Raw genomic sequence first — 144,179 nt, 5'->3', positions numbered from 1 at the left:
ATATCTTTGGATTTTAGATTATTACAGGTTATTCCTGTGTATAGTTGAACTTCTCATTGTGAGTTTTACATGACAAGGGTTGAAATGTTTAAAATATTCTATTTTCATTCTGTGTTACTTGCAGCACCTCACATATGTAGGTTATTTGTCCATGTTTTCATTATGCACAGATGACAAGGGGAAAGACCAATTCTGTTTTAAACTTTGGGGTGTGTGGGCTGTGGGTGTGGGTGTGTGTTCATCATTAATTAATCACTGCAAATGTCATATAGACCAATTCTGTTTTAAACTTTGGGGTGTGTGTGTGTGTGTGTTCATCATTAATTAATCACTGCAAAATGTCATAAAGACCCAAAGTGTTCTGGTTATATCTGTTGTACCTTGATGATTCCTTAAGACACTTTTCTTGAGGGCATTTTAGTGCCATGATGATTGTCAGTCATTAACCTCTTCCTCACCGCATAAAAATATAACAGGAAGGAAGTCTACACACGGAAGTTAGGTAATCCTTGGGTGTCAAGGTAGTTAGGTAATCCTTGGGTGTCAAGGAAGTTAGGTAATCCTTGGGTGTCAAGGAAGTTAGGTAATCCTTGGGTGTCAAGGAAGTTAGGTAATCCTTGGGTGTCAAGGTAGTTAGGTAATCCTTGGGTGTCAGGTAGTTAGGTAATCCTTGGGTGTCAGGGTAGTTAGGTAATCCTTGGGTGTCAGGGTAGTAGTTAGGTAATCCTTGGGTGTCAGGGTAGTTAGGTAATCCTTGGGTGTCAGGGTAGTTAGGTAATCCTTGGGTGTCAGGGTAGTTAGGTAATCCTTAGTGTAGGTAGTTAGGTAATCCTGGGTGTCAGGGTAGTTAGGTAATCCTTGGGTGTCAGGGTAGTTAGGTAATCCTTGGGTGTCAGGGTAGTTAGGTAATCCTTGGGTGTCAGGGTAGTTAGGTAATCCTTGGGTGTCAGGGTAGTTAGGTAATCCTTGGGTGTCAGGGTAGTTAGGTAATCCTTGGGTGTCAGGGTAGTTAGGTAATCCTTGGGTGTCAGGGTAGTTAGGTAATCCTTGGGTGTCAGGGTAGTTAGGTAATCCTTGGGTGTCAGGGAAGTTAGGTAATCCTTGGGTGTCAGGGTAGTTAGGTAATCCTTGGGTGTCAGGGTAGTTAGGTAATCTTTGGGTGTCAGGGTAGGATTGGTTTTCATTTATTGGCAGTAGGTCACGTTGAAAATAGTGTTCAAATATGCCGGTAAACAGTTAAAAAATCCTGTGTTCAGTGAAAACAAAAGTTTTTATCCAGATACATTGGAAGGGCAAAGTTGTTGGATAATTTGACTTTCTATACAGACTAGCCTTCCATGCCTCTCATTAGCAGGGTGATCTGATGGAGAAAAACAACAACCGGCATCGCCATGCACCTTTCAAGTGTGTCTAATCATTCTTATTCCAAGAACAAATCTCATTATGCAAATTCACAACATCAATTTCCCTGCTAACTAGATGATGGCTTACCAGGACTGTCACGCTAACTCATCTGGGAGCTACAATAAGGAGCTCGGTTGAGGTGATCTGCTAGCTCCATATTGCCCAGGGTCGTATCATATGCTGCGGAATCATACAAGCATATATATCTGGCAATGTTGGGATACAGACAAAGAAGTACAATGTTAGGAAATGTGGTGTCATATTCGGCATATTGTCCAGTATATTGTGGTACCTTGTTGCCTCAGGTTGAATTGCCAGGGGTCATATCACCGTATTGCTCTAGATTAAATTTGTGTGTTTTTTCTGGTTGTATCCATGTATTGCCCTACGTCATACCACCGAATTACCATAGATCTATCAGAGTATTGCCTGAAGGCATATCATGTTGTGTATGTAGCATTACAATATTACCTATGGTTGTACGAATATATGACCTATGAAGCTACAACAATATTGCCCAAGGTTGCACAAATTGATTGCCTATAGTTGTATCAGCATATTTCATCCTATATTTGGGCTTGAAGATACCAGCATATTCTTCAAAGAAAAAAATAAACAAATGTAACAAATAAAAACCTGAAACTATTCAATGTACTGGTTTAACTTATTTAAGATGGAAATTTGTCAACATTTACAAGCTTGGAAATGTCTTGGAAAGATGATGTTTCCAAGACATTTCCAATTTTGGAAAGATGATGTTTCGAAGACATTTCCAATTTTGGAAAGATGATGTTTCCAAGACATTTCCAATTTTGGAAATGTGAGATTTCCAAGCCACTCATTAAAAGCAGCTCATGCTGTTGATCACTGGATTGTGTGGTCCTGACTCGATTATTTACAGACCGCCACCATATAGCTGGAATATAGCTGAGTGATGCATAAAACTAAACTCACTCACTCACTCACTGACTCACTCATTAAAAACACGCTGTTCTTCATTGAAATTAAGACATTTTCCACTGGTCTAGTGGCTAGTGCTCTCAGAAACAGGAATGTTTGTGGTTTAAACCCTGGGATAATCATGCAAAAAGACATTAAAGCATGTTGCTTGTTGTTACCCAGCCTGGTGCTTTGCATTAAGGGGATGAAACAAGAACTGGGTAGATTGAAGCCTCACGCACACACACGCACGCATGCACACACCATGCATACATGTGGCCATGTAAGTACAATAAACTTGGACAGGATATTTAACCACACCTATTACTCTTTTCACGATTAATCGTAATTAGTGTCGACCTGAATATACTGGTTTACACATCAGCAGCTCTGCATGCAGTGCAGTATGTAAGTGTCATTGTGAACCTATGCATCAAGTCCAGCTCAAGACTTGATCTGGGGGCTGTAGTGGAATAATTCATGGAGTGGACCATCTGGAAGCTGTGAGATGCTGTGAAGCTCTTCCTCCAGGTCTATAAGGTTGTTGGAGAGGAAGTAGCTTGGTCTGGGGTGACCATGATGTGTGTGTGGCCATTTGATTTTGACGTCTGCTTCCTCTGGCTGGGTATCCTTGGGCTGTGAGGATTTCCTCTTTGCTTGTGAAGCTACCACTTTTTTGTTCTGATGAGTCATTTTGATATCATGAAGGAAATTGCTTTGAGAAATCTGGTGTAGAAATATTTCTCATCGGTCAGTATGACCAGATGAATGTCCTAGAAGAAGGTCACATAGGTTAGTGAACAAAGCATTGTTTTGTCCAGCTTGAAGTCTGCAAAGGAATCAGATGTGTGATGTCACAGGCTTGGTAACCAATCTCTGATAATAAGAAAGGTAGGATACTTTTAGGAGGATAACTTCTTTATTCTGTCATCAGTGCTGTAATGAATAACATTTTGGTAGATTCTGAGGTAACGCTTTAACCACTGGGCTATCCCACCACCCTTAAGCACTACAGACTCAGGTGAAACTGGATGAATATGTGTCTGGGTTTGAATGTCTGCTACTGTCACAGATGCCTGGGTTTGACCGTCTGCTGTCATCATGGTTGACTGGATTTAAACGTCTGCTACCATCATGGTTGACTGGGTTTTTAAACGTCTGCTACCATCATGGTTGACTGGGTTTAAACATCTGCTATCATCACGGTTGACTGGGATTGAACAGATACCGTCATGGTTGACTGGGTTTAAACAGCTACCGTCATGGTCGATGGCATTATGTAATCATGGTTGACTGGTTTGAACATCTGCTGCCATCATGGTTGACGGGTTCAGCAGAATCCCTGATCATGCGAATCTTTCCTTCAATACTGAGTCTTAGCATGTGTTGGGACCAGCTTCTTTAATTTGTATTCCAACTGGAGGCTCCCCAAAACTGGCAACAACACAATCTGTAGCTCCCAGATTCCGTACTTTACTTCCATGGTTTGTCTGTTCTTGCTGCCTAATTGGCTTCAACAAAGGCTGCATGCCACAATATCTTCTCAACATGCCTTTATCCAGAATGTCTACAAACTTCTAATTGCTATTGTCTGAAACCATGCTGCTCAGGGTTTTAAGCAGAATCTATACTGAAGACAAACACACTGCTTTTATAAGTTGTGTTTTGATAATGATTCAGAATGTAATTGCCCTCTTTTGCAAAAAGGTATATACTGTTCAACGTGTCTTAAGGAATTTGCTGCTGATAGAAAAGTTGTTCATTTGTTCAGGATTATTGTACCAAGGTTTTTGTGTTGGATAATTGTTTTAGAGGTTATTGTGTTGGATAATTGTTTTAGAGGTTATTGTGTTGGATAATTGTTTTAGAGGTTATTATGTTGAGGTAGTGTGCGATCAGTGATTGTTTCTATGATACTAGGGTCAAGGTATTGGGTCAAATGTAATTGTTCATAAAGTTTTTGTGTCGAGGAATTGTGTCACGGGTAATTCTTTACAGAGGTTTTGTGTTGGATTATTGTGTTGAGAAATTGTGACAAGGGTATTTGTTTCTAGGGGTTTTGTGTCAGAGATTATAGTGTCATAGTTGTTGTGTCAAGAATGATTAGAAGAAAATGAACTATTTTAGAAAAAGCATGTGTTACAGTGACTTACAGAGGGGGTTCACAAGCTTTATGGACACCTAGCGTGGTAACTTCCTACGTCAAGTCACTTTCAGGGAAAGAAGTCATTATACACAATGTATCATAATAAAAAAAAATTTAATACTGGCAGTCTGGGTGCTGTGGAACAAAGCCATCTTAGCGTTAAGGTGACCGAAACTCCCATACCTTAACATAGACTTAAGGTAGTCTTAGCGCTAAGGTGACCGTAACTCCCATACCTTAACATAGACTTAAGGTAGTCTTAACACTCAGGTTGTTTTGTACAATGGCACCCAGGGCCCTGTTTCACAAAGCTCTCAAAAGCTTAAGATCTCGTAACTTTTCTTGTAGCATTCGTACCTCGTATGTGACAGTATAGGCAGTACGAATGCTACGAGAAAGGTTACGAGATCTTAGACTTACGAAAGCTTTGTGAAACGGGGCCCAGGTCTATAAATATGCCACTGTTCACAAAAACTAAACTATGAAATGTCATTTTAGTGGCAAATAAGATTCAAATATGAGGTAAGGCGTCCAACTTCAAGTGTTCATTTCTTCAGCTATGTCCCTAGCAATTGCTGGTCAGTATTAAAAACGATGCCTTGAAACACAGTGACTCAATCATGTTGTACAGAAAATCAATGTCTGTTAACAGAGTTTGTATTAAATGTGGATTACAAATGAAATATGTCAATATGAAAGTGGTCTATCACGTTGCAGTTTTTTCCCATGAAATTTGACAAGTGGATTATCCCCTAGATTGAGTTCAATGCCATTGCTTAAGTAGAATTGGATTGCTGAATTGCTGGCTGGAAATTAGCTGTGACCAGAAATTGGGTTAATAAAGAATTATTCTGACTTTTCACTAATTGGAAAAGCAGGCGACAACAGGCGAGATGGAATCTGATAGTGTGATTGGCGATTTCCAATTTCTCACTAAGTTGGAGATGTGTTTTACTTGGATGCTTGGAGATATTACCAACTGTTGTTGGCGATTTTGTGTGGTCATAACATGCAATGTAGAAACTGTTTGATAACCTGCGTAACTTGCCTTGGAGTAATACCAGACTGAGATGACATTTATATCGAACAGGAGAAAAGTTTGTCTGGATTGTATTGATTTTGCAATCCCGGGACGATAAAATATGATATACAAGCCACTGATCAGTCACTGGAACTGATGGAGGTTGTCATCTTGTAGGGATGTCGCTTGTGGGCGGCTGGTGTCACTGTTACAGGAGTATTATTATGGGTATGGTTTCACTCCATCAGGATCGTTTCACTCCATCGGGATGGTTTCACTATTGAAGGAGTGGTGTCATAGGAAGGGTTTCACACCATGGGGATGGTTTCACTATTGAAGGAGTGGTGTCATAGGAATGGTTTCACACCATGGGGATGGTTTCACTATTGAAGGAGTGGTGTCATAGGAATGGTTTCACTCCATGGGGATGGTTTCACTATTGAAGGAGTGGTGTCATAGGAATGGTTTCACTCCATGGGGATGGTTTCACTATTGAAGGGGTGGTGTCATTGGAATGGTTTCACTCCATGGGGGTGGTTTCTTGAAAATGGTTTCACTGGAATTTAGAGTTAGATAGGATGGTGGTACTATTGAAGGGGAAGGGCAATGTGTTTCACAGAGTCATGGGAATGGTTTCAGGGCAAATGTGTTGTTACTGGAGAGTTAGATGGATGGGTTTCACTGTTATGAAGGGCAATGTGTTGAAAGAGTTAGTTATTATAGAATGAAGGGTTTCACTGTTATAAAGGATGGTATTATTGGAGAAGGGCTTACTCTGTAGAGAGTTAGATGGTATTGGGGTACTGTTATGAAGGGAATGGTTTCACTGTTATAAACTAGAGGTGGTGTTCTGGAAAATGGTTTCACTGGTATTTGGAGTTAGATGGCATTAGTTAGATGGTGGTACTGTTATGAAGGGCAATGTGTTGTTAGAGAGTTAGATGGTATTGGGGTACTGTTATGAAGGGCAATGTGTTGTTATCAGGACATTTGCACCTGTACTCACACAATGAAGGTCAAGTGTATATTCAGATTTTACCTGTGCATTAATATATTTCATTCTGTCCCTAAGACAGAATAAAACACCATACTTGATACCGCTCTACAGACAACCCTCAGATTTGACTCAGGGACATTTCTCTGGGATATGTATCTTGTGAACATTTCGACGTTGCCCATAGCAACATGGACAGCCAGTCTCCACCTCCTCCTACTTGCTGCTGTTCTGTGTCATCCAGATGGAAGTTGTGGCATGAAGCTGTAGGTTAGGCAAATGGTGGTTTCTGGTTGACATTAGCTGGGGACAGTGATGACCGTAGACTAACAACTAGTATCTGAAATGAACATATTTTACTGAAAAAAGTTCAGTAAAAAAAAATAACTGTTGAAAAGGAGCCCTGAGACTTTCTTCATTTTCTGAAGCTGAGGAAATCTAGACTTGCCACATTTTCTAGACTTGTGACCTGTTGCATGTCTATCATGACCGTTGTGAAGACGGTTGTGACCTGTTGCATGTCGTCATGAACAGCAGACATGACATTTGGTTGTTAAATATGGATATGTCATACACTGTCTGGAATCAGTAAATACCAGCTCTATGTTGTATAGAGGCATTGATTCCATACTGGAGGAACACGCCTTCTCTGGCATAGCCAATATGAATTATTTTTCTCTATTGTCAACCTGACCTGTCTCTCGGAGCTGGCTGTTCCATCTTCTATGCCTCCCCAACCCCACCACACTCCTTACTGTCTTCCCAGAGTTCCCTGCTGTCTGTGACCGGTGTCTGTGAGGTGGCAAACCCTTCATCGCCATGACACCAGGCGGAGTGAAGTGGTCTAACAAGACAGACATGACTTGGGTTGTGGATGGTAGCCTCCTGTCAGATATTCCCAGACAACTCTGTACGTGCAGTTAAAGCAGCCGTTCAGGGACTCTCACTGTGTCTGCTGGATAATGGAAAACTTCCAAAATTTGAAACCAATGAATTATCATGCTTTTGTAAATGTTTTGGGAGAGATTTGAGTATTATAAATGATGAAATCTTTTCCAAATATTTTATGATGATCAGTTTTGATTTTAATGATGTGAGTTTCATGCTGCATTCAGCATTGTTCCAGCAATGTCACAGTTGGATATGTGGGGATTCAAACCTGAGTCTTCAGCATAGTAAGGAAATGTTCTAACCACTCTCCCACCACCCTACTCACGCCCAGTGGAGGTAATCCAATACTTCTGACTACCAGTGACGGTCCAGGTTAGAATGAACCTTCAGTAACCCATGCTTGTTGTAAGAGGCGACTAACGGGATCGGGTGGTCAGGCTCGCTGACTTGGTTGACACATGTCATCGGTTCCCAATTGCGCAGGTCGATGCTCATGCTGTTGATCACTGGATTGTCTGGTCCAGATTAGATTATTTACAGACCACCATCATATAGCTGGAATGTTGCTGAGTGTGGCGTAAAACAAAACTCACTCACTCAATACTTCTGACATCTACTGGCTATTTATGGAAGTCGGTCAACTATAACTTTTTAAGCAACTTAGTGTTGTATAAAGAAGCTTAATTAACATCTTGCATCCAGAAAGGAGAGGAAAAATAAATCTCTGCCCTCTTGAATATTTCTGGTAAAAAATTCCCCTTTCAACAGTGGTGTAATAATATGGCAGTACAGTGTGGCAGCCCAACACAAGGCTGATCATCAATATGTTGTCTTACAACCCCTGTATTGTGATATGTACGGTACGTTACTTCACAAGATACACTGCGGGAATATTAACATAAACTGTTCCACAGCCAGCTTACACAGATTGATCATATTTTCCAGATAGCTATAAACTACATATCATCCACAGCTTGGTTCAGCCTATACATTTAGCACTACAATATCACATCTTCAATCTTTTCTGTTGTGAGTTGTGAGTCACCTGCACAATGTATCAACATATAGTAAACACCCATTGTATCAGGATACATAGACTGACACTTAGTGTCTTAATATACACTACTCACACTTTACTAAGGATCACAAACATTCACAACTTTACTTAAACATCGATTTATGATTTGAAATTGTATCCATTTAAAACTGGATAAATAATAATATGGTAACCATCATCAGGCAAATAGTCACTTTAAGCTAACCGTATGCACTTGATACATGAGTAACCATAAAAATGGTTTTCATGGCACCAGTCAACCATTTTGCATATCATGGGACGAGTCATTGACAAGTACACAACACCTGTCAATAGCAGGTATGGGATCCACAAGATGCAGTGACATACTGAAACCTAGGATCCATGCTTAGAATAAGGTTAGGTATTTAAATCAAATTTGACCACACGTAATAGTTTTCTGTTGAATCCATGATTTGATCCTTAGCAAAGTGTGAATAATATATATAATTTTGACAGAATCAAATTATTCCTTTGAATTGGAACGGAGCCTCAGTGAGATGGGAGATTCAGAACCGGAACCCAAGGAAATCTAGACTACAATGCTTCAAGGGATTTAGCATTTCAGAAAGGGCTCGCTGCCAAATAGCTGGAATATTGCTGAGTGCGGCGTAAACTAAACTCACACACTCACTCAGAAAGGGCTGGATGGAAGGGAAAATGTGGTAGGGGACACCAGAAATGGGCTTCACACATTGTACCCATGTGGGGAATGGAACCCGGGTCTTCGGCGTGACGAGCGCACGCTTTAACCACTAGGCTACCCCACTGCCCCCATTTCAGAAAGGGCTGGATGGAAGGGAAATAATGTGGTTCAGAGACTGAGACAGACTACAGGATACATATTGTTTATGAACCTTATCGAACGTTCGCGTCAAACAGTTACTAAGAAAATCGTTTCTGAGATGAATTAAAAAAGAAATCATTGGAAAATATTGGCATGTTTCTTTCGCAAATTGATCTCATGCGGATTGGAAGATATGTTTTGATGATATCTTTCCATAAAGAGTATGTCTTTGAAATCTTGAGTGAATGAGTTAGAATTTCATGTTACATCAGCCATATTACTTCCATGGCGTGACTGGAACAAGGTATAAAGTGATAACATTGAAATCATGAGCTCAGCTCGAGGTGTTGCTGTCTTGAAGGAGCTTCTGCAGATTAGATGTAATATGTATCTGAGTAATTACCTGTCTGGTGCTTGACAGACATTGAAGAAATGCACAGATCTTGTCACAGATACATTTCTTTGATGTGATTCAATCCCCAGGCTCAGTCTTCATTTTGACTCCAGTACCTCCCCCAGTAAAGAGTTCTTCAAAGGGGGATAAGTAGATTGCAGAATGTAATATTGGTTAACAGTCTTATAGCAGCAGATAAATGTATTCTCCATGCATGTTATTACCAGCTTATTTCGTGTAATTCCCAGTTTTGTAGCCATGGTTTAAAAGTTGCTGTGTCCATTGTTCCTGGGACTATATCTAATCTAATCAGCCGGGCGGATAATGAAGCTGGCTAGGGCTTATAGAGCCTGGCCGGATAGAATGACAGTTGGAGACAGGACAGTGTATGTGACAGTGTTGTTCAAGATCTCAGTTGTGAGTCTGTTGTGATTTTTCTGTTTTATGACATAGTGATATTATAATTATCTTATTGGTGTTTATTTTGATTTTATTTGTTGAAATGTGGAACATGGGTTTAGTGGGAGAGTTTTGTTGAAATAGGTTGTTGATTGTTAAGTGTTATGTGTCATGGTTTGTAGAATTGTTAAGTAATTATGGTTCGAGCTGTTTCTGTATGTTATGTCTGCTGGTTGGCTCTGTGATTGTTTGTGATTGTTAACAAGTATTGATTAATGGGTCTAATAGACTGTTAATGATTGTCAATAAGTATTTTCTTCTTTGCTTCATTAACTGGTTATGATTGTCAGTGAGTATTTTTTGATTGGCTATCTTGATTGTTTATGATTGTCAACAATTGTTGATTAATTGCTTTGTATCAGTTTGTGATCTTTACCAATATGGTATCATTAATAAGTTTGCTAAATCCTGTCAAGTGGAGTGTTGTATGTGTGTCATGCTCTGTGATATAGTCTAGTGGTTAATAGTGGTGTGACGATTCATCGATCCATGGGCCGCCGATACAGTGAATTGATACAAAGTTTTACATTGTTGTATATCCTGATATGATACTTCAAATGGGCCACGATACATCGATGTTTTACTTTGAATATTGCCGAATCGCTATATCTGTCAAGAAAGACTTACTTTTGTTTGATGATTAAAATATATGCATACTTATTTTCCCTTCATAAGTTGTTCGGAAGTTCTTGCATCAGAAACTGTGTCAAACAGCGCTCGCATTTTATTAACATTCACAAAGTCCGTGTATAAACTTAATTATCTCATTTCCAACTGAACATTGAAAAACGCTGGTGGAATTTGATGAAATATAGTGAAATAGTTTTGTTTTTATCTTAAGGTGTTTTATAGTTGATGTTAGAATTAAAGATTTTAGTATCATGATACGTATCATATCGCCACCTTTGTATCGGGATTCGTATCGTATCGCGAGCTTAAGTGCACGATATTTTGGCAATATATCGTTGTCACTAAAATGTTAGTATCGTGATGTATCGTATCGCAGGTTGTGTGACAATACCAGCACTAGTGGTTAAAGTGTTGTGTTGTCTTGTCAGTGGCCAAGGTTCGACTCCTGAAATTTGTCCCATGAATCCATTATATGGAAAAGCTGTGGAAAACTTGACTTAGAAATGTATGTTTGAACTTACAGTAAGTGACAACCAAAATATCCTACTTCTAGACACAAAATAATGATGGTTCCTTGAGCATGGTCGTAATCATCACAACTTGTATAACAAGTGCAGTTTGTCTTCACTGCACTTCTGGAATACTGCAGTTGACAGCAAACTGCACTACGCACTTTATGTGAATCTTTAACATGTGTTCACTGACGGATGTTTATCTGTGTTGTATGTTAAAAGGGTGTAAACATGATCACATTGCTAATTGAAAGCAACATTTCAACACCTTCTGCTCCTGTGTACATGGTAACTTTGAAAAAAGTTACGTTTATGAGCCTGTGTCCAGAATATTTTACTGACGGAACTCACTGCTTATAAACATTGGCTCACAAGTGATTCTAACCAACAATGAATGCAATCTGCATATGTTAAGTGTTATGTGTCAAGGTTTGTAGATTTGTTAACTATTTCTATTGGGTGTTGGTTCGAGAGCTGTTTCTGTATGTTATGTCTGTGATTGGTTATGATTGTTAACAAGTATTGATTAATGGGCCTAATAGACTGTTAATGATTGTCAATAAGTAGTTATTTGCCTTATTAATTGGTTATGATTGTCAGTGAGTATTTTTTGATTGGCTATCTTGATTGTTTATGATTGTCAACAATTGTTGATTAATTGCTTTGTATCAGTTTGTGATCTTTACCAATATGGTATCATTAATAAGTTTGCTAAATCCTGTCAAGTGTAGTGTTGTATGTGTGTCATGCTCTGTGATATAGTCTAGTGGTTAATAGTGGTGTGACGATTCATCGATACGCATCGATTCATCGATCCATGGGCCGCCGATACAGTGAATCGATACAAAGTTTTACATTGTTGTATATCCTGATATGTTACTTCAAATGGGCCACGATACATCGATGTTTTACTTTGAATATTGCCGAATCGCAATATCTGTCAAGAAAGACTTACTTTTGTTTGATGATTAAAATATATGCATACTTATTTTCCCTTCATAAGTTTCTCGGAAGTTTTTGCATCAGGAACTGTGTCAAACAGCGTTCGCATTTTATTAACATTCACAAAGTCTGTGTATAAACTTAATTATCTCATTTCCAATTGAACATTGAAAAACGCTGGTGGAATTTGACGGAATATAGTTAAATATAGTAAAATAGTTTTGTTTTTATCTTAAGGTGTTTTATAGTTGATGTTAGAATTAAAGATTTTAGTATCATGATACGTATCATATCGCCACCTTTGTATCGGGATTCGTATCGTATCGCAGCTTAAGTGCACGATATTTTGGCAATATATCGTTGTCACTAAAATGTTAGTATCGTGATGTATCGTATCGCAGGTTGTGTGCCAATACCAGCACTAGTGGTTAAAGTGTTGTGTTGTCTTGTCAGTGGCCAAGGTTCGACTCCTGAAATTTGTCCCATGAATCCATTATATGGAAAAGCTGTGGAAAACTTGACTTAGAAATGTATGTTTGAACTTACAGTAAGTGACAACCAAAATATCCTACTTTAGACACAAAATAATGATGGTTCCTTGAGCATGGTCGTAATCATCACAACTTGTATAACAAGTGCTGTTTTCTTCACTGCACTTCTGGAATACTGCAGTTGACAGCAAACTGCACTACGCACTTTATGTGAATCTTTAACATGTGTTCACTGACGGATGTTTATCTGTGTTGTATGTTAAAAGGGTGTAAACATGATCACATTGCTAATTGAAAGCAACATTTCAACACCTTCTGCTCCTGTGTACATGGTAACTTTGAAAAAAGTTACGTTTATGAGCCTGTGTCCAGAATATTTTACTGATGGAACTCACTGCTTATAAACATTGGCTTCACAAGTGATTCTAACCAACAGTATGGCAGTGATGAATGCAATCTGCATATACCAAGATAGACTTGCACAAGTCTCTAAGGTAAAAATTAATAGTTTAAATGATAATTTTAAAAAAGTAATAAATAACAGACTTGGTGTACTGTCCGCTTATCTAGACTTGCCTCTTCTAAGGATAGAATTACTATACATCCATGGGCTCAGCATTCAGTACAGCTTTGCAGCGAGGCTAATACCATCACAGTGTGGCTTATTTAGATCATCTTTAGACTGACGCTTAGTCAATGAATATATATAATTTTATAGAAACAAATAAATTCATTTAAATTGAAAAGGAGCCTCAGTCAGGTGGGAGGAAATCTAGACTTGCTTCATTTAGGGCTTTAGCATTGCAGGGAGGGCTGGGCAGTAGGGAAAATAATGTGGTTCAGGGACTGTGAGACAGACTAAGATCATCTTGAGTGTATAGAGAAAGCTCTAGCCTTGTGGTGTGATGTTATCAGTGTTATAGGGTTGTGGTGTGAGATATACCCTAGCTGTGCCAGTGGTGGTTGTGTGGTCGTCATTGTCTCCAGTCATTGTCTCCATCGCCAGTCGTGTCAGTTATCTGTGGGTCTGATATTGTCCCTGGTGTATGCTTCTAGCCAGACATGACAGGTCTTTGTTGAAAGCGATGACAGCTGTGATTGTCAGTGTTTAGAAATATGAGTTGTCTCTGTCAACTGTTTCTATAGGGGAAGATTTGGGCATGTAACTCTAGAGTTTACAATTTGTTATTAACTCCATGGTTGGTAGCCCTCCTCTTGTCTGTCATTCTTCTAATAATCAGTTGTTCTATCTCTTGTCTTATTGTTTCTCTCTTATCTTATTGTTTCTCTCTGATCTCTGATCTTATTGTTTCTCTCTTATCTTATTGTTTTTCTTTTGCTTCTACCCCTTGTTTCACTTCTACCTTTACTCATCTCTTTCCATCGGTCTTCTGTTGCTCCTTCTCTCACTATGCTACCTCCATCCTTCCTTTATTCATTCCATCTGTCTTCCCTTTCTTTCCTTTCTCTCTTTCCAGCTTCCACTTTTCCTTCCCTCTAGCTTGTCTTCTTCCTATCGCTATATTGTTTTCTTTTCGTTTTTCATCCTTCTCTTTCCCCTTCCTGCCTCATATTTTCTTTCCATCTGTCTTCCGTGTCCCCTCATACTCCTCTTTCTTCCAGCCTTCACCCACCTCTCTTTAGATTGTTTTCTCTGTCCGTTCTCTTCCCTGCCTCTATCCCTCTTTTTTTCCATCCAATTCCCATCCCTGCACCTATCTTCCCTGCCCCCTGAAGATCCAGGGTTGAATTGACCTTCAGTAACCCATCCCATGCTTGTTGTAAGTGGTGAGGGCGGTTTGGTAGCCTAATGGTTAAAGCGTTGGCTCGTCATACGAAGACCCGGATTCGAATCCCCACATGGGCACAATGTGTGAAGCCCATTTCTGGTTTCCCCCGCCGTGATGTTGCTGGACTATTGCTAAAAGCGGCGTAAAACCAAACTCAGTCAGTCAGTGTAAGAGGTGACTAATGGGATTGGGTGGTCAGGCTCACTGACTTGCTGGACACATGTCATCATATCCCAATTGCGTAGATCAATGCTCATGCTGTTGATCACTGGATTGTGTGGTCCAGATTCCATTATTTACAGACCGCTGCCACGTAGCTGGAATATTGCTGAGTGTAGCATGAAACAACAAACGAACCAACCAACCACCTCTCTGCCTCTTACCTCCTCCTCCATCTTCCATCTGTGTCTATATCCCTCTGTCCCCTCCTCTTCCGACGACCCTTCTCTAAGTACACCGTGTACAGTCAATACCGAGTACACAAGGGACACCATCAATGATGGATGATATAGGTATATCTGCTATCACTCACAGCAGGGGCGTATTCCCATGGGGAAGGGGTAGGTTTTCTAGGCTCAACTCTTCATTATTCATGTCATTAAGTACAGCAGACTTGTTGGATGCACCACGGCCTGAGTCACCAGCAGAGGCCAGGAATAGCTGCAGCCATTTTGATTTTGTATGCAAATAGACACGATGTCCAAAAGCATTGTACATTATGTTTTCGTTATATATTGTAAATTGTTAATTATTAATCAATGAAATAATAACAGTTTTAAGTTAAATATCCTTTAAGATGACGTTATTAGTTTATCTTGATTTTTGTCAAGGAAAGTATGTCTCTGATCTGTTCTTAGTTAGGAAAGGGGCGGTGGGGTAGCCTAGTGGTTAAAGCGTTCGCTCGTCACGCCAAAGAGCCAGGTTTGATTCCCTACATGGGTACAATGTGTGAAGCCCATTTCTGGTGTCCCCCGCCGTGATATTGCTGGAATATTGCTAAAAGCAGCGTAAAACTAAACTCACAAACTCACTCTTAGATAGGAATACAATTATATTGGGTAGTTACAGCCAGTTTGAGAAAATATATTGTAAAAAGGCTTTGTAATGTATTGAAGTTTTGCAACATATCTAACACTGTCGTAAATTAAGCTATGATTCATAAAATTGAGATGAATTGATTTTAAAGGAAATGTTTTGAAATTGGAAACAGTGGTTCATGTCATCCTTGTTACCCTTGACATCTCTGTGAGGCAGCTACGGTTAAGGTAGGGTCAAATAGACACGAACATTCATGATTAACGGACATAAATACCATAATAGCATAGCTGCTTATACTACCGCAGACTTCTAATGCTGATATTATTGTGATAACCCACAGATTCCATGCCAGTTACAAGTTATACTGCATCTGAGCTGATCAGGCCCTGTATTATGCTTGTTGTGTATAGTGTTTAACAACTGAGCAATATTCCAGCTATATGGTGGGGGTCTCTAAATAATCGAGTCTGGACCAGACAATCCAGTGATCAACAGCATAATTGGGATATGATGCAATATGTCAACCAAGTCAGCGAAGTCATGGGTTGCTGAAAACCAATTCTAACCCAGATCTTCACAGTCTTATGCCAAGTACCAAGCATAGTACCTTTTAACGTCTTTGGGTATGGTGCCGCAGGGGATCGATGCTTTGTCGTAGGTGTAATTTGTGGGCAAAATCTGTTACTGGGTAAGAACACATTATAAGCCTGGAGATGGACTGTGAAAGATCTGTATGTCAAGTCAAGATTAAGTGGGTAGGTCAACCCCCTTTAAGGAAGCTAAATGTAATTTGAAGGTTCAATGTTGGATTAGGTGGCCATCTTGTTGTAAAGTCATTTACTCCTGACAGAGGGGAGGCAGTGTGAGATGACCTTGTGCCACCTTCTTACTTTATCAGTAGATATCAGTGTAGAATCAGACCTGGAGGGAAATGGGATTGACCCGCGTGTAATATATTGGATTCAAGATTGTTACCAGCTAGGTGCCTCACCAAACCTTATTTACTATGTAATAATAGGCTACCGGTAAATAACTTGTGCTTGCTGGCTTTATAGTCAATATCACTTATGTTTTCTCACTTAATGCTTAGCTCTTGACTGAAAATACTTCTTGAAGTACTGTTAATAAAAATGTATGGTTTTTTTCCATTGTTATTTCACTTTTGGCAAATGTTCAGGCAATCTCCTTTAAAAATTATAAGTAAAAATGGTTTGTCCATAACATATGTCTCGTATATACAAGAAACATAACTGACCTGTCCATGGGTAGTTTCCTTTGTATTTTTAGTGATTATACTAAGTTTTGTGATAGTGTTACATATGCCTTAAATAATTATGACATCATTTTAGTTCATTTTCACATTGTGATATCATTTTGCACTGGGCTCCATGACTGACTAATGAGCAGCCAGAAAGGAAAACCTGCTCATTTAATTATTGATTGATTGATTTATGTTTCATTCATTCATTCATTCATGGGGTAGGGTCTGTAGGAATTTAAAGAAACTGAATATGTGGAAGATAATTTTCTGTTCTTGTTAAAATGTGTATTGACTTGATTAAAGTCATAAGAGGCAGTTTTATTCCTTGCTTATTTATCAGTTGTATTCTGCAATGCACAGCTGGACTGTTTTCATTGTTTGTTGTTGTAGTCTGAACCGAACAATCCAGTGACTAACACAGTAAGAAACGGTCACCACCATTGGATTGGTGACATGCTTCATGTTTATAACTATGGCAACACAACATCTTGGTGTAAAATTGAGAGGTGTAAAGTTGGAATCATCATTTTCAATTTAAAAAGTTTAAAATGGTCACCATGGTAACATTTCAAAATATGGCATGTGAATACGCTAATAATTGAAAGAAGGACACTTTAAAAATCGTAGTTATCAACTTGTGATCATTTGAAACCTTTAACAGATCATTTACCCGAATACACAAATATTTATGCTATGGTTGAAATGCAGCATATAAAAACATTATTAACACACTTATTCTCAGCTGAATAGCTATACCGTAAATTAGTTCCCACATGCACAAATATTGATTCAGAGAACTATGTGCATGTCATTAAACCTCATTAACTGGTAACTGAGTCCTGAAATATTCCGCCTTTTCACAAAATGTGATGTTTTTCAAACCACTCCCATAACACATCATAGGCATAAAGAGATAAGATAAACTAACTGACAATGTGCAGGAAACAGGGGAGGCTACTCTCCATTAAGTACTGTGTAATTATTAACCACTATAAGATATATTGATTTTCTGGGTTTGATAATGGAGGTAGTTAACTTATTGCAGACTGGCGTGTTATGGGACATTGGCGCCATGGGTCTGCAGTGTCAGAGACAGAGGACCGGCGCCATCAGTCTGTGTAGGAATGCATGGTTATAGACGTTGGGTAATGGAACGCGATCTAGGTTTGAGATTTAGATACTGGTCGGGTGAGTCAATGTTCTTGTATTTTTCTGACTGTGGGCTTCGATGTTGATGGGGTTTTGGTGTTGATGGATTTCAGACATTATGAGGAGATGGTCTAATGGTCATTTGTTTGTGTTTGAAAAAAGTGTTTTGAAAGTAGGGTAATGTGAAGGTTTGGTTGGTAGTCAGGGCTCAGTGATTAGGGATGGCATCAAAATAGTCTTTATCAATCTGAAAATAGAGATGAAGTATTCTTCTTTGTTTGCAGAGAATTGCATTTTGGAATGAATTGTATTTCCGTGGAAGCTTTGAAAATGTCAAAATGCGAGAGATTTTCTGTTGCTTGTTTATATTTAGTGGCTGAGTATAATTTCAAGCTGTGCAAAATGCTGACAATGTCGTGGGAGGTATATACATTGTATTCACACGTTATATTGTATGAATTAGTCACATTGTACTTTTATACAACATACTGACTGGCTGACTGAGTTTGGTTTTACACTGCTTTTAGCAATATTCCAGCAATATCACGGCAGGGGACACCAGAAATGGGCTTCACACATTGTACCCATGTGGGAATCGAACCCCGGGTCTTCGGCGTGACGAGCCAATGCTTTAACCACTAGGCTACCCCACTGCCCCTTATACAACATACATTATGATACACCTTTCATGAGTATAAATATTACTATCCTTTGTATATAACTAAGAAAATATATTATTGGCTATGGTTGAGAAAATCAGTCTTTGTTGTTTAAATTTCATGTTATGATGGGAACAAATAATGAACAAGCAAAGAGTTATTAATGCTATTAGTTTGTAGTCAGTGGAATGTAGAGATGAACAGAACACAGCATGATGTGGAATGGAACTTTGCATGCATGGTAGCATCTAAAACTAATAATATGATGTTCTAAAGCATTGAGGGCTGTGGGGTAGCCTAATGGTTAAAGTGTTTGCTTGTACCAATGATATGTGTTCGATTCCCCACACGGGTACAATGTATGAAGCCCGTTTCTGGTGTCCACTGCTATGATATTGCTGGAATGTTGCTAACAGTGGCATAACGCTGAACTCAATCCGGAGCCTCGGATAGACTGGATGTTGATTATGTTTCAGTGTAGAATGTTTTGTAGAGTAGGTTCCTGAATTTGTTTACTTGTTTACATACCTGTAGTGTGACAGCTGTTAGGGAAATGCTTTTAATTGGTGATGAATATACAGTATGACAGCTGGTTGATAACAATTCATCTCAGAACTAGTGAATACAATATTGGGAGTGTCTGGTAATATACGCTGTCAGGTCATTGTATATACCTTTCAAAACTCATGTCATCGTGTCCCAGTTGTGTAGATTGATGCTCATGCTGTTGATCACTGGATCATGTGTCATTCTAGACTATTTACAGACGGCTGTCATATATAAGGAACAAACAAACAACGTATTAAAACCGATCAGTATCAAGACTGTGCTTTGTAGTCTTGTCCATTGTGAGCCAATGATGTAGACCCATGCTCCTAGCCTTCAGCTCTTGATGTTGATGTCGGGGCGGCGGCTGGGTGACTAGTGGTTAAAGCGTTCGCTTGTCACGCCGAAGACCCGGGTTCGATTCCCCACATGGGTACAATGTGTGAAGCCCATTTCTGGTGTCCCCAGCTGTAATATTGCTGGAATATTGCTAAAAGTGGCATAAAACTCAACTCACTCACTCACTCACTCACTCATGTTGGTGTCAGATGAAAGTAGTTAATTTAAGTTTAGAGACATATCCTACCATACCCTAAAACTTATTTGCAAAACCATTGACTTCCTGAAAGAGATTTTCTAAAGAAAAAATATGGAAACTGGATTTTATGTAGTTTTCAAGATTATTTTACTTATTTAGGGACATGCCAAGCATGTTGGACTGCTTGTTATAGTCTGAGTTTACTGTGCTGGCCCTATTACATACACTGCCACAACTTTCCAAGATGTCTCCTCAGACACATAATACTTACTCTGAGCTGACACATACTTGTTTTATCCCCTTAATAACAAGCTCCAGACAGAATAACAGCAAATAGCATTGGTTATGTGTGTTTAATATGATGTGGCCCGGGATTGAACCACTGACCTTCAGGTCCCCAGGCGACCACTTCATCCACTCTACTACAGAGGCGGTACATCATTTAAGCATCAACCATGTTGGCCTTCAAGTAATGGCAGGAGAGATGGATATGGGACGTCGGTTAAGGATGGCTTTGTCATTTTTATTTGTTTCACCAAGCAAGGAAGAGAGATTATATATGACATGTGTGGCCATAACTGTTATAACTTTGTCTTGGTAGATTTCACAGGAAACATGTTCATTATCGAATACCCATAGGAACTTGTTATGGGAACTGTAGAATCACAGCACAATTTACCATGGCGCTGTTATGGTAATGAGGTATGGCGTTAGCACCGATTCGAGTACCATTCCGATCATTATGGCCTTGATCCAGAGTCCCTTGTCTGCCGTATATCCTGGCGCCATACAATTATGGTTTGTCATAGAGTCAGGCGATTCCCAAGTTCCTCGGAGGATTAGATGCCAGTTGTGGATATCCATTGGTTCAAAGTTACACAGCAGGCTCCTAGGTAGTCTGTCTCACAGTCCCTGAACCACATTAATTTCCCTACTGCCAATCCCTCTCTGCAGTACTAAAGCCCTAAATAAAGCAAGTCTAGATTTCCTCAGGTTCTGAATCTCTGGTCTCGCTAGGGCTCCTTTTCAATATAAATGGGCTTGTTTGTTACTATCAAAATTATATATATTCAGAGACTAAGCCTTAGTCTAGCTCCAAGGATGCCTTACACCAATTATTATAATCTATATTGTTTGTTTGTTTGATTTTAAACGCCACACTCAGCAATGTTCTAGCTATATGACATCAGTCTGGAAATAATTGAGTCTGGACCAGACAATCCAGTGATTAACAGCATGAGCATTGACCTACACAATTGGGATACAATGACCTGTGTCAACTGATCAAACCATCTGTTTAAGTTACCTGTGAACATATGTGATTCAAATAAAACATTTTTTAACTACTGGTATTTTGTCAAGGAATGAAAAACTGCAATGAATTACTTGGGTCTTGAGGACAAAATAACGAGGGTGAAACTGTACGAAGCATTTGTTAATAAAAGTCAGAAATTGAACATAAGATTATAATAATAAAAAATATGAGGGTTCGAGGGTGCTGACATTTTGTCTGTGACCAGCAGTATGTGACAGTCTCATCAATATTTTGATTGGCTAAATAATTTTAATTGGGTCAAGCCCATCTTCAGGAAATGTATTCAAAGTCTCTTCTTGCATTATGGCAGAATAAGTACATTACCACTGATGCCAAGAGGTCATAACTCCAGAGATGCCAACCTCTACGATATTATCGTAGTCACTACAAATTTTAGCCTCAAACCACACCAATATGATTGCATTAGAAATTCTACGAAATTTGAAGAAAATCATTAAAATTCGGATATATAGACAAAAACATATATTTTCGTCGATTAAATACATTTCCGCCAAAAAAGAGACGACAAGAAGAAATGTAATGATGATAATTTGGAAATCTGCTGTTGGAAGTATGTGAAATTAAAGCTTCACTCTTGATTAGTGTCATATTATCTTTCTCAGAATCCATCATGATTTTAAGTATTTAGTTGACTACTAATTTTATGGTCAAACTACTAACCTTGATCCTTGAAACTACTATTTGCAACACTTTGGGGTTGGCATCTCTGTAGCTCAGTTCAGTCCCTGGCAATCTTGTAAACTCTACCTGGTTCTGGGGTTGGCATCCCTGTAGCTCAGTTCAGTCCCTGGCAATCTTGTAAACTCTACCTGGTTCTGGGGTTGGCATCTCTGTAGCTCAGTTCAGTCCCTGGCAATCTTGTAAACTCTACCTGGTTCTGGGGTTGGCATCCCTGTAGCTCAGTTCAGTCCCTGGCAATCTTGTAAACTCTACCTGGTTCTGGGGTTGGCATCCCTGTAGCTCAGTTCAGTCCCTGGCAATCTTGTAAACTCTACCTGGTTCTGGGGTTGGCATCTCTGTAGCTCAGTTCAGTCCCTGGCAATCTTGTAAACTCTACCTGGTTCTGGGGTTGGCATCTCTGTAGCTCAGTTCAGTCCCTGGCAATCTTGTAAACTCTACCTGGTTCTGGGGTTGGCATCTCTGTAGCTCAGTTCAGTCCCTGGCAATCTTGTAAACTCTACCTGGTTCTGGGGTTGGCATCTCTGTAGCTCAGTTCAGTCCCTGGCAATCTTGTAAACTCTACCTGGTTCTGGGGTTGGCATCTCTGTAGCTCAGTTCAGTCCCTGGCAATCTTGTAAACTCTACCTGGTTCTGGGGTTGGCATCTCTGTAGCTCAGTTCAGTCCCTGGCAATCTTGTAAACTCTACCTGGTTCTGGGGTTGGCATCTCTGTAGCTCAGTTCAGTCCCTGGCAATCTTGTAAACTCTACCTGGTTCTGGGGTTGGCATCTCTGTAGCTCAGTTCAGTCCCTGGCAATCTTGTAAACTCTACCTGGTTCTGGGGTTGGCATCTCTGTAGCTCAGTTCAGTCCCTGGCAATCTTGTAAACTCTACCTGGTTCTGGGGTTGGCATCTCTGTAGCTCAGTTCAGTCCCTGGCAATCTTGTAAACTCTACCTGGCTCTCTGGGGTTGGCATCTCTGTAGCTCAGTTCAGTCCCTGGCAAAACTCTACCTGGTTCTAGGGTTGGCATCTCTGTAGCTCAGTTCAGTCCCTGGCAATCTTGTAAACTCTACCTGGTTCTGGGGTTGGCATCTCTGTAGCTCAGTTCAGTCCCTGGCAATCTTGTAAACTCTACCTGGTTCTGGGGTTGGCATCTGTGTAGCTCAGTTCAGTCCCTGGCAATCTTGTAAACCTCTACCTGTTCAGTCCCTGGCAATCTTGTAAACTCTGGGGTTGGCATCTCTGTAGCTCAGTTCAGTCCCTGGCAATCTTGTAAACTCTACCCTGGTTCTGGGGTTGGCATCTGTGTAGCTCAGTTCAGTCCCTGGCAATCTTGTAAACTCTACCCAGTTCTGGGCCACTACACAAATAAACTTGATACATTCAATGCCAAGTTTTATTCCTACTGCTTTTGAATATTGACGACCCTTGGTGGTAGTTATATTCAGGTATGTATTCACGTGAAAACCTCATCGTGATGATTCACGTCTGTGTGAATGAGTCCATTATGGTGACTAGGCAGGCATCGATCAGGGTTACTCGGTACACTGGAGAAGGATTGATTATATTTTTTTTCAATGTTATGTTTTGCTTTACATAACGTAGGTAATTGATATTTCCTCGGAGAACGTACAAACTCCGCTGTTTGTTCTGTTGTTGAGGGTTCTGTTCTAAGGACAGACAAAGAAGATGAGAATAACGGAGGTATGAATAATGTTGTCTGTTACACTTGTATTGAATTATTGAAAATATTACTTTACTGGTTTGATACTTTACTGGAAAGTTATAGAGTTTTATGTAATTGCTTTGCCAGACATGTGAAATATTCATGGATTTGTAAATTGGAATGGTTATTCCAATACATCAATGTCAAGATCGAAATGTCTTCTATGTTCCTACATGTATTACTGATGGCGGTATATGAATTAATCAGCATGTTAGGTTTCTCTGCAGTGATTATATTGGTTGTCTGTTATGTATGGTATAACAGATTTATTCCATTGTGTATGTGAACTTGTTCTCATCTCTATATGGATGAAATAAAGCTGATGCGATGTGAAATTGTAACTCACTCACTCATTCACGCTATTCCATGTATAATATTGTCCAGTTATAGATCACACTACTCTGCTACTTGATTTTACAGATCCCAAAGCTTTCATTTGGTAAAACAATCACCCGATTTAATTCTCATTCCTATCTCAGTTCTTCTATAAGCTATCCATCCCTATCACGTTCCTGGTCGGAGATAAGAGACAAGGGTCTTGTTCCACAATGTGATCGTAGCGCTATGACTAAGTCTATGTTAAAGGGGGCAGTGGGGTAGCCTAATGGTTAAAGCGTTGGCTCGTCACGCTGACGACCCGGGTTTGAATCCACACATGGGCACAATGTGTGAAGCCCATTTCTGGTGTCCCCCGCCATGATGTTGCTGGAATATTGCTAAAAGCGGCGTTAAAACCGAACTCAGTCAGTCTATGTTAAAGTATGGCAGTTGTGATTACTCCACCACTATGTCACCTGGAATGGGTCGAAGGTTTTTCTTAATACTGGAATGATCCTTCACAGACTATGTTAATAAAACCTTAATCATAACTATTTTTGGGGAACTATTTGTTAGTCTAGCTACATCGTGATTAACAAAATGTCTGCCTTTAAGTAGTAGGAAATACTGTGTGGGTAGGCCATAAAAAGTTAATGATTAAATTTCATTCTCATATGGCTCTCATCTTTTTGTCGTCCCTGGGTATCTACAGATGATCAAAATCACTGTATGTTATCTACAACCCAAGGTGCTGACGCCAAAGACCCAGGTTCGATTCCCTACATGCATGGGTTCAAAGGTGAACAATTGAAGCCCATTTCTGGGGAGTTTGTGTGGTGTTCCCCTGTCATATACACTGTAGACAATCGTGAAATTGCTGGAATATTGCTAAAAGCAGCTAGAAACATAATTCACTCACTCACCCAAGGTGCTGGTATGGCACTAGAAGGTGAACAATTACATCACCGTCTCGTTCTACTGGGGGAGTTTGTGTGGTTCATTTCTGACCAGTACACTGTCATATACACTGTAGACAATCATTCTGTGTAAGCCATGACCTGTCAGCACAAACACCACACTTTGTTGTGATTAAAATGCTTTTTATGTAAGTCTTCAGTTTTGACTCCATGGCCAAGGCCAGTGATATTGCTGTGCATCTATATATAAGATAAGGCCATCAAGACATGCAAATAAGATTCAATTTTCAGTTCAAGATTAACTGTTCCCCTCATAAAGGCACAAACACATGATTAAATCCGGATCTAGACACATATATGTGCTAGTTTTCATCTCCGATGACTTGCTTCATTGCAGGCTATGAGTGTAACTTTGAGTTACATGTCTCGAATTCTAACAAAATGCTTATATCTGATATAGTGTTTGCCCTGTGATGTCTCAACAAGTACATATATCCAGTTCCTGATTGCATCTCTTGTGTGTTACTTTTGGAAAAGTTCTAGAAATACCTAAAGAAATAATTAGTATTTGTAGAGCAATGCCACCAACAGTGTTGTTGACAAAGTTACCTCCCTTTGTTGTGTCAGTATCAGCATATGTTGGATCCCACTTGACAAAACTCCTAGTATTATAAGATGTACAGTATGTAATAACTATGCACCATTTCCCAGTGATAGATGGCTAAACGTGCAACTTTGTATCAGTTGTCCCAAAACATGTTGACAGGTTGTGAAAAAATACTGTCCAAATCTGAATTATACACAGCTTCTGAATTTCCTCATTTCCTCCTTCCCTTCTTTCCTCCCTCTCTCTCTCTCTCTATTTTTTTTTTTCTCTCTCTCTCCCTCTCTCCCTCGTTCTCCTCTCTCTTTTCTTCTCTCTTTCTCCCCCAAACACTCCCACTCACTCACCCACCTTCCACCCACTCACCATGCCGTGAAGTGAGAAACCACATCCCTATTTTGCCACTTCAACTTGAAATAGAGTTCCATTTTCCCTACTTGACCGAGTATTCAACATTCAGCTTGAGGGATGAGTTGTGGCCGGTTGTCTACAGGGGGCGCTGATATTGCGGGACTTGATCGGTCCTCAGTGCGGGCGGAGTTAATCAAGTGTGGCCTGTAGTGGGAGTTTTTTGTAGAAATGCATGAAAAAAACATTGTGTGTTGATGAATTGCCTAAAGGTATTGGTTGAAATCTGGAGCAGTTTTGCTCAGAAAAGCGTTGTGATAAATTACAGCTGATTAACTGGATAATGGGATTACAGAACTGGGGGCAATTTCATATTTCATTAATATTGGATGGTATAACTAGTTGGGGTCCTCTTAATCTCAACAGAAGTTGGGTGTGTATAGGGGGGCAGGAGGAGGCACGTTTGCTGTCTTTTTTTTCATCTCACAACATTTTGTACGAGCAAATGCCTATCATAACAAGTTTATTGGTGTAAATTAAATAATGGTTTACATATGTTTGTGATTTTCGGGGAAGGCCTTAGTGGCCTTTGGTCCTTCTCCCGAAGTTACGAATAGCCGAATTTGTTTTCTTCTATATCGCTGGATCCGCCCCAGGATCTGTAACCAGTGATTTTATAATAAGGATTTACGGTCTCTCAGAGAGAGTGGTTGATGTCTTGGAGCACGGTGTTCTTGAAGACAGGGTTGAAATTTTCACAGGGAAAGTTGAATTTATTAATCTCATTCAAGTTTATTTCATTTGTTAAGTGATATGAGTGTGTGCGTGCATGCATGGCTATAAAATGCCAGCCTACTGTGATCCCATGGCACAGATAACTCTACACACACACATTATACTGACTCTTGGCCAACTAGTCCTTGTTTCATTCCCTAAAGCCCAGCTCCAGGCTTGGTAAAAACAAGTACCATTTTTAAATGACATTTTCAATGGCTCAGCACAGGAATGAAACTTCCTCTCTCCTAGCAGAAGTAAAAGTTAAATTCTGGCAAAACATGTTAAATTCTATGAATATAAAGTGAGATATTAAGAGCAAAAACTTCAATTCAAATCTGTTTGTGTATTTTAAGGGAGTTAAGCTACAAGAATCAAAATTCTAGGGCCAGGATAAACTTTCTGTTGTAAAGCTGAATTTTGATTTACCTCCTGTATGTGATTCAACCTCCACCAAACCTTGTCTCAGTTAAGGAAAATATTTGTTTCATGATAAAGTGCTTTTTATATATATATTTGTTTCAGAACATTTTTCATACAATTTCATAATTAGTAATAGCTTACAAATTTGTCTGTTGTCATGGGGGGAAAAACAATCCAATAAATTGAAATGAAAATGATAAAACAAATTGCTTTGAGGGTATTATTACAAGTGAAAGTGTTGGAGTAACTCTCCTGTGAGGCTTTTGCCATGGGCCGTGTGATTGATACCACAGGGTCGTGTGAGTGATGCGGCAGGGTCGTGTGAAAGATGGCAAGATGGGATTCCTGTTTATTTCCACAGTCAGACGGTCACTGCCGAACGGTAAATTGTATTTACTGCAGGGTTTCATTTGTCTGAAAGTCTGTAGGTAAATAGAATCTTTACAGTTTGTTGATGAGACTGAGTTTTAAGTGGCTGTGTAAATCATTGTCTGTTGGCTTGAGTTGGAGGGAGAGTACGAAGATATCTCATTGAAATATATATATTAATGATGGTTTCTCTCTCAGGTTCATGAATTCAGCCGATTTATGTGTTCAAGATTAATTCTTGACTTGAAAACTGTCTATTTATGCTGTCCTGAGTCTGTTATATACAGTGTTCTTGGACTTGAAACTAATCAGTCTGTCACGTTTCTGAAAGGAACAGAATTTGAATGAGAAATGATGGTTCCTGTGTAAAATTAATCAAATCAGTAGATTTATTAGTTCGAATCTGAAAATTTGTATGGATTTACAGTTTTGTTTTGTTTGAATACTTTAGAAGTTCCAGCAAACTGTCTTTGTAGAAAGGAAAAGGTTTTAGTCATGAAGAGAATCTGGATGGACAGGACAAACATAATGAAATTGAACTTAATACTTGTGTGGAAACAGCGACGATCAAGCGCACATGCATGTCACTGTATATGTGTATTGATCTTGAACATGACATTTAACCTTATGTGACCTCATCTCACCAATGGGGGCGGTGGGGTAGCCTAGTGGTTAAAGCGTTTGCTTGTCACGCCCAACACCGGGTTCGAATCCCCACATGGGTACAATGTGTGAAGCCCATTTCTGGTGTCCCCTGCCTTGATGTTGCTGGAATATTGCTAAAAGTGGCATAAAACCAACCTCAGTCAGTCATCTCACCAATGAATCACATTCTTTTATCAACATATAAGACACTATGAATTGCTAAAGACAATGAAGGCTGGTTTTTATCATGACAAGACATTCTTCTGTCGTGTATGTTTTTCTGGAGATTCAAACATAGACCTGATGAGGAAGTGAATTGTTTCCCTTGGATGTAGATGTGCAACGTCCTAAAAGAAGCTGAAGTGATGGTGATTAACAAATACAAAACTCATTGGTAAAGCCCCAAAATTTATGTACTCCACACAGAGTTTTATTCTGTGATAAACAATGCGCATATTTCTTGAATTTGATGAGCCCTTTCAGGTGAGACTATGGTGTAACTTGTATAAACTGTCATTGTACGCTATTAACCCACACGCTCACACACTCACATTCCTCCATACTTAGAAGTCACTTGCGTGCTGGTAGTCATTTGGTCGCTCCTGTCATCCCGAAGGACAGATAATAGGAACACAGAACCTGTGTAGTTGATGTTGTGCTTGAAGTAGCAGGGGCTAGTGGTACAATAATGGCCAATAAACAGATACTACTAACCTGCAGACTGTTTCTTAACAAACAAACCTTTTTTGAAACAAAAAAAACAAACATATAATAATAAAATCAAATGGATAACAAAAAAGACATAATATTAAAAATCAATTGGACATAAAGAGAATATTGTAATAAAAATCGAATGGATATCAAGAGATAAAAATTTAAGGATAAATGTCAAACAGATAAACACACTATTAATAAAAGGCATGATTACTGAATGTCATATGGCTGTGAAAAGACTGTTTCCAAATAATAGCAAGGATAATAAAATCCTGAATGTTACCAGTATTAATTATTGCATTGAAATATTTGTACTTTCTTAATTGTAAGATATACTGTTACCTTGCAACTGTTTCAGACTATATACAGTAACTCATGGAAAGCGTTGCTACTGAACCAAACAAATTTAATCATGGAAAGATTTATGCCACTGACTAGTAAAGAAAGGATTGATATTTCGTATCCCATATTTTGTTAAGCATTTTTCTAAAAAAAAAAAAAAAGTTTTCGATTGTCATAAGTGAATCAGGCAAAATGATAAAATGATGATTGATTTTAGTGGCTAGAATCAATTCTGGTTATTATTATTGTGAAATATCAGATTCGATGTTTCTAAAACATACCAGACAGACATTATATTGCATACAGTGTCTGATGAACGTCAATAAGTGTTGCTATGATACGGTTCCATTCTGTCTGAAGCTACATCACAAACGTACTTCCAGTTTCTTGCAATTGTTACAGTTATGTAATTGAGTCTGTGGTACACGATGTATGACATGGGGGATGTGATTGCCAAGTTTCCTGTCTGCTATAGGAAATTGGCTCACAGTATAGTGTCTGCTGTTGTCGGGGTCATGTAGACTGTTTTTGTGTTGAGACAATTTCATGTTTTTAGGCTGTTCTTTGGAAAGCACTTTTTTTTCAAGTTTGTCAATACAACATTACCTGTCTGGAAAACTACATTCCAGTTTAATAAGATAACCTCTGCAAGTAGTCAAGGGTTATCTCAGATGGCAATATCAGCTGAAGTCTTTTGTAAACACCCTTTTCATGAGATATACAGTATGAAGGATGTACTTATGATCCAGTATTAAGGATGTATTAATGATCCAGTATTAAGGATGTATTTATGATCCAGTATTAAAGATGTATTTATGATGTAGTATTAAGGATGTATTTATGAAGTAGTATTAAGGATGTATTTTTTATGTAGTATTAAGGATGTATTTATGATCCAGTATTAAAGATGTATTTATGATGTAGTATTAAAGATATATTTATGATGTAGTATTAAGGATGCATTTATGATGTAGTATTAAGGATGTATTTATGATCCAGTATTAAGGGTGTACTTATGATGTAGTATTAAGGACGTACTTATGATCCAGTATTAAGGGTGTACTTATGATCCAGTATTAAGGGTGTACTTATGATCCAGTATTAACCCATTCAACACCGCAGGCCGCTTAAGCGGCCACAACGTTATGAGTCCCCAGACACCGGAGGCCGATTAAGCGGCCAGGCAGTAGTCACGTAAAAATGAGACATAATTTTAGGAACCTACCTGACTTATGATTCATATATTAAATCTATCACAATTCACAATGTCTGAAAACACTTATTAAATTTCAATTTATCATATATTATCAGCAGAATTAAAATTATAAACTTTTTTTCGCAATGTTATTGAAAACAACGATTCTCGGACACATGCTTGGCAGCGGGTCCACAATAACATTGTCAAAGAGCAAAGTAACGATGTTTCGAGGAATTCATTAAATAAATTGAATAAACTAATGAATAAAATCAACAACAACATTCATAAAAGTTGTCAAGCGTACATATAAAACTACTATTTCCATCTTTTGTCGCGATCATCCAAGTCACTGACAAGTGACATCTCTGCTCTCAGCGCCTCAATCTTCACTTTCGGACACGATGTTTAATGTGAAAATATATACATGAAGCATTTTTGTCACAGGTCATAACCTAGCACGATCGTCCAATAAGATCCATAATTTACGTATAGGTAGCGATTTCTTGCTTAATATGTTCAGAATAGCATTATTTTACCCAAAACTTTTGTCTAAATCTAAAAGTTTTGTTTCACGAGGACGGTATCCATTGCCGTAATATGATTAGCTGCCTTAGGTCACGTGTCTGATTTTGACCAATCACAACCCTTATAGCAGACTGTGGCGAAAAGCGTCTTTAGAAACCAATCTTTATCCAATAAAATCGCTTCTTACAACTGTGAAAATACTCTTGGCAAGGGTACAGTGATATTGTTGATGTCCAGAGCTTTCGAGCGATGCCCGACATCAAATGATTAAGCCTCACATGTTATTCATCTGAAGAAGAAAACGGAGGTATTTTCCGTTGTTATGTCATGTTACGAGCAGAAAGCCACAGATATCGGGAAATAGGCTGACCATACATATTATTTAAGAAATCTTTTATAATAATTTTCTGATGACGTAAAATGAAAATATAAAAGAAAAAGGCACAGGCATGTTATGACATGTCACAAATGGAAAAAAAATCGCCATAGTTTTGCTTCTTTTCATTGGTTTATCTGGACGTTATAAATGTCAGCTTGCATTTTCATTCAAAATACATTTATTTAAGTTGTAGTTGTATTATTTGAATAATGTTATAAAAATAAACTTCATATTTATCAACAGTAGGATTAGATCTTTTAAATGATGTATGGGATGTAGTAGCAATAACGTTTTACAAGCTTATAATTTCCTTCATAAACATAGGCTTGATCTATGACCTCAGAGGCTCTGGGAACTCGGTGTCATGGCAGTAAATGCCTCTGGTTGACTGGTGTTGAAAGAGTTAAGGGTGTACTTATGATCCAGTATTAAGGGTGTACTTATGATCCAGTATTAAGGATGTATTAATGATGCAGTATTAAGGATGTATTTATGATGCAGTATTAAGGGTGTAATTATGATGCAGTATTAAGGGTGTACTTATGATCCAGTATTAAGGGTGTACTTATGATCCAGTATTAAGGATGTATTAATGATACAGTATTAAGGGTGTACTTATGATGAAGATATGTGTAGATTTAAACTAAAACCATAAAAATAATCACAAAAGTTCATATATATATTTTACCCACTATAAAAGTTCTCAGAAAAAATGGTAAAGGAGGTATTTTTGGAAAAGCATATTGCGATATGCGAATAATACTGTGTAGTCCTGCATATGACAGAACAACTGGAAAATTGACGTCAATCACTGGATTGTCTGACCCTGACTTGAGTAGTTTCATATGGAATATTTTAAATTTTTGTTTGCAAAATGCAGCATTATACACACAAAAAGACAATCTGATATGTAAGATTGCTAACCCAAGATGGCCATGTTCCCTGTATAGGTGGTTTGTCTTTAGGTGCTGTGGATTTCTTGGTCGTCGGCTCCCAGAGTGTCGTCAATCTTGTCTACCTTACATTAGCCCAGTAAATGATGTATGAGACGAGTCTTTGTTTATAGTTAATTGGGGCTTTGTCTTCTTTACTGAAGGATGTTTTTTACCATGCTGTTGGTCTCAGTGGTATCAGTTCCTGGGCCGAGTCTTGTAGATTCTTTCAGGTGACAGGGATTGGGTGAGGTAAAAAAAAAACCTTGATTGATGAGGATGAGCTGTGTTGTACAGGTCCATGGTTCTGGTGGAGGGGCAATATCATGGTTGTGCTGTGTTATGAGTAATTGTGTACCTGGTTATCTGAGGAAGTAGCTCGTTAACAGGTGTGCAGAGCAGGTGACGGTGATGACGGACAATGACAGAAAGTGGACGTGATGTTGAAGATTTAGATCTGGACTACTCAGTACGAGAATTTAGGATACATGATGGCTGGTTGGAGCATGCTAGTGGCCAGGTAGGTGGTGGTGATGATGATTATGATGATTAGGATTATGTTATTGATGATTATGTTATAGTTAATGATGATGATTCTGATATTAATGATGTTGAAGTTGATGATTAAGGAATGCATTATTGTGGCGGTGTGTGGTCCTGTGTGTAGAGCTCAGGTCACAATCAGTTGAAGTTAAGCAACGTTGGTCGCGGACAGTCCTCGGCTTGGTGACCGTGTTTGGCAGCTTGACTCCTGAAAGTTTCTAGGACTTCAGTCCTGCCCCACAATGAAGCACATGTGACGCATGTGGTCTCACCTTAGGCAAGTGAGTTTGTTCAAAATTGCCTCTGTCCACCCAGCAGTAAAACTGGGTACCTGGTATGATACGATGGTAGTCTGAATTTGAACCTTGAGAGCCTGACAGGCGACCGGTTGTATTCTCCACAGGGAGTGTTCTGTACTCGTTGACCAGGGGTAATATGTCAGCGCTTTGAGCATGCAATGTGCATGGATAAATGCGCAATATAAATGGACTATTATTATTATTATGATGATGATGAGTGAGTTGGGATTACGCCTCTTTTAGCAATATTCCAGCAATATCATGGCGTGGGACACCAGAAATAGGCTTCACACTGTACCTGTATGTAGGGAATAATGATAATGATGATGATGATGATGATGATGATGATGATGATGATGATGATGATGATGATGATGATGACTTTCCTCTGCTCTGTCTTGATGATAATAACAGGTGCTCTTGTCAAAAAGTTTCCTTATATCTCTCTGAACTCTTGTACACAAAGAGCGTTCAATAATAATATTTAATTTTTCATTTACTTTTTAATTTCTCTTAGAATTATTACATCTAATCTGAAATTTGTCTCTTTGGCATTCAATGTATGAGTTAAAAGACATGTAGGGACTTCACTACTTCAGTTATGAATGTTTAAGTATCAGTTAGTTTTAGTTTTCTTATGGATTTAATATGTATTTCGTTTTGATGAATGGCAGAGGAATCATGTTATAGAAGTATAAATATCTCAGTAATCGGAAGCTGGCCAAGGGCTTCCTTCCTTATAGCTCCTTCTGACTTTAACCCTTTGAGGCAAGAGAACTATTGGCAGTTTAACCCATACATTCATGCACAAATGTTTCCAATACTAGACAAGAGCTGATTAATATGTAGTCTCTAAAATGAAAATATTTACATTGACTTGAAATTGAAAGAACCCAGACTAAACATGTGAAGGACAGGGATTTATCTCGACTTACATTGTAGTTTTTATATGTTTTCATTGCCTGTATGTGAGTCTATGTGAGAGAGTGAGGAGAGTTTTATTTAACTTATATCAATCCTCACGTTAGAGGGACACCTGAACAGGCTTCACACATTGTTCCCTGTCAGGGAATAAAACCAGGTCCTCGATGCGACAAGGCAACCACTTGACTGTTCCACCACCATACAATATTTACATGAACATGGTCTATTTACAAGCAATAAGTTCACATAATGTTGATCTGTATCTTCAGATATAGTGTAGTCCAAATTAAGTCATATCTATTGATATCTATTTTCTTGTACATTTGAAACTATTCATTTTTTTATTATCTTAAATCAACGACAGCATGTATGTGGTTTGTGTTCGATAACAATCTTAATGTGAAGGGTATTTGGTATGCATGCAATTCTTCAAAGATATGTAGAGTTAATCATCTTGAATGTTTGACAGGAAATGTACAAATAGACTGGGAGTTGACATATTATGCATCGTGAACTAAATTTTTGTGTTGGGTCCATTGGATATAATTTTCATCAACATGTCACAGCAGATGGATATATATCAGCAACTGGACACTAACAGCATGAAGCTATTGTCGGTATTGTGTTTAAAGCTTTCTAAAACTGTTATCTTCCAACTTCCATGGTGCCGTAGAGTTTGGTGTAATATGTATTCATTAAAATGATACATAGAATCCTGGCCAGTTGCCATGGTTACATGACTGGAACAGGTGGAATATTGTTCCTGGAATCATGGCACAGAAGGAACTAATCACAACCCTTTAGTTTACAGTTGTATTTGATAATGTATTGCTTTAATTGTGTGGTAAATAGTACAAAATTGTTTGCGGAGTCGTGCCCTGTGGTTTATAAGCCTTGTGACACACAGTGATCCTGTTCGCTCTGATATTTACAGAGTACTGTATATTCTTTGACTAGTTCCACAGTTTCAGATTTTTTGTGTAAAAATGTAACTCCATCTACATCTTGTACTTCTGATACATAGAATTCCGACCAGTTGCCATGGTTACCTGACAGGTTACAGGTGTAATGGTGTCTTCCTTGAATCGCTAATGAAGGTCATGAATATTCAAAACACCACGTATTACTCTCAGGAAATATTTGAACGGAAATATTCATCACAGGTTTGTTGGCCATCTAAACAGAATTAGTTATAAAAGCAGTTTCAAAGTTTGTCAATGAATATTTACATATTGGCTACGGAGCCAGGATAAGGGAAGATCCTAAGGCCTTCATTTCACATTCAAGTTCTTGCTGAAACATGCTGCTTGCTGAGTGTCTCTGAATTTAATCGTATATGCAATTACCTGATCTTCAGAAGAAGTAAGTTTTCACAAAAAGTTGGACTCAACTTTTACAAAATGTTACAGTTGTGTTAATTCCACATGCAAGAGGTACAAATTACAAATGCACACAGCTTACTACGAGAGTGTTGGTTAGAATCCAAGATGGCTCAGCCTCAAAATGTACCAGAATTTGTATTTAAGGGAGAAAACTAAATCCCAATAATTGCATATGTTAGTTAATTTGACTAATTTGTCTCATAATAGTTTGGGGTTTTTTGGTTTGGGGGTGGGTTGTTTTTTTGGTCAATGAAGTCTGTGCCATTTTGCACTTGTAACTGAGGTACACAAACTAATTGATCTTGACCACCGGTAGTCTGACTTCCATTATTTGCAAGCCATGGTGGCTTAATGGTTCAGGTTGCTGACTAGTAATTCAGGTTCCTTACCCTGAAGTCTGGGTTTGAAACGTGAATGGGACTTCCCCTTAAAAGTACTAGAATTCAATGCATACTAAAAAGTGTAATTCCAGATATAGCATATCTCACATTTGACCAGTTTCTAAAAGGGAACCTGTTCAAAGTACACAATCTTAATGGATAATGGTTTTTAGCGTGTATATTCTTGACCGAATTTCTGGAGTATATGTCAAGTAATTATGTCTGGTATCCTATGAATATGGACATTTTTTTCAAGTTAATCATTGTTCAGTGAAGCATTTTGAAAAGTATATATAAAATATTCTAAATTTTATTTAATTTTGAAATGTCAGATTGTTTATGTGCCAACCAAGTGCACACTTTATGCATGCAAGACTTTAACTGTGTCTGTGAAGCCGGGGTATTCTCCTCTCATTTATATTGAAGGGATCTATTGGACGGCAAACAAAACTAGTGTTTGAAGACTCTGTGGATGTGTAAATACCTAGAAAGCAGTCTGCTTCATATCACTGCCTGAGTTATTGGTTCAGCGTCAAAAAGTGTGACATTTATTCCATGTTTAGTCTGGTTGATACCTGCAGGAATCGGTCCTTGGGAGACACTCGTACTCTTGTTGTCATGACAGCCATGTTGACACTGGGTCGGTAATACACTGTTAAAGACTTTTGGTAAAAAGACACAGGACACTTTTAAAGGGGGACTGATTTATTGTATTGATCACACGAAAGTGATTATGAATTATTACTGATTGTGATGCTCAGTTACTGAGTCACTTGTGTACTGATTTCGCTTCCATTTGGTTTAGGGGCAGTAGGGTAGCCTAGTGGTTAAAGCGTTTGCCCGTCGTGCTAAAGACTCGGTGTTCAATTACCTACATGGGTACAATATGTGAAGCCCATTTCTGGTGTCCCTCGCAGTGATATTGCTGGAATATTGCAGGAGGCGGCATAAAACTGAACTCACTCACTCACACTCACCATTTGGTTTACCTACTCGGTTCATTCATTTGAATCAGTCACTCACACGGTTCACATGCTTACATCACTCACTCACTCACTCACTCACTCACTCACTCACTCAGGAATAAGTGTTTAAATACTTGTCCACTAGTTCAGGTACTTATCACCTGCTTGAATCAGTCTGGGGTAGCGTAGTGGTTAAAGCTTTCGCTCAACATACCGAAGACCACCTCCGTGGTGTAGTGGTTAGAGCGTCCGCCCGGAGTGCGGAAGGTCGCGGGTTTGATCCCCGACCTCGTCATACCAAAAGACGTTAAAATATGGTACTTGTTGATCCCTGCCTGGCACTCGGTATTAATGGGTACAACAAGGACTGGTCGGCTCAGAGTCAGTATAATGTGTTTGGGTGGGGTATTCATGCTTCACTGCGGTATGGTATCTCAGTGGGCTAGCACTATAAAACCAGCTGAAGTCTGGGCTAGTACAAGCAGCCGCACCTACACATACACACGCATGCACGTCGTCACATGAGGAAATATTCTCAAGCACGACGTTAAACCCAATTTCACCTCACCTCACCTCACCTCACCTCACCTCACCATGCCGAAGACCCGGGTTACAATGTATGAAACCCATTTCTGGAGTCCCCAGCCATGATATTGTTGGAATATTGCATAAAAGCGGCTTAGAGCTAAATTCACTCACTCATGCATGCACAAGTGTGAATTAAGTTTAGGAGTTACTGAATTAAATTTAACAGAGGCAAATATCTTGGAAAGAAATGATCTTTTTGTTTTGAAGAGTATAAGAGTGAAATAACTGTCAAGACTGTCTCAATACTTAGAAACTGTGAAGATTTTCAAGTGTGGCTGTCGAGATAATTTGAGGGCAAAAAACCTTCATTTACTTCCCATTGACCACAATTGTGTCCCGAATCAATATACTGTGACGTAAGTTTGGTGCTTGAAAAGCAGGAGTATTGACTGTGGAACATGTCCCCGCCTTGTAGCCACCCAGGACCAACACTGATGAAGTTGTTCACAAGTAGGGCCTTCCAGAGTCGGCCATCTTGGACTTGTTAGATTGCTTCCTTTCAGCGTGTGGACTCAGCCTCTGTGTGCTTGGACAAGCAATTTGCTTTTAATGGCTGCACAGCGTACATTTTGTAACCGCCAACTTTTTTATATGTCAGCTCAGTTTGATAGAGATCATCAACCAAGAGGCTTTCATGGATTTGGGGGTCAATCAAGCATACACACATTGGACTCAAGGGGAAATGTTATTACACGTTCTTCTGTGACGATGAGGATATCAGAATGGAGTGAAGATAGTTTCATGAGCGACTTTTGGGCCATTTTCCCTGATTGTAAAGGGACAGATTAAATGGGGACTTGATGGTTAGGTGTTATACGTTCCTGAATGCATATTCACTTGATGCGTTGCAGCAGACGCAGATATGATAAGGGAGTCTAAGTTTGACGTGATCTTGAAATAGATGAACTGCACCATGGGAGAAGCTATAAGTCAATTATGAGGCCCTGCACTTCGTATTAGCCAATCAGTGGGCATGTACGGGAAACATTTCGTTTGTCGTTGAGAGTGCTTGAGGTTGACAGAAGGCAATGATCCAGATAGTGTATGGTAGAGTGAGTAAATAACGATTAAGACTGTCTTCTGGAAGTCTTCTGGTAACATGCAAACCATTTCCATGGGAACCCATCAGACCCAGCTCAAGTGAAGGATTTGAGCTCCCAAGACCAGTCTTTTGTGTAGAATATTTGCTTTATTAAGTAAAGAAAAATGAAGACATTTCAGTTTTACATTATATTTTTATCAACTGCCACGTGTTTAGCGCGAAGCATGGGATATAGTATTAGGCTCCGTCCGTCTGTATGAATTGGAATATCTTAAGAACCGTTGACTAGATTCTTTTCATATTTGGTACCTAGGTTCATCACAGTATAAGAAAGGTCCCAGTCAGGTTTGGTGACCTTGACCTTAATTTCAAGGTCACAAGGGGACTTTAACATTTTACCCTTGTCAGCGAGATATCTCAAGAACCATTCACTAGATTTTCTTCATATTCAACACCAAGCTTTATCTAGGGAAGGCGCAGGGCCCAGTTGATTTTGGTGACCTTCACTTAATTTTCAAGGTCATGGCAACACTTTGAAGATTTCAGCATATTAACCTGCATGTTATGCTTGTCAGCGACATACCTCAAGAACCATTCACTGGACTTTCTTTATATTTGACACCAAGCTTCTTCTAGGGAAAGTGCAAGGCCCAGTTGATTTTGGTGACCTTCACTTAATTTTCAAGGTCACTGTGACACTTTGAAGATTTCAGTGTGTTAACCTGCATGTTAAGATGGTCAGAGAGATATCTCAAGAACCATTCACTGGACTTTCTTTATATTTGACACCAAGCTTCTTCTAGGGAAAGTGCAAGGCCCAGTTGATTGTGGTGACCTTCACTTAATTTTCAAGGTCACAAAGACACTTTGAAGATTTCACCATGTTAAATTGCATGTTAAGATAGTCAGCAAGATATCACAAAAAACATTAACTGGATTTTTTTCATATTTGACACCAAGCTTCATCTAATGAAGGCGCAGGACCCAGTCAATTTAGGTGACCTTCACATAATTTTCAAGGTCACTGCGACACTTTGAAGATTTCAGCATGTTAACCTGAATTCACTGGATTTTCTTCATAGACTTTCAAGACTTCCCTTGAATATTTTTCAATAAGCAATTTCTTTAGTACCATTTTTGCATATTTCATACACTATGACATTCATGTCAAGGTCAAAGTCAGTCTTGAAAATATTTGTGTGTTTGAACAACTAAAGAGCAAGATATCAAGAGAGGTTGACTGGTCATGTTTTTGTTGACATTTAACTTCATCTTAAACTTTCATTACTTTTTTGGCATTTCCATGGCAAAAGGTCAACTTTGACTGAAATTGGTGATAGTGCTCTTTTCCGGAGCAGAACTCTAAAACCGTTCACTATTTCATCACCAAACTTGGCACATAGATAGATCTGGTGGTGTACTGGTGCCTTTTGGTAGTTTTGGAATTCTGAATAAAATATTTTTGGCGTTTCCATGGCAACGAGTTCGACTTTGACTGGAATTGGTGGTTGTGTTCTTTTCCGGAGAAGAACTCTAAAACTGTTTAATATTTCTTCACCAAACTTGGCACATAGATAGATCTGGTGGTGTACTTGTGCCTTTTGGTTGTTTTGGAATTCTGAATAAAATATTTTTGGTGTTTCCATGGCAACAAGTTTCACTTAGCCTGAAATTGTGGTAGTGCTTTTTTCCGGAGCTGAACTCTAAAACTGTTAACTATTTCTTCACCAAACTTGGCACATAGATAGATCTGGTGGTGTACTTGTGCCTTTTGGTTGTTTTGGAATTCTGAATAAAATATTTTTGGCATTTCCATGGCAACAAGTTTGACTTACACTGAAATTGGTGATAGTGCTTCTTTCTGGAGCAGAACTTTCAAAACCTTTCAATACTCTCCTTCCACTTTTCTATATACACACCTTTCTATATATGTCACCATTTGACATAATCATAACTCGTAGACATAATCATGAAGAGTATTTTGCCATTGCGGGGGATATTGATGACTTTGTCTTCTTGTTAAGTTTGATTTGATAATTTGCGGCAGGGGATTATGTCACCTTAGTGACAATGCTTGTTAGTTTTTGGTTTTGGAATCGGATATGAAAAAAATAACTGCATGTGCAGGGAGAAGCTTGGAGTTATCGTCTTTAATGACTGTTTTGGAAGCAAGTTTTAGATGATGAAATAGGTTAGCTCTGGTGAAATGTCTGTCCAGCATGCATTATAAATGTGATGCCGCTAAAACACTTCCAGCACCCAGTCTATGTATGAAAGGCTCATTGCAGGTGATGACAGTTCTGGGCTTTGTTCAGGGAAGATATCACTAGGCTGTCATCACAATCATGTCACTGAATGCTGGTTGTTGTTAAACATGCTGAAAAATCCAAGGGGGAAAAATCTTTTTTATATAAAAAATTCACTATTAGGATATGTTGAACGCTTGCTCCTTCATCAAGTGTAAAGTGTACTATCAAGGATGGGGACGTGACAAAAGTGTTTTGTGATGTGTAAATGTCTTGCCATAAAACTTGCAGGATAATGTTTAAAAGATGATGTTATTGGTTCCATTTTGTCTAACTGTCCTTGACCTTGGTAGATAACTGGAACTGGTGTGCCCCCATCTTGATTATTTAGCCGAGGCCTTGATTAATTGTATTGGCTGCATCTGGGATCATAAGATTGTAGATTCAGAGTTACAATCTTGTTAATCAGTCCAGCCGCTAATCAGAAAAGTAAGAATTCTATGGCAGTTTCACATGGAAACATAAATTTGCAAATACAGGTTGGCACAGTTTTCACATCTTCCATTTAAAAAATCTGGACACCATTTTTTTTTTAAGATCATGTGATATGTTGGCAATATCTGATTGGTTGTAATTACCAATATGTGTTTGACAGAATTGGGTTTGAAAACACTGAAATGTCCTGAATACCAGTTCTATTTTTTGCCAGTAGTTCATCAAACAGAATTGCGGTGGTTTTCACTATGTTCACACATACAAACCTTAGTCTGTAAAGATATTTCAGGCAGCTGGTTTGTGAATTCAAACAAGGATTTATAGAAATATATATAGAAAGTATATTCCCATGGTGGCCGTGACATTGACAAATCAATATTTGTATGCTGAACAAAACTTAAAGGTGAAAGTTTTCGCCTTTATGTGTATCACTTCTAAATGCCATTCAAAGACTTCAAGAACTTAAGGCATGAGTAACACTTTGTACTGAAATTTGTGTTTGTCTTCCTCTATAAAATATTCCCCATATTCATGATTTTTAGGTCTTATTGTTCAGTAGATATTATATTTCCACATGATGGGATCCCATTTTTACAGAATATTTTTTTGTAATGCTGTTTTCATTTCAGTGCAGAGGAAACGGAGGATGATTTTTTTCTTCCATGAATTTTGTCTTCTTGTTTATTTTTCTACAGTAATATGCATTGTAGATTACATTATTCACCAGTGGTTCAATGTCTGGTACTCATGCTTGTGTCAACTTTTCCCTTTCCTAGTTACCCGTGAAGGTCTGGGTTAGAATATTGGCCTTCAGTAACCCATGCTTGTTGTAAGCGGCGACTAACTGGATCGGGTGGTCAGGTTCTCTGACTTGGTTGACACATGTCATCGTTCCCAATTGTGCAGATCGATGCTCATGTTATTGATCACTGGCTTGTCTGGACCAGACTCGATTATTTACAGACAGCCGCCATATAGCTGGAATATTGCCGAGTGTGGCGTAAAACCAAACTCACTCCCTAACTCACTCACCCTTTTGCTTCTGAAGTCTCAAATCTGCGTTGTTGTTTTTCAGACCCGCCTCAGTGATCGCGAAGAAATCCGTCGGAAGTTGGCAATGGGCACAGATGAAGAATACTATTATAATGAAAGGACTTTCAAAAAGCCAAACTTACAAACCCGGTTACAGAGTGGTATGAACTTACAGATATGTTTCATGAATGAGGCAGTAGGGGAGCAACAAGATTCAGGGGAGGCAACTGTGGAGAAGAGCAGTAGCATACCACAAGTGAAAAATGCACAAGAGGTAAGCACAGAAAATGTATTTTAAAGTGGTGATCAATGTCATGAGTGGGGTTTGTTTTGTTGGGGTTTTTTGGGGGTGGGGGTGGGGTAATCACTGCCTTGATGTATATGTTGTATTGATTCTGGTGTTTTCATGGTGAGATGGTCGACCCTAATGTGGTTAGACTGTCTGCAGGGAGGAGCGGTAGGTTGGTAGTCTCATCCCCGACAATGTCGTACTGTACCATTTTAAAATGGTACTTGTTTTTACCATGCCTGGTGCTAAGCATTGAGAGAATAAAACAAGGACTGGTTGGCTTGGCACTGGTATACTGAGTAGGGTGTCCATTTTAAACTTGGGATGGTATTTCAGTGAGCTAGCTCTTAAAACCAGCGTTAGTCAAGACAATTACGAGCAGCAGCACATGCCAGCATACACGTAGCTGGATAAGAGAATTAATCTCAGACACAGTGTTAAACCCATTTTACCGCACTTGAGATGACGTGGTTTAATGCATTGGTATTGTTCCATTAGTGAAGTTTTCTCAGACACTTTTGTGCTGATAACAATACATCCCTATTGAACATTCTGGTGATGGTGTTTCTTGAGTAAGCTGTAATAGCCTCTCATCCCAGGGTGATTCTGCTGAAGATTTTAAGGTAATGTACTGAAATAATCACCTTCTATTAATGCCTTGCAAGTTGTGTGATTCCCACCCCATGTCCTCAGACAACTTCCCTAGGCCTTTCCTGAAAACTCAAAATGCAAAAGTGCTTTATATTTTGGTCTAAAATGTCAATTTTTTCCTGAACCTCCCAAAATAGGTGTATTACTTTTTAGGACCCTCCCCTGCAGACTGTTAATTATCCCCCGCAACGCGTTTTGAGGGGGGTATTAAAATGGAGTCCGTCCGTGCGTGCGTGTTTCCGTCCGTCCGTCTGTGCACATTTGTCTTTTAAAGCAGCAGAACTCTAAAACTGTTCAATGTTTCTTCACCAAACTTGGCACATAGATAGATCTGGTGGAGTACTGGTGCCTTTTGGTAGTTTTGGAATTCTGAATAAAACATTTCTGGCGTTTCCATGGCAACAAGTTCAACTTAGAATGAAATTAGTGGTAGTGCTCTTTTCCGGATCAGAACTCTAAAACCGTTCAATGTTTCTTCACCAAACTTGGCACATAGATAGATCTGGTGGTGTACTGGTGCCTTTTGGTAGTTTTGGAATTCTGAATAAAACATTTTTGGCGTTTCCATGGCAACAAGTTCAAGTTAGAATGAAATTAGTGGTAGTGCTCTTTTCCGGAGCAGAACCCTAAAACCGTTCAATGTTTCTTCACCAAACTTGGCACATAGATAGATCTGGTGGTGTACTGGTGCCTTTTAGTAGTTTTGGAATTCTGAATAAAATATTTTTGGCTTTTCGGTGGCAACAAGTTCGACTTAGAATGAAATTAGTGGTAGTGCTCTTTTCCGGAGCAGAACTCTAAAACCGTTCACTATTTCTTCACCAAACTTGGCACATAGATAGATCTGGTGGTGTACTGGTGCCTTTTGGTAGTTTTGGAATTCCGAATAAAATATTTTTGGCGTTTCCATGGCAACAAGTTCAAGTTAGAATGAAATTAGTGGTAGTGCTCTTTTCCGGAGCAGAACTCTAAAACCGTTCACTATTTCTTCACCAAACTTGGCACATAGATAGATCTGGTGGTGTACTGGTGCCTTTTGGTAGTTTTGGAATTCAGAATAAAATATTTTTGGCTTTTCCGTGGCAACAAGTTTGACTTAGCCTGAAATTGGTGGTAGTGCTCTTTTCCGGAGCAGAACCTTAAAAACCTTTCAATACTCTCCTTCCACTTTTCTAAATACACACCTAAATATTTGACATAATCATAACTTGTAGACATAATCATGAAGAGTATTTTGCCATTGCGGGGGATATTGATGACTTTGTCTTCTTGTTTTATATGACCCTCTCTTCCTTAATAATAATGAAGAAGGATGGTTACAGCGTGTCCCGGGTCACTCCCGATCATCGTGGGCTCAACCAGTGCAGTGGTTAGCCTAGTTGTTGAAGGGTTCGATTCCCCACATAGGTACTGGTACAATATGTGAAGCCCATTTCTGGTGTCCCCTGGTGTGATATTGCTGGAATATTGCTGGAAGTGGCGTAAAATTATAGTTACTCACTCACTCAGACTCACTCTTGCTGACAACCGTGAAGACAACATTCACTTACACATCAGCCCCAGTCACCTGAACTATTTAGAAATATATCACAGACAATACATATTGTCTAAATAATGCCAGTTTCTGACATTTTACAGTGGGTCTTGATGAGAGGGAATCCCGATTTCTCGATTCCCCAGCGCATCATGCATCCATTCTGTTGTGATATCTACCTTGAAACCATTCCACTTATAGCTCTGTTATGTTTTCATTGTGAATGTTATAGCACTAATCATAATTGTGCTTTTAAATTTTACTCTTTTGGTGAAAGGATTGACAGGAGGCTATGTGGTAACCTATTGGTTAAAGTGTTTGCTTTTTATGCTAAAGACCAGGTGGGATCTTACTGGTTGTTGAATTCACGCTCATGAGCAAGAGAAATTTTATGCCAAGTTGGTTAAAAGAGGGCTTGAAATAGATGGTGATGTCACCTGTGGTTGCGAACAGGTACCAGGCAAAAGATTGATATGACAAACAGGAAACTTGAAATAAGAGATGGTGACATCACTTTGATGCTGTGGTGGCAAAGATCTACATGGAGGTATTCCACACAGGAAAAGCAGGATGGATAATGCAAACTCTTTTTAGTTCTGGTCTATGCTTGAAATAAACCCTTGAAGACTGGTTGCATTCGAAGCAGCTCCATCTTCTTTCCATAAAGATTTGGAAGATGTAGGAGTATAGATTTGTGGCCTTTTATTCTCCTTCCACCAGAAGTGTCGCTAATTTGGAGTTGGCGGTGTCCCATAGGACCAACCAGTTGACATCTACAAAAATAGACAATCGAACATGCCTGCGATTTATTTGAATTCAATTCGTCGTAGATCTTATTTCAAAGAGTTTTGCGGTTACGTTGGAATTAATTCTCCGCAGAAAATGAGCCATTCCTTTGATGTCATTAATGGTGATTAAAAGCTATTCTGATGTTGGGTTTGGCCCGTTAATCAAATTGTAACGTATTCACTTACTGCTGACGCGAATGTGTATATCTGGTAATGAATAGGGAAACAGAGGGTGTATCTTAACTTCCAGACTCGAAAATTCAATTATTTTGGCCAAGTATTGAATATATGTGCTTCCAGATCTCCTATGGGAGAATTTGATTGATGCTTTTATGTCCTAGTCCTGAATTTCTGTTTTGTATAAACATTGAGAATTACTTCGCTCAAAACCCTAAAGAGATTAATTATTTTGGGAAAAATGGCAAGTTTCAAGACTTAACCAATATTTTTCAAGCTGTAATTGCAAAGCTACAACTCTAAGGAATATTTGATTCTGATTGATTAGTTTACCTTATTCCGCAGTGAAAACAAATCCTAGATTCCGATTGGTCAATTTGTTGTATTTTATCTAATGCCACTGCAAACCGAATCGACCTTTCATGCTTTGCCCTTAACACATTATTATGTTAATAAATTAGGTTTGGTATAGAAGTCAGCTAAAAGTTAGTCTAATATGATTAGTCGTGCAGGAAGCTTACATCTACATTGAAAGCATGGTAGATCTATCACAACATACATGATATGATATCTGTGGGATAACCAAGGCTTCAAAAATAATATGCAGTGGTCAAATTCTGACAAACTAAAGATGCTTCCACATGTAATGTGTTTGCTGTTACAATATGTCTTGTTTTATCCCTATATAAACTAAATTTACATATTACCACCATTTTACTTGTATTGTTATACAGATGTAAAACTAAAAAATGAAACATACCACTTTATGGATGACAACTTCTTATTTATTGCATAGAGTGATGCTTTCGATGTAGATTCTTACATCATTATCAAGCTACTTTTAGCTTGATAACGGTGTAAGAATCTACATCGAAACATCACTCTATGCAGTAAATAAGAAGTTGTCATCCATAAAGTTGTATGTTTCATTTTGAGTCACCAACTTCTAGAATGTCCATCAAACAATTAGATGTAAAACTATACTATATGTGTTTACTTTTCAACCACAAATTCACAGGGTCTTTTGTTTCTAAACTCCACAATCAGTTCTCAATCATTTTCCAGTAATATGACAGTAGTTTGTAAATATTCAAGTCAGGGCCAGACATTCCATTGATTGATATCAAGAGCATTAATCTTTTGGAAATGATGACATGCAATTAACAAAGCCTGACCATCCAATCCACTTGTTGCCTCTTATGACTATCTTCAGATGCTTGGAACATAGTCTTACCCAAAGTCCACATGGAGGCAAAATCAACAAAATAGTTACTTCTGAAAACAAGAAAAATGTGGTGCAAGGGTGTTGTTTTTCACTGACCATGGTACAAGTAGTGTGAACTAAATCACTAAATCCTCAGTATATCGTATGACCAGAAATTATTGAGAATTTTAGGAATATGTTTAATTGGATTTCTAGTATAAACAACCATGACCAGCTATCAAGTGCTTGGTTTCATTCAAGAGAGACAACTCCGTTAATCCTTTTTCATTAGTTTGTGAAGAGTTATCCCCCTTTGTTTACTTGCTAGCAGACGACATATTCAGTGATCCTCAGTATTGATGATTTAGAGAAGAGGAAGTTGATGTTAGAGTATTGTAACAAGGACATCAGATCAGCTAAAGTGATTTCAAGTAGAACAGGCACCCCTTTGTCCACTGTTTATAGTGTTTTGAAAAATATTGCAAATGGATATGGCATTGAGCACCAGGGAGGTATAGGTAGGCCCAGAAAATTGACTGTCGGTGACAGGAGGCAGCTTGGTATTCTTATTTCTAAAAACAAACGAAGGAGTTTAGAAAACTTAAGGCTGGATATGATTGATAGAGGAACTGTGGCTGTCTGTAAGGAGACAATTAGAACTGAGCTGCATGCAATGGGTTGGCAGAAAAGTCGAGGAATTCAATCACCGATCATGAAACCTGAACAAAATGAGACACTGTGATTTTCTCAGATGAAATTAACTTGAAATTCTGGACCAAACAACTGAAAAACCTTAGTATCAGCGCCCAATGTACAGTCCGAAATTTAACGTGTGGGGTGGCATATCTGTGTTAGGGGCAACGCCCCTCTGTGTATTTGAAGGGAATATGAACAGTGAGCGGTACACAGATATTCTCGAGGGACATTTACTTCCATCTGCTCACGTGTTCTATGGAAAGTTTTTGATTTTCCAGCAGGACAACGACCAAAACATCGTTCAAAACATTCACAGGCCTGGTTTCAGACCCAAAATATGACATTATTAGACTGGCCAAGCTATAGCCCTGACCTAAATCCAATAGAAAATGTTTGGGGACTTATGAAGGAAAGTGTCAATAAGAAAAATCTGACAAATATTGCTGAAATGAAAGAAGAGGTGGTCCGATATTGGGACCCACGACTTTCTAACTTCTTTGATCAGTAGTATGCCCCGCCGCATTGAAACCTGCATTGCTGCCCATAGTGACTTGACAAAATACTAACTGTTCACCTGTCTTTGAATCTGGAGTTATCATCTGCTAATATTCACATTAATACGTGAGTAATGAGTAAAAAAAAAAAAAAGTCTTTAAATTCTCAATAATTTCTGGTTGTACTGTATATGCAGTGGATTTGTTTCCCATAGGGTTTAATTAATTGCAGTCGTATCAGCACCACACCACAGATATCACTTCACACATACCAGTGTAGGTTATAAATTGTGGACACCATTAGAATCTTATTGTAATGTAACGTTGGAAAGAAGCCACACTTGAAACAGTGCCTAATCTGAAAACTAACTTTGTTCGACATTTGTGTTGTTTTTTTTAAAGAATTTTTGTTATAAGAGGATAAGTAATAATAGGTAATAGAGAAATTATTGATTATATGTCATCCTGATTTTATTGAACTCCTGTAAGAATTCATGTGTTTCATTCTTTACCTAAAAAATTCTGACACAGTTTCATATAATCAGAATACTCGGTTTCATACACATGCTCCGATAATGGTGTAGATGGCTCTATGACTTTCAGTGATGATACAGCAACCTTTGTGCTAATGTTGACCTGTTGAGCTCTCATATAGGTGAGCTACAGCACTCTGTGTTGGGAGCGCTGGGAACAAATTGTTATTTATCATAATGAGTTTAAAACTTCTAAGTGTTGTTTTGGTTAATAAAAGAAATTAAGAAAATAACTCAGTTTGTTAAGAGACATTCCACGCAAATAGAAAATGGAAGCTGTATTTGCGTGAACTGCATTTTACTTTGAATTCTGAAAGGACTTTTTCTTGCCAACCTGACCTTTTCAGCGAGAGAAATGTTCTATTTAGGGTATTTTGACACGTCTAAACTGTTTGACCCCAGTGAAGCAAGTTGTCAAGTTTGTTCAATGATTGTGTGCGAAAGCTGTCAATAATATTTAAGCATTTGACGTTTGGAAAAATCTGAGAATTTGGATATTGATCTGTTGGCCTCTGGAGGCAGCAGGGACCGAACAAGTCAAGAAAAACTGAATTTTGAATAAAGTTTGTCAGATTGATTGTTAATCTGTGGTGACGGAATGATCTTGTGTTAAAGTGTCGCCATTACTCGCTGAAGGATTCATTTGCAAGAAAATGATCGCGTGTTGAGTATTAGACATTGAAACTTTGTAGTGGTTAAAGGCTGGATAGGAACCAGCACGCCATGTGTGAACAGGAAGACAGAGGGATCAGATTCATGTTTACTTTGTTCACAATCAGTTAATGTATTTTGTTTGATGTAAATCCCACATGTTGCAACCATTAGTCTGCTACGATCATCCGGGTTTACATTTATATCCAGGCTATCTTACAGATGCTACATATTGATTTGTTTAAAACGCAACTGCTTCATACATCCAACCCACATCTAATAAAAGGTATGCCACATGTTGTTGTCATGGTAACACCATCTTTAGTAACAGTATCAGTCATTGTAACACTTGCTGTAATATGGGTTCCAGATGGGTGAAATATGTTGAACCAGTTGTTATGGTAACACACTAGCTGTAGTATGGGTACCAGGTGGGTGAAATATGTTGTGCCAGTTGTCACTAGCTGTAGTATGGGTACCAGGTGGGTGAAGTATGTTAATCCAGTTGTCATGGTAACACCAACTGTAGTATGGGTACCGGATGGGTGAAATATGTTAAGCCAGTTGTCATGGTAACACCAACTGTAGTATGGGTACCAGGTGGGTGAAATATGTTAAGCCAGTTGTCATGGTAACACCAACTGTAGTATGGGTACCAGGTGGGTGAAATATGTTAAGCCAGTTGTCATGGTAACACCAACTGTAGTATGGGTACCAGATGGGTGAAATATGTTAAGCCAGTTGTCATGGTAACACCAACTGTTGTATGGGTACCAGATGGAGGGAAGATGTTCAGTGAGTAGCGGCAGCTGTATCTCACCAGCTTGATTACACTGATCAGCGACAGCCCCTGCCTGTGGATGCCATCAAGTCAGTATCCATTTAAGACATGCATCAGTTGGGTCAGGTTCCCACATCAAACTGTCACACAAGGATATCACCAGAATACTGTATAAAGCTGCGTTAAACCAAACTCAAACAGTGTGATCTATTCAGCGTCTGTATAGATCACACTGTCAGGTGGTCTCGGTGAGGCTTCACTATAGGATGGTGCAGAGAGTTCAGTATTACCGTCTTGTCGATATAGACTAAACAGGGGAGGTGAGGAAGGGAGCATGGTGGAAGCCTGGTGGTTAAACTGTCCAATTGGCACACTGAAACCTGATGGGTGCACTATGTGGAGCCCATTTCTGGAGTCCCCACACTGTGATATATTGGGAAGGATGCTGATAGTTGTGTAACAACTTACTTTCTCACTCACTCACTCACTCACTCACTCACTCCTCACTCACTCACTCACTCACTCACTCACTCACTCACTCACTCACTCACTCACTCACTCACCCACTCACTCACCTACAGTAGGTTTGTCATATACTGTTAAGGCCTTTGGGACTTGGGGTAAAAAGTGACATGACAGTTTTATGGGGGACTGATTTATTGTATTGATCAGACGAAAGTGATCATTGATTGGGATGCTCAGTTACTGAGTCACTTGTGTACTTATTTCACTCACTCACTCACTCGACAACTCAACAACTCACTGTTCTATCTTGCAGCCAAAACCGGTCACCAGTGGTTGTCAGTCTCTGGAGCCTGGCTCCAAGTCCGGCTCCAAGTCCAAGTCTAAGTCAAGCTCCAAGTCCAGTCATCAGCTTCCCTCCATACTCGTGGAAGATGATGAAGACTTCTTTAAGAAACAGGCTCGACTCCAGGATGAAGCCAAACTGGCACTAGCCCAGGTAGGTCCGACTAGCACAGTAGGTCCTGCTAGCCCAGGTATGTCCGACTAGCACAGTAGGTCCTGCTAGCCCAGGTAGGTCCAACTAGCACAGTAGGTCCTGCTGGCCCAGGTAGGTCAGACTAGCACAGTAGGTCCTGCTAGCCAAGGTAGGTTCGACTAGCCCAGGTAGGGTCCGACTTGCCCAGGTAGGTCCGACTAGCACAGTAGGTTCTGCTAGCCCAGGTAGGTACGACTAGCACAGTAGGTCCTGCTAGCCCAGGTAGGTCCGACTAGCACAGTAGGTCCGACTAGCACAGTAGGTCCTGCTAGCCCAGGTAGGTCCTGCTAGCACAGTAGGTCCTGCTAGCCCAGGTAGGTCCGACTAGCACAGTAGGTCTGACTAACCCAGGTAGGTCCGACTAGCACAGTAGGTCCGACTAGCCCAGGTAGGTCCGACTAGCACAGTAGGTCCTGCTAGCACAGTAGGTCCTGCTAGCACAGTAGGTCCTGCTAGCCCTGGTAGGTTCGACTAGCCCAGGTAGGTCCGACTAGCCCAGGTAGGTCCGACTAGCACAGTAGGTCCTGCTAGCCCAGGTAGGTTCGACTAGCCCAGGTAGGTCCGACTAGCACAGTAGGTCCTGCTAGCCCAGGTAGGTCCGACTAGCACAGTAGGTCCTGCTAGCCCAGGTAGGTCTGACTAGCACAGTAGGTCCTGCTAGCCCAGGTAGGTCCGACTAAAGTACTGTCGGAAATGCTAGAAAAATGCTTTTTGACTTATATTTAAAATTCAGAGGTATTACAGTTACTTAAATAACAAATATCACTTTAAGAAACATCTACCTAATGTAGACCGAGGGAATAAATTTTGAGACATGCCCTAAAATGTGTTTTTACTGATGAAAATACCAAAAACTTAGAAAAATAAGCGGTAGTTGGACGTTGTTTGATACAAACATTAACTGCCTGTGTTACGTCATCAGCATGCACAGTATCGACAGGTGAAATTGACACCTGAGCACAGGCTCGGGGGAGGGGTCATCTCAATAACATGTTTTCTTCAAAATGTTGAATAGGTGTACGTACAGTATACGTATTGGTTATGTAAGGGATCATTTGTGTATGTGTGTATGTGTGTTTGTTTTGAAATAAACATATGAACTACTGTACAAAGAAAGAATCCTATCACTTATCTTATCAATTGATTGTAGAAATGTGCAACGTTTTAATAAATGTTTTGTATGTCAACAGTATATTTCATTGCAAAAATATGGATGTAATTTGGTCAGTTTAATCTAGTTGTCAACATTGGCCAAAGATTTAACGAAGTCACTGGTGTAGCTTCTTTAGAATATATATATTATTATTCTCATAAAGTTTGTAGACCGCCCGTCTAAGTACTCCCTTGTCAAAGTTGTCAAGGATGGTTTTACGTCCCGGTTTTGCTTTTGAGACGGCCCCTGTCTTGTTTGATTTGTTGGTAAGACATACCAACAGCTCTACAAGTTCTGTAATAAACCATTTCTAAACTAATGAGGTTTACCTCTGTCTTTTTCAAGCACAAAAATCATATAAACCTTTGCAACAACTGACTGCAAATAGTGGACGCTGTGATAAAGATGTACATGCATGACGGGAAACTTATTTATCAAGACTTAACATTTTTATTAATATTGCTTCAATAAAGAAACGATAATTAAGCAGAGTAACACAAACATTCAACATTTATTTGTTAAAGAAAAACATTAATTCATATTTTTACACCACCTGTATTATTAGCATAAATGTAAAGACTATTTCAGATTTCTGTTGTTGAAATCCTAAGTTGTTGTTTTGGTACCATATTCTCACCTGTAAACTGACCTTTAAATGCATGGGAATGTTAAATCGATTGAAATAAAAATTAGGTACAGTATAGGCGAGTTGATATATTGACAACATAGTACATTTATCACCTTTATCAAAGTATTAAGGCTAAAAAGCATTTTTGTAGCATTTCCGACAGTACTTTAGCACAGTAGGTCCTGCTAGCACGGACGGGTCATACAAGCACATCGATATATATGTATTGTCTGAGTTTGGTTTCTTCAGTAGTTTGTTGCAGATAAAATGAAAGAGACAATGTTTCATCCCAAAAAATATTTGTTTATCACATCTGTTGGGTTTCATGACAATAAAATGGTTTGGATATACCTTGTATTCACAAAAATGAGTGCATTTTAGCAATGATCGGAAAACATATGTTGTCCCAAAGAAAATACCTTCCCCCTGTTGATCATCCCCCTGCACTCCCCCTTCCCAGAGTATCCCAGTTGCGGAAATTGGTATTCATTATGTCAATCACTGAATTGTCTGGTCAAGACTTGATTATGTACAGACTGTCATCATCTAGGTGGAAAGTGGCTGAGTGTGGCATTAAACAACAAAGAACGCCCAATGGTCCGCCCCTTAGACATGCGACCATGCCCCATTGTTTCCACACTGGAACACACATTCATACCTAGAACAAATATCAACTCCCCATCAGCTGAGATCCAATTGGTTTTATTTTTTTGTCAAGTTACTGGTACAAAAAAATCTGTTGCTTCTTGATTGGTGTGGAAGCAGAATCAATAGGAATAGTGTTTCTTTACCATTTTACCCATAATGCAATTTAGGTTGACTTGTAACCATGATGGAAAAATACCAGGCTTGCTTTGAAAAATGAGTGGGCGGAACAGTTGAAGAAGTGTTTTTTTCCCTTGAAGCTGATTATTTCCAGTACAGCGTTTGGGATGGAGCCAGTATGTGTTTGTTTTGTGTCAGGATATTGGTCACTGCATTCCTATATATACTAGGTAGTGTGTGTGTTGGGGCCGGGGGTAGCCTTGTGCTTAAAGTGCGAGCTTGTCACAAGGCCCTGGTTTGATTTTCCACATGAGTGCAATGTGTGAAGCTCATTCCTGATGTCCCACGCTGTGATATTGCTGGAATATTACTAAAAGCGGTGTAAAATCCAACTCACTCACTGTGTGTGTTGGTGGGTGGGTGTGCATGAATGGGTGGGGGGTGGTGTCGATGGCAGTGGTTAGGGTGTGTGCGGATCGTGGGGATATGGGTCATTGTGGCCAGATGGCATTGTATCACCTCATGGTTTAAGTCACCGGTTTGTCTAGTCCAGACTTGATCATTTACGAGGTGCTGTGAGGAAGAGTGGAACTGCCGACTGCAGCATTCACTCAGTAATATACTCACCGTACATATAGATATATATCTTCCCAGATTTTCGGTATGTGATGCTGTGAATTTACTGTGGGTGTTTATCAGGCCACTATGTTGCTGCTGCTGTTGTTGTTGCTGTTGCTGTTGTTGAAGTTGAACTTCTTGTTTGTTTCAGGCTTGTACAATGGCCCACATGCAACTTGAAGTGGAAAAACAGCTTAAAAAGAAATCTCCTATAGCAGATATGGTGAGTTAAGTGAAAAGTTAGGTGATAAGGTGAAAAGGCTTAACATATGGTGAGTTCTGGCATAGTGAGTTTTTATATGGTGAGTTATGACAAGGTGAATCATGACATATGGTGAATCATGACCTATAGACAGTTGTGACATGGTGAGTTGTGGTATGGTGAGGTTATATATGGTGAGTTGTGACATGGTGAATCATGACCTATGGTGAGTTGTGATATGGTGAGGTTATATATGGTGAGTTGTGACATGGTGAATCATGACCTATGGTGAGTTGTGACATAGTAAGTGAAAGTTCTCAGCTGATATAGTGTATTTCCTGCTATGGTATTGAGAAGTATTTAATTGATCTAATTGCTTCTCTCATAAAGGTACCGTATACCGGGAAATTTTCGAGGTATCTAATTTTCGAGGTTTTCGAGGTTAGAAGCGCAACCTCGAAAATATTATATCCATGAATTTTTCCGAACTTCAAACCTTTGGGTTAGATTTCCTATCGATAAGCATTTCAACTGCTAGCAACCAATGACTTCCTGACATGCGCATTAACTCTTTAATGCCTGTCTACAACTAATCTTAACGTTCAGTGACCCTGAACGGCCTGAATGAACAAACAACAGAAATGCGGTGTCGAGATTATTTAATTGTGTTGTAATTGTTGGTCCAGAATAACATGCATTATAAAAAATAGGTAATTCAATCAGTGTGTTACATGTGAAGTCAAACCAACTGTCAATACACTCGATGTCACTCTCTGGCCAAACGGACCGCATCGGCGATGCCAGGTTTGATGAATGCGCATCTTTAAGGGGATTGTTTACACAAACATCCTGGGGCTGTAAGGCATCCGTGCTGTTGGTCAGTTTAAGCTAAAGAGGTCAACTTGTCAGCTTTCTAACAACAACATAGTTTCAGCAGAGACCCATCATACATGCTTATAGTTAGTTGTTAAAAAAACAATATCGTCTGAGAAAAAATGGCGTCATGTTTGAACACTGCCGACAGAGTGTTTCATGGGTAATTTATCACAACAAAGGAACAAAGGGTTGTTTTCATTACTATTATTTCTGCCATGGACTGGTATGCCGGTAGTTATAACAGTCAGACGGCAGTTATCACTGGCTACTTGTCCATAGTTCACTGAGTATTAATCCGGTAAGTCATGTTTCTGGGCACTTTCTTCTAACCTCGAAATTAAAATTGTCTAAAATATTTATATATTTTAGGCCCCCAAACCTCGAAATTTAAATCACCTCGAAAGCTCTGGGGGTCTCAAACCTTGAAATGTTAGTACCTCGAAAATTTCCCGGTATACGGTATACTATTTATACCCAGATAGAGGGTGAGATACTAGCTTGGTGTATATACTATTTATACCCAGATAGAGGGTGAGATACTAGCTTGGTGTATATACTATTTATACCCAGATAGAGGGTGAGATACTAGCTTCGGTGTATATACTATTTATACCCAGAGGTGAGATACAGCCCGGGTGTATATACTATTTATATAGCTAGAGGGAGATACTAGCTATTTTATACCCAGATAGAGGGTGAGATACTAGCTTGGTGTATATACCTATTTATACCCAGATAGAGGGTGAGATACTAGCTTCTGGTTGTATATACTATTTATACCCAGATAGAGGGTGAGATACTAGCTTGGGTGTATATACTATTTATACCAGATAGAGGGTGAGATACTAGCTTGAGGTGTATATACTATTTATACCCAGATAGAAGGTGTGCTCGGGTGATACTAGCTAGGGGGCAGAGATACTATAGGGTGTATATACTATTTATACCCAGATAGAGGGGTGAGATACTAAGCTTCGGTGTATATACTATTTATAAGCCTAGTGGTTAAAGCGTTGGCTCGTCAATGAAGACCGGGTTCAAGACCCTGGTTCTAATACATGGGCAATAATGTGTGAAGCCCATAGATGTTGGAATATTGAGATCAGTCAGTTATACACCCAGAGGGTGAGATACTAGCTTGGTGTATATACTCATTTATACCCAGATAGAGGATGAGATACTAGCTTGGGTGTATATACTATTTATACCCAGATAGAGGGTGAGATACTAGCTTGGGTGTATATACTATTTATATCCAGATAGATGGTGAGATACTAGCTTGGGTGTATATACTATTTATATCCAGATAGATGGTGAGATACTAGCTCGGGTGTATATACTATTTATACCCAGATAGAGGGTGAGATACTAGCTTGGGTGTATATACTATTTATACCCAGATAGAAGGTGAGATACTAGCTCGGGTGTATATACTATTTATATCCAGATAGAGGGTGAGATACTATCTCGGGTGTATATGCTATTTATACCCAGATAGAGGGTGAGATACTAGCTTGGTGTATATACTATTTATACCCAGATAGAGGGTGAGATACTAGCTTGGTGTATATACTATTTATACCCAGAAAGAGGGTGAGATACTAGCTTGGGTGTATATACTATTTATACCCAGATAGAGGGTGAGATACTAGCTTGGGTGTATATACTATTTATACCCAGATAGAGGGTGAGATACTAGCTTGGGTGTATATACTATTTATACCCAGATAGAGGGTGAGATACTAGCTTGGTGTATATACTATTTATACCCAGAAAGAGGGTGAGATACTAGCTTGGGTGTATATACTATTTATATCTACTTCAAAAAACTATCACAAAGGTGCTACTGTCTGTTATCCGATTTAGTCATTGTGATGTAAGGGGACACAACTGTGTAACTCACTCTAAGGAGTTGCTTCCCCTTGAGATGTCAGGACCTGTTTGATTTGAACCCATAGTCAACACTCATCCCAGCTCTTGGCTTTCACCAAAATGATAATTGCTCTGACCAGGGTCACTTTGGTCCCTCATTAAACCGATGTGCTGTGATAGAAATGTAGTACTTGATTTGTCTACAACAGGATGTTTCCATCACAGATGGCCATGTTGTCCATATCCTTGGATGTTCTTCATGTATTGAATGAGGAGTTGGTTCAGATGTTGATAGAGCAGGAACACTTTTCATGGATAGACATAGGATCTACCCCGAAACATAGCATCTATTGTCCATAAAGAAGTTGTCTATGCCCATCTAAATGCCAAAAGTGTTCCTCTTCCTCATGGGCACAATGTGTTAAGGTGGTGTCCCCGCCGTATACCAACTTCTAAATGCCACTTACAGAAATTTAGCCCATTTCTGGTTGAGATCTGGATGTAAAGTAAAACCAATGTGTTCCTCATGTGTTCCTCCATGTGTTGTCAGGTCTGAACGAGGAGTTGGTTCAGATGTTGATGGAGCGGGACGACCTGCACATGGAGCAGGACTCCATGTTGGTGGACATAGAGGACCTCAGCAGGTAGACCACGGTACTTTGCAACACGGTTTTTCTTTTTTGCATCAGCCACACTCAGCATAATGGTGAAACGTGGTAAAACTCTCCGTCAAAGTCATTTCTTCATCTTATTTATTAATCACCTTTTTTTGGAGAATACAATTAAAGTTTACAAAACAGTATTTCTCAGATCTGGATGTTATCTATTTTAAAACACATTAGCAGACTTATATATATTTTCTGTTTCAGAAATGACATGAAATCATTTTAATATCTTTTAATTATTTCAGTCATTATTGACAAGGTAGGAAAGGGAATTCTTTTCATCATATTGATGCTTTTAGGCTGTGACAAATTTTACAGAATCTGACAGATCAGTTCATATATCCCATGCAATTGCTACCAGCAGCCTTGAATTTCATGCTCTTGACATTTTCCCATTCAAAGAAATATTTAGAATATTGTGTATAAATGTCATATCCCAGTCTTACAAATTTATCAAACACCATTATGCTGTGTATAACTTGAAATGTACATTTTGTTTGTAGTATATGTTCTGTTATCATGTATTAATAAGTTTGCCATTTTAAATGCTATTTTCTGTGTTAAATCAGCACCTAGCTTCCATTTACCTCCTAGCTTTATGCTAAGACTCTTGTCTACGCTACGATACAGTTGTTACAATGTAGTGACGTTGTTTTCAATATGTTTTCCATTATTACGTCCTGAGTTTTGTATTTGTTTTGATAAATAGTTTCAAGTGTTGGCTTATAGGAGCATTTGGAAAGTCATCCACGTAAGTTGAGCTTCTGTAACTGGCATTCTCTGGTAGGACCAAGGGACTGACAAGTTCATATTTTGAGGAAAAGTCTGGGAGTTGTTTGTGAGATGTTTCTGTACCTAATCAAGGCATACAGTTCTGTGGGTCAGAGTTATTATATGCATGTTTTCATATCTCAAATGGGTAGATGAATTCTCATGACATTAATCACTGGATTGTCTGGTCCAGACAAGAATGTTCACAGACTGCCTCATAAAGCTGGACTATTGCTGACTGTAGTGTTCAACAACAAACATACAACTCTCACTTTCTTTCTATGTAAGGCCAGACCAATTTTATTTATTGTTTTACGGACCCGCGGTTGTATTTCTTTCAAGAATAAGAAAAAAAATGAGAATTAATTTTCCCTGCTAAAAAAATATAATCCTAATGTTTTTACTGGCCAAAAATGTAAACATACAAGAATTCTTTTTTAGAATGTATATTATACACTTCATAGATTGCCAAACGTAAAATACTTTTAGTAATTAGAAGGAATATTACCTTCACTGGTGATTATATTTTTTTAATTTTTTCCTTCCTGCCTTTAGGTTTTCTGAGGACAAAAATCCGTAAAGCAAGAAGTAAAATTGGTCTGGCCTAATGAGGGATTTTATTAGCACACGCGATCTCTGAACATCCAACATATCCAAGGAACAATTATTGTTTGAGATCTTTGTTATACCTGAGCCTAAACACAGGACCCAGAACATCATAATGTCAGACCGTAAGATTTCATGTTACTTTTTCAATTGGCATATCAATATTGTGATGATCATATTTATTTCCAGACGAGCGAAAGAGGTAGCACAACAGGCCACAAACAACAACTCGCCAAGCTCCAGTAACCATAACCGACCCCGGAAAAAATGAAGATTACTTGTGCCTTGTTCAAGGCCCGCTGTGTTTTAGTTTCTCAGTTTGAAGACAGTTTATACAAGACGGATGTGGCAAATATCTGAGACATTGTGTGAAAGACAGGACTGTGGGAAGAAGTGAAGTGTTATAAAGTGTCATACTAAAGGAGGTTTGAAAGCTACTGTGCTGTTGTTGAACAAATGTGAAAGTATCATATTGTAACAGATGTGAAAGGGTTAACACGTTATGTTGTAACAGATGTTGCAATTTTTACTGCAGTATGTTGTAACAGATGGGCAAGTTTTACAGCAGTGTTATAATGTTACTATGTTACAGCAGCATGTTGTTACAAGGTTACAAGAACATGTTGTAACATATGTTACAGTGTATATTGTAACATATGGTACAATGTTACAGTGTGTGTTGTAACAGATGGTACAATGTTACAGCAGTAAAACATGTTACAGTGTGTGTTGTAACAGATGGTACAATGTTACAGCAGAACACATGTTACAAACATGTTACAGTGTGTGTTACAGTGTGTGTAACAGATGCTCAGTGTGGGGTACTAATGGTTAGCATCAGAAGGCCCGGTTCGAACATGGGTACAATGTGTTAAGCCCATTTCTGGTGTTCCCGCCATGAGTGCTGGTGTTGCTAAGCGTGAAATATGACTCAGTCAGTCAGTGTAACAGATGGTACAATGTTACAGCAGTAAAACAGATGTTACAATGTTACAGCAGAAAACATGTTACAATGTTACAAGTATATGTTATAACAGAGGTGAAAGTGTTAAAGCTCTGGAAGAGATATGAAAGCTCTACAACACTGTTTTATAACACACATTGGGATTTGTCATGAAAGCTTTATTTCAAGGTTTACATATTTGATATTGTTTGTATAAACTGGGAGTGGATTGAATGCTGTCAAAAGAGCATTGGTTGAGTGGTGAGACTTCAATACTGGCCTTGTGAACATCACTTGTCATAGTGGCTGTTATTTATTTTCAGTTACTGATATCAGATGCTTGTCAGAATCAGATAATGGATAAGTTTATCCAACATAAGTTTATATAACAAGTTTATATTTCTTTAACAAAAATAGTGTCAATGTAATGTCTGGTTAACTATTCATTTTCAGTTTAAAGTGTGCCAAGAATTCAGATTTGATGAAAAGTGCATTCTAACAAACAGGGTTCGGAATACCTTATATTCAAATGACTTAAGATCATCTGACATGACTGATGCTTATTCAACATAGCCTTCCAGTTGTGGGTGTATTTGATCTTATTTGGAGTTGTGTAATATGGCCTGAAGACATTGATTTGTGAGGGAAACTGGAATTGTGTGACTTGTACAGTTTGCATGTTTTGATATTTTGATACAATATTTCTGTTTCATTGGAAATGTGAATGTTTGACTTGTGACTGCAAGGAATGAGATTTGTGACATAGGTTTGTGAACAACACAGATTATGTTGTTCAGGAGAGGAAGGTATGGAATGTGGGTTCTTATTAACAAGGTCTAAGTATTCCTGGGTTATGGGAGGTTTACTCAAATGCATGGAACATTATTGCACTGAATGAATCTGAAAATGCTCTGCAGTTGGAAATGATTTTTGACATTTTTCATTCGATCAATGAATCTCCAGCAAAGTGTTGCCATGGATACTGTTGATATGTGCCATGGTTACTCATTGCTATGGTTACTATCAGGCAACATGTTGCCTCAGATGCTATTACAATGGATGCTGTAGCTGTAAAGCAATGGTTTCTCATTGCTATGGTTACTATCAAGGAAATGTTGCCATGGTGACAATGGCCATTTCAAATGGTTACCATAGTTTCTATCCAGTAATGAATACTATTGTCATGGATGATGTTACTTTGTTCCCACGGTTACTCATTGCTATGACTACTGTTTGTAAATATGCAATGATGAAATGACTGTAAAATGTTACACTACTTCTCTGACAATGTAACTTACTTGTTTGGCGAGTGTTATTCTGGGGAGATGAATATGTGTATATGTTTTTGATGTAAGGCATAATAGATCCCCTCTCTGTGGTAGCAGCGACAAAGGTTTCCTCAAATCCCTCAGCAGTATAAAAGAAACAATACCCTTGTCAGAATCTCAGTTCTCCAAATCGTGGAATGCTTCAGTTGATGTAGTTATGTTGACATCAAGGTCATCAGGTTGCTTTATAATGAATATATATATATATGTATATAAATATAGTAGTACGAAAGAATCGAGTGGTCATTAACTTACGGGGTCGTATAAGTCACCATGAATTGCAGAGGACAAAAAATGCTGGTTGAATACGTTCAGTGTATTCACCATGAAACTGACCAATATTGCCTCTCCTGGGATAAAAGCTTGACAGAATCAGGTTCTTGAGAGGCATATGGAAGTTAGTATTCAAGTATGAGACAAAATATTATGGATGTCAACTTCTTCTTTATTGTATACACAATGTTTCTGGGGTAGGGCGGTGGGGTAGCCTAGTGGTTAAAGCGTTGGCTCGTCACGCCATAGACCCAGGCTCGATTCCCCACATGGGTACAATGTGTGAAGCCCATTTCTGGTGTCCCTGCCCTGATATTGCTGGAATATTGCTAAAAGCGGCGTAAAACTAAACTCAGTCAGTCAGTTTCTGGGGTATTCCTGACAAAGGGGCAACGAATAGCCCAGAAACGGTGTGTATACAATAAAGAAGAAGTTGACATCCATGATATTTTGTCTTATACTTGACAGAATCAGCCCCACACTACCGGTAGTCAATACACAAGGGGAAGGAGAACTGAGCCTGTCAGGACATGCCTTCGTCATCGTCAGACCATTATGTTATCCTCTTGGATGTGATTTATTTATTTACTAGCTTCAAAATGATGTACTTCGTCTATCCCTGTTCTTTGTCTTGATAAAGAGATTAAATAAGAATGCATTTAGATGACGGGAATCATCACTGAGGTGTCTGTCAGGCTTCTGGAGGTAGGTCAGGCTGAACGTTAAATGCCTTTGAAATTCATGCAAGTAGCCTAGACTAATATATTTTGCCTAGAATAATTATAGTAATTGTGCGGAAAGTTACAATGATGGTAAACCACATGGGGAGAATTTGAGGGTTACAATTCTTAACCAGCCCTCAATAGTATAAAATTGAAAAAAATATAATCATAACATTTTTTTCATGTTGGTATAAGGAAACATTTCTATAGTGGGCATATAAACTGATGAGGGTTATAACTTGTATAATGTTGGTTTATTTAGATTATATAAGGATGTTAATGTATAGTACAGCAGTTCAATTAAATTGCTGATGTTTCATGAACACTTGTGTAAGTGATTTTTTAATAATATACAAGAAAATATTTCAGGAAATGGAATAAGTGATCTTATTCCACAGTTTTTATTTTTATTTTTCAAACTTGAATCCCACTGAATTATATTTTTCTTTCAATTGTGTTCTTCATCATAATACCTGTAATTTACTATCATACAATTTGTAATAGATTTTCTACATAATTGTCTCTAATTGTTTTATTTTATTTATGATTGTCATCAAAAACTGTCACAATAGGACATAGGAAGTATTTAGAAGAATGATTGTGATCATGATTGTTTACTTCAGCTAGCCTGATCAGGTGTCAGATCACCCTGGTCTTACTGTGTCACTTGAGAATCAAATAATCAAAATACACAAATCAATTCTAGATGGTCGTCAGTGATCCACGAGTCTTGATTTGAAGACAGTCAAGTTATGGTGCCATAGAATGCTTAAGCCTGTTTAAGCAAATTGTTAAATAGTCAGCTTCAGAGTAAGTGGTCTTTGACAACCTTTTTTACCGTTTACTTCCTGTGTGTATATACTGCCTTGTAAAATGGTGGTAAATGGCGATTGTAAGTTATGAAGTGTCCGTTACCATGGAAACGGTTTCTGCAACTTGTTTGTACAAACGAAAAAGATGTTGTTGATAGTTGTACGCTGGTATGCATTTGTCCTGTTTGCAGATATGCATGGAGTTATTATACTTTTCATTTGTCCAAAGGTTGTGATTTGTTCATTGGGCCGTACTTTGAATTTTCATTGTTTCCGTCAAACCGAGCATTGTCCTCATGCATATTGATTTTTTTTTAAAACCAGTTTACTCATTGTATTTTATTCAAAATGTATCTCCATTTTACAGGTTGGTACATTGACCCTTGGTGATACCATTTTGTTATGCAAACCTTCAATTTGATGTTCATAGGATTTTTACTTTTAGTTTCTGCTGTTACTTGTGTTTTTCTGCAGAAGCATCAAGCCGGAAATATTTGCCTTCGTTTAAGTTGAATCAAGGAAAATTATAAGTGAATTAATATTGAGGAGAAACAAAATATACTGGGAGATGCAAGTTGTCTCCCTTGGTTACACCATTTTTTTATAGTGCATTATGGCTGTATGCCAATGTCTCTCTATTTATTTTAGAATGTTGGTGATGTTTCATAACGTCATAATGACGTGATTGGAGTGATAGCATTAGTTTGGTTGAGGATTTCACTCCACATAGAGTTATCAGGTTCTAAGGCTAATTAATTAATTGCCTTACATGCTCACATCTCATTGTATCAGTATTTTTGTGTCTATCTGGTCATGATGTCATCGCATTATTAAGTCTACCTGCATGTTTGTGTGTTCAAATTCACCATCGAACCAACTTATTTTGCCAAATGTTGATCTTATGAATGTCTTGTAAGTCTTATTGTCTTTATGATGAGCTCTGAGAGGTTCTTTGTCAGGAGCATCAAGAAAGAGTGACTGACTGGTGTGAGATGTAAGATCTGTATCTAAGATACCAATATCAATTCCAGTCATGGATCGTTTAGTCAAGTGCTCATGTGAATACATTTCTCAGAGATTAATACATTTCTCAGAGGTGAATACATTTCTCAGAGGTGAATACATTTCTCAGAGATTAATACATTTCTCAGAGATGAATACATTTCTCAGAGGTGAATACATTTCTCAGGGGTGAATACATTTCTCAGAGATGAATACATTTCTCAGGGGTGAATACATTTCTCAGAGATGAATACATTTCTCAGAGGTGAATACATTTCTCAGAGGTGAATACATTTCTCAGAGATGAATACATTTCTCAGAGATGAATACATTTCTCAGAGCTCAATCTAATGATGAAACATTTCGATCATTGTGTGTATGAGCTAGAACAATCAAAATATTTATTTTAACTTTTAATTTCCTCACTTCTTAATGTTGAATTACACAGACACCAGTTTGTGGTCTCTGAATTACAATAGATCTTTGATTTTAATACTCAGTGGTTATAACTGACACTTTTCTAATGGATGAGTCATGTGTTTATTCAGGTTTGTGTTTTCTTGTTTACAAAACCAGTCCCCCCAGCGGAGGTTGATATTGACGATATTGCCTATGCATTGTTGAATTTTTTAATATGAGGCTTGCATTTTTTTCTCTCTGTTTCAAGTGTATGCATAGTAAGCATTTATTGAATGCATATTGCAAATGCTTAAGAACGTAGAATGGTGGTTGATAGATAGATATACCAGTACCTTCATCACTCCATTTGACTGTCTTGCAAGACATGAGAATTATTTTTCAAGAAAATATTTTTGGTGTATATGTTGAATTTGTTCGATGTTTGTTTTACCCATTCTATTTTTTAAGTTTGTGTAACTCTCATCTTAGGTAGGCAACCATTTGTACAGATGAGGATGCAGGGTCAGACAAATACTCTGGCCCACAAGTCAAAGACAAGTAATCATTAACAAGGACTAGCGACATTTGAATGAGTCTGCTCAACTCATACAAACTTTGAAATCACAGTTAAAGGACTGGCAGAACATATATGTGTTACTGTGGTGTGAAAACTTATTCTGATGTTTTGTAGTTGCGTAGCAACATTTCTGTGGGACCATTGATTTTTTCAGTAATATAGGTCCTATTGGGTACTGCAAATTTGTTTGTAAAACCCTGAAGAAATATAGCACCTCCCACATGACAAATATGAATAAGTTTCACGTAAGATGTAATTAAGACAAGAATAACATGAAACAGTCCTTTGTCTGTTTTACCGACTTCTCAAATCATTATCATGTTTTTTGTATCTTTTGCTTAAAACCTTTTTCTTCAAACCTTTGCTGTAGCTGTTTGAAGTATCGTTATTTCATCTATGAAAACCTTACTAAATGCTTTTTGCTTCATCAACTTTTGCTTCATCAACTTTTCTCTCTAATAGAAGTTGGGCTAGTATCTTGAGATTGCATCATACGGTGGATGGACTTTTTCGTGACCACTCGTGCCATTCTAGGATGTCAAACCATGACCCTCTTGAGGCCATTTTCTCAACATTTTTTAAGCATTGCAACAAGGAGAGCAAAATATACAGTCAACATTATTCATTTCTGCTTAAGGTACATGGATCCTCTAAATATGACATAAAATTTGTCCTTTTAAAAGTTCTTTAATTATTTAGTGACAAGAATGTGACTCATATTTATAGGTGAGGTGAGGTGAGGTGAGGTGAGGTGAGGTGAAATTGGGTTAAACGCTGTGCTTGAGAATATTTCGCTCATATGACGACGTGCATGCGTGTGTATGTGTATGTGCGGCTGCTTGTACTAGCCCAGACTGAAGTTGGTTTTATAGTGCTAGCCCACTGAGATACCATGCCGCAGTGAAGCATGAATACCCCACTCAGACACACTATGCTGACTCCGAGCCGACCAGTCCTTGTTGTACCCATTAATGCCGAGCGCCAGGCAGGGACCAACAAGTACCATATTTTAACGTCTTTTTGGTATGAAGCGGTCGGGGATCGAACCCGCGACCTTCCGCTCGGACGCTCTGACCACTACACGGCGGAGGCGGTCTCATATGTATAGATAGAAACTATATCTATAAATAACAAAGATTAAAGAGGGATTGTTTGCCCAAAGTACTAAAAGCGATATGTTCTTTTTGTCTGGCATATTTTTGCACAAAAAATTTAGTCTTCTTGAGGCCATGGAAATGGCCGAGTGGTGACGAAAGTTGCTAGACTAGAAAAGTGTTTTTCAAGGTACTGGTCAACTCATGCTTTAGTGAAAATGGAAGTTAGAAGTAGTTTTCCTGTAAACAGTAGCTGCTAGTAGCAGGAAGCTAACTTGGTTCAGCTTCTTTGTACAGAGTTATGGCACAATGTTGTGTACATAACCTTGCACCTATATTGCAATATAATTTTAAGAATAAAAAGTTAAATTATTTCAGTTTGTCTTGTGGTTTTGTTGAACAAATATGTGTATATCAGTTTGTGGGACAATAGTATCTAGTCTCAATACAACTTGATGTTACAGCATCAGGCAAAAAGTCATGATCAAAGTCTGACCTTTAAGGGCAAAAAGAAATTGTTTTGATTGGTTGAAGGGTTCAGAATAATGTACATACTGACATTATAGAACTGAAATATTTCTGAGACTGGCATTAAACAACAAAATTACGACAGCCAGGTTTGAACTGTGATGGGATCTTAACAACCACTGGGCCACCTTGTCCTACCTTTGTTCAACAATAACAAGGAATCTTCATCAGCAATTTTTATTAAAACTAAGTAAAAATATATGCTATATATACAGATGGTAATATTGCAGTCACATATGTACATGCTCTACAAAGGTATTACTCAATAGTTGCCATGGCAACACCGCACTCAGCAACCCATCCCTGATTGAAGAAGAATTAATTACCTTGCAGAATCACAGAATGCAAAATGTAAGCATAAAATTAAAACTGATACACAACACTAAACATGACAATTAGGGGAGTCACAATACACTTCTCGCACTTACCGATACCTATCAAGATACAATATGAATTGCGATTCTTCTACTGCTGGATTTTCTGTAATGAATTGTGATACTTTGTAATTGCATTATATAACCAGAGCATTTCCTTCTCTCCTAGGTTCGTTGCACACTATTAAATTTATGAATAAATATTTTAATCAATAAAAATAAAATAATTGATACTTGGGATTATTGTGTATTGTATCAACAGGTTATTCGCTAATAAAATATCGCCAAAGTGAGACACCCCTATACCTGCCAAGTAGCCCTGATGCTGAAGCCTCAAGACGAAATGATATGATTACAGCTGTCCGCCAAAGCAACTCATCCCACGACAGACCATTTACAGTCTGAGGATCAAAGACATCACTAATTTGTAAAATGACACAATGAGCCCCATCACAGTTAATTACCAATCCAGGGGCGTAGCTACCATTATAAAAAAAAAGCCCAGGGTTACACATGATTGTTGCTAAAAAGGTTGGGCAAGCCCTCAATCCTATTTAAATATTGAGCTTTGCAACCTATCGGGCTGACACGAAAAAAAATGGCTTGCTACGCGCCTGCCATCTTATCCACAGTCACTGTGACCAATCAATCACCATTTGTGCCATTAAGCACCTGCTCACCTACATTTTTTCACAAAGAGATACAAAATTTGTCCTAAATTAAAATATATACAATGTTATTACCAATCTGGAAAACACTGGGGGTTTTTTTCATTAGAAACATACAGTAAAACATTACAGTAACTGAAAAATATAAACAACTGATTCTGATGCCAAAAATGACAATAGCATAATTCCATAGTAGCTTAATATGGTATTCTATTTGTGTGTGACTTTTTTGTTACCTTTACAGAGTAATTTGGAATAAAGAAATCATGGATTTCAAATACACTATACATCTTTATAATTTATGCCCACCCAGCTGCCCCTCAGAATTCCTTCAGCCAATTTTGAGCTAAGAAGTGGATGATTTAATTAGAGAAGCAATGAAAGGTCATGTGGATTTTACAAATAGGTGTGTTTGAGGATTAAAGGTTACACTTTCTAAATTTTGTTGCCAATCAGTATCAAGAATAGTTACAGAAATGCCAGATATGGGATGGAATAAGTCTAAAGTATTTGTCTGACTGATGAATATCTGTCTTCAAGGTCAATTCAAAACAACTAAGGCCCTGAATCATATCAATATGTACCCGGCATATTGCCAAGTGTGGCACTGAAACACATATAAACCACATTATTTTATCTTGGTACTGCAGCCTTTCTTTTCGTCATTTGGACCAGCAAATGCATAACTGCTTGTATATTTGCTGATGAGTTTTAGCAATATTCCAGCAATATTCCAGCAATATAAGGTGGGGGACACCAGAAATGGGCTTCACACATTGTACCCATTGGGGAATCAAACCCGGGTCTGCATCGTAGCTGGCGAATGCTGTAACCACGAGACCACCCCACTGCCCTATTTGCTGATGAAGGTCCCTGAGAATGAAGTATACTATATATATGATAATACCCATAGCCTGGATCCTCGTACACTACAGACAACTTATAATACATACATAAACATCAACATAAGCTATTGTCACATAAGGGAATATATAGCAAACAGATTCTGTTGGCAATCTGGCATTGAAAGATGGTGTGGCAATTTAGCATAGATACTTAGCATTTATATTTGGTAAATAAAAATCATAATAGAAATATAGCATATTACTTTAGCAAAGTACTTTAGCATAGAAATTTAGCATAGTAATATTGCATAGCAACCTAGCATAGTAGACAAACAAAAGCTATCAAACTGTGTATGCCCAAGATCATTACCATAGCAGGTATGTTTATATAGACATTTGGCCTTGGGGAACAACATTTAGTCATTGTGTTACGACATAACCAGTTTGGTATATTATTAGTGCACAGTATAATCATATTCATATGCTTTGATTCATAATCATAGCCACTATCAACATAATTAAATAGACAAGACTTTACAAATACAGTACAGACTGTGATGTCAGGCCAATCATAGTTACAGGGAATAAAAATCATGGAAACACGAAGTCCGTTAGCCAGACAATTGTCACATATATACAAGTACTACAGGAGAAATTAAGCAGCATAAATAGTAAAATCATGTACTAAATTTAACCAATATTGTCTAAAAACTGATACAAAAGTTGATGAAACCCTCTTAAATCAGATGGAACCATTCCAAGGAAAGCTGTCATTGATGTCCTAATGATCAAAGAGTTATATCACCTTTGTCATGGTGATATATAACCAGTATATGTCACCATACAAAGGGACTCAACAATATTACAGCATTGGACACAAACCTTGGACTTTGGTGTCATGAGCAAACACATTAACAACTGCCCCAAGCATCTCTAGAATGAGATGACCAAAAAATAATTTGAATGATTTTGTCTGTAAAATTTGATTATGTAAGTTTAATGCCACTTTGAATAGTACTAATTTTTCATACCATTTTTCACCTTGCCGAGGAAAATAGGACCCAAATAGTTGAGGTCATGGACATAAACTAACTCTGCAAAACCCATGGCTGGGGGTTTGTGTCTACAAGACCATGAACTGAGCACATAGAATGTCCAGCCAAGGGAGGTAACTCTAATCAGTGAAATGTGGAGCTGAAAACATGGAAACACGTTCAGCTTCTAAAATATTAGATCTACAGACTAAACCACTGGCTGCTTCTAATTCAGAATCTGTGTAAAGCACAAGTGTTGAAAATGTTCAAAAACACTTTGGTTTTATGAAGAATAAAAAATCGGGCAAGACTAAATTAAAGCTTGTTGTAGAGATTTCTATCTCAGAAGTATCTGAAGCAAGGACAAAATATCACATGTTTTAGAAACATTAATGACCAAATTCACCGTGGACACCCATCTTCTATTATATCATGATATCTTCAGGAAGAAGCTGTCATTAAATACTGGAATAAGAAGATGGCAATTTAAATGTAAATGTCAGATACTGACTGACTGACTGAGTTTGGTTTTTACGCCGCTTTTAGCAATATTCCAGCAACATCACGGCGGGGAACACCAGAAATGGGCTTCGCACATTGTACCCATGTGGGGATTCGAACCCGGGTCTTCGGCGTGACGAGCCAACGCTTTAACCACTAGGCTACCCCACCGCCCCGTTACGATACTAAACATAAGTATGTTCACTGTCATCAGCTTGTATGTGTATATTTGGTAAGTACAGTATTACGTCTATTCGATGTCTAGGGTTTGTAAATTGAGAGCCATGGACCTGGTTACGGAGTACTAGAGGCTTGGTGTCTATTCTGTTCTATTCAACTCACTAGCGAAATGCAATCTCAAATTCCAGAATACAAAACGAACATTTGCAGGAAACAGTCATTATTAAATAAAGGGAGTAATCATGAATGACAGACATTAAAAACACAGACCTCTGTTACAGACACTGAACAGAGTGTGTGACCCATGTTGATTTAGAGGCAGACGTGGATTTGATTTTCACTGAAATATGGTAATGCCTTGTGCTTGTTAAACTAACACAAGCTTTCATCCTACACAAAACCCTGAATACAATATTTATTTCAATGCCTTTGGTGCATATTTGAATCTGATTGGTCAATCAGAAGTTATTATAAAATAACAATAACATTGCCATTCGCATCTATTGGTGTTTCACCTGTTTCAAGTGCTTATAACTGACACACCTTGACTCATCATAAAATGAGAATTATGCTGTTGGCTAGAATGGTGATGACCAACCAATACCCAAATCAACATTTTAAACATTAACTTTTCAAATAGTACAAATCCATATCTATCAACATAGAATGGCAATAAAACTACCAATACCCAAATCAACATTTTAAATCTCATGCTAACATTAACTTCAAAATAGTACAAGGCCATACCTGTCAAGATAGAATGCCAGTAACGCTACCAATGTTTAAATCAACAATTAAAATCTCATGTTGACATTAACTGTCAAAGAGTACAAATTAAATTCAATCTCCAATTAACATAGCTCTGGCTTACGATGAATATCCAGGAAATCTGTGTCTATGTCGAGTCCTGGGTTCCATCACAGGTTATAAAGCAGAACGTCAATTAAAATTCTCCTTAAGTAAACATATAAATATTTTTGTTTATTTTACATATATGTATTGGTGTATAACTGTATTCATTAAACATATAACGTATCTCCTGATTGGTGTATAACTGTATTCATTAAACATACATGTATAACCTATCTCCTGATTGGTATAGAACATGAAACTAACACACCACTAAACACTATGATGGAGCTCTTTGAGACATCAACCATAAACAAATCCTACTATCTACACAGTCAATGACCTTCAAGGCCCCTACAACACTGACACAGCTACAAGAATTTGAAATGAGCAATGACCTTAGTGAATGATCTTTTATAAGGTTGACATAAAAGCCTGAGTCTAGATTTTCGAAGCTCTCTTAGCGCTAAGATGGTCGTAAGTTAATGTTAACGTATGGCACTTAAGATCATCTTAGCGCTATGAGAGCTTCGAAAATCTAGGCCCTGGACCCCAAATACCTGAGACAGTTTCACAATAAGACTATTTATGTCGATAAATGTATTTCCATATACAGTGGAATATGGCACAAAGATTGAAAGACTGGCATAAAATACCCATATATACATTATATATACTTACATACAGTAAGACCTAGACATACAAATTTGATTATATTCAGTAAACAACCTTTATATTCAATCCAATTTGTTTTCAACCTTTCAACATTTTGAACTCTGAAATTTATCAAACACTAGAAAAAAACCAACCCAATAATTACTTTGTTCAACATAGTGTGCATTTACACAGTTGAAATTGAAAATTGAAAAAGTGAAATTCGATGATATTTAAAAAAATGTTAAATACATGTATGTCTTTGAATGTGTAATAATGCAAACAAATGCTGAATGACTTAAGTGAGTGAGTGAGTTAATATTTAACGTCATATCGGCAGTCTGAATGACTTAAGAATACACGACTGTCATGATCGATTGTAAATAATGTAGCTAAATGAGTATTTGGGTCATTGAGTGCATTACACCATACAGCCATACAGTAAATGGTTACCAAGGATACAGGTGCTGTTGAGCCCACCAAACTTGACAAATGTTCTCAATACAAATAACACAAAAGTGATGTAAAAGTTTTCAGACTTGTTCATCTTTTTCATGTCTATCACCTGGTATAGACTCAACCTGCAAGATCAGGGTGCCGTTGTGTAAAGTGATCTTGCTGCCAAGGTGAGGGTAATTCCTATACCTAACATGGACACTCGGAACACTAAGGCTGCTCTGTACAATGACTTCGAACCCGGTCTTCGGCTGTGAGCGAGCCAACGCTTTAACCACTAGGCTACCCTACCGCCCCTTCTGTACAATGACACACTGCTATATAGTGAAAATGGTATGTCATAAGTCTAAAATGCCCAGAGATGAAATTGTCTCACTCTCATGAACACATTTCATAGCTTTCATAATGATTTCTAAACTTTGTGCTCATTCATAAACATGTTTTAGACAATTAACATTTTCAGGGGTGGAAATAACTTTAAAATTGCAAGTGTACTCTGGTACAGTGACACATGTAAAATCACTTGCCCTGATAATTTTTCCACTATACCGACCGTTTTCTTGTTGATTTTTAAAAAAACAACATAATTAAATGTGGAAAGTCAACTGGACACCAGTACAGTGTGATATACAAATTTGCTTGCCCAACAGAAAAAAACACTGGACTCGGACGTCGGGCAATGGGTTATTTCCACTCCTGATTTTCCTCGCACAGCTTGATAACACAACTCAAAACGTGTGTTTTTTCCTTCCAGCTGCCCATCATCTTAAGTTTGATGTCAACATTTGCATTTTCTGTATAATACTGTAATGGCTGCATGTGCTGGGCTGGCTTAGTTCAGGGGTTTCTTTCTGAAAGACAAAACATAAAGTGAGTGATTGAGTTGGGGTTACAGCTGCTTTTAGTAATATTAAAGCAATATGACAGTGGGGATTCACACATGGTACCCATGTGGGAAATCAAACCCTAAGCTTCGGCGTGACGAGCTAACGGTTTAACCACTAGGCTACTCCAGCACCCTCAAAACATCAAGTGATACAGCGGAGGATATTAGAAAGGCTCCTGATACACTAGGTCCTCATTTCATGAAACATTCTAGGCAGTACAGTAGTTATTGCAGTGTTACACAACATAAAAGTTTCAACACTTGAAGAGTTGTGGCTGTTTGAGAATGGAATAAAGGTCAAGGTCAATGTTTGTGCTTAGCCAGGTTGAACAAATCAACAACCTTTGAAATTCGAACCTGTAAGTACAAGAACACCGAAATGTGCTAAAAATAGATAAAAATCAATCGCAGTCATGACTGACCAGTAGCAGCTTCTGAGAGTTATAATTCTGAATCAGTTACCCATGTTTAATTTTGCTACAAGCTGGAACTGACCAGAAACATAGAGCAAGCAAAGTATTCAAGCATGTAATTTTTCAAGTAAAAACTGATATTTTTATACTTATCCTGACTCATGATCTTTTGCTTATCTCCCTTTCCCTTGCGAATGGTAGTGGAACACTTGAATCCCGAAGCGGACGTAAAAATACACTCACCCACGAGTTACCTCCCTTTTCCCGCGTAAACAGTCATGCAACCAGCCTTACTTGTCACTCTCTCCCTTTTCGCCCAAGTGGATGGTTGGGCGAGCACTGGAGTCCCGTATAGGGCATTATATCCTTTTTATTTAGATCCTATTCTTTAAAATTACGTTGTGTATGGATTTGGCTATAACACCATTGTATTATATGTAAAAAATATATAACAAAATTATTTGTATTTGTGTCATAATTTCATTGTGATGTAACATGACATCTTGCAGTGTTTGCAGGTACAGGTTATCCGTGGCTGATCCTCACCCCAATGCCTTTGTGCATCAAACTATGTTCTTCCAGCTTGCGCTGTACTTATTGTGTTGATTTATCAAATCTACAAGTTAATCAATATTTGTCTTATATCTATAGACGTGCCATGGATCGGGTGAGGAAGTCATCACAAGTCACGGCTGATAAAACAGATCAGCCTGCAAACCGTATGTTGATTGCTGCTGCAGAGATTCATAATACTGGTGCTATGTTGAGTACGTTGAAGGGGCAGTCTGCTGGTACGGGGGCCAAGAAGAGATCGGCTACAACGCAGTTGACTCCGACTCAAGCTAAGACAAAGACGTCGTCTTCTTCTACGTCGCAGAAGAAAGCATCTGTTACCAGATCGGAGGGTAAATCTACGCAGCCTAGTAAGTCAATGCATCAGAAATCCTTCAACGAAGAGATATTACCTCCGCATGAAATAGACGTTTTTTGATGATCCCCCATTACTTCTACCAGAAGTACCTACGAGATCGGCGACTCAATCGACTTCCACGACTACTAGATCGTTCCACTACCATTCGCAAGGGAAAGGGAGATAATCAAAAGATCATGAGTCAGGATAAGAAAAAATAATCATATTTTGCAAGTAACGTGGTTGTCTGTAATTGAGCAGTTCCTCCTGACAACAATGCATTACTTACTCTTCTTCCTTCTCCTTGAGAGCATCTGCTTCTTGGTGTCGCTTCTTGGCAGACATATTCAGCTTACCACCTGGAACGGAGTGAGTACAGGTGAGTTAAGATATCAACTGCTTTGAAATGAGTTTCATTAACATCACAGCATAACACTGCTGTTTTGAACAATACATGTTTCACATTTCTGGTACAAAAGGTAATACAATGTTATAATAGCATAAACAAGAATAGCATGATCGAACAAAGTTTAGACACAACATGCATGAAAGACTAATATCCCCAGCCCCTATACTGTAGGAGACATTTAACAGGCTTTAAGAGATTTGTTTGAGAACATACCTCTTGTAGCATCTACCAGGTACAGAAAGACTGCAGCAATCAGCGCCACTGTGGAGAGACAATCACAGATCACACATTAAAGTGATATTCATTTCATATACAGGGTACGATGGGTTCAATCACATCACCCCAGCTTGGGTTTCTCACCTCTAGGTGACATCACTACACATCAGTCTGGTCAAGTTCATCGAGAGTGATTTCCCTTTAATGTCAAGTTTGAGAGTGATCTCCCTTCCTGCTGTCGCCAAGTTTATAGTGAGGAGTTTGCTACTCAGTGAAAGCCGATTCGTGGAACTCTCTACACAACAGCTGCATCCAGTCAAAGAGCATCTAATTTTGTACATATTTACTAGATGATAACAGTAGTCTGTTGTAAACCTATTACATATTTACTAGATGATAACAGTAGTCTGTTGTAAAATTACAGTCTGTTGTATATTACTATTTATAGATGATAACAGTAGTCTGTTGTAAACCTATTACATATTTACTAGATGATAACAGTAGTCTGTGGTAAACCTATTACATATTTACTAGATGATAACAGTAGTAAACCTATTACATATTTACTAGATGATAACAGTAGTCTGTGGTAAACCTATTACATATTTACTAGATGATAACAGTAGTCTGTGGTAAACCTATTACATATTTACTAGATGATAACAGTTGTCTGTGGTAAACCTATTACATATTTACTAGATGATAACAGTAGTCTGTTGTAAACCTATTACATATTTACTAGATGATAACAGTAGTCTGTGGTAAACCTATTACATATTTACTAGATGATAACAGTTGTCTGTGGTAAACCTATTACATATTTACTAGATGATAATCCCAAACATATTTACTAGATGATAACAGTAGTCATACACAAAAACATAAACAGGAAAATGTAGGACCATGATACTAGGAAGCTATTAAAGGTGTCACAAGCTGGGAAGGAACTAGTGTGGCCAAGCTTACTGAGAGTGATCTCCCTTCCCAATCTGGTCAAGTTTCTTAAGAGTTACTTTCCAGCCCACCACTGTTTAGCATATTGAGAGTGACCTAATGACATGATTTTGGCCAAATTAGTTATCCCCCTTCTCAGTGTGACCTTTCGAGAGTGATCTCCCTTTATATCCCTGTACTCACTGCATAGCCAGGCCATGAAGAACACCTCCAAGATAAGGTAGCCTTTGGAGTCCACGATTATCCCAGCAACCAGCGATATGACGGCTAGACCAAGGTTCTGTACAGCTTGCATTCTGTAACACAGGCATTTATTGAAGATTGCACTCATCACAGATTTACATTGTAAATTTACAAGATCTAACCTCGTGGTTAACATGTTTTCTTTTTAATTTCTTTTAACTTGGGCTACAGCCCTTTTAGTGAAGTTTCAGTTTCACTGGTTTAAGTCAATATTGAAATTTTGATATCTACAATCATTTTTGTGAGAATTAGAGAAGAAATCATATTTTCGTATATTAGCTGCAAAGTTGTAACAAACACGTAAAATGTTGACAGATGGCAGTTATGCTGTTACAGTGTGAGAGCAATACATACCTGATGGTCTTCACATTCTATATACTCTTAAAGCGTGAAACAATAGATCCATAATAGTACTCACGTCCCGTAAAGATGCGGGTTAGAACTGATCTTAAGTAACCCATGCTTGTCGTAAGAGGCAACTAATGGGATCGGGTGGTCAGGTTTGCTGACTTGGTTGACACGTCATCATATCCCAATTGCGTAGATCGATGCTCATGCTGTTCATCACTGGATTGTCTGGTCCAGACTTGATTATTTACAGACCACCGCCATATAGCTGGAATATTGCTGAGTGCGGCGTAAAACTAAACTCACTCACTTACTAACAGTATTGTCAGAACAATATATCCTTGAGAGTACTCACATTCCGTATGCCGTCCCAAGCTGGTGCTGAGGGATGACCATGGACACCATCGGCAGAGAGCACTGGCCAGGACCGAGTAGGCCAGACCCATGGTGGACTGAAAGTAGACAGGCACAGGTCAACATGAGGAACAGACTGATATGCAATAGTTATCTCCCTTCCCAACATGGGAGCATTTGCTGATCTATTTCACTGTTTCCTTGCCGAGTAGATTTAACTGTCCAAAATTAGAAATTAATAATGGGACAGATTCCTTCAGTTTAAAAGTAAGTTTCTAATATTTGTCTGTATTTGAAATCAAACACATTTCCTTGTTAGTATCACATGATAAAGTCTGGTTACCATGGCAACATAAGGGTTGATGAAGGTGAAGGCCAGCATGGCGTGGCATCCCAGGGTGACAAGGACACCAGCCATCACCCAGAAGATATTCTTCCCACTCTTGTCAATCAGGAAACCAAACAAAGGGGAGGCAACTGCGGAGATGATGTACACCAAGCTGCAAGGGAAACACTAGAGTGATTTATCAGGCAAACTGGGTTTAATGTTGATCTGAAATGTTGGAAACTCATGAAACACAATCTGGGCAAACAGGGATTTTCTCCACCCAAGATGAGTGATCCGCTGGCGCCCAAAAGGTTTACTTAAAGATTTTACAGAGTGAGTGAGTTTGTCTTAAGCCACTGAAAAGAAGGAAACAGCTGTTTTGGTTTGTCTTGGGACAGATCACTTGAATATACCTTTCACTATACAGTTTGCATGTGTTTTTGTGAATCCTGTGATTTTCATGATCTGTACCAGTTAACTACTTTGAACAGCTAAATGTCAGTTGAAATTTTAGCGTTGTGGGACAAAGATACGCACAGTACTCCTGTCTGTAGTTTGCAGTGGAAATTGCAGTGAACATCTATTATCAGGAAGACATTCACAATAGAAATGAGTTAACACCATAACAGAAAGTGTATGGACATTTATTCATAGGTTTGAGGCTATTTATTCTATTTCTGTCTTATTAAATGTCAGACATAAATTTTTAAACTTTAAATTTGTTGTTTATTTACTGGGAAATAAGAAAGACCTGTGTCATTCCACTCTGTCAGTTCAATGCAGGGGGAAAGCATGAATTAAAGTAGCAATATTTCTGCCACGGTCGGCATTATCACGAGTATACCATACAAAAGAAGTTCAAGATCAACTGATTTTCTATATAACTATAGTGAGTCTGACATTGATATACTAATGCACAGAAGATTTTTTATTAATCCTATGAGTTGTAGGTAAAAAAATACCAAAGTAGAGAGTGAGTATGGGCTTACGTGGCTTTTTAGCAATATTCTGGCAATAGCATGGCAGGGAACACCAGAAATGGGCTTCACACATTGTACCAGTGTATGATGGTGATGGTGGAATTGGGTTTAACGTCGTGCTTGAGAATATTTCACTCATATGACGACGTGCATGCGTGTGTATGTGTATGTGTGGCTGCTTGTACTAGCCCAGACTGAAGCTGGTTTTATAGTGCTAGCCCACTGAGATACCATGCCGCAGTGAAGCATGAATACCCAACTCAGACAAATTATACTGACTCCGAGCTGACCAGTCCTCGTTGTACCCATTAATGCTGAGCACCAGGCAGGGACCAACAAGTACCATATTTTAACGTCTTTTGGTATGTCGCGGTCGGGGATCAAACCCGCGACCTTCCGCACTCCATGGCGGACGCTCTAACCACTATACCACGGAGGCGGTCACCAGTGTATGAAATAAGACCTGTCCGACTGCCCGAGACGGGCTAGATTTCGGACAGACGGTCTAGAATTTCAGCTTGTCAGCCCAATAATTTTAAATAACATGTTCCATACATCTTAGTAAACACTGAGTTATTTTCTTTGGACTGTCAGGTCTGGTTAAAACCAATTTGGGCTGGAAACATTTTGAAGTTACCATCCCTGATGTCCGGCTGGGTTTTTGTCTTATTTCATACACATGTGTGGAATCGAACCTTGGTCTTGGGGGTGATGAGCGAATGCTTTAACCACTAGGCTACTGAACTGCCCCAAATATCAAAGTGACAACAAACAGTAACTACAGATGTACTTGAAGCAACATACCTGTTGACGTTGTTGGCGAGGAATGGGGAGTAGTCATACTTCATTTCAAAGAAAACACTGAAACAAATAGACATCCATTCAAAGATTGTGTGCACGTGTCTCCTTGTACAAGTACTGACATGCACCAGTTTAAACAGCTAGCCAACCAGTCCTTGTTGTCTCTTTAACAACTTTTACCCTTGTTTGTTTTTTGTATAACAAAGCTGAGAATCCAAAGATGAACTTTCCAGATATTCTGTCCAGCAATGTTGTGATGAAGTTTCACTGTGTGAATACTCACAGCCCCAGGCCAACAAATGGGAAGACGGCAACGTAGTAGGCAACGCAGATGATGCAGATGAGCCACATGGTGAGGGGGAAGTAGCGGACGTCGGTCAAGCGAACAACTTCGTCTGCAACATAATAGTAAGGTTGCAACACAACAATGGCAAGTTTGCCACACAATTATGGTAGACATTTGCAATAGCATTGCAACACAATGTTGGGGTTCCTACAATAGACACTGAAGAAAATATCTGAGGTGACTGGGTTTGCAAATGTTTGGGAATAAATAAATGAAGCGTGCATTGTATGTAATGCTGGCTGCTTGTACTAGCCCAGACTGAAGCTGGTTTTAATAGCCCACATGTACCCCAAACAAAGTCAAGCATGAATACTACATTATACTGACTCGAGCCGACAAGTCCATATTGTACCATTAATGCCAGGCAGGGACCAACAAGTAGTTATTCGCGTTCTTTTTGGATGGCTGTGCGATGTGCACCATGAAATATTCATTATACTGCTCTAACCATGCACCACTAAGCGGTCAGATTGGGCAGTGAAGAAAATATCTACTGACTGAGGTTGCAAATGTTTGGGACAAAATAAACACACAACTAGCAGTGACAAAAGTCATGTTGCCTTCCAAGGCAGGTTAGATGAACTATTGTTCGACTGTGTCAAAGTTTAAGTCAAGTTTTATATCAGCAGTTGAAGAGAAGATAGCATACCAGAGGCTGCAGCCTGTTTCTTCAGGACTTTGTCGTTCCTCTTGTCGAAGAAGGCCAGGGTAAATGCACAGATAAGAGAGAATACACACGTGCCAGCACCTACAACATTCCACGACCAGCATCACACGACGGCACACATCGACAACAGATACATCATCATCATCATCAAACAAATGTCATGGTCAGTGTTGATCTTTAAATATTACATACACATACTGAATAAAAACTAACATTGTAATTTAAGGACCTGAATAAAACATGGTCTCAGAAACAATTATTTTTAAATGAATCACACAAAATAGAGAAATACCAAATTTCATTACATTTTGTACAAAAATGGTAATAAGTAGAGCAATGGCCATATATATTTTTAATTTAGGATAATATGGTGGCCATATTGGAAATCTGGGGCTTCTTTCACAGAGCTACCTTTACTAAGGTTAACCTTAACTCCCATTCTTTAACATTGCACTAAGGTTACCTTAGTGACATACGATCGATCACCTTAGCGCTTTGTGAAAGGAGGCCCAGACTCTGAATCTTCGTGTAATCATTAGTGACAATAAGTATGCAAAGTCTCCGTGGCTTTGACAACAGGGAAGTTATCATCTGTCCAGTACACTGATACAAGTCTGCTGACAACACTCACCTACAAACAGAGACACTCCTAGACACTTGAATCCCTGATACCACTTTCCAATAAAGTTGTACACAGGCTGCATCACATTCATGTTGACAGTGCTGCCCTAGGATGAAGACACGATTCATGATTGCTGGCCATTAATTAGCTGCTTGATGACATGATCAATTAGGTTAGGTTGGACTTTGTTTAACACAAGTGCTGGCCAATATTCCAGCAATTCACGGCAGGGGCAGAAATGGGCTTCACACATTGTGCCCATGGGGATCAACCGGGTCTTTAGGTTTGCGCTTTAACCACTAGGCTACCCACCACCCCTCAAGTGCTGTGTGCTGACTAACAAATTTGACTGCAGTATATACACTTATGCAAAAGTTAAGCACCATCCAAATTTATGACTGTATCGAAATTCAGCAAAGGGATTAATTGAGAACACATTTGAGTGACAACTTGCTTACAGAAAGATGATGAGACAAGAATATTGAGCATCAGTAAAATGCAACCTTTGTGCTGTAAGTATCAGCACAGAAACAACAACATGTGTACACAATGTCTCTTTCAGATTAAAAACAATACACTAATATATAGAGTTGAGTTATCAACGACTTCTGTCAGTGCTTAGTGTATCCACCAGCCATTATGATGATGCTTGCTCCAAGAAGCTATGAAATGTCATAACCTGTCTTGTGGGATATTATTCTACTCTTTGTGAAGTGCCTGGTCCAATTCCTGATGTACTGAACAGGAGGGTTCCAGGCTCGTCATTCTGACTGGTTCCACAACAGTGCACACTCCGGCACAGCGATGACTTAACATAACATCACTGCCACAGGCTAATTTGCATATTACGTGACCGGACTTTTCTCTTGTTTGTAATCAAACGCGCATATTCATAATAAGAAGAGACTGGACTCACGAAAGCTTTTCGCCGCTCTCTTCATAATGTTTTACATTGTTACATATATATTCTTCCACAACTGCGACAGTTAGGTATATGACAGTACATATTTAGATATCAAACTGGCTGCATCGTTTGCTCTCCGTCGGCTTCGATGACAGCACTTGGTGCCGTACAACCTATGTAAACAAAGGATCGCTACGCAAATCGAAATAGTGTTACATGTTTTTGGATATTTTCTCAGTGAAACTAATTCATTCTATTAAAGATGTTTAATTAGATGTGTAGACTCGTCAAAAATAAAAAAGTAAAAGAAATCTGTACATTATATTGAATGGACGCTGCAAGATGTGATGAATCGTCATATCTTTCTGGCCTGTGGCAGAGGTACTATGCTGGCTTGCCGCATGGAACTCGGGGTAGGAGAGTGCCACAAGCTCTCAACTGCATTGAGATCTGGACTGTTAACAGCCCAGTTCAAATCCACTCAGACACCTGACAACTGATAGTCCAGACCACACACTCTGTGCAAACCTCTAGGATCAGTGTTCCTCTTATCATATGATAACAAACATGGCTACCTATTTCAATATTCATCTTACCAAGTCTAATAATAGTATATTACTATATAACATAATAATCAAGCAAACATATTCATTAATTAAGAAAATATATGCCTACCACTCTTGAAAAGCTGAGCTGCAGACCGAACACCATGTTGAGTTCTCTCCCCTTGAACCACTTGACAGCGTATGTGTTCTGTGCCACAGCTAGAGACTCTCCTCAATACTGAAAACATGACATCATGCAGTGTCAAACAATTACAAACACATTATCAAAGTGAGGTCATGCTTTTAGGTAGACGTACTAAATGTACACAGTTTCTTATCTAAAAATTAGACTAAAACTTGAGGATATTTAGAACAGGATGCAGTTTTCACAAATCATTCTCAGGTGATTTGAAATTGGATTAAACATTGCTTTAAAAATTGCTCCATTTATATAGTGATGTGCATGAATGTGTGTGGTTTGTGATAGTCCAGACTAATGTCGGTTTAACATAGCTAGCCCACTGAATAGCACACTCAGACTGCACACTGACTGATGTTTTCTCCCCCTAATGCCAAGACCAAGGCAGGGAAACAACAAGTACCATCTTTTAATCTGTATAACATGGTTTGGTATCGAACCACTGGCCTTCCACTCTCTGGACAGTCGCTTTGACCATTAAGCCATGTAGCAGTCCACATATGATGTTGTAGTACATGCAGTGTGAGAAATAGTTTCCAAATGTTGCTAGCCAGTCAGGCTAGCTATCCCTGAAAGTTGCTTGCCCACAAAATAATTCGCCAGCCCGAAATGTGAATGTAGACACGTGTTTCATCATTAAGATGAATTTTTTATCAGGCCATAATCTTGCATGATTTAAAAGTGTAAACTTAACAATTCGGAGAGAGTGATATATATTTACAAATGACCCCATAACAATTCACTAGCCACTCGGACCAGTGACTGTGGAGACTTACTGGCCCGACTGGATTATTATTAGCCACAGGCTAGCGGGCTAGTGTCTGTTTCGCACACTGAGTACTTGACTGAAGGTTTTGAAAATAGTTGCAGGCAAACAAATAACAGTTTTCCTGGGTTATCCGGTCTTTTTTCTATACTGATTAATCTGAAGATCATCATCAGGAAATGAAAATAATGAATAAACTTGATTTGATATAACATCCTTAAAAAGAAATGTAGAAATTGCTTTGGAAAGACCAAGCAGGTACTACAAACCTAGAACACAATGAGTGAGTGAGTGAACACTTTGCAGTGAAGCTATGGTTAATAACCAAACTGTTATCACTCTATTCATGACCAAACATGCACGAGCAAAAGCAACACAAATCCATTTCATAATATTCAAAGAAGGTTGTCAACTTTGTAAGTTCGCAATTGCATAAAAATGCAAATAAAGGCTAGAAAGCATAGGCTTGTTAATCATTCTCATCATGTACCACAGGATTAGCACCCTGAAGGTCTAGGTTAGAATGTGCCTTCAGTAACCCATGCTTGTCATAAGAGGGGACTAATGGCATCGGGTGGTCAGGCTTGCTGGCTTGGTTGACACACGTCATCGGTTCCCAATTGCGAAGGTCGATGCTCATGCTGATGATCACTGGATTGTCTGGTCCAGACTCGATTATTTACAGACCGCCGCCATATAGCTGGAATATTGCTGAGTGCGGTGTAAAACTAAACTCAGTCACTCACTCACTCACACACAGGTTTAGCTAATTTAGTGAAAATTAATATGGTAATAATTATAGATAGAGGCTGCTTCACTAACAAAACAACACAAAATTTCAGTAATTCATCTGATTCATAATTAAAATCTGAACTAAATTCATTTTTAACAATGTAGAGCCTGGATACAACAGGAAAGGGGTGACAGGGCTGAGTGGAGTGGGGCTCCTATTTCAGTGGAGGTAATTATTGTCGATATAGGAGGTAATATTCCAGCTACATGGGGCAGTCTATAAATAACTGAGTCTGGATCAAACAATCAGGTGATCAACAGCATGAGCATCGATCTACACAATAAGTTTGGTTTGGTTGTTGTCTAACACTGCACTCAGCAATATTCCAGCTATATGACAGGGGTCTGTAAATAATCTAGTCTGGACCAGACAACCCAGTGATCAACAGCATGAGCATTGATCTACACAATAGGTTTGGTTTGGTTGTTGTTCAATGCTGCACTCAGCATTATTCCAGCTATATGATCAATCAGTCACCAGACAACCCAGTGATCAACAGGATGAGCATTGATCTACACAATAGGTTTGGTTTGGTTGTTGTTCAACGCTGCACTCAGCATTATTCCATCTATATGACAGCGGTCTGTAAATAATTGAGTCTGGACCAGACAATCCAGTGATCAACAGCATGAGCATCCATCAGTCTTAAGTTACGGTATGGGAATTGTGATCACTCAATGCTAAAATCGGGGAACAGGGAGACAGGAGGGTCAAATGCAAAGTCCTACCCAAACACAAATCTTCCAGCACACATTAACCAATACAGGTTAAACACAGACCCCAAAGCAAAGATCACCTGGAAGCACAAAACAAGCATTATAACATGCAGCAGAAATAAGATTAGTAAAATACCATGCATGGAGAGCCTGTCAACAGATGTGGCTGAGCATAAAGAAGGCCGTGATCATACATCTTCGTCTGTTCTCAACAGCTTTTTCTACTGTAACATGAACAGTTGAAAATAGTTCGAAAATCTTCCCACCCAAAAATATGTGATGCTTCCATACATGGACGAAGTTTATAGTTTTATATTTTTTTGAGATATCAGTCCATCAATTGCATACAGGAAACAGACATATTGTTATGGAGGCATCAAGTGAGCAGGGATTGGGAAAGGCAGGGGCCATGGGCCATTTTGCACATTAGAATAAAAAATGGCCCATGAGAATTTTGAAGTTTGCTATTGATACAAGGGCAGTGGCCCATTCTAAATTCAGAAAAAGGCCCATTGTTAAAGTTCTCTATCCCAATCCCAGAGTGAGTTTTGTTTCATTCAATGTTCCAACATATAACGGACGGGAACACCAAACTGGTCTTCACATATTGTATCCATGTGGGGAATAAAACCTGGGCCTTCGATATGCCAAGCAAATGTTAAACCACTGGGCTACTCTACTGTTCTCTAATGTTAGTGATTGCAAGCGCAGATAGAAAACTCAGCAATTATCACAAGACATCTATCACTAGGCATCAACACATCGTCATGCATTTCAAATGCTCAGAAGACACATTACTTACCCAAATACAAATCTACCAAAATACATGAGATAAATATTTTGGATCAGAGCTCCTGATGCAAATATAATCTGGAATAGAATAGGTGTCATTTTCAGTATCCTGACCTCTGATCATGTCAATAAGTAAACATTGATGAAACAATACCTAGACAACCTAGGTTGTACATTGATTACCTCAGTAACACAGCAGCTATGCCTCTACCAACAGTATCTGCACCTAACCAAGGTGGATATTCAGCTCCATTTCTTCATTAAATGACAGTAACAATTCCTAATTTGAATAAAAACATGCCAAGTCCTAAGAATTTACAAAAATAACCTTTGAATTTTAAACATCAAATTTCTTTTATTTTTCTCTGACAAAGTATCTATGATAAATCCAAGATGAGCCACTGAAACTTTCTTGGTGTATATTGTTGACAATGTGTTTGCTTCCTGTTGCCACAATCAGCAATATTCCAGCAGTATGATGGAAACCTGGGACCCGCTTCACAAAGCTATTGCAGCACTACGACTGTCGTACCTCCTTTACTGTAACATAGACTTACAACAGTCGTAGCGCTCACGACTGTCATTACCTCCTTTACTGTAACATAGACTTATAACAGTCGTGGCCTTCGACTGTGCGTACCTCCTTTACTGTAACATAGACTTATCGTACCTCCTTTACTGTAACATAGACTTATAACAGCGTCACGAGCGCTCACGACTGTCGTACCTCCTTTACTGTAACATAGACTTATAAACATGACTGTCGTACCTCCTTTACTGTAACATAGACTTATAAGTGGCGCACGACTATGCATTGCCTCCTTTACTGTAACATAGACTTATAACAGTCGTGCCGTCGACATTGACTCCCTTTACTCGTAACATACTGTAACATAGACTTATAACAGTAGGCCACTACCGCATACGACTGTCCTCCTTCACTGTACATAGACTTAGACTTATAACAGTGAGCGCCACGACTGTCGTACCTCCTTTACTGTAACATAGACTTATAACAGTCGTAGCGCTAGGACTGTCGTACCTCCTTCACTGTAACATAGACTTATAACAGTCGTAGTGCTACGGTAGCTTTCTGAAACAGGGCCCTGTAAGTTAGTACCAATATAATGAGCAATGACACACGCATTCAGTGTATTATGTTGGTCAGTGTTAAAAATATCAACCTTTACATCATAGACAAGCTATTATCATCTAGCTTCAATATTGCTGAGTTAGGCATTCATCAAAACAACCAGTCAGGAAGACATATGATCAACCATGTCACCTAACCTGACTCAGGACTCAGTACTGACTGACTGAGTTTGGTTTTACGCTGCTTTTAGCAATATTCCAGCAATATCACGGCGGGGGACACCAGAAATGGGCTTCACTCATTGTACCCATGTGGGGATTCGAACCCGGGTCTTCGGCTTGACGAGCCAACGCTTTAACCACTAGACTACCCCACCGCCCTCAGGACTCAGTAAGTTGCCTCTTACAACAACCTCTGAGACTGCTGGGACCTACTCTAACACAGGGCATCCATACAGGGCACTACCACTGCAAACATTTCATGGCAAGATAGCTAAGTGTCACATAAAATCATGTGAGCATATTACCACATACCTGTCCAGTTGTCACAAACATACTGAACACGATGGCACCAAGACGGACGCCCAACAACTTGTCGATGAGGAATCCACCGAAGAAACAGAGGATGACGTTTGGCCATGAGTACCAGGAATAGAAGGACATGAACTGACTCTCAGAGATGTCTAGGTCCTTCAACATGTTGTCTTGCAGAGCAGCTGGGTTGTCATAGCAGAAGTAGCTTCCTGTAACATAAAATTAAATCTGTTCTTCTATTTTTTATGGATTTTGGGCCCAAGCATTTGTTTTGGTTGATGCCACACTCAGCAATGTTCCAGTTATATGCCAGTGGTCTGTAAATGATCGAGTCTGGACCAGACAATCCAGTGATCAACATTATGAGCATGGATCTACACAATGGGGATACAATGTAATGTTTCAAATTTGGGAAAGAAACAAGGTTTGAGTTATCTCCCTTTCAATTCATACTTGGATCTAAGACATCATTTGTTGTGCTTTGAAGACTTTTAAGATACTGGCTGGCGAACAGTTATCGCCAAGTCATCAGTATCACATGTGTGCAGTTCCCGATCAATAACAATTCCGGTACATTTTACCCACGGTATTTGACAACAATAAAAGACAGCAAAAGAAAATTCTTCACGGTAAGTAACATAAGAAAAAATTAAACATAAAGTGATGAACTTTATAATGTCTTTTTTAACTTAGTCGGGGGGATGCAACACGATCTATATAATAGCAAGTTCAAGTTCACAAGTCATTAATTGTTTCATTCCCTATCAATCTACTGTAAAAGAAACACTCAAGTCAAATAGTCACACAATCAATTATTCGAGTATACTGTATGATAAAAATATATATATTATTTCACAAATGGCATGAGAAATTATGAAATGGTGATAACTGTTACAGTTAGTTGTGACTGAGAAAACATTTATTTGTAATGCCATGATTCCCTTCTGCCGCATTATACAAAAACATAGTCAGCAGCGGTGAACAGGCTGGACACATCGGCGAATACCTAATTAAGTATCATAATTAATTCAGTGTCATTAAATTAACGAACGGCTGAGTACTTTTGTAAATACTGCTAAAATATGGCGATAACTGTTCGGCAGCCAGGATATATTCACACAGATATCAAAACAGAAACATACACTAAAAACATATATCCCAACACGAGCTGAATTCGACGTTCTAGTGATTTAGACGAATGCATTGCTCGCGCTATATCGGGTGAGTACGTGTGCGATCGGGAGTGCACAAACAGTTTCACTGGTAGGGCGGGTGCCCAGTCTCTGTCGTGAGAAGTTTTATCGACAATGGAAATAGGGAAGTAAAGTTATATAAAGAGCAAACAAACATCAATATTATTTACCCGAGATCGTTAATACCACTTCAGATGCAAAATCAGTTGCCTTTATAACAAAAATAGCAAGCCGAAAATTCAGTAAGATCAGTCGTCTGCTGGTGATAGGCAATATATAACCAGGAAGCCACGCGTGATCACAACACTCCCCGGCAGTGCGGAGCAAAAAGTATGGCTCATCGTCGAAAACCCATACAAAATAGCCGGATGTTACGAGCGGCCACTGTTTCACCGATACGATGTCATCAACGCTATTTTTGTAGGAAACACTTGATATTTTTGTGTGAAATAGACGAATATATCCTTTATCACTCGAGGTTAGTAAAATAAAAACTTTAAATGATATTACAGATAAAAATTACGTTTTTGTCTTACATCGTCAAAAAACCCTGACACCGGGATACTCTGATTCCCTATGCAGCATATTGTACGTTTTATCACTGGGTTAACAAATGATCTGGGGTAGTCCAGCATATGACTAGACGACTTTGCACTATACCAAGGTGTGCTCGACGTCTAGCCGGCTAATTCAAGTTCTTTGACGCACTTCACTAGGCAGAGAGGCACAACGGATTTTGGCATACGCATTAAAACGGATTTAGGAACAAATAGAAACTGCTTAAAGTTCGTCCCCCTTCCTCCGACTTCAGAGCGTCATGTAATCACGGTCCGTTTAATACGATTCCTTTTTTTTATACAACTTTTAATTACCACAACCAAAATGGTCGCCAGATGGTGGAAAGTTGGTGGGGGTATTTATGTTTCAGGTCATTAAGTAATAAAGTGAGTCGATTTTAGTGGAGGTAAGTGTCTCGTTTTGAAGACGATTGTTTGTTTTAGTAATGCATGCACATGCTTAAGTCGATAGGTTGAGTCTTCATTCTTGTTTTTGCCTAAAATTGTTCCGCTCAAATTTCTTGCGGAAAGGTGCGTCAAAGAAAATGCACTCGCCGTATAAACTCGATGTAGGCCTTGGCTGGAATACGAGTTTATTCATATGAACTAGATCTGGGGTAACTTATGAACAAGTTCATGATTAGAGTAGCACTCTACATTTTGCAGCCTGTATGCCATGACATATCATGCATAGATTTGTATAACACAACAGTTTGTATAACCAGATTTTCTAGTACTGCTGTCATAGACAGGGACAGCCTGTAATGATATAGCATCTGAGTATGTCTTTGGCAAGATAATTGCTTTGAGGATACTGCCTAACTACACTTTCACAATATGTAATGTAGAAACAAGCTAAAGTGAATCAATATCCTGACAACCAGTCTACAACTAATTAAAGATGTTAGATTTATTCTTAATCATCAGATGACTGCGTGTGTCATCTATTGTCGACCAGCTGATGTTGTGACGGTCATGTGACAACATAAAGAGAGGGGTCAACTGAATATTATACTGAAACAAGTTTTGAAACAAATCTGTATTATATTAATTTTTGCACAATGCTTAAACAAATTACATTGAGAATTAAACTGATTCCTTCCAAATTAATTAAAATAAAATGATGTCTTACCAAAACTAAGGAAGCACATCACTATCAAAACCAGGTATCTGTGTAGAAATCTCCTGGGATCGCAACATAGTGTAGCGCCACATTTCGACAATTCCACCTCCTCATCTTCGTCTTCCGTTCGGGAGCCCAATAAGGGCGATTTCTCTGTCTCCGTCATCTTTGAACTTATTCAAATCCTCCCTGAAAGTTGATGATCAGCTGAGAGTCTTGACAGTCTTGGAGGAGGCAGTCACGGGACACCTAAATATAGAACATTTACTCTCCGACCCAAATCAGTATAGAAAAGTAGGAATGAATATTTAATGTAAAACGGACTGAGATGGCCAACTACATATTACCGTTGCCCTTGATTGGACAATTAACAAATATCCCATTTCTGCCAAAACATCAGTTAAAACATGAAAAACCTCAATAATGTTGTTGCTACAGTCATGATAATATATCATTGTGCAAGAAGATGGCAACATTTGAAAGAAATATTTCCTATTTTATTTAGATACATCACCTCTTCAGTTTTTATACGAATGATTAGAGAGAAATGTTGAGATTCGGTAGAGATAATCATAACATGATTACTTTCAAAGGTATTTACAAGATATGCCCTCTGTATCAGTATCCTTAATTTTATTCTTGTTGTGTAGGGCCTAGAATTTGGAACATTAAGAATTTATTAGTTTTTATTTGTGCACTCACAGACCCTTTAATACCTTGATTAAAGTTTTTGTGTCTATTGAATAAATGTGGCATTTTATATAAACGCTCACATAACAGAATAAATACTCATTAAATCGTGATTTACAATCTCCGGACGTTTTTGTTTAGATTAACTTTTGTTGAACTTCAAAATAAACTGTTTCGAGAGTACAAAGGCGGTTCCGCTTCCGGTATTGTCAGCCGCGGGAGATGCAACCCAAACAATGAATTTTTCTGATTAATTTGTTGCTTTTTAGCATGTTGTTAGTGAATTGATGATCACATTATGAGTTCTGCAAGCAAGGTAACAACCAAAGGCATCAAAATGATAATGCTCTTACGGAAATACTGATGCAGGGAAATAGGATACCAAACACTGCCAAAACTCTTTTGTGCTGCAACATTTGTTTATGTTGTAACGCTTGAATAAAGCGACGTTGTACACCTCACAATATGCGTACTCGAGCGATTTTGCGGTACCCCTGCCAGTTTCAGTAAGGAGGCGAAGTCATTTCTATGGTCTAAAGTCAAATTTGATATGACCTTACACGATAATTTAGCGTCATGCCGCCATTTCATCGAGAAGGGGGTAGGGGATAGTGGGGAGAACATGTTAGGCACACTCCCATAATGTGAAGTCAGCCTTACTAGACTGAATTTGACGTGTTAGGGTGACTATCACCTAATTTGGGGTACGTTGAAGAATCCTCAGTTAACAAACTAAAATAGTGGTGACATTGTATCTTTTTCTGACATCGACTGGTCTCTATAATGTCACTATAATTCACGCTTTCAGAATTTCCATCTTACTCCTTGATGCTGATTTTCAAAAGGTCCAGAATAGCTCCATCACAGCTCAAATTATAAACTATTGTTATACCACTTTGTTCCCAAGATCATCATACCATCCTTTCTCTCCTCTGTTTTCTTACTTTCCTATATCCCTGTACCTTTTTCTTTATTCATACACCCACTAATCGTGTCTTCTCCCATTTATTCCACAGCTTGAATAAATGTATTCTCTGTATTATCCAGCTGTATGAATATTGTATCACTTGCTATCGCAATTAACAACAACAAAAATTGTTCCCAAGAGGTTTACATTTTGTCACCTACAGTCAGTCATCCTTCCTTTGCAAATGTATTTTTATGATTAAAAAAATCCTCTACTGATAATGCTTGTATTGTTACTAATGGCTTGAAAGCCTGATGACCTACAGATCCACTTGATATACACATTATTTTCTCATTATCAGTCGTTCTGAACAGTTGCTAACATCTGTAATACAAGTCAGGAGAGTCAGGGAGAGATTGAACCTCTGACCAATGCTTCTGACATCACCACAGATATGTAGCTTATTCCAGAGGACAGGTAGTCTAGTGGTTAAAGTTTCATCACACCAAAGGCCCAGGTTCCTATTTGTGGTGTAGTCCTACATAACTTCCCTATGGTGATTCTGGGTCCACAGCTTGTTGTTAAAGGTGACCAAATGGATTAGATTGTTAGACTTGGAGACCTGACTGAATGCATTGGGTGTTGTTGTACCCTGAAGGATTGGATCAATCCATAGCTTGTCTGGACCAGATTTGATCTTTTTGTCAAGCTACCATCATATACTCTTTGTAACCCTCAATGACCTTGGTGGAATATTGCTCTAACTTTTCTCAAATGATGTTACAGGTTGGTGAAATATTTACGGCTGCTGGATCAGCCTTCAGCAAGTTGGGAGAGTTGACAATGCAACTCCATCCAACAACTGAGCAAAGCCCCACGAGGTATGTAGAAGGTTTAATCATGAAGACACCTGCCTTGTTGCAGCTAACAGCATATACTGATTGACAAAAGTTTTTCAATGACAGACCTAACTTATTGTGATTGAAATTTAACATTGCAGATCACAGTTTTTTGTACTATGTTGTAATAAAGTGATTAGCATGATTAGTGAACATGATTAGATCTAGTGATTAGATACATGACTTTGAAAAATGTGAAAGTGTTCCAATAAATGTGCAGCAAATTAGAGAAATGGTTAGCATTAAAAAGAAATCCAATTTAAAATTATGTCATGATTTTGGCCAAATTTGCCAACCAAGGGAACTTAGTTTGGAATCCTAGATGAAAATCCTTGCCAGGAGGCATGCCATTAAAATCAGTATATTCATATACTATGTTAGTAGGGAATGAGTTCACAAAGGGTGATCAAGATCACAACTACAATCATTGTTATTACAACCAATATTTAACATTAAACATATTAAATAGCAGCTGAACTATCATAATTATTAAGATTAAAGTATATCGCAGCCAAGACCCAGTCCATTTTAGTCAGCTCTTGTTTCAAGCATAGGTTGCAGGAATCTCCAGCTTTTAACATACTGCAGATATAGTTACCATGGTTACATATTCCGATGTCGTTTTGAATAACTGCCTCCTCCAACCTTGGTGCTTGTTGTTACACTGCCTCATACTTAGCATTAAGATGATAAAATATAGGATTGGTTGGTCAGGGCCAATGTCCTCTTCTTAAACTGCATTCCTACATTCCCCAAAAAATTGACATTCCTGATATTGTTTGTTTGTTTTACACCACTGTAACTTGTAATGTGTGTATCACGATAGAGGGTTTGTAAATCACTTTAGGATGTACCACCTAATGATCTTAGGCTTTTTGCCCACTTAGAGATGGTCATGTTACAGAGGATGTAATAAGTTCAGCCATGCTGATACGGTTGTCAGTGCATTTTAATGACCAAACAATATGAACCTGAGTGTTAAGAAATTGGAGTTATGTCCCTTGGTGTACAATAGCTTTCCTGTAACATTTACATATCAAGGTGAAAATGTATTGCATTGTACATAGATACATGTTACAATTTGATGTTTGGTACATGATAAAAGATTATTATGCGACTATTTTCAAATCATATGCAATGTGAAACCATCATCCCCCGTAAATAAACATTCAGACTGGTGTGGTGTTATCAACGGTTGATATGGGATATGATATGAAAACTGCCATATGGCAATATTTTGGCCTGTGTTATATATTTTGGGGAATATAAACTCACTTTAGGTTCCTTTCGATGCAATAAGACATATTATCCCTTATGACTTGCCTGAAATCGATAATTGAGACTAGAGGCAAACAGCTTCCAAACAGGGAACACTTGCCATATATGGAATGTAAATAATTGCTCCGTACGTCGAAAACTGTCACACACAGTGTTGTCAGTGTTTGCTGAACTGGTTTCAGTCACAAGTTGCTCATATGTTTTTGTCAAGGACTGAGTTCTATCTCCAAAAGAGTTAAAGGATATTCATCAGGAGCACTCCAAGGGACATAACTGTATGGGGTTCGCTTGAAATAATGTGTGGCTGGTAGAGGGCTTGAGAGTAGATTTAAAGCAATGTTGCATTAATTCATTCGAACTTTTTAATTTAATATTGCAGTATAAATACATAATGTTTGGGGTTTTTTGGACTAAATTATGTGGTAGCTTCCATGAGGGCTGATAGTTCGTATTATTGAGAGAAATGCATTATTTATTTGTAGAGAAGTGTGATGTGAAGGCATCATTCCCCTAGCCCCCTGTTGTTACAAGCCACTAAGTAGTACCTCTAGCCCCTCGCCTGGCTGTTCTGTTAGCTGTACTCACTCCCCTGTAACTGGATTAACTGCTGCTAAGCTCGTTAACTATGTCGGGGGTGAGGTGTTGGTAGTGAGTAGGTGACTACCAGTAACTGTGTGCCATTGGACATATGATTGACAATATGTATGTCGCATAAAAACAACTGATCTGACTCTACCTTCAAGATCTGAATCAAAACATTTGTGAATGTAAATAAATATAGAATCTTCATATTTGTTTTGTCAATTATTAGCTACTATTATCTCCCTAAGTATCGGTAGTCACCTACTCACTACCAACACCTAACCAAACGAGCTTACGATTTAATTAATAGTAGCAGTTAATCCCGCTACAGGGGAGTGAGTAGTTAATCCAGCTACAGGGGAGTGAGTACAGCTAACAGAACAGCCAGGCGCGGGGCTAGAGGTACTACTTATTGGCTTGTAACAACAGGGGGATGGGGGCTAGAGGGGTTGAGTCTATGTGAAATAGTGCCTTTAAGTATTGTACCTTTGGATGGGAATTTTGATACAGTTTTGTACTGCCATATCATTACACCTCTAGAATTTACTCTACAGGGAATAGACCCAAATGTTAACTTGATAATTATTAAGATACAATTAATATTATTAATGTCCGATGTTGGAAATACAAGCCCTGATCTCTTTGTTGAATTGCACTTTACTAACAACTAACATTTTGTTTTAACAGTGGAAAATGGACAGACAATGAAATTGAAATGCTCAGATCGGCTGTTAAAAAGTTTGGAGATGATCTCAACAAAATTAGTGACGTAATAAAGAATAGGACTATGTAAGTATTTGTTTTATTAACTGTCTTGATAACTCATACATGGTGACAGAATGAATTACTTTGATGCTCGGAAACTGAGATATGCTCCTTAGGAATACAGTTGAAAACAAACTGCTTGTCAAATTCTGTTTAGTGCTCCAGATAAGCTGTGAAAATGCATAAAATCAAACTTATCATTAATCAAATAATTAAGAGTTGCCTATTACCATGTACAAATATGTGTAAACATTTCCAAACCTACCACTACTATGAGTTTATCAACACTGTAGTGAAAATGTGTAGAAGTGTTTCTTTCATGTCTTGATATCAGTGGGTGATGGGATAGCCGAGTGGTTACCATGGTTACATTGTGCATTCTTCACTCAGAAGATGAAGATGTATGAGCCCATTTCTGGTGTCCCCTTCCATCATATTGCCGGAATATTGCTAAGAGCAGCGTAAAGCCATAATCACTCTTATTCGAACTGAGGTGAGGTGAAATTGGGTTTAATGTCATGCTTGAGAATATTTCGCTCTCATATGACGACGTGCATGCGTGTGTATGTGTATGTGGCTGCTTGTACTAGCCCAGTCTTAAGCTGGTTTTATAGTGCTAGCCCACTGAGATACCATGCCACACAGTGAAGCATGAATACCCCACTCAGACACATTATACTGACTCGAGCCGACCAGTCCTTGTTGTACCCATTAATGCCGAGTGCCAGGCAGGGACCAACAAGTACCATATTTTAACGTCTTTTGGTATGACGCGGTCGGGGATCGAACCCGCGACCTTCCGCTCCCCGGGCGGACGCTCTAACCACTACACCACGGAGGCGGTTTTATTCGAACTGAGTCATATATCACTGTTGTATGTGGGTCAAGTGAGTGAGTTTAGTTATATGGCACTTTTAGCATTATTCGAGCAATATCACCGAGGGCCACCAGAAATGGGCTTTACACATTGTATCCATGTGGGGAATCAAACCCAGGTCTTCAGTTTGACGAGCGAACAATTGTAACAACTAGGCTGCCCCACCGCCCTGTGGGTCAAGTGTCTGGGGATGGTAACAAGTATCATGTTTTCCTATATACTGATTTACTCACATCATTAGAAAAGCAACATTTCCACGACTCTGTAGTTTGAGCCTCTGAGATCAGTTGTGTTTGATATGTGACACATGTAGATGAGGATGTGAACAGATAAGTTGTCACCTGAACATTGTAAACATGAAACATCATTTCAAGAACAAATTTTTCTGGTAAATGTCTAATTGTTGGTTTAAAAACATGCTGGCTGGTCTCAAAGGAGTAATAATATGTTGAATGACTAATTATGGCAACGTGGCATTGTTCAATGAAAATTTTCAAAGTAAATTTTCCATGGCACAATAATTTATCTGAAGCTTTGTTGGAGTCAGTTGTCAAAATATGTCACCATAACCCACTTGATTTGTCACTAACTTAACAAAGACTTGATTACGTGTGAGAAGTTCAACATGAAACAGAATCATACCACCATGCTTATTTCCCCAATTTAGCCTCATTAGCGGGGATCCTTGAATATCTTTACTCATTATTTCCTGATCAAATGCAGTCATTTCCTATGCATTAACTCCACTGCAGTAATATACTGAATAATGAACAACACTTGTATGTTGCCTCATGCTGCTTGATCGCTTCCGTTGTGTAGTGGTTAGAATGTCCGCCCGGAAAGCAGAAGGTTGCAGGTTCAATCCCCGACCGCATCATACCAAAAGACATTAAAATATGGTACTTGTTGGTCCCTGCCTGGCGTTCGGCATAGATGGGTACAACAAGGACTGGTTGGCTCGGAGTCAGTATAATGTGTCTGAGTGGGGTATTCATGCTTCACTCTATCTCAGTGGGCTAGCACTATAAAACCAGCTTCAGTCTGGGCTAGTACAAGCAGCCACACACACACACACACACACATGCATGCACGTCGTCATATGAGCGAAATATTCTCAAGCACGACGTTAAACCCAATTTCACCTCACCTCACCTAATGCTGCTGACGACATGTGTTTTGCTGTTGGGAGCTTATGCAACATCTGATGCATTTGGGACACCATATGAATGGAAGAAATTAAAAGTGACCTGATGAAGTTTTTTCAGCAGAAAATATCATATTTGTATAAAAATTGTTTTAGAAATGCCAAAGAGACTGAACCAAAGGGTGTTGAAACATTTAGAACCCTGCTTCTTTAAATTGTTGAAGTGTTTCAGAAGTTCAGCTTTGGGCCCCTTCAGTTATTTCCTATAATATTTACCATGATTTTTAGGACTAGGTATTGTCAATAGATTTGTATTGCAATGTGTTGCAAGACAGGTATCTGTATTTCGATACATATTATTGGGAGCTAAACTGTTTGACAGCAATTGATACTGATTGTACATGCAGTGATTATGATGTCAGCATGGTCAGTTGTCGCCATTTTGTTGTCATGGATACAGGGGAGATAACAACATGAGAGAAAATCACTTCCACAACTTTGTCAATCAATTTGAAGTTCAGGTTGAACAATAAGAATAATAAAAATTGCAATTTTATTTTGTTTTGACCCAATCAACTGAGAAAAACAAAATTACTATTAATGTCATTTGAAAAGCCGGCAGTCCTAATGATGAGTTGTTGTTGAATATAATACTTCTACCTTTCAGTTCTCAAATAAAAAATCAGTTAAAACGGAAGGCATTTGAAGATGCTGGCATACAACCCAGTGTGGAGACATCGCCAACAAAAACAGTCGTCAAGCATGTAGTGACCCATCACGTGACGCACGAACCCCAGACCAAGAAACAGAAAACATCAGGTGAGATGAAGAATGTACAAGCGGATGAAGCTCTGATGGGTGTTGTGACAGGGAGAGTATATCTCAGTGGGGGGCATTTACATTTGTATCAAATGGAGTCCAATCTCATTTACACTTGGTGTAAAATCAACACATGCAAGGCCTACACGTTTGGCAGTACACACACACCATCAATACATTGGGCAACACCGACACATCTGGTAATTCCTACATGACAGGCTACACCCTTGCATACAACACCCCACACATCGGGCAACTCCCACACATCGGGCAAAACCACACATCAGGAAACACCCATGCTTACGACAACACCCCACACATCGGGCAACTCCTAGTCATCGGGAAATTCACATATGCTGGGCAGTTTGTCAGTGTTTTGAGCAAGACATTTTACATAGCACACACTAAGGTATTGCTTACTAGGTGACCTTGTTACATGTGTTTAATGTTGTATCATTTTAATGACACCAAGATGATCACACTATCGGTTATATGTCAAAGACATTGTGATCTGTGTTTCTGTTACAGATGTGACGCTGAGTGCTCTCAATGCTCCGGAAAGTGATGTCGACATTGAAGGTTTAGGTGATGGGTCTGCATCCAAGAAACTCGACTTCGACTCAGGCATGTACTTCTCAGATATCTTCACTTGCTTCCAATATGGGATACTTTTGCCCAATAACCTCAACGCATGAAATAAGCTGTTCTCTGCCACAGGAGGTGGTGAGTGAGACTAGTGGTTAAGGTGCTCATGCTTCCTGCAGAATGTCTGGGTTTGATTCCCTTTGTGCATACAATGTATAAAGTCTATTCCTGGTGTCCCCCTCTAGCTGGTATTGCTTACCTGTGAAGATCTGGGTTAGAATTGTTCTTCAGCAACCCATGCTTGTCTCCCCTTGAAGATCTGGGTTAGAATTGTTCTTCAGCATCCCATGCTTGTCTCCCCTTGAAGATCTGGGTTAGAATTGTTCTTCAGCAGCCCATGCTTGTCTCCCCTTGAAGATCTGGGTTAGAATTGTTCTTCAGCAACCCAAGCTTGTCTCCCCTTGAAGATCTGGGTTAGAATTGTTCTTCAGCAGCCCATGCTTGTCTCCCCTTGAAGATCTGGGTTAGAATTGTTCTTCAGCAGCCCATGCTTGTCTCCCCTTGAAGATCTGGGTTAGAATTGTTCTTCAGCAGCCATGCTTGTCTCCCCCTGAAGATCTGGGTTAGAGTTGTTCTTCAGCAGCCATGCTTGTCTCCCCTTGAAGATCTGGGTTAGAATTGTTCTTCAGCAACCCATGCTTGTCTCCCCTTGAAGATCTGGGTTAGAATTGTTCTTCAGCAGCCCATGCTTGTCTCCCCTTGAAGATCTGGGTTAGAATTGTTCTTCAGCAACCCATGCTTGTCTCCCCTTGAAGATCTGGGTTAGAATTGTTCTTCAGCAGCCATGCTTGTCTCCCCTTGAAGATCTGGGTTAGAATTGTTCTTCAGCAGCCATGCTTGTCTCCCCTTGAAGATCTGGGTTAGAATTGTTCTTCAGCAGCCATGCTTGTCTCCCCTTGAAGATCTGGGTTAGAATTGTTCTTCAGCAACCCAAGCTTGTCTCCCCTTGAAGATCTGGGTTAGAATTGTTCTTCAGCAGCCCATGCTTGTCTCCCCTGAAGATCTGGGTTAGAATTGTTCTTCAGCAGCCCATGCTTGTCTCCCCTTGAAGATCTGGGTTAAAATTGTTCTTCAGCAACCCATGCTTGTCTCCCCTTGAAGATCTGGGTTAGAATTGTTCTTCAGCAACCCAAGCTTGTCTCCCCCTGAAGATCTGGGTTAGAATTGTTCTTCAGCAGCCCATGCTTGTCTCCCCTTGAAGATCTGGGTTAAAATTGTTCTTCAGCAACCCATGCTTGTCTCCCCTTGAAGATCTGGGTTAGAATTGTTCTTCAGCAGCCCATGCTTGTCTCCCCTTGAAGATCTGGGTCAGAATTGTTCTTCAGCAACCCACGCTTGTCGTAAAATGGTACTAACTGGATTTGGACTCGCTGACTTGGTTGACACATCATTGTATCCCAGTTGTGTAGATCGATGGTTATGATGTTGATCACTGGGTTGTCTGGTCCAGACTTGATTATTACAGATGCTGCCATATAGCTGGAATATTGCTGAGTGGAGCTTTAAACAACTAACAAAGCTGGTATTACTAGAATATTGCTTAGAGTGACTAAATACCACACTCAATCTCAGGCACAATCTTATCACCATGAACGTTTTGATGTCTAGTCAGGATTCTAGACAGAATTTGTCCTCAGTAACCCATGCCTGTTTATCTGTTGTGTGTCGGAGAAGTAGTAGTGATGATGATCAGTTGACTTTCATGCTTATCTTGGAACACTTGTTCACATATTTGCGATATTTTCTCAATGTGATGTTTGTTCTCCTGTTATCCTTACAGATGTGGACTCCAGTATGCTATAGTATTGGTGAAGAACAGGAGAGAAAGTATTTTCTTAAAGGGAACACCCATCTGTCCTGATGATACAATCAAACGGATCTTCATATTCTCTCATAACCATTTCATCGTCATCCAGGTTATCAATGTGTTTCATACCCTACTCAAAAGGCCCAAAGTTTAAAAAAACTAAAACAACCTGTAAACCTTACACATTGCCTGAGGTTTTTTAAATTATTTTAATAGTGTAATTTAAATGTATTAATAAATAATTTTAATTTTGCTGGTTAAAGGTGGAAACTGTTTTATGTATTCTCAATGATCAGGGTGTGGAGAGGTAATTGCTCATAATATTGATCACATGATATTCGATCCAGTTTTACACATCACCTGGATCCAGTCCTTATTCTGGGCCCTTATTCGAATGTTCAGAGCCCTAAGAATCCATAACTTTGATTGTAGCCAATGTGTTAAGAATGGACTTGAGAGGTTCATAGCACTTTGAACGTTTGAGAATAGCTAGCCTGCCTTGTAGTGTGGCATATTGCTGTGTGGGTGGTGTTAAACAACAAACAAAAAACTTCCATCGTATCATAGTGCGTTTCTCATCTTTATTCTCAGTTTCAAATGAGATGATGAACAGTTTGGAGAAAAACTGATACCATAAAAGTCAACGTTGGGTTGAGGATTCAAGTAATAAGTCATCTGTTGCTTAAGATGTAGAGAACAGTTTTATTGTCTAATTTACCATATTTGAACTGTAACATTGCAGTGATGGTATTGAGAGCTTTAAATACTGAGGGAGGGAAGGCTGAAGACACAGAGAAACATGAAGCAGGAAGTTTATTAAAATGTCTTTATGGGTGGGAAAATATACATTCAAACTATTTATGGGATGTTAATTTACAACCTGTTGGTAATGAGAAACCTAAAAAGTACATTTGACTTTCCTTTACATATGATGTGTAATCTTAGATAAGTAATTATTCTAAATAATATAACCGCCAGATACCAAATAATAAAACATGGAGTCTTTGAATTTTATTGGTGTAGTTGAAGTTATCATTTAAACATATTTCTCATTAAAAATTAGTTTATTAGCCTAAAGTCTCTGTACCTGCCAATATAGGGATTATTTTCATAGAATTGTGAATCCTGATTGACAAAAACTCTGATTAGTATTTGGATTCAGCTGAACAGAAATGGTTTACATTCTTTGAATGACATTTAAAAGTTCAATGTACAGCTATGGTTGTAGCAGTAGTCCAAAATAGCAGTCATGGTATGCAATACAGTCATGTTAGTTCGATTTACAGGTGTCAAGTGTTGCTCATTAGATAAGATAAATGTTGCTTATTTGTTCATACGATTTAAACAATAAGTCAAGAACTCAAAATAAAAGCAAAAACTATAAGCCCCTTTTCTGATTTGAGATGTAACACAGGCATGCAATTTTGTTATTTCAGAAAAAAACCTGAAACGTAGTTGCTTTTATGCTTGAGTAAAACAATGGCAGTGGTGTGTTGAAGAATTTGCTTATTTATTTTGAATTTGTTTGCAATGATCTTTTATGTTTTATTGCTACATACTGTTATGTTGGTGTCATCTGTTTTATTAGTGAAACAATACTATAAAGTAAAGAAATATTTGTTGAAATGTGTTTCACTCTTAAACATGTTTAAGAATGTACAACATTATTTTTAGATTTTGGGATTTTAATCAGCTGAGTTTGTAAGACAGGTGAGTTAGACTAATCAATATGTGATGCAAGTTGACAGAACACAACATGAACACAACATATATAAATTTTAAAGGAGGCTATGTGAGCTACAGTATTGCAGTTTGTCATGCAGAGTTACCTCCCTTATCAGGATCAGGATCCATTGATTGGGAAACACCACATTTACGGAGATGAAAACAAATATTTAGTCCACTTGTCCTCATAATGATAACCCCCTAAAAGCAAAATCCTTTAACATGGACGGTATATTCTAGTCCTTGTGATACCTTAACTCCCGGGCAGGTCATCATTTCCCTTTCATGTCTTTTCAGTATTTCAGTATATGTGGTTTGTTTGAAGTATTTCAACAATTACAATTCAGAGCAATCACATATTTAGTACCAGAATGATACTGCCATTTGTAGTCAATCTCATTGTCATCAGATCTTAGTTCTTGCTGCTGCCTAGCAAAAGTCTTAGGACATCCCAATACTGGTGTGCACACAAGAATGACCTTTGCTCTGACCAAGTCTCTAACAGTTCAGGAAAGAGATTGCCAGAAGTCAGAATGTGCTGTCTAATTGAGCGGCCTTGAAAAAGTTGACTTAAAATATTCCAAATGACAGATTTACACTAATTAGTGAAAAGTCTCATTTATCTCTTGCTTTATCAGGGCAATGGGGTAGCCTAATGGTTAAAGCATGTGCTTGTCTCCCCAAAGATCTGGGTTCGATTCCCCTTGCCGTAGATCTGGGTTTGATTCCCCACATCGGTACAATGTGTGATGCCCATTTCTGGTTTCCCCGCCATGATATTGCTGGAATATTGCTAAAATGGCGTAAAACCTTAATCACTCACTCTTCCTTTATCGGGATGAACTTTTCAACAGAAAAGACGACTGCATTGCTGAGTACCAACTCGGACATCTGTAACACATACCAGATTGTTCCTTCTGTCATTCTGATGTGACCTGTATTAGGATGTCTTCATATCTTTGTTGCAGCTGCAAGAACTAAGATCTGATTTCAACGTGATTGTGTAGTAGTTGTCATGAAAATGCTGTCATCTAGCACCTCATTTTGCATCTCATTTGTTTTTATGTATTGTACAGAATATTAAATGGTTTCTATGAAAAGTAGGTAATTTGTAAGATTTTGAATTTAATAAATATGAGATAATGTTTAAACTGATGTTTGTATTTTGTCCAAATGAAAGTTGGGGATTTTGTAGACATGTCCATTTGTTCAAATGAATCATCCCTCGGATCATCACATTTTCTTTCTGCCGCTCAACTCAAAGACCCTTTGAAATATTTTATTGAGATTTTGGACAAGTGACAGACAGACACCTGGACAGGTCCTGTAGCCACAGGTGTACCACAGTCAGATGCCTGGACAGGTCCTGTAGCCACAGGTGTACCACAGTCAGATGCCTGGACAGGTCCTGTAGCCACAGGTGTACCACGGTCAGATGCCTGGACAGGTCCTGTAGCCACAGGTGTACCACAGTCAGATGCCTGGACGGGTCCTGTAGCCACAGGTGTACCACAGTCAGATGCCTGGACAGGTCCTGTAGCCACAGGTGTGCCACAGTCAGATGCCTGGACAGGTCCTGTAGCCACAGGTGTACCACAGTCAGATGCCTGGACAGGTCCTGTAGCCACAGGTGTACCACAGTCAGATGCCTGGACAGGTCCTGTAGCCACAGGTGTACCACAGTCAGATGCCTGGACAGGTCCTGTAGCCACAGGTGTACCACAGTCAGATGCCTGGACAGGTCCTGTAGCCACAGGTGTACCACAGTCAGATGCCTGGACAGGTCCTGTAGCCACAGGTGTACCACAGTCAGATGCCTGGACAGGTCCTGTAGCCACAGGTGTACCACAGTCAGATGCCTGGACAGGTCCTGTAGCCACAGGTGTACCACAGTCAGATGCCTGGACAGGTCCTGTAGCCACAGGTGTACCACAGTCAGATGCCTGGACAGGTCCTGTAGCCACAGGTGTACCACAGTCAGATGCCTGGACAGGTCCTGTAGCCACAGGTGTACCACAGTCAGATGCCTGGACAGGTCCTCACGGCAGAGCCACAGGTGTACCACAGTCAGATGGCCTGGACAGGTCCTGTAGCCACAGGTGTACCACAGTCAGATGCCTGGACATGCCAGCAGGTCAGGTCCTGTAGCCACAGGTGTACCACAGTCAGATGCCTGGACGGGTCCTGTAGCAGTCAGATGCCTGACAGGTCCTGTAGCCACAGGTGTACCACAGTCAGATGCCTGGACAGGTCCTGAAGCCACAGGTGTACCACAGTCAGACACCTGGACAGGTCCTGGACAGTACCAGTCAGATGCCTGGACAGGTCCACAAGCCACAGGTGTACCACAGTCAGATACCTGGACAGGTCCTGTAGCCACAGGTGTACCACAGTCAGATGCCTGGACAGGTCCTGTAGCCACAGGTGTACCACAGTCAGATGCCTGGACAGGTCCTGTAGCCACAGGTGTACCACAGTCAGATGCCTTGACATGTCATGTGACAGTGTCTCCATGTCTGGTAAGAGAACAAGAGGGTTTACTGGTCTGTAACTGTAACCTGTGTGACCCACTTGTCTGATACTGAAACTGACAGCCATGACCTGTTTGGTATGGTTCAGTTGTTATTTAACACCGCACTATGCAATATTCCAGCTATATGGTCTGTAAATAATCAAGTCTGGACTCAACAATCCAGTGATCAACATCAGGAGCATCAATCTACACAATTGGGATATGGTGACATGTGTCAACCAAGTCAGTGAGTCTGTCCACCCGATCCCGTTAGTAGCCTCTTATGACAAGCATGGGTTACTGAAGATCAGTTCTTCACAGGTAGTCATGACCTGTATTGGTAGTAGTGGTCCACAAAATGGCAGATCACATGGATTTGGTCTTTCTTGGTCATCACACACAGAACACTCTGCAGGCTTTCGGACATCCAAGATGCCATGGCAACCATGGTATGGCCTATGTTGGACTTACTCTTCCACTGTGCTCTCCATGGTAACATGATGTTACGACAAAATTTGAAGATTAATGCATTCATGTTTTATTGTGTAAAAAGCAACAATATTACATTCTCCCTCCAACCTTCTACTCACAAAATACGACAAGTGCCGCAATGTCAATACTGATTACAATATTGTCAACATCACCTACAATACTGTCAATATCAGACACAACATAGACAACATTCCCATATGATACAATTTTGTCAACATCAGATCCAATATTGTCAACAGCAGATACAGTATTGTCAACAATTCACACAGCATATTGGCAGACATATTAGCACTGTTTTCTGTCACACAAAGAAAACCACACATATACAAGTTCACATTACTCTCAATTTAAAAGAATATGAGAAACTTACACCCTCAGACACAGTAAAACATGGCTATAATGAACCTCACTGGACTACTGAAATTGGTTAGTTATATCTGTACTTTGTTATTTTTCAGTTAATTTACAAGCCAAAAACTTGCACTGGTAATACTATAATTACTATCTTCCACAATGGCTGCTGACAGGCAACATACATAGTGTGAAACTTGCGGATTCAAGAACACAAGTGTACTGTCAGACAGGTATGTCTATATACACAGCTTTACCTTGACTTAGAGCCTTGCTCCAAGGCTGTACTGATTGCAGAGCCCATGGATGTATAGTAATTCTATCCTTTAAAGAGGGAAGTCTAGATAGGTGGACAGTAAAGGATCCCAGTCTGTTCCTTATTATATTTTTTAGACTGACTGACTGAGTTTGGTTTTACGCCACTTTTAGCAATATTCCAGCAACATCACGGCCGGGGACACCAGAAAATTTTTTTTTTTATAGAAATTATCATTTTAACTACAAATTTTTACCTTAGAGACTTGTGCACCGTCAACAGAAAAGCAAACTTGTTGGTATGCCATATCCATGTTATTTATCACAATCCGTTGGCAATATCCATGTTAGCTATGACAGTTAGTATGCTATATTTGTGTTAGTTAGGACAGTTAGTGCACTTTATCGGAGTTAGCGAAGGCAGAATGCCATACATGTGTTAGCTTCAACATCTACTTCACCATACATGAGTCAGTCATGCGAGTCATGGTGTTTGTTACAACCATGTTCTACAGTACAGGCTTCAATGTCTGGCTGAGATCAGACGCTAACAGAGAACAGAAAGCTTCCAAACAGCACACATGTTCATTCTACGTTCCACCAAGGTACATCTGCAAAGCTTTAAGTTTTGCTGGAACTGTTATAATAATGGTGTCAGTTAGTTGACACAAGCCCTTTGGTATATCTACTTCAACACACTGATTATTCATCTTATACTCTGATTATAGTAGCATTCCTCATTTCACCCAACTGACACACCTCTAACAAACAATTACCATATTCACCATAATAAAAACCCTGAGTACTGACAAAATGCCACAGAAACGCACAGAGTTAAATCTTTCTTTTCTCTTGTCATTTATAATAACAAAAATTACATAATTAAACTTGACATCAGGAACTTTGTGGTAGTGAATGATCTTAGTTCCAAAGCCTATAATCAAATATTTCCGTAGATAACAGTTATACCTCTTCTACACTTAACTGTTCTTTGTTAAATAAAATATATCTGTAATTTACACAAGAAAATATGGAGCGAGTAAATAATGCTTTAAGCCGCATAGACAATTTTGCAGCTAATAAAATATGGACTGTTATTTCACTTGTAACTGACTGGTGTTGACGACGGTCAGAGGTACAAACTGGAGTAGGACACTTATCATGGACAATATGGTAACAGTTTTGCAATATTCAAAATATAGGTTGCAGAAAGAGACCTATGGACGGAGCCCAAACATATCTCCCCCATCACTGTTATAAACTTGCCCGTTTGGTTAATATGTAATCATTTACAAGCATTGTAGTATATGTGACACACAATCTAAACATTAAATGTATTTGTTGTGCTGGTCTGGTACCAGTAAGACTTCATACGTTACTGAAAAACTGAACTTGACAAATACCTGCTCATGACAGGGAATGCTGATCATGTCACCAGTAATTAACAAGCTGAGGTAGATTCCTTGGATTGTTTGCATTCCTTATTTTGATTTCATAAAAAAATAATCAGATTGTTTGGGCGCTTTGAGCATGCATTATGTGTGGAGAAATGTGCATGATAAATGGACTATTATTATGTTTATTATTAATATTATTATTACAAAGGAGAGGCCGCAATTACATGCAGCTCTTGTGATATTGGAAATTGTCTCAATCTGAAATGTTGATTTGTCAAGGAATGTTTGTGTGCAGCTAGGAGTTTTACAGTCACTGGTTTGTTCATCAATTGATAAAATATTTTCTATTTCAAGCCTAAAAAATACAGTCACTGAATGCAGTAACACTTGTTACTATGGTAACCACTTTCAGTCAATATAGAGGAAACAAAGGTAATGAAATATACATTCTTGCTCCTAACATAACATGATCGAACGTAAGTATAACCAAGAATAAGGAAACCAATTTCAATTACAAATCAAGAACTTACTTCCCAACATACACAAATGTGTAAGTGAGTGCATGTGTGTGCATGTGTGTGAAAATTTAGTTAAAACTGTAATCTCATTGATAAGAGACTCTTGTGTCGTATATCAACCTAAAAGTACACTTCAGTGTACAAAATGCCCCAAATGGCAAAACATTCAACCAACATATTATCAAACTAATACAGTCGTGCCCCGTTTATCCGAACCTCAGATATCCGGAAAACTCACCTTCTGAACGAAAATTCATTAAAACGAATTCACAACGTTGTAAAACTACTCACTTAACCGGAAATCCGGTTTCCGTAACCGGAGTGTCATTTTCACATACCAAATGCTAAATCATATGCATTTTTTTCTCGTATATCCGCATGGCTGAGCACCTGTCAGTGTGTTCACACGCGCATTTTACCGAGTGGCCTTGCGTGCCCTAACATGAAACAAGGGTTACAAGCCGGCATTCTTTGAAGGGTGAGAGGATTAACTGCCCTTAATTAGCAAGGTGACACTGAGTTAATCTTGAGGCCTGTCAATTGTTATTGGCAAGGCTAGACGTAGAAGAGAACCATCTACCGTGCACTGGCATAAAAAACTAAACTAAAATAATATATTAAAGGTTATCCATGGAAATGGCAGGTTTTCATTATGTCTACACATATCTGTGTTACTTAGTGACCTATAGGTAGACTCCAGTTTCTCTGTTTCCAGTCATTCAAAAACACATTTTTGCCTGTAAACTGAAATTTTCTGAAGTATATCAATAGTTGCTGATTACTCAAATGACAGATGGGTCCCAATCTGACACATCTCCCAGTTCTCTCTCTATTATCTACTGAAACAGATTCCATTACGTGTAAACAGCAGTGAAAACATGACTGGATCTCTGAAAACTACTGGCGCGCCACCAGGTGTTGACAAACAGGGTAAGTATGTCCTGCCCCACTGGTAGTCCCAGCCACTCACACAGTGAGCATGAAAAGTGAGCATGAAATAGGGGTGAAATGGTATACCGCGGTATTAGTAGAACTGATGCATTTTGCCTTCGGTTCTTTATACCGTAACGCAATCCAAAAATTCAGTACTTTCAGTTTTGTCATTTCAGTTCAGTCATTTTATTACCTTTTTAAACCTTTTCTGAAATGTCTAGACATTGAATTATTTTGTCAAAATCTATGCATTTCCTTGCTTGTAGGCCTCTATTTTCTCGGAAGTAAGTTCTTTTCATACCGAAACGGACCAAACCAAAGGCCTTGTAATGCAATACATACCGTACCGTGGTAAGAGCATACCGTTTCACCATTAACATGAAATATAAGTGTTTGTTGCCTCATACTAAACAGGTGTTACTGCGACCATGTCTTAGTTTGACACACTAAGTAGAACATCTGGGCCTAGAACAACACTTGGCCCCTATGTGCGGAGGGTCCTCAACATTCACGTGGAACTTGACATTTTCACACGAAAAGCTCAAATGAAACAAATATTAATACACTGAACAGAACAAGTCAGGAATCATGAAACCTTTTTTGGAGATTAATATGAAATTGTGTGCCCAGTCTTCACTGCAAAAAGTTATCCCCACAAATATTCATGATCCATGACTATAGCCCAAAGTACAGAATACATCAAACTGATGCTATTGATTTTGTTTGACGGTTGAAATCTGAAGTAAAACCAGTTAAAAAGTTAAGTTAAGTTACTTTGAATACACAGTGCCATTTAGAAAGTGGTCAAATGTAACCCCTGTAAGTGTAATATTTGTGATTACACTTTCTCAGTAACATACAGATTCTAGTATTTTTGTTGGGTTGAGTCCCATTCTCAGAGTCAGGATCCTAATCGCCAGCTGAGTGGGTTCGAAGGCTGAGTTTGTGTGCTGGTGCCTAACTCTGAGAATGTGGGGTTGAATCCCAAGTGGTACTCAACTACAAAAAGAGTACTAGAGTCAGTACATTACTGAGAAAGTGTCATCCCAAATATACCATGTGTTAGAGTTATTTACATTATATCGAGAGGCAGGGTAAATCTGGCAAGTGAAAAACTTGCTCCTGTTTGTTGTTTAAACTCAAGTTGTCAGTGACCAATGAATCTACAACTGATGTGTAGCCAGGGGTGGAAATAACCCATTGCCCGACGTCCCAGTCCAGTGGGTTTTTCCTGCCGGGCAAGCAATTTTGTATATCACGCTGTACCAGTGTCCAGTTGACTTCCCAGTGTTAATTATGTTGCTTTTTTAAAAAATCAACAAGAAAATCGGGTCGGTATAGTGGAAAAATTACCAGGGCAAGTGATTTTACATGTGCCACTGTACCAGAGTACACTAACAATTTTAAAGTTATTTCCACCCCTGGTAGCACATACTAAATATGCAACTTAAGCATGTCCCATTGTCGTTGTTCTTCAATTCTACAATACATTTGTAAATAATTACATAAATAAAATCTATGTGCACCATTAATGCCAACAAACACAAGTACACCAAGGAACGTATGGGATTAGCTGAATACTATACCTGGTTACTGTTCAGCTCTTTCAGCCCTGTACACTCAGTTACTTATGTAAACAATCTATAATTGAGGTACAAAGATTTGTTTTAGAAACATACATTTGAGTGACAAATATCTCTTCCTGTCATTGGGCACCAGTATGGTCCTTTGTGTCAGTCAGCTGTCGAGACTGGTACGTCAAACATGATTATGCCATAATATCCATACCTAGACAATTAGCAACAAATAATAAATATATTGATCAATCTGCCACCAAAAGGGTTTGGAGAGGGCAAGAAAGCTCTCCACCCCTCCAATGCCATCCAATGCCCTACCCTTGCCAATCACAACCCACCCCAACTTATGCCCCATTGCCAAACACTATCCACCTCTCCCATGCCCCACCCCTCTAGTGCTCCACCCTTGCTCTCCTCCATCCACCCCTGCCCATCTTTCATGCTCCACCAACCCTTCCTATACCCCACTCCAGCCCACCCCACCCCACCTCTTCTAGGCCAGCTGCCCACCTCATCCTACCCTTGTCTACTTCTACTGATCCCCTACTGGCCTCCCCTTCCTATACCCCCCACCCCACCCCATCCCACCTCTTCTAGGCCAGCTGCCCACCTCATCCTTCCCTTTGTCTACTTCTACTGACCCCTACTGGCCTCCCCTTCCTATACCCCACCCCACCCAACCCCACCTCTTCTAGGCCCGCTGCCCACCTCATCCCACCCTTGTCGACTTCTACTGACCCCTACTGGCCTCCCCTTCCACCAGGCCCCACTCCCCACCTCTTCTAGGCCAGCTGCCCACTTCATCCTACCCTTTGTCTACTTCTACTGACCCCCTACTGGCCTCCCCTCCACGCCCACCTCTTCTAGGCCCGGCTGCCCACCTCATCCTACCCTTTGTCGACTTTTACTGACCCCTACTGGCCTTCCCTTCCACACCCAGCCCCACCCCACCTCTTCTCTTCTAGGCCAGCTGCCCACTTCATCCTACCCTTGTCTACTTCTACTGACCCCTTCTGGCCTCCCTCCACGCCCCACCTCTTCTAGGCCCGCTGCCCACCTCATCCTACCCTTTGTCGACTTTTACTGACCCCTACTGGCCTTCCCTTCCACACCCAGCCCCACCCCACCTCTTCTAGGCCAGCTGCCCACTTCATCCTACCCTTGTCTACTTCTACTGACCCCCTTTTGGCCTCCCCCTCCACGCCCCACCCCACCCCTTCTAGGCCCAGCTGCCCACCTCATCCTACCCTTGTCTACTTCTACTGACCCCTACTGGCCTCCCCTTCCTATACCCCACCCCACCCCATCCCACCTCTTCTAGGCCAGCTGCCCACTTCATCCTACCCTTGTCTACTTCTACTGACCCCCTTCTGGCCTCCCCTTCCACGCCCAGGCCCCACCCCACCTCACTTCAACAAAGTCTTCTCCTACAACTGAAAACTCTTTCAATAGGTTCCATGCTTCCACACAATATTCTTACATGAGCAGAATATGAACCCAAATAATTATTTTTGATATACGTGTAAAGAGAATCAATAAAATCAATTAATGCACCCATAAAGTCGATCCATCTGAGTAGTCCTCCACAGGTATACTTCCTCTTGCAGTAACAATTCCCTAGCCGGGATAATAATATGTATAACACATGAGACTTGGGTTGAACCGAAGGTGAGATTATGTGCTTTATACACATTTTAAAACAATTCATAACTCCCCTAGAAACAAATATGGTAAACAAAAACATAACAATCGTGTACACACTACACCATGTGTGACAAGCACCTCACTGGTCTAAATTATATCAATTACCTGCTATTAATGGATGACACAATAATCTACAAGGGAAACAATAAATGGATATATATTGTATATTCTGTAACGATCTATGATCACCTTGAGACTGTTCATTTATTTAAAACTCTTTATTGTTAGTATGAGCAGGAGCAGTTAAACTGTGCCATGCAGTCACGCTATCTCACACTGAGACAAGCAGATAGCAAGCCACTCAATCTTAATAAAACAAAGGAACAAGATGTCCTGACGACTGAACCATTGTATCTGCATAATCCACAGCAGCAGACGTGGGAGGTGGGTGAGTCCATGTTGCACATACATACAGCATGAACTCCCTGTGCACTTTCCTTGTCCCCTGGGCATTGGAAATGGATTATTCTGTTCTGTAGGAATGCCTACTGCCCCAAGGTGTTCTCAAACACTCTTACATGCATGTAACGCTCTCATATCAATACATGCTTCATAGGAAACAAACAAAACAAGTCCTGATGGTGGCTTAGGCCAGTGACTGACTCTTGTGACGAGACATGCAGTGTTACAATGACCAGACATACTGATAATCAGTCTAGAGAAAACACTGGAGTTCCTGATTCAGAAGCTGGCTGAGCAACCAGTCCAACATTGGTCTCCATGGCAACAGCTGGGATGTGTTTGGGTGAGGCAGGTTTTTTTTACTTTGGAAAAACATCAGACAATGTTTCTTTTCAAGGAATCAGAGAAGGAGAAATGCATATTATAGGATATGTTTTTAAAATTTCTGTTACACTTCTGTGTAGTGATGACCTTATCTTTATTACTGGATGGAGGCAGCATAATGCTTTTGTTTTCGGAGAATGGAAATAATGGATTCCGCTTTCATGGTCCCTGAATACATCAGCCAGGAAATGTAACTGATTTGTCAACACAACCATACGTTATTGGATATTGTTACATTGCGATTAACTATGACTGAACAGAAATTTATGAAATATTGATTACCCGGTAGCTTTTGGATCATGAACAATGAAACTGCATACAACCCTTCTGATAAATTGCTACAAAAAGTTGACATATTTGTGGACAACAGGATACAGTTAAAGTGTAAATTAAGTCAACTTGTATTCACTCATTCGCTTCATGAAATGAACGAACTGTTTTACAAACTAACATCAAGCAAAAGTTTTAAAACATTGACTGAAACTTATTATGCACCAAACTGACTTACAACAACATGATGTTTTAAGAGATGAGAGACTGAGGCATGGCAAGAGAGAGGCTGATGGTCAACTGGCTGAAACACAACACACTGCTGAGTGCAGATGACTTAAACATGGCAACCCTGGCTATAATGGCACTGGTCCCATCTCTTTAGACAGCTGTGAAGGAGATCGTTGAAACACCCCACCCCTTTACCAGACCACAGTAAAGGAGATCGTTGAAACACCCCACCCCTTTACCCGACCACAGTTAAGGAGATCGTTGAAACACCCCACCCCTTTACCAGACCACAGTAAAATGAAACACCCCATGACCACAGTTAAGGAGATCACCCCTTTAGAGACCACAGTAAAGGAGATCGTTGAAACACCCCACCCCTTTACCAGACCACAGTAAAGGAGATTCTTTACCATACCACAGTAAAGGAGATCGTTGAAACTGACTTACAATAACATGATGTTTCAAGAGATGAGATCGTGTTCTACATTCAATACCAAGTTTTTGTGTAATCATAGAACAGTGGAGTATACAGAACACTAAACTGAAGAGTGAGTCACTTGTTTTACCCACATTGTTCCAGCCACAAAACATCAGGACATCAGACAAAGTCTCATACGCCTATGTGCAGAATCTAACACCAGTCATCGCATGACAAGTCAGCACTTTACCAATGACGCTGTCTCTGATAGCTATAGATGTCAGAACTCAATATGGTATAAAGTCTCTGCTCAAACAAATGATTCATCTTCTTACAGCCCTTGTGTTCTGAATGTGTTACTTCTGAGTACTGGGGAACTCAGGTTGAAGTACATAAACCTGTAGTAAATAAATCTTGTATATCTGGTGATTCACTCGGATGTCTTTCAATGTTTATGAACAAAAAAATATGTCAAATGTTTCTCAATAAATACCTGTACATTTAGTAAATGTGATATGCAGCTTTACGTAGGTAACATAGATATTATTAATCTGCACAGACTTTAAATCTCTCACACAAATGACGATTATATTGGCGCATCCAAGTCACAAACACACTAGCACTCCTATCACAAACAAATAGACCAGCTCTGTTGTCTTTCTCAGACCATTCCATTCCAGCCAAAGGGATGGCCATGTCACACATTGCCATGGCAACCAATTGTTCCAATCACTCCAGTTCTATAATGACATCTTCTTCATTGACTGTGTCCCCTGCCTTGAAGTGGACCTTCTTCACCTGAGCAATGAACAGAAACAGCTACAGTCAAAGCAAAAGGACAAAGTGTAAAGGTCAAATCAAGGTTGAAATGTTGTCTGTGAGAAAGCAGATGATCGGTCTGTCAGCTGGTTCTGCTTTCAGCTCCAATTCATGGTTTTCAAAAAACCCAACATGAACTACTCTTGATGCATTGTTAGATCTAGCTTTATACAACATTCAAAAGATTTACAATTATAATTAACTCAAAGCTGTAAAATAATGTTACTTTATGCTAAACAGTATAAACCGAAGAGTTCCTGGATAAATACTGACTTGAGAATCAATGTACAGAGTTGTCTCACCTTTGCAACCTTGGCAGCTACAAGACTGTTCTGCATCTTCATGGCCTCCAACACGCACACTTCCTGTCCCTCTGCCACCTGGGAAATATTCAATGGTTACATGGAAACCTGTATTGTACTGGTGGTATAAGTGTTTACGTACTGGTATGTACTTCGGCTTCAGATCATTCCGTAACAAAATTTGGTAGATCTGCATGGTCTTCATTACTGATAGGCTATATGTCATACAGTGTTTTTAAAATCTAGGCATGAATCTCTTCCTTTTTGACAAAGCTGCAACTATGCCGTTTAACTAAAAAAAAATTAAATAAGGACTACTGATCAGAAGTAAAACCCAATGGAGATCCTGAGCAGGCCACCATATTGTTTTCCTGTTTACATACCAATGGTCATCATCAGATCAATTTCTTTTATTTTTGAATTCTGAATATCCTACCCAAGATGCAATTTGGCACATTGAATCCTTGCGCTTCAAAGCAAAACATATTAGCACCTCTACACAAGGATATATTTTCTGAGCAAGTTCTTACCATGTCTCCATCTTGAACGGACACCGACTTGAGTACACCAGGCATGGGCGCCAAGATGACGGAACTTATGTCTACCTCCTTCTTCTCAGGCATCAGTTTGGTCAGATCAGACGCCAGGTCGTCGAGGACCGTGACAGGGAACTGTGGAAATATAATTTCAGTGGAACTATGCTTAATACCACCAAATAAGACCTCTTGCTTCAATATTATACTTCTCTGCATGAAAGTCTTTCTACACAGGGTTTCATCTACATGAGTGAGTTTAGTTTTACGCCGCTTTTAGCAATATTCCAGCAATATCACGGCTGGGGATACCAGAAATGGGCTTCACACATTGTACCCATGTGGGAATTGAACTCAGGTCTTCGGTGTGACGAGCTAACACTTTAACCACTAGGCTACCCCACATCTACATGAAAGACGCATGGATTTTTGTAGCCAATTAGAGGCCATCTTTCTTAAATGATTTGACCGAACCACATTTATAGGATATTTTTACAAAGGTAAACCCACAAAGAACACAAACAGTACTCCATTTTGGGTATGGATGCCATGATGCACAGAAATGACAGGGTGTAAAACAAACCCACAACGTCCTGAAAGCCCTAATTCTTTACATTCTGGACAGGACATGAACATGTGGACTCCTATTGTACTGAGAGTACTCAATTTCTGATAATGATTATGTATAATCAGCAAGATTTAACTTTACTTTCCAGTTGAAATTGGGGCGTTTGCTCATCAAGTTTAAAACCCCACAAGCTTTGATTCCCCACAAGGGTACAATGGTGTCTCCCACTGTGCTGGAAAATTGTTAAAAACAGCATAAAAGCATACTCACTCACTCACCACAAAGGACACAAATGGTTTAAAGTAGGGAAATGGCTCATCAAATTAACAGTGATGCATTAAAGTATGATTAACAGGGGGTTAACTACAAAACAGTTGCCCTACTCACCACGGTCCCATAGAATCTCAGCTTGTAGTTCCCGGCACCATCTCGGTGGGTCAACTGTGGAGGCATAATGTTCTAAGTTACATAATGTTCTAAGTTACACAATGTTCTAAGTTACATAATGTTCTAAGTTACACAATGTTCTAAGTTACACAATGTTCTAAGTTACATAATTTTCTAAGTTACACAATGTTCTAAATACATAATCTTCTAATGTTCTAAGTCACATAATGTTCTAAATACATAATGTTCTAAATACACAATGTTCTAAGTTACACAATGTTCTAAGTTACATAATGTTCTAAGTTACATAATGATCTAAGTTAGATAATGTTCTAAATTACATGAGCGAGATATTATCCAAGAACAAACACAGCTGAAGAGGACAAGGTAAATTTTTATGGATGCATCTCAATTCATATACTTGGCAAAATATGTTATGTCCATGGTATTCTTCCTTTGTTTTCATACTGAATAACATCGCTTATACAAGGGTTTTCTGTGCCTGTAAAAGGATGTATCTTCAAGTTCTCACAAGCACCGGCTTGTACCCTGTAATGCACCACATGGTGATTAAAGGTCTAAGTACACATCTGTTGAAGTTGTCAAGTCATCCAAACCTGTATGATGGCACCAACCTGAATGATCCTCTCCTCCCCGTTGATGGTCGTCTCGATGAGGGGGGAGGAGAAGGAGATGTTGCCAGAGACAGTCAATGTTTGGTCCCCGGTCTCCACGGTGAAGCTGCCATCTTCTTTCTGGCACACGCTGGTCGGGTACAATGTACCGCCAAGCTGAACATTGACATGCCATTTTTGAACTGTTTGCTTTACATTTGGGATCCTGAGGAAAAAACATGAGTTGTTTATGTACACTGCTAACACAAGAAGGATTTTACCTGACAGAACACATCTGGTCCTTTATGCTAAACATATTGGATGCAGAGTCTAAAGAGGCAACAGAAGACTATGAATCCGTTAACCTAATTCCACTGTAGCATGCATGATTAACATGAAGGACTATGTCTCTGGGTACATATGGCAGTCATTGACTGCTAAGTGAAAATCTAATTGTGGTTGATATTGTGAGCAACAATCTTTGTTAGTGAGTGAGTTTAGTTTTATGCCACTTTTAGCAATATTCCAGCAATATCACTGCAGGGGACACCAAAAAATGGGCTTCAAACCTTGTACCAATGTGGGTAATCGAGCCCAGGTCTTTAACCGCTAGGCTACCCCACTGCCCATTTGTATGATGACATGCCATTGACAAAGCTTGATCACCAGAATCATTTTGTAGCACTGGTTGTATACCCAGAGTCTCATGGTTTCATCAATCACTTAGTGGTTTCAACCACAGAATCTGTGTATGAAAGCATGCTCAGTGTCATAGCATGATTACATTCTTTGAAACACGCCACAAGTTTTCAGCTCCAAGATGTCTTGGTCGGTGAGACTTGGGACATGCTACTTGAATACCTAGGATCCTAAATGTTATTGTACATTCATAAATTCACAAATATTTGTTTTAAGCACCATGGAATATTTCCTATGTAACACTGACATTAAACCCACCTTGTCTGGTTCTTAAAGTTGCAGGTACGAATTTTATCTTTAGCATAAACAACTGCTGCCAAGGCTACAAGCTCATTCCTTTCTCCAGAGCTCAGCTGTTTTCCTGTAAAATGGAGAGTTAACATATTACATATAACTTATTGCATAACATTCATCAAGTTCTAACTGTGCTGGAAAAGGTATACCCCATGGAGAATGGAGAATGGAACTTATGGAGAATGAATAATGCAGTTAGTATTCTATACTTTACAGATACAGTAAATCCCCTCGTACCTGACAACAAGAGTTACATCCCTTGAAACCTGACAGCAAGAGTTACATCCCTTGGTACCTGGCATTTAAAGTTATATAGCTTCGTAACTGACATAACTGACATCAAGAGTTACATCCCTTGGTAACTGACATCAAGAGTTATAAATATACCTTGGCAACTGACATTAAAAGTTATATACCTTGGCAACTGACATTAAAAGCTATGTACCTTGGCAACTGACATTAATAGTTACGCCTCTTGGTGACATCAAGAGTTAAATACCTTGGGATTTGCCCTTATGCAGACATATACCTGGACTAAACACAATTTTCCAGATACTCACCTTGGAATCCATCAGGGTACACGTGGGGTAGGTAGTTGGTGCTGATGTCCCCCTTGACAAATCTGCCCTCCGTCAAGATGTCGCGCAGCAGGGGGATGTTGTGAGTCACACCTGCACAGATACGATCGTTAGTCACCTCACCCCAATCAAATCAACTGTACTTGTATCATGCCTCTCAACTCTGCTTCATAACAGAGTTAGAATCCTATTCATAACTGTCGGTCCTAACTGTCATAAAGTCCACATATTTCACTCTTTCTTAGTATTCACAACACGCAGCAAAGTGTAACGTGTTATTCCACATACTTCTCAGAGGTGGAAATACCGGTAACTTTAAAATTGCTAGTGTACTCCAGTACAGTGGCACATGTAAAATCACGTGCCCTGATAATGTTTCCATTATACCGGATGATTTTCTTGTTGATTTTTTAAATAAGCAACATGATGAACATTGGAAAGTCAACTGGACACCGGTACAGCATGATATACAAATTTGCTTGCCCGACAGAAAAAACCACTGGACTGGGACGTCGGGCAATGGGTTATTTCCACCCCTGCTTTCTGCACATAGAATTCAATAACTATACATATCAAAATGACATAGGAATGGACAAAGTATCATTTGCAAAATGGTTGCTGTGGTTGCTTACAACTCAAATATATCCACAGTCTTTGTGACAAACTGATACCTTCCATGTGTCCAGAAACCAGGGTCATTTATACCTTTTATCACATAAGAATCCAGAGCTTTTATCATTGATCTGAGTGCGTCATTTCTGGTAGGTCCGTAGGTCACCAGCTGGTTAGAAAACAACATAAATATGACTATTCACTGTTTTATTCAAGTGTTTTATCCTGCAGACCACTTTATTCATAATTATAATGAAAACACCATTGCAAACCTGCCTAAATTTAGCTACATAAAATTGCCAAATATTGGTGAAAATGCAACCTAATATGCATTAATATCAAGCCCTGCTGTCTTAAATGGGTCCAACTGCTTTGGGAATATGTGAATTATCTTGCTCCTTGAAAACTAATGTTTCAACCTACAGCTGACTAAACTCTGGGCCAATAATCTGCAATTCCTCACGCCATGGAAGATATCCTCATATTGTGCACTGGCAGGGTTGAAAACATAATTTATTACAGTCATTCCTTGCAATAACGCACTTTGTGATACCCTGGTTTCGGTTAAACCGCAGGGTAATACGTGGCTCTCATGAAAAAAAGTTCACAAGCGATTACACATTTTGTCATGAATGCAATTGTTAACCTGCTTTCTTACCTTACAGATCATTGGGTCGTAGTAGATGCTGATGTCACTCCCCTCCATCACACCACTGTCACAGCGAACCTACACAACACGCATAGTACAATCTGGACATTACCGTCTATTGGTTTGGAGCCAGCTTTTATTGAAAATCGAAACTAAAAATCTTTTCATGGGCGCATAATTTATTTACAATTATTTTGTGATTACTCAAAGTTTTGAGACAATTATCAATACTTTTTGTTTGTTTATTTGTTGTTTTATTCCGCACTCAGCAATATCCCACCTATGTGACAGTGGTCTGTAAATCTGGGTGAGGTGAGGTGAGGTCAGGTGAGGTGAGGTGAGGTGAGGTGAGGTGAGGTGAGGTGAAATTGGGTTTATCGTCGTGCTTGAGAATATTTCGCTCATATGACGACGTGCATGTGTGTGTATGTGTGGCTTCTTGTACTAGCCCAGACTGAAGTTGGTTTTATAGTGCTAGCCCACTGAGATACCATGCCGCAGTGAAGCATGAATACCCCACTCAGACACAGTATACTGACTCCGAGCCGACCAGTCCTTGTTGTACCCATTAATGCTGAGCGCCAGGCAGGGACCAACAAGTACCATATTTTAACGTCTTTTGGTATGACGAGGTCGGGGATCGAACCCGCAACCTTCCGCTCTCTGGGCGGACGCACTAACCACTACACCACGGAGGCGGATGGACCAGACAATCCAGTGATCAATATCATGAGCATCGATCTACAATTGGGATATGATGACATGTGTGAACCATGTGAGCGAGCCTGACCACCCGATCCCATAAGTCGCCTCTTACAACAAGTATGGGTTGCTGAGGACCAATTCTAACCCTGTTCTTCACGAGTTGTTGAAAAAACAGCTAAACAAGACGACATAACAGACTTCATTTCTCCACTTTTAAAACCTGGATCTTCATGAGTCAATGACATGTAAACACTTAAGTCTGGTTCAGATGGCTGAAAACATGAACAATAAGAATTCAACCAGCCAGGTCACACAGCTCCACCACATAATCTCTGTTACACTCCATGTGACAGACAGGACTTACCTGGGGAATGTGTAGAGGTTCCACGTATTTGGACAATCGACCGATAGATGGCATTCCAAAATTTTAAAAGGATCCTGAAATAAGGAGAATCTAAATTAAACGTGACCAAGGGCTACTTAGATGAGAAAATGTAACTGTGAAAAACATTGTGTTTTACACAGAATTTGAAAAACATCCTATGTTCTGAGATTTCAGGTGTAGACTAGAACTGGATCAGTCGTTATTTCATTTGCTGGTTTCTTTGGTTCATTGTTGACCAAATTCAGCAGTATTACAGCCCTATCACGCTGGCCATCATATCCAGTCAATGATATCACAAAGTACACCACATGAACGATAACACTGAAACAACCACTTCACGAGTCTGACCTACCTCTGAAAACAAAATGCTTATAATGAACTGACAAAGTCTGACCTACCTCTGCATACACTCTACATTCAAAGGACCAGCCATCTACAGGAATATCAGCCTGTGTGTGGTTCAGTTTATGACCTGGAAACAAAATGCTTATAATGAACTGACAAAGATATAACAAACTGTTTTTCTTGATCTCCGTCAGCTCCTGTGTACTTTAGTCAAAGCGTGTATAACAAAGCTCTGTTTAACGAATGAAAATTAGCGGTCAAGGATATAGGATACGGGAAACAGGATACGGAATGCAGGATACGGGAAACAGGATACGGAATGCAGGATACAGGATACAGGAGACACTAGTTACTAAAGATCTCTGCAATTTACATCCTGCATGAGTGTCACTTGGGTTTACAACACTTTCAAAAAGGAGGACACAGTTTCAGCTCTCAGATGAGATGAGAGTTACCTACCCTTTGCGACCCTCATCATCTGATGTACAATGTCAATGCCAGTGATGCATTCAGTGATTGGATGTTCCACTTGGAGCCGAGTGTTCATCTCAAGGAAATAGAAGTTCCGTGCAGAATCAACCAAGAACTCAACAGTCCCTGGACAATGAAAAACACTCATGTCAACATGTTGCAATAGTAAAATTTGGAAAGGACCTATACATATGTTGATTTTAAAAATGAATCTTAAAAAAAATATGAAAATGCAGATAACTTTCTAACATACAGTGAGTGAGTGAGTATGGCTTTATGCTGCTTTTAGCGATATTCTAGCAATATCATGGTGGGGAACACCAGAAATTGGCTTTACACATTGTACCCATGTTGGTAACCAGACAAGGATCTTCAGTGTGACAAGTGAACGCTTTAATCACTAGGCTACCCCACCGCCCCTCAAACATACCGTAACACTCAGGGGTATATTATAGGTTTCTGATTATATTGATGATGTTGATCAATATTGTGAATTAAGTTAAGATTTTAAGCCATATCGACAGTATTCCAGCTATATCATGAACAGTCCACTCCAGTGTCATGTGATGACACGCCATCAACCATGTGATTATGCATACTATGCATACTATGATACTGAAACACCAAATCGAGGGGCTATTTGGATAATCTTAAGTCATAAATAAGTTTATTGCATGTGCATATCCTCAAGTGCAAAGTGGTCAGAAAAAAGGTCATCAGTGACTCAAAAAAAAAATGCCAACACACACTGACAGAAAACATTTTTAAAGGAAGATAATTCAGTTGTGATACACTGGGCATACCACTAAAAATGTTTCCCTACACATGGAGACACAGAAATCGAGTGGAGAAAACTCACCTGCTGATGTATAGCCAACTTGTTTTGCCAGAGCTACAGCCTGTTCTCCCATAGCTTTCCTCATGGCTGAATCTAGAAATGTGCTTCAATGGAAAGAGAGTCGCAGTCATAAACATAACTCACAGAATATTTTGCAGAAATGCCAGCTTGGTGTAGAAATCTACCTATCTTGCAGAAAATCACTTTTGGTACAGAACTTGTGCACAATTTAGATTTGGCAGTCACTGAATTGATCTAGTACAACACTCCATTTTGCTCTTTATTGAAGGGTTTCTCATGGATGTCAGCAGTCTACCTGACAATATACTGGATTAAGCCAAGATAAGAATCTCTCACTTTAATAATTCAAGTATTGGACATTGGTACTTTTATCATTAAATTCATGCTCAACAGTATGTACAACAGTCCCTGTAATTCATTCACATTCAGACTGGCAATGGTCCAATTGATGCCAGTCTGTAGTATTCAAGGGTATTGTAAAGTACAAAAGGGATTAAGATATATAACAGCTGGTATAAACACTTTGTCCAAAATATGAGATTACCTACCTTGGGGCTTCCTCTATAACTTTCTGGTTCCTTCTCTGGATTGAGCACTCTCTTTCATTTAACCACAGAGCGTTTCCATGACGATCACACAACACCTGTTAACGAGGAACATGAAGATAATCAGGAAATTAAACTGAGAGTGAGCGAGTGAGGGGAGGTGAAAGTTGGTTTAACGTTGTGCTTGAGAATATTTCGCTCATATGACGACGTGCATGCGTGTGTATGGGTATGTGCGGCTGCTTGTACTAGCCCAGACTGAAGCTGGTTTTATAGTGCTAGCCAACTGAGATACCACGCCGCAGTGAAGCATGAATACCCCACTCAGACACATTATACTGACTCCGAGCCGACCAGTCCTTGTACCCATTAATGCCGAGCGCCAGGCAGGGACCAACAAATACCATATTTTAACGTCTTTTGGTATGACGCGGTCAGGGACCTTCTGCTCGCCGGGCGGACGCTCTAACCACTACACCACGGAGGCAGTCAGCGAGCGAGTGATGATCTGGGGCAAAACTGGTGCAGATATCAGGTGAAGATTTGTTTGTTTGTTGTTTAACGCCACACTCAGCAATATTTGATCTACAGGGCAGCAGTCTGTAAATAATCGAGTCTTGATCACACAATCTAGTGATCAACAGCACGAGCATCAGTCTATGCAATTGGGATACGATGACATGTGACCACCAGATCCCCTTATTCGCCTTGACAAGCACTGGTTGCTCCAGATCAATTCTAACCTAGGATCCACACATGGGGAGGTGATGTGAGGTTACATGGGGGACTCTGCTGTATAAGCTTAAACCATGGCAGAGTGTTACCTCAGTAAGATGCTATATGAAGTATTACAACAATTTAATAACAAACTGATCAGATGTATCACCTGCACTTCGATATGTCTTGGATTGTCAATGAACTTCTCGATAAGCATCCTGTCATCACCGAAGCTAGACTGAGCTTCCTGTGTAGATAACCGGAATGCTTGTCTGGGAAAGGAAACAAGAATGTGAAGAAAGGAAGGGGCATGTTATTACATGAAAAAACGTAGTTTTCAAAAGTTAACAAAGAAATCTGAAAGACCTTTGTGTAGTGTTCCTAAGTTGTTCAGAAGGGCATGTGTACTGAGTGCTTCCAAACTGAGTGAGTGAGCAAATATCTTACAAGTGACCTGAGTGAGGTCTCTTGAAATATGCATACATACCCTTCATGTACCAGTCCACCCACCTTCCAGGTCTCTTCATTCATTCCTCATATCCTCCCTACCCCACCCACCCACCTTCCAGGTCTCTTCATTCCATGCCACCCTCATATCCTCCCCCCTACCCCACCCACCTTCCAGGTCTCTCTTCATTCCATGCCACCTCATATCCTCCCTACCCCACCCACCTTCCAGGTCTCTTCTCCTGTATTCTCCTCCTGGCCATTCCTCATATCCTCCCCTCCCCTACCCCACCCACCTTCCAGGTCTCTTCATTCCATGCCACCCTCATATCCTCCCTACCCCACCCACCTTCCAGGTCTCTTCATCATTCCTCATATCCTCCCCTACTCCCTACCCCACCCACCTACCTGGTCTCTTCATCATTCCTCATATCCTCCCCTACTCCTACCCCACCCACCTTCCAAGGTCTCTTCATCATTCCTCATATCCTCCTCTACTCCCTACCCCACCAACCTACCTGGTCTCTTCATCATTCCTCATATCCTCCCCTACTCCCTGCCCCCCTACTCCCTGCCCCACCCACCTACCTGGTCTCTTCATCATTCCATGCCACCCTCATATCCTCCCTACCCCTGCCCCACCCACCTTCCAGGTCTCTTCATCATTCCTCATATCCTCCCCTGCCCCACCCACCTACCTGGACTCTTCATCATTCCATGCCACCCTCATATCCTCCTCCCCTACCCCACCCACCTTCCAGGTCTCTTCATTCCATGCCACCCTCATGTCTTCCCCTACCCCACCCACCTTCCAGGTCTCTTCATCATTCCTCATATCCTCCCCTACTCCCTACCCCACCCACCTACCTGGTCTCTTCATCATTCCTCTTATCCTCCCCTACTCCCTACCCCACCCACCTTCAAGGTCTCTTCATCATTCCTCATATCCTCCCCTACTCCCTACCCCACCTACCTTCAAGGTCTCTTCATCATTCCTCATATCCTCCCCTACTCCCTACCCCACCCACCTTCCAGGTCTCTTCATCATTCCTCATATCCTCCCCTACTCCCTACCCCACCAACCTACCTGGTCTCTTCATCATTCCTCATATCCTCCCCTACTCACTACCCCATTCCCCACCTACCTGGTCTCTTCATCATTCCTCATATCCTCCCCCTACTCCCTGCCCCACCCACCTACCTGGTCTCTTCATCATTCCATGCCAGCCTCATATCCTCCCTACTCCTGCCCCACCCACCTACCTGGTCTCTTCATCATTCCATGCCACCCTCATATCCTCCCCTACTCCCTGCCCCACCCACCACCTGGGTCTCCTACCTGGTCTCTTCCCATCATTCCATGCCACCCTCATCTTCATCATTCCTGCCACCCTCATGCCCTCTCTCCCCCCTGCCACCCACCCACCTACCTGGTCTCTTCATCATTCCATGCCACCCTCATGCCCTCCCCTACCCCACCCACCTACCTGGTCTCTTCATCATTCCATGCCACCCTCATGCCCTCCCCTACCCCACCCACCTACCTGGTCTCTTCATCATTCCATGCCACCCTCATGCCCTCCCCTACTCCCTACCCCACCCACCTACCTACCTGGTCTCTTCATCATTCCATGCCACCCTCATGCCCTCCCCTACCCCACCCACCTACCTGGTCTCTTCATCATTCCATGCCACCCTCATGCCCTCCCCTACTCCACCCACCTACCTGGTCTCTTCATCATTCCATGCCACCCTCATGCCCTCCCCTGCCCCACCCACCTACCTGGTCTCTTCATCATTCCATGCCACCCTCATGCCCTTGCCGCCACCACCGGCTGATGCCTTTATCATCACTGGATAGCCTGTAAAATAACAGTAAATAGTATGTAGTCAATAATTTCTTTCTTGTCTTAATAACACTTGACATGATAGTATGATCAATGAATCAGTGTGTATTTAAAATACATTCTCATCTCCCTGGGAAGTATACAACCCATGCTGTCATATAACCATCTCATTCCATCAGAGGCCCATCTTTGCTCGGCATTTCAAGCAAAGCCGTGCCGATGTTGACATGAAATGCTGCATTTCAGTGTTTCCGTGTTGGGCAACACTGAAGTCATACAATCCCCTCATTCACTCATTACCAAGGCATTCTATGATCACAACTTCTGGACATAATATGCACCGCCACACTCCACCATGACTACAATGACACTTGATAGAATTATGTTATGACACAACCATATTACTTATACATCTCCTCAAAACACTAACACACAATGAAGACATCTGTATAGTACTGTAGCTCACCTGGATTTACACAAACAAACTTAAATGTCAGAGAAGATAGAAACTTAACAAAAGTTACTGTAAGTACTGATAATGAATATTTTCCTAATTAATAATGAGGACCTTAAATAAAATCAAAATCCTAATGATCTAAACAAATTATTATGTTACAATTAGAAACATATTTTCCAGTGTTGAGCATAGTTTTCACTAGGGGTGTCACGATTCACTCTCACTTCGATTCGATACGATTATCGTTATAATTCGTTCAATTTGACAAAGTCAAATTTGTTGTAATATCAGTTTAATTTGGCAAAGTTTGGAAAATTGGCACAATGCACAATTAGAACACTGTTGTGAACAAATACTCACTGAACACATAACATTAAGTTTCAGTCACAAACTCTGGTGTCAAGTGTTCATTGTGACTGTAATGTCACTGCAAGTGGAATGATCATGTTCTGTGCAAGGAATTTTCACTTGAAAGACATGCCCTCTGGGCACTTACAATGTCTCTGGCAGTGGAGAATACCCTCTCACTGTCCACACTTGTAGCAGCGAATTTTCAACATAATTTCTTACGATTTCAGGTGAAATAAACTCTCAATATTAGAAAGTAAGTGATACTTTATGAATCGAATCGAAATGGATGCATTTGAAATCAAGTCGAATCGTACATCTATCGATTCGATTTTCGATGAACCGAACCGAATCGTGTCACCCCTAGTTTTCACAAACATCGGATTGAAACCCATAGCATGTCCTCATTGGTAAAAAAGGAACATGTGAAAAATCTGCAAAACTTTTGACCTAACAAACATGCCACACAACTTCGAGTCAGGTGGCATAAAAATCTTTTCCATAATGAGAAACATCACAAAAAATATTCACATCTTTCATAATGAAATCCTAAACTCACCTATTTCATTGGCAAGAGTGACGCAGTGATCAGCATCCTTCACCACACCATCGTGACCAGGAATCATGTTGACACCAGCCTTCGCTGCGATGCGTTTACTTTCAATCTTATCACCCATTGCATGAATAGCTTCACTGTTTGGCCCGACAAACTCAACACCGATGTCAGCCTACAATATATCATGGCTGTTAGTAACAGTACCGATCTCATTCTAAAACATAACATGATTGTCAGTAACAGAACTGATCTCAAATAAAAACATACTATGACTGTTAGTGAGTGAGTTAATTCTAACGTGGCATCGACATTGTTTCAGCCATGTAGCGACAAGACCAAGTTTACACATATACACAAATGATTGTTGGTAACCGTACCTATCTCAATCTAAAACATGACATGACTGTCCATATTACCGATGCACAGAGGAATCAATACTGACGTTTTCACATTCCACAAGGTTTTTATCAGCTAATAAAATCTGGACCAGCATTAGCCAGATTCAGCTTTCAGACCAAAACAAGTTTGAAATTTGGAACTTCTCTCCGGTGATTGTTTGACATACAAATACCAGTACAGTATGTTTTAAAACATGACACTGACTTAATCTCAATTTTCAGCTAGATCACTTCACTTTCAAAAGATGTCAATGATATACAACATTTAGAGCGAGTGAGTGCATTTAATTTAAGCCGCTTTTAGCAATATTCCAGCAATATCATGGCAGGGGTCTTAAGAAATGGGCTTCACATATTGTACCCATGTGGGGAATCGAATCTGGACCTTTGGCGCGACGAGCGAAAGTTGTAACCACTAGGCTACCCCAACGTAATTTTTTTTTAGAAAAACACACTAAACCAACATACATCCATACGCAAGTTTCAAGAATATGCTTATCACACACCAGTTTGGCTGCAAACACAGTATTTTCAGACAAGAACCCATATCCTGGATGAACCTGGAAGGAAAATGATAATGTTACAATGTGCTTCAGATGCCTGGACCAGGAACATGTAAACATCAGGCCTTGACATAGTTTCTGTACCACACACTTTCACACCATTTACTTAACAAAACTTTGATGATGTCAGACAATAACCATAATACCATAGTTTGGGTGGTGAGTGGGTGTGGGTGATGGTGTGTGTGTGTGTGTGTCGCGTGTGTGTGATGGTGTGTGTTGGTGTTGTTGTTGGTGTGATTGTGGGTGATGGTGATGGTGATTGTGATTGTGTGGGTGATGGTGATTGTGTGAGTGAGGGTGAGGGGTTGGGGGGGTGATGGTGTGGGTGTGTGTGAGAGTGAGGTTGTGGATGTGGGTGTGGGTGTGGGTGAGGCTGTGGATGTGTGTGGATGTGTGTGTGTGTGAGTGTGAGAGAGGGGGCGAGGGTGAGGGTGAGGTCGCGGGTGAAGGTGGAGTGAGGACAAGGGTTGGGATGGGGATGGGGTGTGGGTGAAAGTGAGGGTGAGAGAGAGGGGGTATGGATGGGGGTTGAGGACAAGGTATGGGGGATGGGGGTGAGGGTGAGAGAGGGAACAGGGTGAGGGGGGGGGAGAGGGGAAGAATAAGGGTATTAGGGTGAGGGTGAGGGTGGGGTGAGGGTGAAAGTGAGAGGGCGAAGGCGAGGGGAGGGTGAGGGTGAGGGTGAGGGTGAGGGGATTGGGATGATGATGGGAATGGGGGTGAGAGTGAACATTTAGTTTTCTCAATGTGTGTGCGTGTTCACTTCCAAAAGAATCACAAATCAGATAAAGCCGATACAGTGGTAAATAGTGTGAGTGAGTTTAATTTTATGCCACACTCAGCAAAACTCCAACTATATGATGGCAGTCTGTAAATAATTTAGCCTGGACCAGACAATCCAGGGATCAACATCATGAACATCGATCTGCGCAATTGGGATACAATGACATGTGTCAACCCAGTCAGCTGAGACTGACCACCAAATCCCGTTAGTCGCCTCTTACAACAAGTATGGGTTACTGAAGATCAATTCTAACCCGGACCTTCATGGGTCAGTGGTAAATAGAGACTGATTTCAGCTTATGGAAACATGCAAAGAAAACAACACGAGTCCTTGAAGTGAAAACACACACACAGATGTATTTTGTGTGATAAAATCAATGAGACATCGTTAGATTGCACTATTTCGCAATGTCACTTAAGGGTCACAGGAAATGATACTTCAGTGTTGAGTATGGCTTCCATTAGCAGCCACTTTGGTGTCATCAGAACACACAACACCTGTCACCTGATTGTCATTCCTGTCAGGACAAACTGACAGTAACAACCTCTTGTCCGCAAGCTATTGTATTGTGAACTGTTACCCAACAGGTGAATCAGCCATATACTGTTTGGAGTTGTTAAAATACATATAGTCTTTGCATGAGGTAGAGTCATGGTACCTCCATTACAAGTGTCATCACTATACTCAGTTCCGGAAGAAACGCATAAGACTGTGATACAGTGCTGAATAAAGAGGTTGATGTCAGCTTATGAAAACGTGCAAAGAAATCATTGTGAGTCCTTAAACTGAACTCACAAATGATCTCTATTCATAACCAGACATGTTCTGTTATAATGTAAATAATCATTGGAATTTACATTTAAGTGACGTGTATAATAACAATAATAATAATGCGAATTTTTGTGCCTAGAATCCAACACGATGCTGCTCTCTGGCGTTACGGAATTGTACTTTCAAAGCTGCTACTAAGAGCTAAGAGCGACCGTATAGGTCCATACATCCGCTTTTCAGGTACCCATTTTGAGCAGCTGGGTGGACTGAGTGCAATGTGGACGAAGTGCCTTGCCCAGGGACACAACACAGTATGAGACCCAGGTCACAAATTTTGGTGTCTCCACTGTGGTATCACCAGAACTCACAAATGACGAGAATGACTATCTGTGCTTCAAACACACACCACTTCGACTCGATCTATATCTAGTTTCATGTAATTGTAAACATTCATAACAATGACGACTCTTTAGCAATTCTTATGGAAATGTTCTATAACAGGTTTGTCATTCTTCTGTAATGTTATTGAGTATAAGAAAGAATTCAACATTTTCAAAATTAAGACTTTGGGGGAGAAGGGGAAATGTGCATCTCTCAAAATAGTCCCTAATGAAGATGGAAGACAGAGATGATAGAGTTTAGTGAAAAACACTTTATCGCTGTAGTACCAGTCATGGCAGGGGGACTTTGTACCCATGTGGGTAAGAATTCTGTCACCCAACACCACTAGGTAGCCCAACCTTGATTTTCAAACAATCAGACTGAAGAACACACTTTGCATTCTAAAATAAACAACAAGATGGTATGTAAAGGGTGAACTAGAAATACTAATCGTTTCTCAGATTACTTCTGACAAACCACCTCACATACTACAAATATAATTTAAAAACATTGGCAGCTTTATAATTCACACTAGTCTGCTGGCCGGAGACAACCAAAATGTGGCGAGGACAACAAGTGATAGTAGGTTGCCTGCTGTGACATTAGAGGTCTGTGTTTCTCTCAGATCTCATGCTCTGTCTTTACTGCAAATCGTTCCAGCAGGACCAGCTACAAGTGAGTCAGTTTACTTCTACGCCAATTTTAGCAATATTCCAGCAATATCACGGCGGGGGGCATTGAAAATAGCTTCACACATTGTACCCATGTGGGGAATCAAACCCTAGTCTTCAGAGTGGCGAGTGAACACTTTAACCCCGAGGCTACCCCACTGCCCTTCAAAACCTAGCTACAAACCCTGAAGGCTAGTGAAATAGTTTTGAAGTACAGTCAAACACTGATGTGTCAAACATATGGGGTTTTTGTGAAGTACAAGCTCATTCCCTACATATTTCTTTCTGTTCATCATTTTTTTGTATTGAACCTTGGATAACTCAAATAATTTACTTAAGTGCCTTTAACTTTGGCATGATGGTGTTTGACTGAAACTGCATTAACTAATCTAGGAAACCAAATTTCTTAGGCAGCTTTGCCCATTGTTCACCATACCAAAACAAAGTTCCTGGAAATTGAAATTCATAATTATTGAGAAGAGTTAGTTGTGTATGCATTCTGGGATTCTATAAACTCCTGTGCCTAATGAGTGAGTTTTGGTAAATATATTCTGAGATGTCTCCAGCAGTTGACTCACCGCCTGGGCGCCAGTGTCCTTGACAGCCTGTAGGATGACGTCCATGTTGAGGTAACTCTTGCTGGTGGGCGCTGGACCAATGCACACCGCTTCATCCGCCATTCTCGTGTGGACCTGCATGCAAGAAGTAGTCATTGTATTGTATGTTTGTTATGATGGTCAGTATTGTTCCAGTTACTGTATATAACATAATAATCACCTCAGGTTCACAGACAATTGAGTGCAGCTTTCAAAACTGTAAACAATGACATAGATTTGTTGCTATTGATCAAACTTAGTTCAGACATGGTTGAACCCAAGATATTTTATGACAGTTACTGGAACCAGACAATTTAATACCAATTCCAGGCAGATGTTTTCTGTAACAAACTCTGTAAAATACACAAGAAAATACAGACAATTATATAATTTTCAGTTTCGGTATTGGATGCTCAAAAAAGAACAGACTGGTCTTGGAATGACCATGGTGATTATTTGAGTAGGGTATTTCATATGGTAAATACGGTATATCTTGTTGGCCCTGAAACAATAGTCTGGAGCATACAATTAGTGGTTGACATTATGGGCAACGACTAATATTAGTGAGGCATGATGACACACTGGCATCTGGAACAATCATGTTCCAATTCCAGTACTTTGTTCAAGTGAGTGATTGTGTGAGTTTTATTAAAATCTAAATATTTTAGATATTTAAATACTTACCTTACCATAGGTCTTATGCATATTACCTCAAGCTCCGCTTAAAGAGATCAGACAGTCGTTGATTCGCCATTCTGTAGAACGGCCACCTCGTGTATCGACGAGTGTACAGGCAACGGAAGTGACGTGATCTCCCCTCCCGAGCAAGCGCGGTCCATCCAAAATCACTTTTACTGACCAGGTCCGAAGAGCCCAGAGAGGGGAGGAGCATCCAGCGTTGGGAGGGAGTTACCGCCCTATGGTAAGGTAAGTATTTAAATATCTAAAATATTTAGATTTTAATAAATTTTTAACTTACCTTACCATAGGTCTTATGCATATGGATTCGACAGTAGGACGGCGGTGTCGGGCTCCAGAGGACCGTCCCACGAAAAACCCACATGCCAAGGGAAAACCAGAAGAAACTACTGAATCGCCAGACTGTCATGGGGGGAGGCCTGGAACAGGAGACAGATAGTAACTAAAGGCAACCCTAAGGAAAACAAATACACCCAGAGTGTAAGTTAACCTGAAGACCAAAAGGTAAGAAGAAGTAGTTACCTAATGGGCGGTAGGATGGGTGAGTTGCTGAGCAACCACCAGTGGACCAAACGATTGAAGACCTTCCACGTCCCTCGGCGGCCAAATCCCATGAGGTAATGACTAGCGAAGACAGTAGAGGACTTCCAAAACAACCCTCCATGATGGCTGGAGCGGTGCAGTTTCTGTGGAGAGCCATGGTGGATGCCAGAGCCCTAATCTCATGCGGATTAGTGGCTGTAGGATGAGGCAGATCTTGCGCATCGTGGGGCGGTCAGGATGGTAGTACGGAGCCAGAAGATGCAAAGCGTATTCTTATTAACTTCACCTTTGGCCACAGAAGACAGCGGGATGAACAGTCTCTTACTGAGACTGCCTCCTGGAAGATGACTTGGCAATATAAATCTTAAGTGCCCTCACGGGACAAAGCAGCTGTTCCTCAGCCGTGAGGTCCTAGAATGGAAGACAAAGGAGGGATGGAGAAGATCCTATCCGGTTGTCCTGGCAGCTGGTTCTTGGCCACGAAATCCCAAAGCAGTCCGAGATGAACAAGACCATGCCGTGACTGCTCAAAGCGCACCCTGGTGACATCCAATGCGTGGATCTCACTAACCCTAGCTGCTGTGGCCAGGGCCAAGAGAAAGGCTGTCTTCCTGGAGAGGTTCTCAAAAGAAGCCGTGTCCAAGGGCTCATAAGGGGACCTCTCAGATGACGAAGAACGGCGTTTAGGTCCCAAGCGGAGGGACGGAGCTTTGCCTTCTGGTCCTCCAGCTTAAAGCGCTTTGAGGGCGGCGATGAGTTCTGGCACCTTGGAAATCTTTTTTGTCGCGACTTGACCGCCAGAAGCGGAGTTAAGAGCCGATAAATAAGTTCCTATAGTGTTGCCCTTGAGACGCCGGGACTTCCGAAGAAAGAGAAGGAACTCTGCTATAAACTGAGGAGAAGCATTCAACGGGTCCTTGGACTTCTGTGCACAAAACTTCTCAAAAGAAACCCACTTATCATCATAGAGTGATCTTGTGGAGACTCGATGAGCACGAGCAATAACCTTGGCGACACTCGTGGAGAAGCCCTTGGCCTTCAGCGCCTTTTGCAGATGATCCAACCGCACAGATGAAACCGAGTCGGATCGGGATGCCACTGTCGACTGTGGGGATGCCTGAGCAGGTGAGGCCAGTCTGGTAACTGTTGCGGACTTCTTTCGGCGAGACGGCGCAGATCTGGGAACCAGGTTCTGGCTGGCCACCAAGGCGCGACCAAAAGCAGACGAATCGTCTCTGTCCGCTTGACCTTTGCTATTACCGCTGGCAACAGAACTGGTGGTGGAAAGGCGTACGCCCAGACCCTCCCACGACAAGGACATGGCGTCGACCGCCCATGCCGCTGGATCTGGAATCGGAGACACGTACAACGGCAGCTGTGTGTTGAAGCGAGTCGCAAACAGGTCGATCAGAGGGCGGCCGTGACTGTGACAAAGAAGTTTGAATGCTTCTGGATGTAGCATCCACTCTGTTGGAGACGGTTTGCCCGGCCTTGAGAGAGCGTCTGCCAAAACGTTCTTGCACCCTTGGATGTGTCGGGCTCTGGCACTGATGCCATTGTTGTCCAGGAGACTGGCCAGCTGGAACGTCTGCTCCAACAACTGTTTGGACCTGGTCGTTCCCTGATTGTGAATCAACCACACCACCGTGGAATTGTCCGACGCTATCAGGAGCCTGGTGTTCCGCAACAGAGGCACCCAGTGTCGAACCGCTAAAATGACTGCTTGCAGCTCCAAGTTGTTGATGTGCCATCCTAGCTCGGTGCCTGACCACAGCCCAGAGGTGGTCTGGTCGTTGAGGTGAGCACCCCAACCTTGAAGAGACGCATCTACGAACAGTTTCGTGATGCGTGAACAAACTCTGTCAAGGAGACTCCTGCGCCAGGCGTTCGACTCGACAGTCCACCAACGGAGGTAAGCGTTGAGATGCAGGGGCAAAAGGAACCTCAACTGAAGGTCGTCCGCCTGGATGTAAGGCAACAGGAAGCTGTAGCGGCGAAGCATCAAAGCGACCTCTGGCGTCAAGTCCTGGGCTGAGGTGAGGAGACCTAAGAGGGACTGCCACTCCCTGAGCACGAGCGGCTGGGATAGACCTCGGTTGGCGAAACTGACAATCTTTCTCCAGCGATCTAGCGGAATCCTGACAAGGTCGCAATGTGTCAGGAAGAAGCCTCCTATAAACGTTAGTTCCTGGGACGGCTCCAGGTGGGATTTGTCTATGTTGATAATCCATCCCAGTTGCTGCAAGAGAAGAATGGCAAAGTGCATCTGTTTGCGAAGCAACTGAGGGTCGAGGTGGTTCATGAGACAGTCGTCTATATAAGGGTCGAAGTCGATGCCCCTGAGATGGAGGAACCGGGTGATCGGCGAGGTAATCCGAGTAAAAAGCCACGGGGCCGTGGAAATTCCAAATGGAAGCACTTTCCACTGGTAGTGGGACCCGTTGAAAAAGAACCTCAGGTACTTTCTGTGACGGTGGTAAATGGGCACATGCAGGTAGGCATCCTGAAGGTCGAGGCTGGCCAACCAGACCCTGGGTTTCCCTGAGTCCTTCTTGGGAACCAGGAAGATTGGTGAGTAGAACCCCGGGGACTGTCGGGGGTCTAGCACTGTCTCTATAGCTTGTTTGCGTAACAGAGTGTGGATGCTGTCTGCTAGCAGTAACTGTTGGTCTGGAGCATACACACGTGACTGGGGCGTTGAAGTCAGAGGCGGCGACACGGCGATTGGCAGCTTGTAACAGGTCCTGAGAATGTTGGTGATAAACGGGTCTTCCAGGATTGTCCAATTGGGCCAGAAGATCCCCAGTCTCCCGCCTACTGGAGTAGGACGAACCGGCACGACTGGGGGCGGGAGGTCCCAGTCGTGTTGGGTCGCAACTTCAGCGACCGAAGTAAGAGCGCCTCCCCCTACCCCTGCCGGGCGTCGAAGGGGGGTCTCGGGGACGATCCTGCTGACGGCGCTGAAAAACAGGTTCGGATCTGCCACGGCCACGTCCTCTGCCAGAGGCGTCGCGGACGGAGTCTCTTCTCGGGACGTAACGGCGCTTCCCTCTACCCCTTGCAGATGATCTGCCACGAAGGCGAACTCAATTCTTCGAACGTGACAAAGAAACCTCCGTATTGGTAAGCTCTGCGTGTTCCTTATACACCTCCGAATGCCGTCATTAAAGAGGAAAACGACGCTAAAAGGGGCTCTTAACAGTTTCCTTTTAAACTCTTCCTGCCAAGAACAGGGCTCCAGGAAACCCATCCGCCGAACAACCGTTGTCATGGCCAGAGCCGCCCGGAGGTGCGCCAGCAAATCATGCAACACCTTGCCCTGCCATTGAAACAGGGTGGTAAGATGTTCTAACCTTGACGTGTTGTCTTCCGTCAAATCCCAAGCAGCAGCCGAGGTTGCCGAGGCCAACGCTGATACCGGCTTCAACATCCGCTTGAGTTCTGCATCAATGGCCAACATCTTGGAGTCCTGCACTCGGTAAGATGTCTGTGGGGAAGCCGATAAGCGCTTGAGGGACTCATCATGAGCAGCGCCTCCATCGGCAAAATCCAAACTATGAATCTTGTAGTCCCCTTTGCGTGACTTAGGAGCCTTAATAGTGGTATTGAGAGACAAAGTAACAAAATCAGCGTCCAAAGAAGCCACAGCATCGGCCACCATCGGGTGAGGTGGGAGGAGTAACTCCGGAGAAGACCGAATAGCCTTCGGGTCGGCCGAACCTGAAGAGGGAGAAGGACAATCCGGCAGTCTGTCGGCAATCCAGTCGAACACAGCAGAGAGAGGGAGGTAGGTGCCCCCATCATCATCATCCTCTTGCAACATTTCCTCATTATAATCGGGAGAAAAATAGCGCTCCTCAGTGTCCTCCCAGGACACGGTAGGAGCAGTAAATCGTTGACCGAAGCAGCAGGTTTCCGGTGGGCGCTACCGATGACAACTGAGAAGCAGCACTCAAAGTAACTGTCGGGGAGCGTGGGCGTCGCGGCGTGGCGAACAGGAGGTGACCTTGAACGGGACGACGGTATCGCCTACCACGATCGGTGACCGTGAGCGCCTCTCCCTATCCTTGGAACGTACGGGAGAGCGAGACCTTGAGTCAGACCGACGACGGCGAAGAGAAGTATCCGAACTAAGACGAGGACTCCTAGACCGATGATGCTGCCGAGGAGACCTGGAACGAGATCGTCGAGAACGATGGGAACGCTCGGCGTCCTGACGTCGGGAACGCTCTTCCATTAACTGACGTTGTAGGTCCTCCTCTCTAGACACTGTAGCCTTCCTGGGGATACGGTAGTCTGCCAAAGGTGTCGGAGTTGGCGCTGGCGCTGTACAGGCGTTGGCGTCAGTACATGGCGTCGGCGTCGGCATAGGCGCCGGCGTCCGCATGGGCGTCGGCGTAGGCATCGACGTTGGTTGAAGCAACAAGTCAGCAACGGGAGAATCAAGTGCCACAGGCGTCGGCGCAGGAACAAAGCTAGGCAACGGCGCTGGAACGGTGCTAGCTTGGGCTCCGGCAGCTGCCGGCAAAAGGAGCGTCCGAAGCAACTTCTGAACCTCCGGATGCGACAAAGCGTCCGGGTGGGATAGGTCAACAAAAGCGCCAGACGGCCGGCAGCTTCAGAAGCGCCAGCAAACGAGGCGCAGGGTGGACGGCTGATCTATCACCGGAGAAGAGCGTCCGACCGGCGTACGAGGGGGAGAAGACCGGGAGTCCACAGAGGAAACAGGGGAAGACATTCTCCTCTTCCGTTGTGACAAGCGTTTCTTCTTGGCGCTGAGGTAGGCCTTGAAATCTGCGCCGGACAGCTGAGTACAAAAGTGACAGCGCTCGTCAATGGAACAGGCAACAGTCGCACAGTCTGGGCACCAGGGGTGTGGGTCCTTGGCAGACTTCTGCACCTTGCAGATGCAACAAAACTGCCGGGTCATGCACACAAAAAGCTGTAACACACAAATGTGAAACGTAAAAACATAGAAACATAACCCCTGCAGACGAAAAAAATGGAAGCACCCCTACAACAAGAATGGGCACGCCCAAGTAAGTGGGACAGTCGTGTAAACAACCAAGATGGCTGCCCCCACACTGAGCCGAAAAAAGCGTGAAAACACACACAAATTAGGCAAGAAATAAGAAGGTACACATAAACAAGCATGAAACAAAAGGTGGAAGAACCCTAGAGGTATCAAAACACCCAAACATGCCACGTGGAAAAACTCGGAACGTGGGGACACACCCCAACCCGAAGTGAAGAAAAAAACACAAAAAACGAGGCAGCCAGGTAAGTGAAGTTACTTGTAAATTATGTTCTTCACCCACAGAGAAGAGACATAAGATAGAAAACATACATACCAATAACTTTAATATCTGAAAACTATTAGTAAGTGTCTGAAAACTTAGCGAAACAAAAACGTCTGACAAGCAAGACGCTTGAAGTAAAAGTGATTTTGGATGGACCGCGCTTGCGCGGGAGGGGAGATCACGTCACTTCCGTTGCCTGTACACTCGTCGATACACGAGGTGGCCGTTCTACAGAATGGCGAATCAACGACTGTCTGATCTCTTTAAGCGGAGCTTGAGGTAATATGCATAAGACCTATGGTAAGGTAAGTTAAAAATTAGTTTTATGGTGCACTTAGCAATATTCCAGTTATATGGCGGTGGTCTGTAAATAATCGAGTCTGGACCAGACAATCCAGTGATCAACAGCATGAGCTTCGATCAACGCAACTGGGATACGATGACATGTGTCAAAAAAGTAAGCGAGCCGGACCACCCGATCCTGTTAGTCGCCACTTACGACAAGCATGGGTTACTGAAGATCAATTCTAACCTGGATCTTCACGGGTCTACTTTGTTTGAAGGTGTTGTATGTGAGTGAGGAACTCGACACTGATTATGGTGTGTTATGTTTATACTCACAGCCAAGGAGTCAACATCACTGTGGACGGCAACTGTCTTGATGCCGAGACGTCTACAGGTGTTGATAACTCGACATGCTATCTCACCTCGATTTGCAATGAGAACTTTGTCAAATTTCTGCAAAAAAAGACAAAACATACATTCACACATCACTTTTAAACCCAAATGTTCAAAGTGAGACATGAGAGAGTGACTTACAATGAATGATGCTTACAGACCCAGGGCTTTTATTTTCGAAGCTCTCTTAGAGCTGAGATAATCGTAAGTTAATGTTGATGTATGGCACTTATGACCATCTTATCGCTAAGAGAACTTCGAAAATAAAAGACCTGGGTCTGTGAAATAGAATAATATACTGGTGATCAGTAGATCCTTGCGTGACTTTGCAAATTGTAACCCCTTTCAGTTTCAGAATGCATATAATTATTGATATACTGCAAAAGAGTTTCCATGATACACATAACCATACATATACCTGCAGTGCTATGTGAGTGAGTGAGGTCAACACAAACTTTATTTTTTTCCGTCGGAAATCTGGTTCTGTGAATATAATGGAGTGCCCCTTTGGACACAATACATACAGTGAAACCTGCCAACACCAGCACCTGTCAAATACTGCATAAAATTTTGGTCCCGCCATTTTACGACACTATGATCATTAAAACATTGTCTAAACCAGCACCTGTCTATTCAATATTCCGACACGACTTTCCTGTCTCAAGCGATTTTAAATGTAATCAACACTGTTATGGGTATGAGCAGCTTAACCAAGGACTCATAATCCAATACACTCCTCTCGGCACGCTAGATAATCAGGAAGTAGTGATTGGGTAGTGATTCAAACGCTCGTAGGATTATCGCAGTTATGCTTTAATAACACTGGGGGATTGCATTATGCACATGAACTGGTCACAGTCCTTGATGCTGTCAACTGGATTTCAACATTGTTTTAATTTGTGGCACAATTACAAAAGATCAAAGGCATTATAGAAATAAAAAAATTGACGAGTGCAAATGACAGCCATGTTGGAAAATGATCGTCACTGTCTAATCCGGCATTTTATTTCAGTCCCGGGGGGTGCCGGTTTAGACAGGTTTCACTGTAGTTTCTTTGTATTAGATGCACGTGTTCTGTGTCCTGACTGACTGACTGAGTTTGCTTTTACGCCGCTTTTAGCAATATTCCAGCAACATCACGGCGGGGGACACAAGAAATGGGCTTCACACATTGTGCCCATGTGGGGATTCGAACCCGGGTCTTCGGCGTGACGAGCCAACGCTTTAACCATTAGGCTACCCCACCACGCCCCGTAGTTTCAATGGAAGAAATATATAAGGATTCATAATTGGGCAACCAGACAACAGTGAATGCACCATGAAATAAGCTTGACTGTTGGTCATGGACTCATACTACTTACAGATTCTTTTGGATCCGACTTTTCATTCCAGTAAAGTTCCCTCTGTAGAGGTACAGTGGTGTACAGGGTCCTCTGGGATAAACATAGCCAGCTCTGAAATGACAACCACACAAACACATGAGAGAAGTATATTGACATGGCACTGTGACTCACTTGAATATGTCACCAACATTTTAAATGGCTAGCAAAGACAGTAATTTCACAAAACTTACTGATATTATTGATCTTGTGTTTTCTAGTCACTGTTTTACACCATTCTCAGGCAGATTACTTCACTTTCCTTTAAGTTGGCCCACTAAAGAGAAAATTAGACATGTATGTTGAAAGAATTATTTATCAGTTTTGTAAATGTATTAGATATCTAAGCATAATTTTCAAAATGGCAAACACTGGGAGCACCTTTACAGTACAGCACACCTTGTGCAGATTCAGCCGTAGGTCACATGTCAAGCAGTCAGTTTATAAATCTGTCAGACACAAACCCGCAACCTTCAGATTATTAGTCCAACAGCTAATCCACAGCCAAAATTGTCAACATAAAATCATTTCATTGTGTACTATAGATGATATTGTGAAAAAAAAATACCCCACAAAAGCTTTGGCACACGTCCTATATATTACACAAGACTCTTGTCTTTCTAATTGATTTCATTACAAAAACAGAGAATAAAGAACTAACTCATTTATTACAAAAGATGTAACATGCTGATTGTGCCAACATATTTCATTGTCTACAATGCTTTTGACAAACATGAAGAGATATTAAGTTCTCAAACTGGCATTTCTTCATTATAATTTACCATTACTCTACATTCAGTCTAGTCACAAGGATATTTCTAGGATTCCCTTACACAAAGAGCATTTTCTGCACCATGATATTGTGTAAATACAAGCATCTCCTGTAATTATATATAAAACATGCTTACAACATGTTAAAGGTGGAATTTCCAATATAACGTTTTAAGAAGTCAAATTTATCTTTGTATCTTATCATTTATTGAAATAATATTTAACTACTTGACATGTCACTCTTATGGCTCTGGTGCACCTTTATGCCCTGGTGTGCATCTTGTAATAATAAAATAAACATAAAAACAATTACGGGTCTGTGGTAGTTTGTCACTGTTAGTGGCTAATTTATCCATCTGCAGAAATCGACCATTGCAAGTTCCTTTGCAGTCTTTTGAATATGACAGCATGGACCAATGATGTCACGATCCAAATTCCAGAGAGCGATTGCATTGACAAATAAGGCCCTGTATTTCAATGACATTGTCACAGGTGCTTGTAGACCACAAACAAGAGTGTGCTTTGAACAAGTAAATGCAATTCTATGCAGAGTGGTCTCTACAAGTTTTCTCTTTGGGAAGGCAGGCTACTTACCAGATTGGCACAACTGGCAGCTCGTCTTTGCACGAACTGCATTTGTGCAACACAACAGTGTCCCCTTGCCGCAATGGAAGACGCCATTTTGATTCCTACAGTCACGTGATTTCATAGCCCGATTTTATCAAGAATTTGACGTGAAAATATCATTTGACCTGAGAAATTACCATTTTGAATGTCTTTACCATGTTTAATTTGGAGAAAATAATTTACTTTTATCATTTGAGGTAATCACGTTTCACCGTGACACATTCATTACCATAATACTGCGTACGGCTTTGGTCGTCTGATGTTTTGTTGGTGGAAAAATACCACCAAATTTCACAGACAGTCTTTATTTTTAACAGATGACCACTTTATTAGCTTCTAAACAACTATTTGGACCGGATTAGATCCGTCTACGAGGTAAGTCTGTTAGTTTGGCGATTGCTGTTTACGAGCGAACGATCCCACTCCCCAGATTCGCCATTTTGACAAAGCTCGTTTCCTGGTAGCCGGTTCTTTCACTTATTTTATCACATAATTTACGTTGTCACATTCCCTGCACAAGTGTTTAGTCGTACATGCATCTGTAAATCGGATATATATGAGGCAGAAAAATCGGATGTTGTGCACCACTCGATTTCTGTTGATATCGTGCATGTCATTTTTTATGCGTCGTCACATGAGCGTCTGAGTAAAATTTGCAGCTCAATCGTCGTCTAAATATGCAGCATCTCCAATAATACAATGTTAGGTTTATTGGCAGCTTGTATATGTTCCACAAATCGCATATATGTAAGTATATTTAACATTTTACTCAAAGCTGCATATCAATTTTTAAGAAATGACGTGAATGCCAGAAATGTTCTTGGAAAAACCCACATTGCATACATTGCATGTCACATTAGGACACATATTGACTGAAGTCATCAGTTGTTTCCTTAGCAAAACCACCTTAATTATTACGGATGTATTTTCAAGTAGCACATAAAGTTGTGTTGAACAGGAATGGGTAGATTTCTGTCAGATATGTTTTAGTAATTCTTTGCTGTTATTAATGTCATGTTAGGCCAATACATAGGACTTTGATAAAATCAGAAAACTACTGTTGTCATTCTTTTGCTGAAGTAAATGTTATCAGCAACTGGGAAAGATCATTGTTGATTGTGTATGCAGAAAACATCCTGTCCCCTTTCATGTTTTAGTGTTCATGCCACAGGAGACGACAACCTCTGGATATTTTTTTTCATGAAAAGGATATTTATGATATTCATTTGATTTTTTAACAAATTAAACCGCTCAAAGTTATGATTGGTTCATTTCGTTGATCTCTTCAAGTTTCATAAGTGCTCACAAATTAGAGGTTCCCAGTCTTTCCAATGTTTTTGATTTTGGAACATTAAACTCAAATTTAATTATATTTTTATTTTTAGGTTTCACGTTCAGATCTGAGTTATTCATGTTTACATTTCACTTAAAAGTTCTGATGTAAACATCTAAATAATATGTAATATTGGAGAATTACAAGAATTTAAGAATTGTTGCATTATCAACCTGATGATACAAAGTGACATACATAAGCTACTGCTGACACTGGCAGACCAGTTTGATTCTGAAATATCATGGTGGAACAAATTTGACCATAGAGATATAGCACGATTTAGACTGTAACAATAATTTTTTTTAGATCATTCATGTTTTACCCCGTGAAAAGTTGATAAAGTTTGCCCTATTTTTCAATCCTGCCAAATGAAATCTGAGTTGTTTATGTTGATCTTATCCTTTATTAGTTATCAGCAAGATCTGTGTTCATTAGAAAACATTATGTAGTAAATATTATGGAGGTTCTAAGTTACATGTAAATATATCACAGAGCCCTGTGACTGGTATGGAAATTAGCTCAGATATTGATGGATTTCAATTTTTTATTACTTTCTAATAAAGAAAGGTCAAATGTCACTCTCTAGTCTTTGGTGGAAAGTGCCAGGAGACCAGCTGATGCATGCAAGATTTCTCAATAGATTTAGATGAAGATCAATTTATGATTGTTGTATGTAAGCACGATTTAAGTATGACAGCCTGCCAATCCATCAATATTGTTCATGATGCATGACAATGACTTCACTAGCAGGGGACTTCAAACGAAATTGGCTGTGAATCGAATTTAATAAGCAGAGACGTTATGGCATAATGACAAGTCATATTTCATCATGTGATTGGTATTGATCAGTGTGAAGATAGAGGTGGTGAACAGATATGGTGGGTCTGAATAAGATCATGATTTATGTAGCATACTGGTTGTAGTACACTGCTAGAGGCCTGCTTAATGATCCTCGTGGATGTGTGGCATGATAAACTTTTGTCCTGGGTGTGTAAAAAGGTATTGCTTATGCAAACTGGGAATTAAGTGGATTTTGTGCCTGCAAGTGCAAAACTATCTGTCAAATAAAAGTTTTGGAACATTCCCAAGTATTCAGTGTGCCTACTTTTCACAGGTGCACCAGATCAGTTTTGTAACTCTTATGTAACCATCATATTTTGTTTTCTGTAAAAAATCCTTGAAAATTTCTTTGTGTCTGCAGTACAAAACGCGATGTGAATAACATGACCTGAACATATAGCTTGCTGATTTTACACTTAAGGGCCCAATATTGACTTGGCATCACAATCAACTTGGGTGTGGCCTACCTGTAATGAAAACAAAGTCAAATAAATCGTTTCTTTGGGAGATATGGCCAAGCAAGATGTAATGTATGTTGTGCATTAGTACAGAATTTCCAGTCTTTGGGAATGAGCTAGAGAACATCGTTAGTCGGAAGGAGACGAGATCATATATGACACAGGGTTGGGGCTTGGGTTGATCTGAATGGGTTGATTCTGATCTAGTCTTCAACTTAAGACACTTGTCCAAAGTCCCCAAACCAGTAAAGTCTATTTCAATCTGGAAGGATTGGATACTAAAATGTATGTAAAAAACTATATTTACTGAAAGTTATGTCAAGATTGAAGTTCACATGAGTAGACTCAAAAATGTTTTTTGCAGAATATGGGAGAGATGTCAAATACTGCAATTAGATTACATGAACT

General features: G+C 40.0%; 4 protein-coding genes across 4 annotated transcripts in view; 2 read left to right on the top strand and 2 right to left on the bottom strand.

Moving 5' to 3' along the window:
• LOC124273282 (IQCJ-SCHIP1 readthrough transcript protein-like) overlaps positions 1–59,542 on the top strand; it is a 274,967-nt gene extending 215,425 nt beyond the window's left edge. The window contains exons 8-15 of the mRNA XM_046708519.1: positions 41,817–42,047; positions 50,350–50,532; positions 53,887–53,958; positions 54,677–54,794; positions 55,218–55,298; positions 57,236–57,329; positions 58,060–58,101; positions 58,917–59,542. Coding sequence (XP_046564475.1) covers positions 41,817–42,047; positions 50,350–50,532; positions 53,887–53,958; positions 54,677–54,794; positions 55,218–55,298; positions 57,236–57,329; positions 58,060–58,101; positions 58,917–58,998 — 903 coding nt within the window. The 3' untranslated portion in view covers positions 58,999–59,542. The remainder of the gene's footprint in view (positions 1–41,816; positions 42,048–50,349; positions 50,533–53,886; positions 53,959–54,676; positions 54,795–55,217; positions 55,299–57,235; positions 57,330–58,059; positions 58,102–58,916) is intronic.
• A 13,025-nt stretch (positions 59,543–72,567) lies between these two features.
• LOC124273262 (major facilitator superfamily domain-containing protein 1-like) lies at positions 72,568–89,918 on the bottom strand. Its single transcript, XM_046708477.1, is given in 15 exon segments — positions 72,568–72,817; positions 74,465–74,534; positions 74,798–74,845; positions 75,938–76,050; positions 76,701–76,755; positions 76,758–76,797; positions 77,043–77,199; positions 78,812–78,868; positions 79,092–79,203; positions 79,804–79,902; positions 80,453–80,549; positions 82,023–82,126; positions 84,374–84,446; positions 86,785–86,993; positions 89,667–89,918. Coding segments are annotated over 15 exon segments (1,410 nt in total). The 5' UTR covers positions 89,824–89,918; the 3' UTR covers positions 72,568–72,798.
• Positions 89,919–90,538: 620 nt separating this feature from the next.
• LOC124273261 (chromatin complexes subunit BAP18-like) lies at positions 90,539–102,946 on the top strand. Its single transcript, XM_046708476.1, has 6 exons — positions 90,539–90,663; positions 92,041–92,135; positions 94,701–94,802; positions 97,467–97,618; positions 98,147–98,242; positions 100,044–102,946. The coding sequence occupies exons 1-6, from the start codon at positions 90,646–90,648 to the stop codon at positions 100,064–100,066; spliced, it is 486 nt and encodes a 161-aa protein (XP_046564432.1). The 5' UTR covers positions 90,539–90,645; the 3' UTR covers positions 100,067–102,946.
• Positions 102,947–113,300: 10,354 nt separating this feature from the next.
• LOC124273260 (propionyl-CoA carboxylase alpha chain, mitochondrial-like) lies at positions 113,301–141,191 on the bottom strand. Its single transcript, XM_046708475.1, is given in 23 exon segments — positions 113,301–114,037; positions 114,361–114,438; positions 114,891–115,031; positions 115,849–115,902; positions 116,484–116,688; positions 117,420–117,522; positions 118,016–118,126; positions 118,739–118,814; positions 119,304–119,372; positions 120,364–120,425; positions 120,428–120,437; positions 120,783–120,856; positions 121,189–121,326; positions 122,060–122,142; positions 122,608–122,702; positions 123,491–123,593; positions 125,552–125,630; positions 126,980–127,148; positions 127,881–127,934; positions 131,126–131,239; positions 138,307–138,423; positions 139,725–139,817; positions 141,108–141,191. Coding segments are annotated over 23 exon segments (2,139 nt in total). The 5' UTR covers positions 141,150–141,191; the 3' UTR covers positions 113,301–113,968.
• Between the last annotated feature and the right edge of the window lie 2,988 nt (positions 141,192–144,179).

The sequence above is a fragment of the Haliotis rubra genome, unplaced genomic scaffold (genome assembly GCF_003918875.1).
Source record: "Haliotis rubra isolate DU_JTF1 unplaced genomic scaffold, ASM391887v1 Scf179, whole genome shotgun sequence".
NCBI lineage: Eukaryota > Metazoa > Mollusca > Gastropoda > Lepetellida > Haliotidae > Haliotis > Haliotis rubra.
This window is presented reverse-complemented; position numbering and strand designations above follow the sequence as displayed.

Coding starts and splice junctions, on each gene's coding strand:
- LOC124273261 (XM_046708476.1), top strand. Junction 92,136..94,700: donor ACTGAGCAAAGCCCCACGAG/GTATGTAGAAGG, acceptor TTGTTTTAACAG/TGGAAAATGGACAGACAATG. Junction 97,619..98,146: donor CAAGAAACAGAAAACATCAG/GTGAGATGAAGA, acceptor TTTCTGTTACAG/ATGTGACGCTGAGTGCTCTC.